The sequence below is a fragment of the Anolis sagrei genome, chromosome 1, assembly GCF_037176765.1.
Source record: "Anolis sagrei isolate rAnoSag1 chromosome 1, rAnoSag1.mat, whole genome shotgun sequence".
NCBI classification, from domain to species: domain Eukaryota; kingdom Metazoa; phylum Chordata; class Lepidosauria; order Squamata; family Dactyloidae; genus Anolis; species Anolis sagrei.
In genome coordinates, this window is record NC_090021.1 from 147,574,547 (window position 1) to 147,715,436 (window position 140,890).

A 140,890-nucleotide genomic window follows, 5' to 3' on the forward strand; every position below is an offset into this window, starting at 1 on the left:
GGAGAGTGAGGCACAAGGAAGGGGGGTATAGCTCCATGGCACTGGCTTTTTCTCCGTTCCAAATCATCCCTGGTTTTAAGCAACGCCATACATGGTATCGTTCTGTTTATCCTCTTTACAATGTTCTACAACAGGGTTCCCCAAACTAAGGCCTGGGGGCCTGATACGGCCCTCCAAGGTAATTTACCCGGCCCTCGCTTAGGGTCAACCTAAGTCTGAAACGACTTGAAAGCACACAACAACAACAACAAACAACAACAACAACAACAATCCTATCTCATCAACCAAAGCAGGCCCATACTTCCCATTGAAATACTAATAAGTTTATATTTATTAAATTTGTTCTTCATTTTTTATCATTGTATTGTTTTTAAGTGTTTTGCATTACAAATAAGATATGTGCAGTGTGCATAGGAATTAATTCATGTTGTTTTCAAATTATAATCTGGCCCTCCAACAGTTTGAGGGACTGTGACATGACCCTTGGTTTAAAAAGTTTGAGAACCCCTGTTCTACAATATTAATAATACTGTTAGTACCGTCTGCAAGAGTTATAGATCCAAGATCATGACATCAAGACACCTGACATGGCTTTGGGGTTTATTTTGTTTTTTATAATTATACATTAATTTCAATTATATTTGATTTTTTTTTATTCCCCAGTGATGCTACTTCAGATTCTTCTCCTTCCTTTGGTTGCTATGCTACAGGAAACTCTAGGACAGGTAAACATTTCAAGAACAATTGCCACAATCCCCAACCACAAAATGGCACCTACTATGTCCTTGGTGGATATCAGTCATATTACTACCATACTGTGTGATGTCAATGGGGTGATGAATCTATTTTGACTTTTAGTTTGTACTCTAAAGGATTTATTCAAGATGATTAACTTTGTGGGCGGTTCTACACTACCATATAATTCACTATAGAATTGCATTAGCCTGTGTGCATCCACACAATGCCTGCAAGCTGACGCGAGTTAACCTTGGATTCCATTCCATTGGTGATCCCTTGTAGCTCGAAGATGATTATCTTTCAGATGTGGTGTCTTGGCAGTGGGTCCGTAGGTGGTTGTGGAGCCCTATTTTTGATCCGCATCTTCTCCTGCAGTGAGGATATCGGTTTCCAGGTGGAAGGCGGTCCCGGTCAGGGTTGGATTGATGCACCTCCCTTTTGGCACATTTCTTTCTTTTGCCCTCCATTCGTGCCTCTTTTAATTCCGCAGCACTGCTGGTCACAGCTGACCTCCAGTTGGATAAGACACTAAATACTGTTAGAATTTGGAATTTTCCATGTGTTGGGACAGCCATCCCAAATGCCTATGAAGGATCCAATATTGTGTCCCCACAGCCATTGCATGCTTCTCAGGCTTAGACAGCCTGGGGATGTGGAGTATCTGTCTCTCCCTGGCCCCCAGTATCCTATTCCCTTTTCCAGGCAGATAATCTCGATTCACCTTGATCTGTGAGCTCTTTTGCTTCCTGGTTTGTCCCATGTGACTGAGCAAAGCATCTTGGGAAGAGGGGAAGGGGACAACTTCCCCAAGTGTCTTTTTGGAGGAAAATTGGGATGATTTTGAGTCAAAATAATCCATTGCATTAATGCTTGTCTATACCTTCAGATGAACAACGGCCTAGTTGCTAATATCTCTGAAAGCCAACAGAAGGAAATTATTGACAATCATAATAACATCAGGAGAAATGTGTATCCGACTGCTCGCAATATGATGAAAATGGTAAGATGCAAAAACTTGGCTGCGGCATTTGCAGATGTGCTGTTCCTACTTACAACCTGCAAGCTGGAAGTTGTCGAGCTAATACAATTAGGACTATAATTTAAGGTTTTTGACATCAACTAGTGGCCAGATATGTGAGAAGATGGGCTTGTAAAGTTATCCACAAAAGAAAAAAAGTAACAACAAACATACCCACATTAGATAAATGAAAAAAAAGCCAGTATGCATCTGTAAATTGCACAATCTTCCATAATTTAATTCATTTTAATGAGACATGATGAAAGATATGTTTAACCAATGTGTTTTAAATTTCGTTTTGCTTCAATCAAGTGAAATGTGGAAGATACTTATACAACAAAGTGGCCCTTCTAAAATACGCTGGTATGTAACTGAGTCTATATAGGTTTGATTAATTGCACACAAAATTAGACAATTTTTAAAAAAATCCAGCACAGAACAGGGAAGGGGGCATTCCCTCTGACGGCTCACTATTCTTCATATAATAATTCCAGAGCTTATAAAAATGAATATAATTTATAAAATACTAAAAATTGGGGTTGAATGTATTTGTATGAAAGGAGCTAAACAATATTAAAAAGAAAATAATATAATAAATAATAATAAAACTTTATTTATACCCCACCACCAGGGCCGTAGCCAGAAAAAAATTTCGGGAGGGGTTGAAATTTTCGGGGGAGGGGGTTGAAAATTTTGCGGGGGGGGGGGGGGCTCCTTAATGAGAGCATTCAACACACACACACACAACTTGGTTGCTTCACTACATCGGCTATTCCTGCAAGTAATGACAGTGTGAATAAACTGTCAATATTTAAGGCCTTGCATGGTCTGGGGCCGATGTACCTGAGGGACCTCACCCCCTACCAACCCCAGAGCCTCACCCCCTACCAACCCCAGAGATCTCTCTGTTCTGAGGACCAAGATCTATTGGAAATTCCCAGTGTCAAGACCTTGCGTCTAACAGCAACCAGACGCAGAGCCTTTACAGCAGTGGCACCATCACTCTGGAATACTCTGCCACCTGAAGTCCGTGCCTTGCGGGACTTATCAGCTTTCTGCAGGGCATGTAAGACATATCTGTTTCGACGGGACTTTGATCTCTGATATTGCTGTTTTTAAATTGTTTTAAATTGTTTTTAAATTGTGTTCGATTTTAGCCTGTTCTTGTAAGCCGCTCGGAGCCCCAGGGGAGTGGCGGCATATAAGTTCGAATAATAAATAAATAAATAAATATTTGCCTGAGATAGTGTTTGCAGTTCTGGAGGGACTCTTAATTTTTTGCATCTCATAGACTTAGCATGGGGATTTGGTTAACCAGTTAAAATTCATGAGCAAACTGGGTTTTTTTAAACAAATCTGAAACATTTGGGGGGGTTGAACCCCTAACCCCCCCCCCCTCGCTACAGGCCTGCCCGCCACCATCTCCCTGAAGGGACTTGGGGCAGCTTACATGAGGCCAAGCCCATCAAATACAAATACAACAATACATCAACAAAGAAGCAAGCAAATAAAACAATATAAATAATACAGTTAAACATATAAGCAACAACACACAAAATAATGCAGTTAAACATATAAGCAATAACACACAAAAGATTTAAAAACATTGTTGCAGGGCCAGATGTAGATTAAAATTTTAAAACCCTGGGTGTGTGCAAAGTAGGGCAGTGGTTCTCAACCTGGGGTCCCCAGATGTTTTTGGCCTACAACTCCCAGAAATCCCAGCCAGTTTACCAGCTGTTAGGATTTCTGGGAGTTGAAGGCCAAAAACATCTGGGGACCCCAGGTTGGGAACCACTGGAGTAGAGTATGTCTAGGCATGGGGGTTCTAAAGAGTGATATGGGGGGGATCAATCCAACGGATAGATGAAGTGCTTTCAGAGGACATATGGAATGAAATTGGTCAGATCGGGCATTATTTCCTTCATTCTGGGAAGCCACACTGGAACAGCCATGTTTTCAAACTCCTTCGAAAGACTGCCAAGGTGGGGGCTTGTCTGATATCTTTAGGTAGAGAGTTCCAGAATATGCCTTTAAATTATTTGCACACTACTATAAGGATACAGGAAGCCAGTGTGGTATAGTGGTTTGAATGTAGGACTAGGACGCTAGAGAACAGATTATGAATCTCTATTTATTAGGGCTGGGCATCCACGGAAAAATTTGTTTCTAAACTCGATTCGTTTTAGGGGGTTTTTGCGTTTCGTTTTTTAAAAGAATTCCAAAATTTTTCTTTTAAAAAGTTCGATATTTACGAAATTTCAGAAATTACGAAACAATTTCGAAACAATAACGAATCGATTCGTTAATGGTGGACACGATTGCGCAATACGCTAAAAAACCCTCCAAATGGGACAGGGGGAACTTCTGAAGCTTCCCTCTCCTTCTGTTGTTGACTGTTGGTGTGATAATTTATTTTTTTATCACTGATAAAACAAACAACAACTATAAAACTTGCACCAGACATACGGAAATAATAACGAAACAATTACGAAACAATTACGAAACAATTACGAAATAAATTTTAAAAATTCGTTTCGATTTTTAGTTGCTCCTGAATGGTTCAATATCGGATCGTAAGCCACTTTAAATACGAATTATTAACAAATTACGAAATTAACGAACGAAACCACCCAGCCCTACTATTTATGTATCATGTCAGAAGTGAACCGAGGGCACAGTTGTAATGTATTTAAAAACACAAACAAAGTTAAAAACTTGGCATTATACTAAATGTCCTTTGACCAGTAGCTAGTCACTTGGAGTGCCTCTGGTGTCATTGTGAGAAGGTCCTCCATTGTGCATGTGGCAGGGCTCAGGCTGCATTGTAATAGGGGGTCTGTGGTTTGCTCTTCACACTTTCATGTCATGCATTCCACCTACTGGGGCTGAATCTACACTGCCGTGTAATCCCATTCCTCAATCCAGATTATCTGCTTTGAAATGAATTATATGAGTCTACACTGCCATATAATCAAGTTCAAATAAAATAATCTGAAATAATAAACTGGATTATATGGCAGTGTAGACTGGCATCAGTTCCCTTGGGCAAATCTTATTCTCTCAAGTCTCTGAACAAATCTTGCCACAAAGTTGTAAATGACTTGAAGGCATACAGCAACAACAAAATGTGGATCTACAATATCTGTATCCAGTGTTCGTTTCTCTGACCCTAGGCTAGCTTTGGGAAAATGTATCTGAGCAAAATACTTCCCTAGCTGCAAAAGGAACCCTGTTCATGATAAGTGATGTGTAACCCCCCCCCCCTTTTTTTTTTCCAATTCAAGAGGGAGATGTAGGTCTATGCCTGCAGAACTAATTTTAAAGCTCCTGTTTGCTTGGCTAGAAAAGTCTTTTTTGTGCCCTGTAGCTCAAACCGGAGTTGGATTGCTGTTGTTGTAGAGTTAAAATGTGATTTTCTTTTTCCATGAAGGAATGGAATACAACAATTAGTGAACATGCTAAAAGATCAGTTGAAAAATGTCGAGGAGCAGTGAGCCCCAAAGAGGAGTTGTTAGTGGATGGTAAGTGAAGGAAGAAACAAAGGATATTATTTTGCAATAATATTTTATTTTAATGATTTTGCATGCTTAGACATAAACCATATTTTCTCCTCTTGCAGACATCATGTGTAATCAGATTGTTTTGCAATCAAAACAAGCCAACTTCTGGACAGATATAGTCTACATGTGGAATGATACAGGAGTTAATTTCAAGTATGGCATTAGTGCAATTGATCCAAAGCATGATATTTCTGTCTATACTCAGGTATGAAATGATAAACATCTAACATGCTGAACTGATGTCAATGGTTGTCAGTGTGCTAAACTGTTTAATTGCATCACCATTTCCTAAATTTGTTTCCTTTTGGGGGGAAAAAATCTCAAAATGCTTCCCGGGCACTTTAGAGGGGTGGGTGTTATTCTGCAATTTTTTTGCTACCCTCTCAGCTCTTTTAGGCCAAGGTAAGGAACTTTATACTCCAGGAAGTAAACCAAAATTCAGCTTAAAGGTGTGGGGAGTGTCTTTATTTTTAAAAATAAATAGCCTCCTTTCAAAATTTGAAAGTCTTGTTCAGGTTCAAAATGTCCTTGGGGGCTGCATGCTGTTCGTGAATGCAGAGTGCTGGATTCATATTTAAGCACAAGCAACTAGGCCCTAATGATGATCCAAGATGCAAAAGGAAAGAGTATCTTCCAGAATTAAACTTGGCCATTTTCCATTTATGCAAACAGGTAGATAGATCCTGGTGCTAATCCTCAGTATGTCTTTAATGATTTTCAAGCAACTTAGCCTACTTAAAATATCCTATATAATAAGGATAAACGGCAATCTTGGGCAGGGGGGACAAACTATTCACACCTCTGGTCACCAGTGTGAAGTATTCATGTTCAGCTGGACACTACTTTAACAAGGATAAATGACTATGACGAGGGGGAAAGACTCTCTTATCCCACCTCAGCAATATTGTCAAATGACCAACTGTATTAACAATGTTAATTACTGATATAATTGGTAGATTCACCGCCACCACCTCAATTAATATCTGAGGAAAACATAAGTGTGAATGTGAAATAGGTAAAGTTTGTTCAAGCCCTTAGTTCTTCAGTAATGACTGCTTCTTTCGCTGACTGGACTGAAATGGATTTGTCTTTAGGCTTGCTGAGATCTATTGAGAGTGACAGACCGAGGCAGACACCAGTTTAAGATGAAAATTAGAAACAGGTTTATTTTAAACTTGGTGAACAAATCAACTCTTAATAAGAGTGGTACATAAGCGTAATGCATTTCAGAGGCTTAGCTGGTTAGACAAACAGTCTTCTCTTAAGACTTTAACTTTTGTTTCTTGTGAGTTCCTTGCTTCACACTGTTCACTACACTGACACAGTGTGTCCCTGAGAACAGCCTACTGACTGCCTCACAGAGCAAACCAGGCTTTCCTTCACTGACCCTACTCTGTACAGTGACTCGGGAACCTTTGCCTTTCCTATGCTCTAACCCCAAGGCTCACTTCAAAAGTTCTCTCTCCCTGTCTAAATTCTTCTCAGCTCCCTCTTCCTAAAATACTTCTTCACTCTACGATGTTTAAAGCTCTTCTTCCTGCTTGTCAAAAGACACAGCCTTTTTCCCCTCTAAAACCTAACTCCTCCCCTGACTGCTCTAGCCAATCAGGAGTCGGCTGACTCTTCCCTCTTGCCTCTTAGCTCTCCTGCCTATCTCTCAACATGTCAGCTACTGACTTTCCAGGCTCCGGCCTCCTGGCAAAAGGTTAGATCCATCACATCCTACTTAAAGTGTATACAGGCAGAGATCTCTGGTTGGGCCCAGTATGGGACATTAAAACATAATCCCACTTCATTTTAAATGTCTCCCATTTAACATTTGAACGTATTGTCACATGCTCAACTAAATGTTAAAGGGCTTAGCACAGCGATGGTGTTGTCAAAAGCCCAAGACCCCCCAAAGACACCAAAACCCGTGGCCAAGGAAGATGCCATGGAGGGTCCCAAATATTTATTTATTTGTTTACCGTATTTATATACCGATCTTCTCAGCCTGTGGGCAATTCAGGGTGGTTTGTATTAGGGCAAACTTTTCCCCAGAAGCATGATCTTCCTAACATCCAAATACAACCTTTGACCCAGATCTATAGTTGCAAAGTCGGTACCTAAATAAGCGGTACCTAAATTTCCTACTTGACAGATGCAACTGTCCTTCAGGCTGCAAAAGTCAACAGCAAGCTAGACAAATGGTCAGTAGCTTACTCCGACCTAGGCTGGTTTCAAAGTTAGCTGCCGACCATTTGTCTAGCTTGCTATTGACCTTTGCAGCCCAAAAGACTGTTACATCGGTCAAGTAGGAAATTTAAAGTCTCTTTACCACTTATATGGACACCCACTGTATTTATAGCATGATTATATGGTGTAGAATCCAAAATATCTATTGAAGCCAGGACTTAAGATCATGTTTTGATTTGTTTGTTTGTTTGTTTTTTGTTTTAATGTTCCTAGCTTGTTTGGCATAATTCATTTCAAATTGGATGTGCATATGCTTTCTGCCCAAATAATGAGTTTAACTACTTCTTCCTGTGCAATTACTGTCCTGCGTAAGTATCCATTCTGAATTAGCATGTTGTTCATTTACTTGGTTCAAGAGTGCTCTCTGAATATGCAAATGCACACACAGAGTGCATTTCACTAGAGAAAGCAAATCTGTATATGCAGGAGTCCATTTGCCAGTCTGTAGATGAATAAGGAAGCTCTTTAAGCTTTAGAAAATCCATGATAATATTTGCTCTTCAACATTTCAAAATGCACTTGTGTACATTTTTATATGTATAATAATTTAAACAATTTTCTGTACATTTTCCCCAGTGTGTGTGTGTGTATAAGAAATTTTCCTTATACATGATTTTTGTATGCTAGCATCTCTTGTTTTTTCATTTGTATATGCAATTTCCCCTAAAATGTGGCATTCATGTGTACAATTTTCATGTATGTTTGCACTCATTCACTCATTCATTTAGATTTATGGGCCACTTCTTAACAGCGAAGAATTTTGAATGTTGCTGACAATAAAACAAAACAGAGGGAAGGTTGATTCAATCACTCTAACAAAATAAAAATTATATCAATACTACAAATAAACATAATTTAGAAAAGCTCAAAGTAAAAGTGTTCAGTCCTGGTGACACAGACTTGGCTCCTGCCAGAATCTACCAATCTGGATTGAGTATCACACATAGACAATAGGCCTGGGTAACAATGGAAAAATTTGTTTCTAAAATCGATTCATTTTTTGGGGTATTTTGCGTTTTGATATTTAAAAGAATTCCGAAATTTTCCTTAAAAAAAGTTCGATATTTACGAAATTTCGTAAATGGTAAAAAAAATTACAAAACAATAACGAAACAATAACGAATCGATTCGTTAATGGCAGCCGCGATCGCGCAATACGCTAAAAAAACTTCTGAAGCTTCCCTCTCCCTCTGTTGTTGACTGTTGGTGTGATATTATAATTTTTTTCACTAATTAAACAAAAAACAACTATAAAACTTGCCCCAGACATGCGGAAATAATAACGAAACGACCTCAAACCAATAACGAAACGAATACATAACAAAATACGAAGCATTTACGAAACTAATTGAGAAATTCGTTTCATTTTTAAGCTGCTCCAGAATGGTTCGTTATCGCTTCATTAACAAAAAAAATAACGAATTTTTAACGAATTACGAATTAACGAAACGAAACCGCCCAGCCCTAATAGACAATAGACAGCTCTTTATAATACCAAAAACCTTGGGAGAATTAAGATTTGTTTTTCTGGTAGTAGAATACGAAACCTCCAGGTAAAGAGGTGCCCACAGAAAAAGTCAATTCTTTAATTTTACCATGAGTCTCTCCTGGAACAGGAATGGGGAAAGGACCTATATTTTCTAAACTAGCTGTAGTAGCAGGTCTGTGTACAACACATTCCATGTATTTAAACTAGATCTTGTAAAGTCATTATGTCTATGCCTAGTTTACTGTCAGTTTACAAAGGATAGAGAAAGCACAGTGTTGTTGGAGCTTCCAATATGTCCAAAACCAGCCGGGTTGAGGGGGTTGTGGTGGCAAATCTGGGGCCCCAATTTCTTTAGCTGAGAATATATTCCTTATTGGGAATAGGAACTAGCAGTGAGAATTAAGTTCAGTGGATTTTATTCTTGCATACCTAAAGACACCAGATGCTATCTGATCTTGGAAGGCAAGTGGGGTAACCTATGGTTAGTATCTGGGTGGGAGACTACATTGAATCACTGGTGGACTTGGCAAAGTGAATAACTAAGTGTCACCACAGGCTACTTAAAGGCACATATACATGCAATGTACAATTTTTCTATTTTTGTTAAACTTTAAGAACATAAAGAACAATCTCTGTTTTGAAAAACAATTCAAATTAAATTTGAATTTATATTAGGAAGTAGAATTGGATATACACAGCCATTTTATCATCACACACATGGAAATAATTTTCCGTAAATCCTATCCTATTGTCATTCCAAAAAGGTATTGTGAGTTTTGTTGAATCTACTCTGGATTTAGAATGATTCTGTTTTATTTTTCATTTTAAAGACCTGTTCTTTATTTTCATAACCATTATCCTATGTTCTTCCATGATTTCAGAGGCAATATATTAAAAGAATTACTAAGACCCTACGAAGCAGGACCACCATGTGGAGATTGCCCTGACAGCTGTGAGGATAAACTCTGCAGTAGGTTACCGATGATATAAATTATCTTATCTGAATATCATTAATCTTTTTCTAAGATAACTGTGACCATCTGCATGGGAGGGAAAGCTACACCGGGAGAACAGAAGAATCCAAAATGACCTTAAGAGATCAGGGAGCTGGGCCCAAGCTAACAAAATGAATTTTAACAAGGAGAAAGTAAAGACTTTCTGTATAGATTCAAATTTCAATATTAATGTCAAAAATACGTAGTATGATTTTACATAGGATTTTGTGCTACATTAGAACAGTCAAGACAAATATCACTTAAGTAAAATAACCATTAAATATTAAATAATAATAAAAAATAAGGTGTAAACACTAAACTAATCTGGGAATCTGCTATTGCAACACATCCAATGAAGTGGTTAGAAACCAGTATAAAAAAAAGATTAGGACTAAGTATGTTCCAGTCTACTTGGAATACACGAAGCTCATTCCAGAAGCGTGTTGAAGAACTGGTCCAAGAGTACTACACTTAGGTAATAATAATAAAGTGCACAGATATAAGATGGGTGATCCTTGGCTTGAAAACAGCCCATGTGAAAGAGATCTAGGAGTCTTAGGGAGCTTCCAGGCAGCACCAAAATCACCAAAGCATGATTTTAAAAACTAGTTTTGGCAGTTTCCTGTCCCCATTTCTCCCTGCCCCCCCCCCCCAAAGGCATTCCAGGGGAGGGTGGTTACATGCCATCCCAATTAAAATTGGGATGACATACAGCCATTTCAAAGCCTCCCAATTTTCCCCTAAAAATTACGTAAAACCTCCTGGCCGCCATAACTTCCCCCTCATGTCAGGAGGGCAGGAGGAAATGATGCACCAGGAGACTGGGGTCTGAATGGGAAAATTCTCAAGCCCAATCCCCATGGGGCCCACACCTGGTAAGACTTGGGTCTTATCTTAAGATCTGGATATTTCCAGGTATTTAATTAATTCTGAATAAACCAGGGAAACCCTGGTTTGTTCCTAATTAATTCATTCGGACATCTCCAGTAAAAACCCAGACAGGTCCCTAGATATGGGCCTGTCTGAGTGGGCTCTCAGTAGACTACAAGCTGAACATGAGACAACAGTTTGATGCAGCAGCTTAAAAAGTCAATTTGATTCAAGACTGCATCAGTACAGGTCGAGTTTTAAGAAGTCATAGTTCCATTCTATTCTACTTTGGTCAGACGTCAACTGGAATCCTGTGTCCAGTTCTGGGTACCACAAATCTAGAAGGATATTGACAAGCTGGGATGTGTCCAGAGAAAGGTGAACAAATCTCTACAAGGAATGACTGAGGGAGCTGGGTATGTTTAGCTTGGAGAAAGGAAGACTGAAAAGGGAATATGACTGCCATATTTAAATATTTGACAGGGTCTCATATTGATGAGGAGGTACATTTGTTTTCTGCTGCCCTGGAGACTAGGAGACAGAGGGGTGGATCCAAACTGGAGGGGGAAATAATCCACCTAAACATTAGGAGGAACTTCATGATGTAAGAACTGTTTGGCAGTGGAATATACAGCCTCTGGAGTCTCTTAAACAGAAGCTCGGTGGTCATCTGCCTGAAGTGCTTTGATTGTGTGAGGGTTGGATTGGATGGTCCTTGTGGCCTCTTCCAACTCTATGAATCTGTGAGTGGGAAGACTAGAAGAAAATCTTGAAAATAACTTTAAAATTGGGAGGACTTTAAAATTGGGACTGTCCTGCCCAACTGGGACAAGTAGTGACAGGGGTCTTTCCATTGCACTAGTAATTTAATAGCTCTGCATAGCTGGGACTAGGCAGGGCCACATTATCCATTAGGCACAGTGTCTAGGGCCTAAAAAATATTAGGGCCTATAAAAACTAGATTAACAAAAAATACAAAATAAAATTTCAACTTCTGGAGTTTTACAGATTTGCATGTTTTGAGATTCACAGAGGTTGATAGGACAGATTTTGGGATGATGTTGGGGCCAGGTGGGAAGTCAATAACAAAGGTGCCTTGCAGCCCTGGGATTAGAAATTGAATTTAAGCCTTGGACTAGAATCTGCTCAAAGCCTTTTTGGCGTATGGAATAATTAGAAATGACATACTTTTGAAATAGGCAAACTCAACAACAATAACAACAACAAAACTTCATTTATATACTGCTCTATCTCCCCAAAGGGATTCAGAGTGGTTTCCAAGTAACATAATCAATACATACAAAGAAAACAGCATAAACATAAAATTAACAACCACAATAGCACATATATTTAAAATAATCCTGCCTGTTCAAGGCAGTTTAAATGCCGGGCCAGGCTAATGCGATTTTAGAGAGCCCAGGAAATTAGGTAGAGTCTATGGCTGTACATTTCTAGGGCCTAATAGAAGAAAGTGACCTGGGTAATTGGTAGAAAAAGATATGGCCAATTTCAACAGTATCTGGGGCAGAGCTAGAACAAGTCGTTCTCATAGGTTTGTTTAAACCACCAGGTCTTCGGGCTATTACGAAAGGAGGGGAGGGATGGGGTCTGTCTTATTTCTCCAGGAAGGGCGTTCCAGAGAGAGGGCCACCACCAAGAAGGCCCTCTCTCTCGTCTCCACCAACCGTGCTTGTAACAGTGGTGGGAGCGAAAGGAGGGCCTCCCCGGAAGACCTTAAAGTTCACGCCGGGTTCTTAGAGGGAGATGTGATCACGAAGACAGGCAGGGCCCAATCCGTTTAGGGCACCTTGAGTAGGATCCAATGAGTTTAAACTAACAGTAGTATAATTCAAGACATAAAATTTGATATTACTGTTACAAACAATTGGGTGACCTTGTTCTATAGCAGCTTGTTGCAGATTCAGTTCAAGCTGCTATACGTGTTTTGAGGTCCCTCCAGGGCAAAAGGCTTCAGAGTGGGGCACGCAAATATTTTGGGTTAGATTAACTACTTCATCACATGTGAAAAAATAAGCATCCTAAGATGCTTATGCCCCAGTTCACTCATGGTACACCACCCATCAGATAACATAGGCTGACTTCTGTGGGTGAACTCAGGTGATGGCGTGGTAGGATGCTGCACCGCCAACAGGATACCTTCCCCGTGTTCCATTAGTAACAATGGGGCTACTGCGAGATGAAGTCGTGGGCCGACATTTCCCCATGTATGATGGAGAAGCAGCAGCTGCCAGCCATAATGCCGGGATTTCCCCCTCATGTGATGAGGTCCTAAATGAGCCTTGTATTATACTGTATTGTATTATTCTGTATTATACTATGTGCAATTAAGTAGCAAGTTGGAAATATTACTTTGCACTTAGTTTTGTTTTCCTTTTATCCTTTTCAGTCAGCTCATGCAAATATATGGACACTGTCAAGCGATGTGACACGTTGATAAAACTGTTCCAAGGTTGCAGTTCTGAAGTGGTAAAGCATAATTGTAAAGCTACCTGCAATTGTAGAAAATAAAAAAAAACACTCTTAAAATCATTTTGAGATTATTTAATTTAAGAAGGAAGAACTTCAATATTAAAAGACAATACTAGTCAAAACTTGTAATTTGACAGCAATTTACATTTTAAAAGAATGTTCCCCAAAGTTTTTTAAAAGATAAGTTGTATAGAGAATAAAAGAAATGTATCAACCCAGGATTGTCCTTTATTGATTGTTCTGCTTTAGAAATTAATGTGAATATGGAAATATTAGTGGGAAATAAAGAAAATTTATACATTTTCTCATTTTTTTTCTAGAATAGATACAACATATCAAAATCCAAAATATAGATTACAACAGAGCTATCCAAACATTTCATGTTGATGACATGCTGTGTTTTATAGAAATGCGCATTTCGCAACACAATTACTCAGCTGTCAATGTGTTTCGGAGCTCAATTCAATATGCAAAGCACAATAGGGCTGAGGTCCATGTTATCTGAAGGACTATACAGTGGACCCTCTAATCCAGAACTTTCCAAAGTGTTTGTGTTGATGCTACACTTTTTAGTCACGCATCCTTTCACAACATGATCATTCAGTTTTATTAGCAAACTGCTGATTAAACCAACCCTCAAGAAGAGTTTTATACAATATACATATACATGCATATATATATGGATCACTTCCTCTATGCCCTCAAAGATTTCCAGACAACATGTTGAAAAATATTCAAGTACAGTCTTTGCCAGGGTCCCTGGGTGGCACAGCAAGTTAAACCACTGAGCTCCTGAATTTGCTGACAGAAGGGTTGGAGGTTTGAATCTGGGGAGCGGGGTGAGCTCCCACTGTTAGCTCTAGCTTCTGTCAACATAGCAGTTCAAAAAGGTGCAAATGTGAGTAGATCCATACGGGAAGGTAACGGCACTTCATGCAGTCATGCCGGCCACAAGACCTTGAAGGCATCTACGGACAACGACGGCTCTTCAGCTTAGACACTGAGATAAGCAGTGTAAAGATCCCTTACCTTTTTCAGCCTGGATGGCAGGGCCTAGAAGAAGTCTGCCAGCTAGTTTACAGCTTAGGTGGGCCTGGCAAAAGCAGCAGTAGCCATTTTAAATCAGGGAAGGCACCATTTTAGAGAGGGGGAGTGTCTTAGGCCCGAGTCAGCATGAGAACGGCCAGGATTGGTTTAGGAAAAGGGGCGGAGTTTAGAGAGACTTGGAGGGAAAAAGAGCCTTTTCAGTGAGAAAGAGTGGAGTTGTAGATTAGAGTAGAAAGAGAGAAGGTGTTTTAGAAGTTCGTGCTTGAGATAGTTAGGAGAGGGCAGTTTGCCATAGGTTTGCCAGCAAAGTCAGCTGTAGCAAACGGGAACAGCTATTAGGGGAACATAGCTGGATTGTCGTTAGATAGGCCATAGTTTAGGGTAGCTAAGCTACAGAAGTAATCTTGACAGAGATTCAGTTCCTGTTAGGTTTTGCTTGTTAAGGAAGAGAAGAAAATCTCTGTATTGTAACAAAGACAGAACCATTATATGTAACCATTACGCATTTCAAGACAAAAGCCAAAATTTCTCTGTAACAACCAAGATATTAAACAGCACTTACTTTCTTGTGTTTTTATCAATAAACTTTCATCGATTATTCAAAATTTTAAAAGCCTGAGTCAAGTGTGCCTTTGTGGCTATAGTTCCTTAAACAGCCTCAACTGTTTTTTTTTTTAAAAGAAGAAACAATAAGACACAGTGCTTGGTGGTCTTAAAAACACCTTTAATATTTTGGGCAGCTAGAGTGTTCCCTTGCATTACAGATTGGTGGCAGCGATGCGGGATTGATCAATAGCAATATCTTTATAAGCAGCACCCCCAGAGTCAGACCCGACTAGATTTAATGTCAAGGGGAAATCTATACCTTTACCTATATATTATGTATGATCTTACATTTCATGTATAATATATTTTATGCTTAGTTATATAGTGTTGATTTGTGATTTGGTTTACGTATATAAGGCATTGAATTTTGCCATTATCTCTGTATAAACTTCTCTGAGTCCCCCCAGGGATGAGAAAAGCAGTATATAAATACTGTAAATAAATAAATAAATAATGTATGTATCTATACATTTATTATAATACAATGCAAACGGGGTTTGGAATATTTCCCTTTATGCTTCTCATGCCCTACAGTTATTTCTTACATCATTTCCTCCATGATTGCTCCACAGGGTCCATCACAACCATCCTGGTCAATAGATTTTCATTCCTGAATTAGAAACTGGTCAATTTTAGTGTTAACTACTGCAATGCAATCAACAAATCATGCCTGCATGAGCAATCGGGTGATTTGACTGTCATTTCTGCCTGGCTGAAGGGGGCTGGTCTAGATGCCCTCTAGGGGTATCTTCCAAATTTTATAAAGTATAGACTCACCAGGGTACAGTGGAGTCTCCACCTTTGATGGTTTTTGAAGTAAGGCTGGATGGCTGTCTATTGGAAGGGCTTTATCTGTCTTCTTGCTTGACTGAAGGGGGCAGAGGCGGCCATAGGTAATTTTCAACGGTAAGCTAACAGTATTTTGGCGCCCCCCCCCCTCCCCAACCAATCACTGATATATATTTTCTGTTCGTCGTGGGAGTTCTGTGTGCCCTATTTGGTTCAATTCCATCATTGGTGGAGTTCAGAATGCTCTTTGATTGTAGGTGAACTATACATCCCAGTAACTACAACTCGCATATGTCAAGGCCTATTTTCCCTCAAGAGCACCCCTGGGCAATATCAACTATACTGCAAATGCTTACTTTGCGTAATGGGTTGAGCCGCCCCTGGAAGGGGGCACTCAGATGCCCTCTGGGACTCTCTTCCAGTGGAGTTTCCTTCTCTGGAGAGTTTTGAACTGAGGCTGGATAGCTCTCTCTCTCTCTGTAGGGCTTTGACTATGTCTTACTGCCTGGCTGAAGAGGGCTGGAGAAGATATCCTCTGGGGCTCTATCCCAGTGGAGCTTTCATATCTGGATGTTTTTGAACTGAGGCTGGATGGCTGTCTGTGGGGAAGGATTTGACTGTGTGTTTCTGCTTAGTTGAAGGGGGTAGGACTAGATGTCCTTTTGGGGGCTTATGGGGGTAAGGAAAGTCTTGCATTTTTTGTGTGACACACCTGTAGACTACAGTTGACACACTCATGTATCCCGACACACAATTTGGAGATCATTCCCAGGGGCCCCTAAAAATACGATGCTGAAGTCCCTTCCATAAAGGAATGAGAAAAGAGTCTGTGCACCCCCTGAAGATCTCAATTGCCTGCTCCAGCCTCAGCCCCCTGCCTACCCTGACCCTCAGTCCCAGCCTTGTTCTCTCCCACATGGCTCTTTAATCCTCTGTCCTACTACATTCATTAGTCCATTTGGTGAGGACACAGAAGAGGAACATTAGTGCTGCTCCCAGGCTCTGAAACTCTCTTTTTGGAGAGGTTAGATTGGCAGCTCTTCTTCCATTGGGTTTGGGTACCTTGTCTAGTCCTGCTGTAGCAAATAGTTCTTCAAAAGAGTATGAATGTGAAATTAAAATGCCACAAAACTGTGACTTTGCGAGAGATTTAGATACATTTTGAAATATTATGTTTCCTGTAGAACAATTTCCACCATGTCCATAATTTATCTGGGATCAATTACTTCTAGTCATAAGGAAAAGAAGGCATTCATTTTTCCTTCATAATTAAAATTTCTTATAGTAAGAACTGTAATCAAACTAACACAGCTTTCATACTAATTGCCAGATGCAACACTTGATAAATACTGAAGTGTGGTGCTGACGGCTAGTGCAAACGGTCCTTCATGCAATCGCATTCTGTATTCTAGTTCTTTGGTGGTAAACAAAAGAGTTTACTGTTGGGTGTTAATTATGGGGTAGATTTTACACAGGATAGTTCGACACTGATATTTAAAGTGGGCTCGAACCAGCATCTTGGATAATAGCTCCATCCTCCCCCTAATCTAAATTATATGGCCCATTATATACCATTTGTTGTTTTTTTAAAGTTGCACTCTGACAGCATATGTTGTCATACTGTTTTGTAATTTCAGTGGAACACAGTATACAAAGCAGGTCCACCATGTGGAAACTGCCTTGGAATTGCAAGGATAATTTCACTTGTAAAATATTGGTGATACAAATCAACCTCATTATCAACTTCATATTTATATTGATTTATACCCCATTTTTCCAGTTTGGAGCTCAGAAAAAAAAATCCACAGCATAAAAAATGTAAAGCCTAATTTACTGGTCAATTTTTTTAATCAGTTTAAAACATGAACTATATAAAAGGAAAACAAAACACACACAAAATCCAGCATAATACTCCTGACCTCACAATCGTGTTAAAAAACAAAGTACGAATCATCAATGTCGCAATCCCAGTTGACAGCAGGATTGCAGAGAAACAACTGGAAAAGCTTATACGAAATGAGGATTTAAAGATTGAACTGCAAAGACTGTGGCACAAGCCAGTCAAGGTGGTCCCAGTGGTGATCGGCACATTGGGTGCAGTGCCTAAAGACCTTGGCCTGCACTTAAACACAATCGATGCTGACAAAATTACCATCTGCCAGCTGCAGAAGGCCACTTTACTGGGATCTGCACGCATCATTCACCGATACATCACACAGTCCTAGACACTTGGGAAGTGTCCGACATATGTTCCAATTCAACAGCCAGCAGAGTGTCTGCTGTGGACTCATCTTGTTGTGTTTCAAATAATAATAATAAATCTTTATTTGTACCCTGCCACCATCTCCCCAAAGGGACTCGGGGCAGCTCACAGACGCACTCCAATGTCACATGCCAAACAACAATACATAAGCATAAACACAATGAGACAAGTACAATCAACAGCGCATTAAAATCTCATCGAGTATTTTCAAGAACTTGTTCAAGGACTTCATTGGAGGAGCAGGGGGAAAGCTGAGGGAACCATTTTACCCCATTCCCTACTGTCTTTTCCCATCTTTTAGGATGGCCATGGCACATCCTTTCTGCACCTTTCACCATATTTTCCTCACTTTCTCCAGTTTGGAATTGGGTAATAGCCAATCCCTGAAGATGGTGTTCAGGCTCTGTTTCTATGCCCTTAGAAATTGAAGCACCACAGAGTCCCACCGAAAATGGCTGCCATGGAATAGCAGTGTTGTATGGTAAAGTATTTAAACTTATATTGGAAGGTGCTTGCTGTCTCATATGGGAGAAAGATGGGATGTAAATCAAAGTAAAAGAACCATCTATATAAATAAAAATGCAGTGTTCATAGAATCATAGAGTTGGAAGAGACCTCATGGGCCATCCAGTCCAACCCCCTGCCAAGAAGCAGGAATATTGCATTCAAAGCACCCCTGACTGATAGCAATCCAGCCTCTGTTCAAAAGCTTCCAAAGAAGGAGCCTCCACCACACTTCGGGGCAGAGAGTTCCACTGCTGAACAGCTCTCACAGTCAGGAATGGCTTCAAACTACAAGAAAGGAGATTCCATCTGAACATTAGGAACTTCTTCCTAATGTTCAGATGGAATCTCCTTTCTTGTAGTTTGAAGCCATTCTTGTAGTTTAAAGCCATTGTTCTGCGTCCTAGTCTCCAGGGCAGCAGAAAACAAGCTTGCTCCCTCCTCCCTATCACTTCCTCTCACATATTTATACATGGCGGCTATCATGTCTCCTCTCAGCCTTCTCTTCTTCAGGCTAAACATGCCCAGCTCCTTAAGCCGCTCCTCATAGGGCTTGTTCTCCAGACCCTTGATCATTTTAGTCGCCCTCCTCTGGACACTTTCCAGCTTGTCAATATCTCTCTTGAATTGTGGTGCCCAGAATTGGACATAATATTCCAGGTGTGGTCCAACCAAGGCAGAATAAAGGGGTTACTTCCCTGGATCTAGACACTATGCTCCTATTAATGCAGGTCAAAATCCCATTGGCTTTTTTTACTGCTGCATCACATTGTTGGCTCATGTTTAACTTTTTGTCCACAAGGACCTCACACATACTGCTCTCAAGCCAGGCATTGTCCCCCATTCTGTATCTTTGCATTTCATTTTTTCTGCCTAAGTGGAGTATGTCATCTGCAAACCTGATGATCATGCCTTCTAATCCTTCATCTAAGTCATTAATAAAGATGTTGAACAGGACCGGGCCCAGGAAGGAACCCTACGGCACTCCACTCGTCACTTATTTCCAGGATGAGGAGGAAGCATTTGTGAGCACCCTCTGGGTTCATCCGCTTAACCAATTACAGATCCACCTAACTGTAGTTTTGCCTAGCCCACATTGGACTAGTTTGTTTGCCAGAAGGTCATGGGGGACCTTGTCGAAGGCCTTACTGAAATCCAGGTACGTTACATCCATGGCATTCCCAGCATCTTCCCGTTTGTGGGATTAACATAACTCAAAAACCACTTTGTGAATTGACACCAAATTTGGATACAATATACCTGTCAAGCCAGTGAGTGACCATCACTCATAAAAACACTGAAAAACACAGCAGGAGAGACTTAAAAAACCAAAAAATAAAAAATACATTACAACGCATGTGCCAAATCACATATATACACATATACACAAATATATATACACACAAAACACATATACACAGACTGGGTCACAGCAACGCGTGGTAGGGGATGGCTAGTAACTAATATAAAGAAGCCAGATTTGTTATGTTATCTTACATAACGAAATGTAAGAGTTGTCCTATAACACTAAAGCTGAGCTACTGATTAAAAGTCCTCATTTACAGTAAATTAGATTACAAGTATTCTAATACTATCTTTTTCTATAAAAGAGCTACTTCTTATCCATGCCTGCTTACATTTTATATTATATTGACAAGAGTTGTTGCTTAGTGTAGTTAAAATGTTGGTTGTTGCAACTCATTGAGGAAGCATGCATCACACACTTCACCTATATCCTGGCAGACACTGATTCTGAAATTATGTTTTTTGAGGAAATCCTTTGTTAACATTACTTGAAACAATTGCAAAAGTGTGTTGCATTATTTACCATCTTGTTGCCTTCCCTATTATGTTAGCCTGTGCACCGGAGCCCCCAGTGGTGAAGTGGGTAAAACCCCTGTGCCGGCAGGACTGAAGACCGACAGGTTGCAAGTTCAAATCCGGGGAGAGGTGGATGAGCTCCCTCTATCAGCTCCAGCTCCTCATGCGGGGACATGAGAGAAGCCTCCCACAAGGATGATAAAAACATCAAATCATCTGGGCGTCCCCTGGGCAATGTCCTTGCAGACGGCCAATTCTCTCACAGCAGAAGCGACTTGCAGTTTCTCAAGTCACTCCTGACACGACAAAAAAAAAAGTCTGTGCTTTATATTACTTTCCAAAATGCCTCTAAAAATGCCCCATAAAAGCCACTTTCATCGGAGGAGTAGGAAAAGTGCAGCTTATCTTCTGTAGGCAATTCCAAACTTTGCAGCCCCCCAAGCTTCCTAGAGTCTCCCGATACCTCGCAACTCTCAGAAGTTTTTCAAAAAAACGTTTGTGTTGCCATTATTTTTCACCTAAAAATCATTTGAAATTTCCATAAAACATTCCCAACAGTTGCTCATTCCTCAAAACCCTGGGGAGAAAAAGCCTTCAAAAAGCAACTGGAAATGGCATGGTAATGGAGAGTGATGGAAGGGTGGGCGAAAAATAGTTTGCAGGTCTGTCCCTTCTTTAACCAGAAAGCTTTAAGTAAATAAGGTTGCCACATTACATTGGACAATGATGGTTTTTGCCATGTCACGGTGATGCAATGTAGCTGGAGGCAAACAGAAGAGCCTCTTTCGTTTTATCAGTCTGCTGCAGATGACTGCAAAAATGGACAGCGCGAATTCTTCTTTCTCCACCAAAATGCGGATTAAATTCCCTGTTGTTGCAATTTTTTTGGAAATTATAATTATAATTTTATTTGGTTTATTTGTAAAATATGACATAAGTGATCATGGGAGAAACCTCCCGAATGAATCCCAGTTGTACCCACGTAAGTGTTTATTAATGGTCTGTAATATTTTAGTAGAGTTGAATTGTGACAGCACTGTAGCACTATACATAACCTAGGAAGTCTGGGGTCATCTATCTGATATGTTATTTTACACATGATATACTGCCAGTGTATGAAATTGCTGTCAAAGTGTTGAAGGTTCTTTCTAACTGAAATATATTGTTTCTAAGAAGCAGGAATAGTACAAAGAGTTCTTTCGGATCATTCAACTCTTGTCAAAGAAGCAACAAGAAGTTTTATTTCTGGTTTTATTGCTCTCTTTTTCTATAAAGTTTACTGAATTTTAATTTTTTGTAAACATTAAACTTTTCTAATATTCTGCATTGAATGTGACTTTATGGGGAAATTTGTTTATGTATTTTGAACTCCTGTCTCCTTTTTTATCTTACTCAGACAGGACTGACTTTTCAACAGCAATTACGATTTACAATCAAGCATTTTGTAACTTATTATTATTGATGAGGGCATTTTTTCTCTGAAAATTGTAAGATGAGCAGTTATTATTTCCACTCCACTAGGCAGCTCTCTCTCTATTATAATAGTTCACTAGCTATTCCATAATTGGGTAAACATCAGAGATGTTTATTCTGTTTCTTCAGCATATAAACATAGTGAAACATTGAGTAAATTCAGTTATTATTATTATTATTATTATTATTATTATTATGTCAGTAAATTTGATGCACTGAGGCCTCTTTTACACAGATTCGACCAGAATTGCTGAGTTAATTTTCACTTTTCATGCCACAAAACTTTTCAAAAGTTTTCACCATGTTTCGGTTAGCAGGCTATTTGGCTACTCCTCTTGGATATAGTTGTTTCCATTTTGCAAATTTCTGTTTCTCGGATTTTTGTCATTATTATTCCCACTGTGAATGCCAGATTTATCCTGTATGAAATAATGTGAATACAATTAGAGGTAGCAGGTATTCTATTTTGAGGTTGTTGTAGGTTTTTTCAGGCTATATGGCCATGGTCTAGAGGCATTCTCTCCTGACGTTTCACCTGCATCTATGGCAAGCATCCTGAGAGGCAGTGAGGATGCTCTGAGGATGCTTGCCATAGATGCAGGCGAAACGTCAGGAGGGAATGCCTCTAGACCATGGCCATATAGCCCGAAAAAACCTACAACAACCCAGTGATTCCGGCCATGAAAGCCTACGACAATACATTCTATTTTGAGTTAATCAGAGCAACAAAAATTAAACCAATGCAATGGCATAACTGGAAATTTTATATTGAACCTTTCTTCATTTGCACAAATATTCTGAACAAGTGAAATTGCCATATGTATTTGGAGTTGTACCCTAATGAAGAATATTATAACAGGAAGGACTGATGAAATCACAACCTTTGCTCTAAGATCCTTTAGCTTCCTCCCTAGATCCTTATAGCACGATGTTGAAGGCTCAGTCTTATAGCATAATGTCTTCCAATGTGGATCAGAAAGAATGGGTAATGGCCAATGGACATGACAGGTATTGTCAGCTTTTCTGTTGTATCATGGGCCTTTGCCACAGAAGACAACACACCACCAATCTTTTGAGTTCCACACACCATTACTTCTTTGTCTATCAACAGGGAAGCACCCACAGGGTGTTTCAAAAAGGTGGACTTTATCCGAAATCTCTCTATCTTTGCAACCACAAACCATTCATGAATGAAACTCTTATCACTTGAAAGAGTGGGACATAGAGTTTCAAATGATCACTGCCAGATGCCTCTCCCATTGCACAAACAGCACTTAGCCTCGGTCATTCACAAGGTAGTGACCTCACAGCAAAAGGCCCAATGAGATATTCTCCATTTACAAGGCTTACAATCATGTCATTCTTGTGACAGATAGTATGTGTTTTCATGTGTATGGATGGATGGTTCTGCAACTTCTGAACCTGATGAAACTGCCCTTTTTTGCATATGTGCTACCATTTTTCCATATAAATGAGGGTACTCCTTATTGAATAACGAAAACAGAGATAACATTTCCGTTATCAGAAATCACTGACCAAATCTATTTTTAGATTTTGAAAAAAGGCCCAGAAGAGGGTTCATTGCATTCTTCTGAGACAGTAATCGGAAGGAAGTAGCAATAGTAACATGTAGGTGTTACCAGTCATACACTCAGTATATTGTTTTTCTTTTTTTTCAGTATTTCAAGATGTTCACGTGATGATATTTGTTGGGTTTGGTTTCTTGATGACTTTCCTAAAGAAGTATGGGTTCAGCAGTGTTGGTACCAACTTGCTCATTGCTGCTTTGGGTCTCCAGTGGGGCATCCTGCTGCAAGGATTCTGGCATATGAAACAGAATGAAATCCACATTGGCATTAAAAGGTAAATGATAAATACCATCCAGTAGCATTCATAAAACATACTGTGGTCTTTTACAGTATAATGCATTTCTGTAAGTTGTAGCCCAGTACATCAGATTGTATATCGTCACCTTGCATTCATAGGTATATATATTGCCTTTAAAGACCACAACCTCCCATATCCAAATTTCTTCGATAACACAATCTTTCACTCAGGCCTTTTGGCTTTCCTGCCATTTGTGATTGAGTTTGTGGTACGCCACCCAAAGAAACACACTCCTGCATTTTAAGCATTTAATCAAAAAAATATTAATTCTTTTTTTTAAATGCTACTCTTGTTGTATATCACCTTCTGATATTTCAAAGTAGTTCTATTTTTTGTTGTTGCATTGAATTTTGTTTATAATTCCAATGGCAGACTGAGAATGGTTGAGATATTTGTTTCCATTTGCTATTTGATCAGAATTTAACCATTTTGCAACTCCTAGAACTTCATGTAGACATATACGCAACAGACATGTAGCCGGGGGGGGGGGGGGCTTTGGGGGCTTCAAAAAAAATTCCCCCCCAAAAAAATTCTCATGGTGGTCTGCAAAAAGGTCTTACTGGTACATTATTTAGACTGTTATATTTATTCATATCATGATCTGATCACCAATATATCTCATATGCATGGGGGTATTGGGGTAACGATACAAAAGGTTTGCTAGGGTAGACCCTCTTTCACTCAGACTCAGCCCCCCACCCCCACCCCCGAATCAAAATCCTGGCTACGGGCCTGGTACGCAACTTGCATTTTGATGTTCATGTTTTTCCAAGTTTGCAGTGTGAATTTTTTAAGCAACTCATGCGTTAAAACATGTACATCTGAGAAATGCATTTGGAAAAATGTGTACTTTTATAAAATGGGCTTGGGAAAATTAATGTATTTTAAAAATGCATACAAATCAATGGAAGAAAAAAGCATATGAAATAGGCACATAATATCCTTATTGGAAAGATAAAAGACACTTCATTGCTGCAGATCCACACTGGGAGCAAGCTTTGAAGTGGAAACCAAAGAATCTCAATGAACAACCCTATGAAGAAATATACTAATATAGCCATTCCTCACATTCGTAGGTTTCACTTTCATGGATCTGATTATTTGCACTTTTGTACCTGCTGTTTAAGTAGCTTGACCTCCTCTCCAATCTTTCTGCTGCCTCTCCACTTTTCAATTGCTGTCCTGCCAACAGAACCAGCCACTCATTTCCTTCCCCACTTCCCCATCAAAGCCTCATCCAGATTTTAAACCCCTTCCTTGATCTCTACCTTCCCTGCACTCCATTGTCCATCATCTACCACAAGCCTGAGGCTTATGGTGGGATGATGATCGATGGAGGAACAGGGAAGGGGCAAATGTCCAGAGAAGAACTTTATGTTCAGGGATGTGTCTGGGAAGGGAGTGATCAACTAGAGCTGTAAGCTGGGAAGGAGTCTGCTGTGCATGTTTGAAGGGGTGATAATGTTATTTGTGGTATTTTTAACTTTCATGGAGTCCTGTGTCCCTAACCCTCCGGAATATAGAGGGCTGACTGCATGCCAAATAAATTTTAAAAAATTATGCATGTGGTGAAGGGATTCTGGCTCAATTGGCCTTACCCAATAACAGTGTGCCATTTGCTTGCTGTGTGTCCAGTGCATTGGCTGTTTTTAACTTTCAGAGGCTGTCAACTTCTCTAAGAATCTGCTTTATTTATTTATTGTGTCAGGCAACCGAACAGTTGTATTACATTTTTGACAGAACAAACAAACAAACAAACAAAAGACACAGAATTTGCAAGCTTGGTAGTTGATTAAATGTCCTTTGACCAGTATCTGGCCACTTGGAGTGCTTCTGGTGTTGCCACAAGAAGATCCTCCATTGTGCATGTAGCAGGGCTCAGGTTGCATTGCAGCAGATGGTCTGTAGTTTGCTCTTCTCCACACTCGCATGTTGTGGATCCCACTTTGTGGCCCCATTTCTGAAGGTTGGCTCTGCATCTCGTGGTGCCAGAGCGCAGTCTGTTCAGTGCCTTCCAAGTCACCCAGTTTTCTGTGTGTCCAGGGGGGAGTCTCTCATTGGGTATCAGCCATTGATTGAGGTTCTGGGTTTGAGCCTGCCACTTTTGGACTCTCGCTTGCTGAGGTGTTCCAGTGAGTGTCTCTGTAGATCTTAAAAAACTATTTCTAGATTTAAGTCGTTGACGTGCTGGCTGATACCCAAACAGGGGATGAGCTGGAGATGTCTCTGCCTTGGTCCTTTCACTATTGGGATATATATGGGATATATTGGGATATATGGGATATATTTCCCAGCGGATGTCAGGTGGTGCAATATCGGCTAAACAGTGTAATTTCTCCAGTGGTGTAGGGCGCAGACACCCTGTGATAATGCGGCATGTCTCATTAAGAGCCACATCCACTGTTTTAGTGTGGTGAGATGTGTTCCACACTGGGCATGCATACTCAGCAGCATAGCGCAAGGGCGGATGTCTTCACTGTGTCTGGTTGTGATTCCCAGGTTGTGCCAGTAAGCTTTCGTATGATATTGTTTCTAGCACCCACTTTTTGCTTGATATTCAGGCAGAATCTGCTACTCAGCTATGTTCCTTGCAGTGAACTGCATGGCTATCTGTTATATAACCTGGGATGGATTCACAGCAGGATGTATAAAGAGAGTCTCCAAAATTCTGGTGGTTTTTTTAATGCTCATGTTTGTGCTACAATATTTGAAAATATATTACTTGACTTCTGGGTTTTTTTAAAAAAAACTTATTAATGGGAATAAGCCAAACTGAGTTATTTACTAAACTTTTAATTGCCTTTAATTATCAAGTTCATTTTAATGTCAAGTTATCAGGTTATGAAAGAGCTTGAGAAATCATCATACATCAGGAAAAAAATTGAAATCAAAGAGAAATTAATACAGGCAGTCCCCGAATTATAAAAATCCAACTTAGAAATGACTCCTTTTTAAGAACCAGGGTGAGACAACCTGTTGTGAGAGAAATCTATCCATCCAAAGGAAAATTCACTCCTGGAAGGGTTATCAAAGGGGAAAGATGTCTCCACTGAAGCTTTCTAACCAATCCTTGTTTCCACAGCAAGCTATTTTTTTTCAAAATCCAATTTTCACAGGGACAGAAAGTGAGATGCAATCTTCTGAACAGGGCCACAGACAGCAAAACAAACACCACCGGGATGTTAACTCTTTCCTATGCCATCCAAATCATTTTCTCATTCATATGTGTGTGTGTGTGTATGTATGTATATAATATGGCTGGAGTTACACTTAACAATGTAGCTGTTCCACTTTACATACAAATTCAACTTCATAACAAATACAGAACATATCTTATTTGTAACTTGGAGATTGCCTGTATATGGTTCAATCTAACCTTTATATTTCTTATTTCCTCACCAAGCAGTAGCTTAATATTCTATGTACTTATTCTCTAATTGGCCTACTTCATTATATCTTATCTTGTTTGACATTTCTGTCCTTTCAGCTATTTGCAAAGAATTTTCCAAAATCTTAAAAGTTTCCAGTTTTGACTTAGTTCCTAAATAAATCCTAGCTGCACATAGATTTTAAAAAAATCATAGCCATGTATTTCATTTTTTTTTAAATCGCAAATTATCATAATCAGATTGGCAATCCAATCGGTCTTTAATGTTATACAGGATAAAGAGTGGGGGACAAACACAAGTAAATCGAATGCAGGATAACTGTAATTCCTATAACATCTGGTTTGACACTTTGTGTTTGGCCCAAACTATGTATTTAAAATAAAGCATTGAGCTCTGTGCCATTTTTATTTGGAGAAAAAGGAAATATAGGCCAAAGTTGGATATTTTAAAGAGTTTGCTTTATTTTCAAAAGAAAAGTGAATTAAAGCCCAATTTTTTAAAAAGAAAATGTGACCAACACAATATTTTCATATACTTTTCATGTAATATGTCAATCACGGATCTTATAAGGCTGTTTGGGTTTAACTGTAGGGCATCATCATCATGGGCTTTCCCTATCTTTCAAGATCATGGGGCACTATTAATCTGACTTTGTTTTTATTTTTCCTTTTCAAATTGAAAAGCATGATCACTGCCGACTTCAGCGTAGCTACTGTCCTGATTTCCTTTGGAGCTGTCCTGGGTAAAACAAGTCCCATTCAGATGCTGATCATGACCATTCTGGAAATCACCATGTTTGCATGCAATGAACATCTTGTTATAAATGTTCTAGGGGTAAGTATTTTCTCTGACTTACACCAAAAAAAGTGGTTTGTTTCTGCTCTTGCCTCATATGTACTTGTTCATTCCTCTCACTCTTGCCCTTCTGGAATGCCATATGTACTCATGTATAAGTCGACCTCATGTATATGTTGAGGGAAAATTTTGGAGCCAAAATTATGAATTTTGATATGACCTTGGATAAGTGAAGGGCCATTTTACTGGGAAAGAAAATAACCAATGCCTCCTCAAAAGGCCAGCTGCCCATAACCACTACCAGTCCATCACCTAGGCATTCAAAAAGGCCAGAAGCAACACCATGGCAGAGAGAGTATGTTGGGACTTGTTTTAGATTCTTCCGGGATTAACTTAGTTTGCCTTTCGCCACTCTACTAAGATAAGTGATTATTCCTTTTTTATATAAGAATGAAGGTACAATACTCACATTGATCCATGGATAAATCAATAGGGCTGTGCAAAATATATACTATTCCCTCAGTTGGCTATGCTTTTTCACTATTGGTTGTGTAAAATTAGTTGTTTTCAAGAATAGCGCAAGCTATTGCATTGGTAACCAGCTGCACATTAGAACTTGGAAAAATAGTTTTTAGACTATAACTCTCAGAGGCCTTTAATCAAAATGTTCACTAGTAGTGCTGGCTGTGAGAATCCAGGAATGGTGGTCCAAAAGGGTACCTCCCAAGTTCTACTGTACAGTTAGTTTATCTGCAATCTTATGGAACGGTGATCATTCACATTGTATTCTAGGAGGAAAACCCCTTTTGCTTGCCCAAAATCTGTTGTGAAATCAGAGCCCTGCCTTCTCCTATGAGTAGAGTCGTAACTGTTCCCGGAGGGGGGGGGGGGGGAGGGGGGAAAATGGATAGGTAAGATGTATAGAACTGTAAAGGATATAATGTAATTGATAGAGTGTGTTATATTGGGTAAAAAAATAGTATATCATTGTGTATATGCAATTGTGACAATGTTACACATTGATTATATCCAACCAAATAAAAAAAATTAGAAAAGGATTTTTTTCAAAAAAGAAGAAGGAGGAGGAGAAGGAGGGGAAGGAGGAAGAGAAGAAGAAAAGGAAGAAGAAGAAGAAGAAGAAGAAGAAGTGTTACAGCTGTGTCTAGGCTGTCAAATCACTTTACCACCTTAAGTGACTCATCCATTTAATCTCCTCAAATCAGGTTTTAAAGCAAAATAGAACTTCCATGTTTAGTAACCCCACATTGATGCAATAGCATAACACTCAGAAACTAGAAAATTACTCTTTACCTTTATTGTGTTATTTTTCAGGCTACTGATATTGGAGCATCCATGACTATTCATGCATTTGGAGCCTATTTTGGTCTGGCTGCAGCTCGAGCCATCTACCGCCCTGGTCTAAAAAATGGGCATGAAAATGAAGGTTCAACTTACCACTCCGACCTATTTGCTATGATTGGTGAGTTAAAAGGTCTGGTTCTGTATTCTGACTTGCATCTAGTTTCTGCTTTGGATTCATTCTCCAAGGTTCCATTTGTGTGAAGGAGTACCACACTAACTGAATTTTCAAAATAAATGTCAGAATGAGTTTTGTTTTTGATGGCAAATGTTCTGAATCCATTAGATGGGAAGAATAAGCTACTTAGAATTGTGCCAGTTGGTCCGTCAGGTCAGAGAAACCCAGACCCTGGGCTATAAGGCCCAGACCTTCATGATATTATAGATTGTGTCACTTCTAATTCTCCAGGAATTCTCAAAGATGATTGCCATTAGTTTTGAAATTAATTCTTACCTTTATATGTAGTTCATCTGGCCATTGAGACTTGAACTTGTTTAAATTAGATTAGTATTCCTGTACTGCCCCTTTACCTATTATGTACTGCATATTACCTACTGCATCCTGTGCTCCATTATCTCCAAGTTGAGCACTGTTAACTTTTTGGGAGAAGACTGAGGCAAAGAATGTGTTGAGTAGTTCTGCTTTTTGGGAGGGAGGAGTGATTTTCCATTCTGAGAGTTGATGGCATAACTCAACTTCTCTGCTCTCCTACCTGAACAAGAATCAACTTTCAAAGCGATAAATTGCAACAGAAGAAATAATCAGTAAATAAAAAGGAAAAAATGCAAAAAAACAAAAACAAACTATCAACAAGACACAGGAAGGAGAGAGCGAATATGGAGGATGAAACAGGAGTGAAGCAAGAACCCGAGAGAGCAAAACAATGTTGGGTGAAAGAAAAACAAAAGATAGAATAAAACTAGAGATGTGTTAAATTCAGAAATAATTGACTATTTAAAACAACTAAAGCGGGAATTCCAAGTTGACTTTGCCAGAGAGTTAAGACCATTAAAAGACAGAATGAAGAAAATCACTGCTTAGATGGCAGACATAAGCAAAACAGTGGGAAAAGCTTTAGAATTAAGTCTGAGATACTAAGAAAAGTTCAGTAATATGCAGGAAGAGAGTCAATGACTGAAATGTAAGCTGGAAGGCCATCAAGACAATGACAAACATCTCAATATTCAAAGTTGCAATTTTGGAGTAGAGCAGTGGTTCTCAACCTGTGGGTCCCCAGGTGTTTTGGCCTACAACCCCCACAAACCCCAGCCAGTTTACCAGCTGTTAGGTTTTCTGGGAGTTGAAGGCCAAAACATCTGGGGACCCACAGGTTGAGAACCTCTGAAGTAGAGGAAGAAAACCAAAAGAACCTCTTGAAACATTTGTGGCATGGTGCAGATAAATAAGTCTGGATATCTAAGGGCCCTTCTTCACTTAACAAAAATTTGAGAGGAACTATGTTAAAAAAAAACCCTCTTCCTCCCAGGTTTCAGTCCCCACCATCTTCCCACAACCCCGGGCTTTCCCTTGGAGGGGCAGCTAGATGCCATCCTGGTTCAACCAAAGGTTGACCCGGAATGGCATCCACCCACTCCCCAGTCCCCCATTTCCCCTATAACACTTCCTGGGGGAGGGGGCACTGGCAGCACAGGCCCCTCTTCACAGTCTTCTTGATGCTTGAAAATGGTACATCAGGTGGTGGTAGGCCCCTCAGATAAATTTGGGGATGGGGTGTGCAAAGTACCAGGATGGATTTGGAGATTTAACCCTGAGACTGCAGAAATAGTCCCAGGAGGCAGTCCTCACAGGCATGAAACCTGCAAAGATCTGGACCTTAGATTAAGGTTCAGATCTTTCCAGGTGTGAAATTTATGTGGAATAAACTGGGAAAACCTAGTTTATTCTGCATTAATCCCAAGTTTTCCTGCAGTGTTATTTGGATGCTTCAGGTAAACCTGTTACTTATCATGGGTTTTAGGGCTTGTGTACAGGACCCCCAATATCACAAGACTGTGTCACAGAATTGTAAAAATATTTAGCTCATCATCTTCCAAGACCTCCAAGATCGGATCATTACATATGCAAGATATCCAAAGAAAATACAAAACTACCAAATTCTAATTAAAACTAAAAATGTAAATTATAAAAAGAAAGCAATTGAGACCTGGCACCTGACACATTAAAGAAAAACATGGAATGGGCACCAGTGACAAGAGCATGCAGACAAACAGGATTTCGATACAAATGGGATATTTCCTCTCAAGGCTGTGGTATAGAGCAAAGACAGGAAAGTGGTAGCAATAATGAACCAAGTATTAACTGCAATTTGTGTGGGAGCTGGGAGTGAATATCCTCAACTATAGAGGAATGAAAGCTCAGATGGTGGTTACTGCAAGCTGAAGGAGGAAACGTTAATTGTCGAGGCCACGAAAAAGAAGATAAGGCTCAATCTTTAAAAAAACATTGCAGCAGCTGCATCCCTACTGTCACCTATCCAACTATCAGCTATAAACAGAGCAATGTTTAGAAATTAAAGGACACTTTAATGTTTGTGATAAACCAAGGGAGTTAAGACATTTCTTTCTCTATTTTCTATGTCTTTTCTTTTTCCTTACCAGTCTTTCTTTCTTGTATAATCTACATATGTGAAAGAAGCTATTAAATTTACATATTATTGTTTTAGGAATTATATATTGCAATGTCATATCTATTAAGTTCACATACTAAGTTTATTATGCCTTAAATTTATTCTGATTATTATCACCAAGAAAATGAACAATTGTTAGATTTATAGTATGAGGTATAAATACAACTAATATTACTCTCTTAACCACTAGAGCAGAGGTCCTCAAACTAAGGCCCAGGGGCCGGATGTGACCCTCCAAGGTCATTTACCCGGCCCTCACTCAGGGTCAACCTAAGTCTGAAATGACTTGAAAGCACACAACAACAACCCTATCTCATCAGCCAAAATCAGGCCCACACTTCCCATTGAAATACTAATAAGTTTATATTTGTTAAAAGTGTTCATCATTTCAATTATTGTATTGTATTTAAGTGTTTTTTGCACTCCAAATAAGATATGTGCAGAGTGCATAAGAATTCATTCATGTTTTTTTTTTCAAATTATAATCCGGCCCTCCAACAGTTTGAGGGACTGTGACCTGGCCCTCTATTTAAAAAGTTTGAGGACCCCTGCACTAGAGGTTATTTAGAGAGAAATTATTTTTTGTGTAAGGAGATGAAAGGAAGAGGTGTTGTCTGGGGAAACTATTGCAGAAACCCATCCCTCATCAAGAATAATCTTACCTGCGAATCCTAAGGACTTCACTTTGCCATTTTCTCAAACTGACCAAGGACCTCATCACACTAGAGAATGAATCCAGTTTAAATCCGGTTTCTGCCTCCTGCAGAATTCTGGGGTTTGTAGTTTACGGAGGAGCCTTTGACAGCCTCACTCAACTACAAACCCCAGAATTCTGCAGGAGGCAGAAACTGGATTTAAAGTAGATTCATTCTCTAGTGTGATGAAGTACCAAGTCACATAGACAGCAGACACAGATGTTGTGTTATCAGCTTAGGAAACTACACAAGTCTTGCTCCAGAAGCCCTACCATGCAGAGGGAAGATTAAAATATGTAAGAAGGTGATGGATAGGTCAACAATGGGGTAACAGGGAAATAAGGAATACAAAGCAAGTGGACTGTGACTGGGTTGTTTTTTGATTTAACCAAATTAATAAAGCAGAAACTTTTCTCCTGAAGTTCTTCTAGTGTTCTTTCGACTTTGGAGGACCTTTTGCTTGGGATTTAAGGGCATTCAGTCAGAATTCGGGCGACACCTGGTACAAAGCTATATCCTATATTCCTTTTCCCTTTTAAAGAAACATGAAGGGCTACTGGTGGTATTTTCCATGTTATGATATTTTTTAAAATATGTTTTCACAGGTACCCTTTTCCTCTGGTTGTTCTGGCCGAGTTTTAACTCTGCAATTGCTGCAGTGGGAGAGGCACAGGAAAGAGCGATCGTGAACACATACTTCTCTTTGGCAGCATGCACACTTGCAGTATTTGCCTGCTCTATCTTGATTGAACAGAGAGGCAAACTTGACATGGTAACTTTCAGCTTGAACCTCAGTGATCCACATTATTTATCCAAATCCACGAGCAATAACAAGAGTTAACTGTGTTTTTCAGAGTTTTCTGTATATTTGTAGACTTTCTCTCATTAAAGCCAGGTATTGTTTTTTGGAATATTTTTGCAGATATGCATGTTTTTCAAAGACACAGACATTGGAAAATTGCCCTTAAGAGGAATAAATATAATGGCATCTTTAAATCAAAAACATGCATTTACTACCGAGTGAGTAGTTAATTATAGCATTTTAGTAGATAGCTTTTTCTCTGCTCAAACATTGATATTTCCAACAATTTCAGTTGTCTTCTTGCTAAATATACAATTACAACTGAGTAGTTTCTTCCATCTGGCAGCCCACCATGTGAAAGTTTTACCAGGGCATATTTAGTATATTCATTTAGTCTTTGTTAAGAATTGTACAAATTCTTCTGACATCTTTTCATACCCACCTTGATTTTGTTGCCCTTTTGAAATCAGAGTTGGAAGAGACCAGAAAGGCAATTCGGCTAACCCCCTATCACGCAGTTAAAGCACAATTCAAGCACTACTGACAGATGGTCATCCAACCTCTGCTTAAAATCCCCCAGAGAAGGAGGTTTTTAATTTATTTAAACATGGCTTTTATGTTCCCTCTCAGCCGTCTTTTCTCCAAGCTACACATTTCTAGCTTTCTCAGTCATTCCTCATAGAATTTGGCCTCCAAACCTTTCATCATTTTGGCCATTCTTCTCTGGACACATTCCATCTTGTCAACAGCTTTCTTGAATTGTGGTGCCCACAACTAGATACACCACTTCATCACATTCATTAAAGACGAATGAGCCACGCACTTAAGAAAGGGCAACCAACTGTGTTCATCATCTGATGTAGGCTTCAAATGTAGGGTACGGGTAGCTTGGCATTTAAAAAGAGTTGCAAAGGGTTATCTTTTCAGATGCTTCTTAAGTTGGTTGGCAAGTGACTTTTTTGCAAATTATCCAGATAGAGATGAGCAAAATGGCCAATTCTGTTATGTGGTGGTATTAATCATTTTTATCTTTAAAATGATATAGTTATGCAGTTAGTGGGAGAAGTTGAAATTCCCCTTTGAGAAAAAGCTCCACCATTACCTTTTGCTCATGGAGGAGGGAAGATCTCCAGTATGTTGTGTTCCTTTCTGTCTCATAGACTTTCTGTTGGCCTTCCTTCCTTCCTTCTTTCCTTCTGTGTGTTACATCCTACTCCAACTAAAGAACATACGAAAAAGGACCATGCATACAACACTTTTTTAAAGACATCTGATGTATGGCTATAGATCTCCAATTATATCTTATACATATAACAACTGGTGGTAACACCACTACTTTTTAATAAAGGCTTATCTAAATCAGGCAAATGTTAGCAGATGTTATGATTTATTTATTATTTGTTTGTTTGTTTATTTACTGTATTTGTATACCGCCTTTCTCAGCCAATCGGCGACTCAAGGCGGTTTCCAACAAATCAGTACACATAAAATCATAATACAGAATAAAACATTAAAAACAGTATAAAAGCACAGCAAGAGCAATAAAAAACACCATTAGCGTCTCAATATTATCAAGCATTGTCCAGTTCCATCGTCAAGTCATGCCATTTCCTATATATTGGCTACTCTGCATTTGTAAATGCTTGCTCGAACAACCATGTTTTAACTTGCCTCCGAAATGTTAAGAAGGAGGGAGACGATCTGATATCCTTAGCAAGGGTGTTCCATAGCCGAGGGGCCACCACTGAGAAGGCCCTGTCTCTCGTCCCTGCCAGGCGTGCTTGTGACGAAGGCGGGATCGAGAGCAGGGCCTCCCCAGACGATCTTAAAGTCCTTGATGGTTCGTAAGGGAAGATGCATTCGGACAGGTAAGTTGGGCCAGAACTATTTCGGGATTTATAGGCCAAAGCCAGCAGTTTGAATTGTGCCCGGTAGCAAGCCGGCAGCCAGTGGAGCTGGAGTAACAGGGGGGTTGTGCACTATCTGAGTGCTGTTCCTGTTAGCAACCTGGCTGCCGTACGTTGGACTAGTTGAAGCTTCCGGACCATCTTCAAAGGCAACCCCACGTAGAGCACCTTGCAGTAGTCTATACCGGATAATGATGTTAATGCTTCTCTAATCCATAGCAGCCCCCTCCCGCAAAAAAATGTGTCAGGTAAAAAAAAACTGGTTTACCCATGGATTTTAACTGATTATCCAATTAATGAGTAAGTAAGGTTTTTTTAAAACCTGACACATTTCAGTGTGAGAGGGGATTGAACCCTTTAACCTCCGCCCCTCCCCTCCCCAGCTATGGGCCTGCCCATGTGTTTTGTTTTGCTCCATAGTTGCCTCATTTGGGAATTGAGGTAGTAAATATACAAATAAATTTGATGTTAAGAAGCTATATAACAATATATGCTTTTTCTTGTTTCTGGCAATAAAACAAACATGACATAGATACTGCAGGTCACTGTAACAACTCTAACAACATCCATATTCATTCTCCTATATATGCAGCTACGCAGTTCTAAAGGCACTATGGTGGGCTATGTTCTTTGTATATGTAAAGACTCATATTTTATCTCCCCAAAATGGATCTAAAGCAGTATTACCAAGAGAAAAGTTTGGTTTTAGAGACATGTTGATATTGTGACTTTATATAAGGATCCCATGTCCTGAGCATGACTTATTCTTTATTTCTACTCTAGTTTTATTGGCGGTTTTGGAAATTGATGACTGTGACCTAGTTTCAGTACAGACAGTAAATTAGAATAAAAAAAAGAGTAAACTTTTAACTTCATAGTTTTCATCTCAGTGGTTAACATTTTATTCTTTATGCGCAGGTGCACATTCAAAACGCAACCTTAGCAGGAGGAGTCGCTGTGGGTTCTTGTGCTGATTTGAACATCTTGCCCTTTGGAGCCATGTTAATTGGTAGCATAGCTGGAATCATCTCAGTTCTTGGATTCAAATATTTGACTGTGAGTATAACTTTTTAACATCCTACCATATTCCAGCTTTGATAAAAGTACTTGTTTCATACTATGTCATTTTTGTTTGTAGGCATTCTCAGATTTATGTTAGAGTACTCAAGATCATTGTGGCATTTTTATAATTTTATTAAACCCACATTAAAACCAATGCAAACAATAATAGGATTAAAAAACATTTTGAAACACATTAAAATATTCTTTAAAAACTCAAAAAAAATCTAAAAGAAGCCTAGAATTCACTTTTAAAACAAAACAGCATTTCAGACCATGAATGCCATGTGGAATGTGCTGTTTTGGCTATCCATTGATGCTTAAAATAGATAATGCCATTCTAACTTCCTTGGGTACAACATTTTACAGTTGAGCCACTAATACAGAGAAAGTCCTGTTATATGTATCCACCAACCTAACTTCACAAGGTGTGGGGGCATTTGAAGGTCTCAAATTTCTGGCAGTCTAATACGGAAGGAAGTGATCTTTCATCTCTCCTGCTCCCAAGTTATTTAGGGCTTTGTGATTTAACACCAGTACCTTGGTCTGAGCTAGGACGCAGATTGGAAGCCAGTACAGTTCTTTCAAAATTGAGTTGTTGTAATAGAGGCCCTAACTGCTGCCAAGTAGGTTCTAAAACGGAGCTTAATCTGTGCTACGTTGAATTTATCCTGAATCTTTCTCCATCATCACTCTAGGTGTCTACCTAAGCACTTCATTGCCCTAGACTTCTCAGAAAGTCAAGGAGGTCATGCTCTATACTCAAATAATGCTTGGGAGCAACTGTGTCAATTGCCTGGGTCATCTTCCTTTTCCACATGTCAACCACAACATCACCAATTCTAGCAGGATGTTCTGTCGCACCTGTAAATAGTTGTCTTTAAAACAGGATGTGCAACCTTTGCCCAACGGGAAGCCAGGGGGCCTAAAGAGAAGTTCTCAGAGGTTTCCACCACATACAGTCTTTAGATGGTTTGAGAAGTACAACAAAGTATTTTATTAATGAACAATCAAACAGAAACTTCTCTTGTCTTCAGTAAAGTTAAGTAAATGATTCCAAGCTTTTGGGCAACTGGTGAATTCCTAAACTTGCCCACGAAGGACAGGCAACTGTCTTCAATAACTTCTTCTTTAAAGGAAAATCCCCTTTTTAATTTCTCCCAGGCTAACTGAAACTTAAACCTAACTGATGTGGGCACCACTACCAGGTTGAACTGCGTCTCAAAGCACCGAGTGGACCTACCAGCAAGGCCTGTAGTCTCTTCAGCTGGAGTTATTTGATCTTTAGGGATGTTTCCCTGGAAAGTCTTTGGAGACTCTTTCCCTTCTGTTTCTGTTGGAATTTCTGTAACCCTGGAAATTCTTAAAGGTCGAAGCTTTTGTACAGGGGACGTTTACACACGTCCTGTACATTGGCTAATCTAGCTGAGACTAACTAAAAAATGACTCCCTTCCCTTCCCAATTGCCCTGAGCAAGGGGCGGGACCAAAACTTAATGATGATGGACAGGCGGCTTGCCCTATAACTGCAACCAAAAGAAGCCACCTATCTGCAGAGTCCCTGAAACCTAGGACTGCAAACAAACATTTAATGTAAAGCAAACAAAATTGGAGCTTCTGGTACAGCTGTACCAGAACACAGGACATTCAAAATCTCTTGGGTTGGACCATTTTAATAGGCCTGCCACTCCTGCAGAGAGTTGGGGTTCTAGTAAATCTTTCAGATAGTGATCTTACCATGACCATAACGCTCTTTCAAGCCCTCCTATCCTCATATCATCATCATCCCAACCAAGAAAAGATTTTTAATTGAGACAGACCCATGGTTACCATATAATCCTAAATTGGCCCTGATAGCTTCATCATATATGTGAAAATCCCCAAAACAATATGATCAACACCATCTCTGAGATTATCTCTAGCAGCTGAGGAAGGGATACAGTTGGCCAATAAGGACCCTTCCACACAGCTGAATAAAATCCCACATTTTCTGCTTGAATGGGAATATATGGCAGTGTGGACACAAATAACCTAATTCAAAGCAGATATTGTGGGATTTTCTGCCTTGATATTCTGGGATATAGGGCTATGTGGAAAAGCCCTACGTTAGGTGTTATTTATCATGTCAGGAGCGAACCAAACAGTTGTATTGCATTAAAACACGCACACACAAAGTTTGGGAACTTGGCATTAATTAAATGTCCTTTGACCACTAGCTGGCCACTTGGAGTGCATCTGGTGTTGCTATAAGAACACGTGGCAGGGCTCAGGCTGCATTGTAGTAGTAGATGGTCTGCTCTTCTCAACACTCACATGTCGTGGATTCAACTTTGCAGCCCCATTTCTTAAAGTTGGCTCTACATCTCGTGGTGCCAGAGCACAGTCTGTTCAGTGCCTTCCAAGTCGCCTAGTTTTCTGTGTGCCTAGGAGGGAGTATCTCATTTGGTACCAGCCATTGATTGAGGTTCTGGGTTTGAGCCTGCCACTTTTGGACTCTCACCTGCTGAGGTGATCCAGCGAGTGTCTCTGTAGATCAGTGGTTTTCAACCTGTGGGTCCCCAGGTGTTTTGGTCTACAACTCCCAGAAATCCCAGCCAATTTAACAGTTGTTAGGATTTCTGGAAGTTGAAGGCCAAACCATCTGGGGACCCACATGTTGAGAACCACTGCTGTAGATCTTAGATATTTACAAATATTTACAAATACTTATTTACAATTTTATAATCATTTATTTTCAGTATTAATATCAATTAATGATTTCAATATTTGGAGCTGTGAACACTTCTACAACATCCCATTGGTAGATTAGTCTTTATTACTGACACTCACGTAGACAACTTATGATTCTGATCAAGAAGAGACATAAATAATTTGGCCCACAGCCTGGCAAGCAAAAAATTATTGGATTTTCACTCAGGACTCTTTATTTGCTAAATTGCTTGCTAAGCTGTAATTCTGTACTAGCTGTTACTCTGTACTACCTCCTCATCAATGATTAGCTGGATAACAGTCACAAGTTAACACAGATTATATTGCAGAATCTATACAGTGGTGTTTTTCGTACATTGTAAGACATGCTGTTTTTCAAAATAAAACAAGGAGGGGGGGGGGCAAGAATTATATTTATTTTATGTCTACATAATCAGGTTAAAAGAACTTTAAAAATAATAATTCACTTCTTTTGTAGCCTTTGTTTGCTTCAAAACTGAATATTCAAGACACCTGCGGCGTCCATAACCTGCATGGCATACCTGGTATTTTGGGGGGCATTGCTAGTATCATTGCAGCTGCTCTACAGGTCAACAACAAGTGAGTTTTTATTTTATTTTTACATTTTCCTACTTCCTGACAAACAAAGTGGATTGCAAAAAAGTTTCTCTGCTATTTCCCTCTTCAAAGTGGTCCCTGGTCAAAAAAAAGCTTGGGAACCACTGTATTATATTGTCTATGTATCCTGGAGAGAAGTGACTAGTGAGGTGCCAGGGTATTCTGTCCTGGGCCCAGTGCTATTCCGTATCTTTATAAATGACTTGGGTGATGGAATAGAGGACATTTTGATCAAATTTGTAGGTGACAGACCTGGACGGAAACTAACACAATAAAAATACAGGAGCTTGGCACACAGAGCGAGACAGCCAAGGGTGCTTGTGTGGGTATTTGGAGGGCGGGAGTTTTAGGTGAGGCCCATATTTTTGTTCCATTCTCTACTGTACTTTTTTACTTAATTCTGCTAAAAATGGATGGCAAGGGAGCTCATGCAGTCATTTGCAACAGTTTTGGAACATTTGTGTTCTTGGCCAAGGAAGCAAAAAGCTATAATTACAGCATGTGCAAGTTATTGGTCCTTTTGGAAGAGAAGCTACAGTGTCTTGAAGCCCATGTATCCATACTTCAACAAATTAAGGAGAAAGAAGATTCAATCATCGTCATCATCATCATCATCATCATCATCATCATTATCTTTATTTGTACCCCGCCACCATCTCCCCAAAGGGGACTTGGAGCAGCTTACATGGGGCCGAGCCCGAAAAAGAATACAATATAACAATACAACTTGCAATAAAATAAACAACATAACATTAATATATAAAACATCAAAGCATATAAAACAATATACACAGAACATAGGAACTAAGCATAATGACAGAAAGACAAAGGGCAGGTCGCATGTACATAAAATAATTTAAAAACACCGGGTGAGATAAGGGGGCAAAACTAATTGTAAGGGAGAACTCATAGAGAGATAGGAAAATAAACAAACCTTCGTACGTGGGGGGGGGGGGGGGGGAGCGGACTCCTGGGACAAAATCGTTGGAGGAGCACTAGCATAAAATTATGTGGCTACTCTTCGAAAGCGCGACGAATAGACTGTCTTGCACACAGGAGATGTCTCTGAGGAGGAGACGTCCTCAGTAGTAGGACGTCTCCTTCTAAGAAGAAGACAAGGATGTTTACATCTGTGAACAGGTTTATGGCATAATTCCTGGAAGCCAGGTTGGGAGTATCTGGTCAGCAGGCAGAATGAGGTTGTGCTACCCACTCTTTGCCTGGAGTTATTTTATGTGATGTGTTCAATAATGTTTAATGTTTTATCAAGGGGAGGGTCAATTTTGATGTTTTATATTGTTTTTTTATCAATGACATTGAATTGTTGCCAACACTGTGAACCTCCCTGAGTCCCCTTTGGGGTTGAGAAGGCTGGTATACAAATATTGCAAATTATTATTATTATTATTAATAATAATAATAATAATGTTGGCTGCCAGAGTGAAGGGGGAGAGGAAGAATCACCTCCTCCCCAACCCGCTTCTCTGATCACCTTGTTGCTTCAGCTAGGTTCGCTCCAGGAAAGAGCAAATGTCACAACTCAAGTTGGGCCCACCAGCTACTCTAACAAAAGTTCAAGAATGTGTAAAGCAGCTTTGACCTGGGTTAACCATGTGTACCATTTAGCCACCATGGAGGTGATTTGTTAACCCTTCATGCTAAGTGGTCAGTGTAGATGTGCCCTCTGATGCCATTTGTGTTCTATTTTTCCATCTTGCAGCTTATTTCCTGGGATGCAGGCTGCTGCTCTGGCATGCTCCATTGCTATTGCTTTGACGGGAGGAGCAATCACAGGTGAGTAAAACAAAACATTATTTAAATATACTCTCAAAACTCCATTTGAAATAGTAAACTTAAAGAATTAGAGAAGTCATATGGTCCATCCAGCCCCCTGCTCAATCCAGGAACTCCAGCTAATGCACACCAGCAGGTATCTGTCCAGCTTCTTTTTTGAAGATATCCAGAGAATGAAATCCCACAACTTCAGTAGATTATTGTTTCTATTGTCCAACCACGCTTTTTTAGTCAAGAGGTTCCTTCTAATGTTCCATTAAAATCTAGTGTCCTGTAATTTAAAAGCACTTAGACCTAGTTCTGTCCTCGAAAACAGCAAAGAAAGTTAGAAAAGTCAAAGTGCAGAATGAGCTCAGGCTTGCCAGTCTCTCTGTTCCATAAAAGATTTTTGAACTCAAATTCGATCATGTTGCGTCTCATTCTTCTCTTCACCAAGCTGAACATGCCCTGCTCCTTCAACCTCTCCATATTTATTTTGTTCTTCATACCTCTTGCCATCCATGTTACCCTTGTCACAACTCACTCCAACTCATATACTCATATACTTCTTAAAATGAGGTTCCCAGAACTGAACACAGCACTCCAGATGAGACTTATCTGGTACAGGATATAATAGACCTATTACTTCCCTTGACATGGAAACTATTGACCTATTAATATAGGCTAGGGCATCACACTACAGGTTCATGTTCATTTTATTATCAACATTAATCCCAATGTCATTTTCTCTTCCAAAAATACATATGACTGTTCTAGAAATATATACACACAGAGAGAGTGTGTGTTCCCTCGCTACTTCGCAGTTCGCTTATTGCAGACTCGCTGTTTTGCGGATTTCAAAAAATATTAATTTAAAATATATATCATGGTATTTTCACTGTTTTGTGGGGTTTTACCGCCACCGCTTTCCAAGGCGCTTTCCCTCCTCCCTCCCTCCAGCCTTAAAGGACCTTTCCTTCCTTTCCTTCACTTTATTTTAAGTTTAGAAAGACTTAAAATAGTGTATAACTACTAAAATAATGTATAAATATTAAATAGAGCATCCCTACATGGTTTTTCACTTATTTCGGGAGATCCTGGGACAGAACTCCAGCAATAAGTGAGGGAACACTCTGTGTGTGTGTGTGTGTGTGTGTGTGTGTGTGTATATATATATATATGTATGTATATGTATAGGTAAAGGTTTTTCCCTGACATTAAGTCCAGTCGTGTCCGACTCTGGGGTGTGGTGCTCATCTCCATTTCTAAGCCCTAGAGCCATCGTTGTCCGTAGACACCTCCAAGGTCATGTGGTCGGCGTGATTGCATGGAGCGCCATTACTCACATTTGCATGTTTTTGAACTGCTAGGTTGGCAGAAGCTTACACTGCTCCCCGGATTGGAACCTGTGACCTTTCGTTCAACAAGTTTAGCAGCTCAGTGGTTTAACTCATTGCGCCACATATACACACACACACACTTTAAAATAAACTAAGTATAGAAGAAATGTTTACATTTTCTTCTTTAAAATGGATTAAGAACATACAAACTGTCCATGTAGATTAATGCACATTTTATTTTAAACAATTTAATTAGTCATAATAAGTTGTATTGGTTTATGTTCCAATCCTTTAAAAATCAGTGTCTTTTAATAGAGGAAAACCATTACCAAAATGGAAAGAAACAAGAACTGCTCCTTCTCCAATAGTGCGTGTTGTAATTTGCTTACTTATAAAGTGCCACTGTGCATTTCTACACATGATGCAGGGTTGATTCTACGTTTGCCTTTCTTGGGACAGCCTTCCGACCAGAACTGCTATGATGACATGGTGTATTGGGAGGTAAGACTTAACTATACTGGGGATAGCACAAAATTACAAAACTTCCCACCCCTTCCCCTGATTGACCAGAAAAGAGGCTAGCTAGGATCCATGCCAGGATTGGCTTGCATGTTGAAATGGCAGCCAGGGACTGGTCAGAGTGAAGGACCAATCAGGTCAGAGATGCCCCCCTGGGAGGGCACAGTCTGGGACAACAAAAGATAAAGATATGGAGATGGGTCTCTGGTGAGCTCCAATGTCTAGTATTATGTCGAACAAATATAAGAGCTTTTCAAAAAAAATAAAGCTGTAAGACAGAGATGTTGATCTTGGGTACTTAAAGGCTCAGCTGTCAATAAAGAGGTTTAACACATGCACGTTTTTGTAGGTCTTGGCTTCAAGTGAACCATATAGCTAGACAAACACCTTTGGGTATATCTGTGCCCCATCCACACAGTACCTTAATCACGAGAGCACCCATTTCAAAATGGGCAGTGGCTAGATGACGTCACTGAAATGCTCGCAATGATTTGCTAAAAAGGAGGGAAGTCTCAAGATAAAAAAGCTCCCCTTTTATCCTGTTTCTGGTTGAAAGATGTGGATTTTAACATGTCTGTGTGACCCTGCATGCAGGAAAAAGGGGTCCGTTCCCCATGGAGACTGCTCCAGCTGATGTCCATCCCTTTTTAAAAGCCTGAAAAAGCTTACATCCTGTGCACTTTGAAACAACTTGCTATATTCAACTCTCTTGTCTATTTTTTTCTAGGTTCCCCTTGAAAATTTCCCACAGGAATGCACTCTTGATCATCTTGAGGACCACGCACAATAACAATTTTCCGCAACTGGCAATTTTCCCTGTAGTGTTTTTAGACATACATTGTCTGTATCTTTTTAAAGAGCCAGCATAGTGCAGTGGTTTGACTACTGAGGCCCCTTCTACACTGCCATATAAAATCCAGATTATCTGCTTTGAACTGGTTTGTAAGGCAGTGTAGACTCATATAATCCAGTTCAAAGCGGATGATGTGGATTATCTGATTTAGTAATCTGGATTATATCTCAGTATAGATCCAGCCTGAGTAAATTCTGGAGACAGGCTCTCTCTCAACCTCAGAAGTAGTAAAATACAAACCCTCTGGACAAATCTGACCAAAGCTCCATGATAGTAGCACCACATGTTGGGAACAACATAAATGCACACAACAGCATCATTTTTTATTTCTATCTATATCTTTTGTTAATTTAATGCAAAAATAAAAATAAAACAACAGCAAAGTACAAGCCAGATGTTTCTCTGGATAACTGTGCAATATTATTTTGTACAGAATACAATGCACCTACTTCTAATGTTGGTAGAAAAGTTGGTAGAAATCAGCTTTCAAAGAAGAGCTATAAGTAATGGTGGCTTCCGATTCTACCATAGGTAATCTGACTAAACACGTGTAACAAAAAGGTGGACCATGCCGTTCCATTTCCTTTAGAAATCATAAATACACTGGATTTACCTAATGCCTGTTCACCATTTTGTCTGCCAAGTTGCTCAAGAACAAGACCTCTTATCAGCACCTCATATGTTTCCATATGAGACAAGGAAGGAATGGACCTGCAGTACAGCTGGCTGTGCTCCAGAAACACTTGTGATTAGCATGACATGATGATTAAGACCCAGGGACAAACATGGTTGGTTTGAATGGAGTGTTTAGTAGATCAGCAATTGACTTCAGCCTTCCTGAGTGCCTTCATTGGCTGACAAAAAAAGTGATGGAAGATGGCTTCTCAGGGAGGTTCCACACATACATGAAACCCACTTCGGAGTGAGTTTAAGAAACCCGCCCCAAAGGGGGTCTAAATTCACACAGGCAGGGGGAAAATAGGCTTTCCATATGCTATCCTGAATACTTCCAGGATAACATGTAGTAATCCAACCCTCCACGCCAAACCCCTTTAAAATAAAAAGGAAACTGGGTTGTTGTAGGTTTTTCAGGCTATATGGCCATGTTATAGAAGCATTCTCTCCCCACGTTTCACCTGCATCTATGGCAAGCATCCTCAGAGGTTGTGAGGTCTGTTGGAAGTAGAAAAATGGGTTTATATATCTGTGGAATGACCAGGGTGGGACAAAGAACTCTTGTCTGCTTGAGGTAGGTGTGAATGTTTCATCTGGCCACTTTGATTAGTATTTGATGCCCTGGCAGTTTTTTGGTGTGGCTTGTCAGTGCCTGGGGGAATCTTTTGTTGAGAGGTGATTAGCTGTCCCTGATTGTTTCCTCTCTGTTGTTGCCCTGTGTTTGGGTATTGTTTTGCTGTTATAATTTTAGACCTTTTTAATACCAGATTTAATACCAGATTTAATACCAGATTTAATAGCCAGATTTTGTTCATTTTCATGGTTTCCTCCTTTCTGTTGAAATTGTCCACATGCTTATGGATTTCAATGGCTTCTCTGTGTAGTCTGACATGGTGGTTGTTGAAGTGGACCAGCATTTTTGTGTTCTCAAATAACATGCTGTGTCCAGGTTGATTCATCAGGTGCTCTGCTATGGCTGACTTCTCTGGTTGGAGTAGTCTGCAGTGCCTTTCATGTTCCTTGATTCGTGTCTGGGCGCTGCGTTTGGTGGTCCCTATGTAGACTTGTCCACAGCTGCATGGTATTCGGTAGACTCCTGCAGAAGTGAGAGGATCCCTCTTGTCATTTGCTGAATGTAGCATTTGTTGGATTTTCTTAGTGGGTCTGTAGATAGTTTGTATGTTGTGTTTCTTCATCAGCTTCCCTATGTGGTCAGTGGTTCCCTTGATGTATGGCAAGAACACTTTTCCTCTGGGTGGATCTTTGTCTTGACTCTTGTGGCTTGTTCTCGGTCTTGCAGCTCTTCTGATGTCTGAGGTGGAGTCTCCATTGGCCTGTAGAGCCCAGTTTAGGTGGTTCAGTTCATCTTGGAGGAGGAGAGGTTCGCAGATTCTTTTTGTACAGTCTGACAGGGCTTTAATGGTGCTTCTTTTTTTGACTTGGGTGATGGTCGGATGGTTTTATATAAGTATCTATCTGTGTGTGTAAGTTTTCTGTAAACAGTGTGATCCAATTGTTGGTCTGGTTTGTGGATGACTAGGACATCTAGAAAAGGCAGTTTTCCTTCATTTTCTTTTTCCATGGTGATTTGGATGTTTGTGTGGATGCTGTTAAGATGGTCCAGGAACCTGTTGAGTTCTTCTTCTCCATGGCTCCAAATGGTGAAGGTGTCATCCACATATCTGAACCATATCGTGGGCTTTTTTGTTGCTGTTTCCAGGGCTTGTTTTTCAAAGTGTTCCATGTAGAAATTAGCTATGACCGGGCTGAGAGGGCTCCCCATACCTACTCCATCTTTCTGTTCATAGAATTCATTGTCCCACTGAAAGTAGCTGGTGGTGAAGCAATGGTGAAACAGAGCTGTGGTGTCTTCTGGGAACTTCTGATTGATTAGTGCGATGGTGTCTGCTACCGGGACCATGGTAAATAGAGACACCACATCGAAGCTGATCAGTTTGTCTTTGGTATTTAGCTTGAGGCTGCTGATTTTTTCTATGAAGTGGGCTGAGTCCTGGATGTAGTGCATAGTGGGCCCAATATCAGTTTGTAACCGTGCAGCCAAAACTTTTCCTAAGTCGTACATGGGGGATCCAATGGCACTCACGATGGGTCTGAATGGGGTGGAATCCTTATGGATCTTTGGGAGTCCATAAAGCCTAGGTGGGAGGGCTTCTGATTTCCATAGTTGTTTGCATATGTCAGAGTTGATTGAGGAGTTCTTGATCAGAATGTTGTTTTTTTCTGGTTATTTTGGAAGTTGGGTCTTGTTTAAGTTTTCTATATATAGTGGGATCCAGGAGTTTATTTACCATCTCCCCAAGGAAGAACTGGAAGAAGTAAGAGGGGAAACAGCAAGGGTCCCGAGAAAGGCAAAACTTCCCCCAGCAACATAACAAGGAAGGAAAGACAAGCCATCAGAGACCTCAACTTAGATCCAGATATCATCATTCTCCCAGCGGACAAGGGGAATGCTACAGTAATCATGGAAACAGTACAATACAAAGAAAAGATCAGAAAACTCCTGGATTTGTGGCAGATTAATTTGGGTTTGCTAGAGGAAGTTTCCACAATAAAGTGGCTGTCTTGATGCTCCCTCAGGCTCCTTCTACAATGTCATATAAAATCCAGATTATCTGCTGTTAATTGGATTATATGGTAGTATAGACTCATATAATCCAGTTCAAAGACAATAATGTGGATTATCTGATTTGATAATCTGAATTATATAGCAATATGGAAGGGGCCTCAATAAGTAACAGTTTGACGCACCAGTAGAACTAAAGGGCTACTGTAATGAGTAAGCTTTATTTTTTAAAAAAAATAAGGCTTGCTTTTGGAGACTTTGGGGTGGCTGGATGCCATCCCATCATTTACCAGGTTGTCATCTAGATATACAGCCAAAGCCCGGGTTTTTTTTTTTTGTTTGGGGGGGGGGGGGGGGAATCAGCGCCAAAGTGAGTCTCTTAATCCACTTTAGCACAGATTTTGGTGCTGTCTGGGAGCACCCTTAGTGAACTCCTTCCTAGATCCAAACAGTCATTTTCTAATACTGCTTGTCCTTAATTTCAACCAAGAAGATTGTGTAGCTATTTCAGATGTTCAGCTCTGCTATTCAGAGGATGGGGCACTGACAGCCTATGGCTTTCTGGACTTACATTAGGAGTCAAGATGGTGAGCAGCTGACATGCTTCTTGAGATCTTTGAATAATGTATGTAGAATTTGACACAGCCTCATGTCGAGCAAAATGGAATCTACTCAGGCTGGACCTGGGATTTTGGTATGTCCCATCTGGACAGGATCACTTTAGAGGGTTGATGATGTAGGCGGCATGGCACACAACTTCCCTGGATAAATGCAGCACCTGCTCGAAGTCATTGTCCTCCATTTGGATAAGAACGACGTACTTGTAGTTTAAAAAAACAAGATTCAGTTCATTGGCATGGTGGCAGGCACAATATTCCGTGCCTATTCTAGGGTGTACACATATTATGGACAAAGGTGTTACCAAAACAGGTGTGAATGGGCACTCATATAATATGGTTAGATGAGACATGTTGCCAGCTGGGCTGGTCTCTCATGTGCTAGCTGCTAGAGGACAAATATACTAGACTATGTACTCAGCATTGCCTGGATATGCATTTTCCAGTGCTAAAGTAGGTGATGAACTTTGCCTCTGCTGGGCACATCCCCAAAGTGCAAACCTACTTTGGTGTCGCTCTTCAGTGGCAGATCCACCCCCTCTGCAGTTCTCCTTTCATGTCCCAGGCAGGAAGCAAGGCAGCCACGCAGAATGGGACACACTCCCTGCTGAGTCATGGCCTCAGTCCTGCCAAGAGCAGAGTCCACTGATAAAGAAAGTGTGGCCCAAAGGAGCAGCAACCAAAGGCAGCTTTTTCCTCCCTGCAGCTTCATTTTATTTTGCCTACACATGTACCTTATATTACTCCCTGTTGAAATCAATTGTGTTCGTTTTTGCTCAGCTCTCCAATCTGTTAAGATCATTTTGAAAAATAAAGACTGTGTTGTGTACTACTTTGAGCTATTCAAAGAGGTAGGTAGCAAATAAACGTGTCTTTTTATTATTTTAGATTTTCATCTTGTCTTTTGGAGTTTTATCAATCCATCACATGAGAGAATAAATCCACTTAAAATCCAGTTTCTGCCTTCTGCAGAATTCTGAGGTTTGTAGTTTAGTGAGGCTGTGAAAGGCTTCTCCTCTGATTTTGCTATTATCTCCAAATTTGCCTTATTTGGCCATTCAAGACACTGAGAAAAATGCTGGACCCAGGAGAAAACCCTGTGGTACTGCTATCAGACCACGGTAATAACCCCCCCTCCCATTTATTATATTATTATATTTATTTATACCCCACTTTATCCCTCTCAAAGGAGACTCAAAGTGTCTTAATATAAAAACATCAGCATGGGACTTCCGGTGGGAATGGCAACGGGGAAGCCTCGCTGAGGGAAAGCTCTCTTAGGGAGGACCTGTTTTGAGTGGCGAGGTCGAGCTATAGCTCCCCACCTTTGACCGGATCGAAGGCGAAGGTGATCGTAAATCCCCTGGGTGCTTTGAAGACCCCAAGGCCCCCCTATTAAGGGGGAATCGAAGGATCTGAGAGCACCAAAAGGGGAGCGGGCTGCTCTACAGGATCAGGCTCGGCTGAGCTTGTCCAACCGCCTCCACCCCATTTTTAAGATAAGAATTCTAAAGAAGAATGAACCACCACGTTAGGGGGCTAAAGGGACTGTGTTCCTGAAAGAAGAAATTTCATCTTCAAGGTAATATAAGAGGGGGAGGGACCTTCCCCTCGGAATCTAGGCAAAGAGGGATTAAATCAAGTACTTTTATAAGGAGAAAAGAAGAAGATAGTAAAGGAGAGAATCTATAATAAGAAGAGTGTTTTTATAAGTTGATTTTAAATTGGATGAACTTTAAAGTCTAAAGGATTTGGTATAAGTATTTTTAAAAGTATCAAAGAAAATAGAACTTTATAAATATCGGGACCCTTGTACTCTCCTCTAAACATTAGGCTACATCCCCGCACTGCTATCTAAATTAGAGACTTTAATGGGCACTACAAGAAATTGAATTAGCTTACAGTGTGAGGAGAAACTACCTTGGCTCCATTGTTGTTTGGTCTATGCTGGCCTTCTTTATAAACAATTGAAGAAAAGCAAGATAGGAACTGACGAAATGGAAGGCTGCTGTGGAACAACACAGGAAGAAGAGAGCAGTGCAGGCTGGGAGTGGTAGTCCAAAGGTCCAAAAAGGTTTTAAAGGGCAGAGAAGAGCATAAGAGCACAAGGGCAGAAGTGAAGAAGATAGCAAAGCAAAGAAGGGCAGAAGAGGCAAACGGAGGCAGGAAGAGGCCTAATAATTAAGACACAGATCATTCTCTGAAGGCAATAAAGGAGGAATTTAAAAGAATAAAGATGAGGAAGAGAAGCAGACGGGCGACAGACGAGGAGGAGAAGTAGACGATCGACGGACGAGGAGGAGAAGTAGACGGGCAGCAGACGAGGACGAGAAGCAGACACAAAATAAGACCAGGCCGAGAAGCAGACGATAATAAAATTAATACAATTAATTAGAGGCATTTAAAATCAGCTGAGAAGAGGATCATTAGATAGAGGGGTGAATATGGAGAATATTCTAAAGGAGATTAAGAAGCTTTCTGAAAAACAAGATGCCATAAAGAAGGATATGACAGACAAACAAGAAGAATACTACAAAAAACAAGAAGAACATTACAAGAAATTAGATAAGGATCTTAAAGATGTGAAAAAAGAAATGAAGGAAGAGTTTGGAGAGTTGAAGAAAGAACTAAACAATCTGGCAGGCGAGGTGGAAGTTTTAAAAGCGGGAAAAATTGAAACAGATGAGACACAGGCGAAAATTATGAAGAAAATTAAGTCACTGGAGAAACAAAAAGAAAGAATGGAATTAGAACAAGAAAAATTACTACAAAAACAAATGGATTATCAATTAAGGCTAAGAAATATGCAAGAAGATTCAAAGGAAGACATAAGGTCAACAGTGTTAAATCTTCTGGCCAGGGTCTTGGAGGTGGAGGAGGATGAGCTTGAGCAAGAGGTGGATCAAATATACCGAGTCCAATTCACAAAGAAGAAAATACGGGATGAGATAGGACATGGATGAATTGACTTTTTTGTTAAAGAAAAATACAGGTATGATACTAAGAAGAACGAATTGGGATAATCTCCATGAATATCTGGACAAATTGGGAAAATAAGAAACAAGAGAGACAATTTCGTTTTGAACTTATTTTATATTTTTGAATAATAAGAAGATATGATCCAAGAAGATGGAACGGAAGTCATTTTTTTTGTTTTTCTTTTCTCTTTTTTGTGTGTTTTGTGTATTTTTGTAGTTATTTTTTATTTTTTTATTTTTTAGGGGTTATTTGGGATTTTAGCATACTTTTTGCTTCTTCTTTTTTCTTTTTTCCCCCTTCATTTCCTCACTTTCTTATACTTTATTGTTCTCACTCTTTCATTGTAATCTATATAAAATTAATAAAATTCTAATAAAAAAATAAAAACATCAGCATGCAACTTCAAATATGCAAATATTAAAACAGCAGTAAACATCATTAGTATTGAAAACAATTCAGATTAAATCCATAAAGACATATAAACCCACAGCAGCCCCTGACATGATCTTAAAACCCTTCATCTTCAAAAGCCTGTCTGAATAAGATTTAGCCTGCATGGGAGGAGGCGGGAAGTTTGAAGCAGTATCAGAAAAATAAATCCCATATTTCTCAGTATGTTTATGCTTGTACATTTTGAAGCAAAATTGCTGTACATGCATCCCTTTGGACCAAATTGAATTAACCTTTGTGGCTTGTCTTCAGCTGGATGAATTGATTTCTCTGTCGTGACCTATCTGTATTTTAGTATATGGCTCACCAGGTATGGATTCTCTTTAGCTGCCATCCTAGCTCTAAATTCGACAACAGTACCCCACGAGACAGGCTGAAGAGGAGCCATTGGTGAACACAATTTGTTTTGACCAGTCAAGCAATTATAAATCCACCTAACTGTAGCATTGTCTAGCCCAGAGGTCCTCAAACAACGGCCCGGGGGCCAAATACGGCCCTCCAAGGTCATTTACCCAGCCCTCGCTCAGGGTCAACCTAAGTCTGAAACGACTTGAAAGCACACAACAACAACAATCCTATCTCATCAGCCAAAAGCAGGCTCAAGCTTTCCAATGAAATGCTAATAAGTTTATATTTATTAAAATTGTTCTTCATTTTAATTATTGTATTGTTCTAAAGTGCTTTTTGCACTACAAAAAAGATATGTGCAGTGTGGATAGGAATTCATTCAAATTTTTTTACAATCCGGCCCCTCCAACAGTTTGAGGGACTATGACCTGGCCCTCTGTTTAAAAAGTTTGTGGACCCCCGTCTCGCCCAAAGACCCTCCTACACTGCCATATGAAATCTGAACTGTGTTATATGACAGTGTAGACTCAGATAATCTAGTTCAAAGCAGATAATGTGGAGTAATCTGGATTATATGGCAGTGTAGAAGGGGCCCAAATCTTACTTGATAAGGTTCATTGTGCATGGTTTGTTTTTGGAAGATGGGAACATCTGACCTCCTCTAGGCTGTTTGGATTTCTGCTGTTTTCCAGGACTTCTGAAAGACATTGCTAGTAGTTCCAATGCACCTTCTACACTGCTCTATATCCCAGGATCTGATCCCAGATGATCTGTTTATCCCAGATTATCTGGCAGTGGAGACTCATATAATCCAGTTCAAAGCAGATAACCTGGTATCAGATCCTGGAATATAAGGACAGTGTAGAAGAAGCCTGAGATGATTTCTGCTCATTCCCAGGTCAATGGTTATAAGATCTTGAACTCATTTGCACAAGTTTTATTTTGCGTAACTATTACATAAAGTAAAGAGTAACCCAACAGTAATATTCAATAGCTGGAGAGGAAAAACAACATTTGGGGGTAGGGAAGTGGGACATAGTTTGTTCAACCTGACAAACAAAGCAAGTAAATGATTTGCCAGAAACAACCTATCACCTGGTCTAGTGCATTTGTACAAAATATAAGGATATCCTATTTCAGTTGTTGTTGCTGAAATCATACTGCAACCTTCATTGCAGGTGCTGCAGAAAACTGCTTCCTGGAGAAATGGATTGGATACATCCGATTACAATATTTTTCCTAATTACCCTTATAATTTTACTGGTTTTAAAAATGGGCTATTTCTGGAATAACAGTTCCCAAAATCTTCCACCGGGTCCAAAGCCTTTACCAATCATTGGAAATCTCCACATAATAGATCAGGAGAGGCCTCACAGAACAATGCTGAAGGTAATATTTTCTCTTCTTTCTGTAGAAGGACAAAGTCCACCAAGTTATAGCTTTTTTGAGCCACGTGAGAACAAATCCTAAAATATTTACACCTGGCAATGCTAAAAGCTTGTGTCCCACGTTATTTTCGCAGTGTTTATATAATGCTATGCAATTGTTATTCTTTGTAGAATGAGTGTGGACTCAGATAATCCAGTTCAAAGCAGATCTTGTGGATTATCTGCCTTGATATTCTGGGTTATATGGCTGTGTGGAAGGGTCTGTAGTCTTACTACTCCAGCTCTTTCCATGTCCTTTTTAAATCATGTCTTAAAGTTCTCTGGAAATTTTCTAGATGTATAACTCTAATGAACAGTGATATTCCAGGACTAAGTATATGGAATAAGGATTGCTGCTGTTTTTTACAAAAGATAAAAATGTCTTAAAGAAATAAAAAAAATCCATAGAACCACGATACAGATCTGAATGTCAACTTTGAACATATATTTCATTCCAGTTGTCAAAAATTTATGGTCCCATCTTCAGGATCCAGATGGGATTCCAGAAAATGGTAGTGTTGACTGGGTATGAAATGGTGAAAGAGGCTCTGGTGAACCAGGCGGACGCATTTGCTGAGAGGCCCGTCATCCCATTGTTTGAAGAATTTGCAAAGGGCTTTGGTGAAGTATTTTGTTTTATATAGTTCTTGTGACTTTGAGGGGGGGGGGGGTTGTGATTGCGTACATTGTAGTGATAGTTTTGGCATAGCAGAACAAATTTTCCACCAGAAAGAACTCCTCATTTCCTGTATTATCTGAAGGAGAGACCAAAAGGTGAATTGTTTTCTGTGTAGTTATTTGCCCCTTGGCTTGTGTCCCTTAGGGTTTTGCTTTGCCCTGGTTAAAGCAGGAATTCTCCCTCCGCATCTTCTGAGTCCATTAGTCACTTCTCTCCAAGGTGATGAGCGACCATACCTGAGAACTCTTTGAATTTGATGGATCAGCCAGTTACAGATCCATATAACAGCCTAGTCCACATTTCACCAGCAAGACTATAATGGGAGAGTCCATTCAAAAAGTTTTACTGAGATCAAGTTGTACAGCATTCGGGAAATTCTCCGAATTTATCAAACTTGTATTTCTATCATTAAAAGAGAGATGTTTAACATTATGTTTTTGATAAAACCACACTGATGCTAACGACCTCATCAAATAGGCAGATTTGCCCATCATATGCTGCTTCACCTCCCTTTTCAGCATGGAGCCCTTCACACAACATAATGGGACTTCCAGCCAAGCTTCGTGGTGAAAACGGAGGTGAAGCAGCCCTCGCTGCTGCAGCAACACGGGAACCTTCCCATGTTGCCTTCCCTTCAAGGGGGGAAGCGGGCAGTGACGCCTCCCTCCAGAGAATGAGGACGAAGGTAAGGCAGGTGATGTGGGGCATGGAGCAGTGGTTTCTCCATGCCTTGCCGGGAACCAATGGATTGACCTTGATGCTGGACAAATCCATGGGCCTTTATGATAACATCCTTAGACACCACAACAATCCTGCACAGACTGACAGTTCAATGAGATTATTCGGAATCTTTTCTGCTATCAACATCAAGCACATTAGCTTAGATCCTCTTATTTGCCTTTTCTGGAAATGAAGGTAATATTTGCCCTCCTGCAATCTGGAACCTTTCCCATTCTCAAGAATTTTAGAGATTATTGACAGTGGCTTTGAGATTATGTTTGTAAGGTCCTTCAATGCCTTCCAATGCAATTCATCCATCCCTGGAAACTTGGATTCATGAAAGATGCAAGGCATTCCTTTTCTCAGGGTCATAGGTCCTCCCATGTTTGCCATTCTTTTTCATATGCTTTGTAATGCAGGATAATGGGTTATTCTACACAGATAGTGATGCTGCAAAGAGGAATTTATTTTCATTCACAGTTTGTGGTAATGAACATATTTACTGGGAGGAAGAATGTTCCCTGAGATGCTAAGGTTTGGGGTTTTTTTTAGAAAAAACTTGACAGAAGAAAGGCTTGGAAAGAAAGAATTTTTGGGTTGTTTGCAAATGTTTTGGGTTGCCTGCAATATGCTAGCAATGCATTGTGTTTTAAATGTCCTGTGCAACTGAAATGTTTTCTCAACAATGATGTGCTCAACCCTTACAAAATTGTAATGTTTAAAAAGTTTGAGCAGGGGTCCTCAAACTTTTTAAACAGAGGGTCAGGTCACAGTTCCTCAAACTATTGGAGGGTCGGATTATAATTGGAAAAAAATATGAATGAATTCCTATGCACACTGCATATATCTTATTTGTAGTGCAAAAACACTTAACAACAATACAATAATTAAAATGAAAAATAATGTTAACAAATATAAACTTGTTAGTATTTCAATGGGAAGTGTGGACCTGCTTTTGGCTGATGAGATAGGATTGTTGTTGTCGTTGTGTGCCTTCAAATCATTTCAGACTTGCATAGACCCTGAGCAAGGGCCGGGTAAATGACCTTGGAGGGCCGTATCCGCCCCCTGGGCCTTAGTTTGAGGACCCCTGGTCAACAGCAATACAGGCAGTCCCCTGAGTTACAAACATGCGACTTACAAACAATTCACAATTAAAAATGGGGGTAAAACAACAGGAAGTGAGGCCCTTTCTACACTGCCATGTAAAATCCAAATTATCTGCTTTGAACTGGATTATATGGCAGTGTAGAGTCATATAATCTAGTTCAAACCAGATTTATTTATTTATTCTGACATTTCTACCCCACCTTTTCCCAATGGACTCTATAAAATCATTAAAACCACATCCTAAAATCAATATAAATATGACATAAAGTAACATCAACCATGTATAAATAAGACATAAAAGTAGAAAACCCTTAAAATAGTAGAACTATCGCAATGGTAAAATTGGATTCGATATGATAAAATTGGATTCTTAATGATCACTACAGTTGTCCTCCTTGCTTATGTTAAGGCATAACTATTGTTTTCAGGTCTACAAAGCTACACTTTCCCTTCTCCAACTCCATACAAACACAAAAACAAAAATTCTTATCACATGTCAGTTTGGAGATCCCCTATTGATTTTGATTGCTTTTGATTGTAAATTTAATGAATATAAACAACCAAATTATGTTGCTCATCCCTTCTTTCCATTGAGACAAGTACATTAAAAGGTAAGAGTAAAAACAAGCTTTGTTTTACAGATCTTCACAACAATTTATAAATGGGAAAGCAATTTTGAAAATCAATGTCACATATTCAGCTCATTATAATACTGAATAAATGCAAGCAGACCAATTATTGAACTTTGATTTTCTTTTCCCCCCAGGTATTATTTTTGCTCATGGTGAGAACTGGAAAGTGATGCGGAGGTTCACCTTATCCACACTTCGGGATTACGGAATGGGCAAGAGAACCATAGAGGACAAAATTATTGAAGAGTGCAGAGTCCTGACAAAGAAACTGGAATCTTATGAAGGTTAATTGGTTTTTTCTTTTGATGCTGTAGAGCAGGGGTGCTCAAACATTTTAAGCTGAGGTCCAGTTCACCGTCCCTCAGACTTTTTGGAGGCCAGGCTATAGTTTAAACAAAAATGAATAAATTTATATGAGCACTGTACATGTCTTATTTGTAGTGTAAAAAAATGAAAGAACATTGTTGCTGTGTATCTTCAAGTAATTTCAGACTTAGGGTGACCCTAGGGAATCTCATTATACAGGCTGCCAAAATCACCACAGGTCATGGCGAATCCAGTGATGCCCATTGGGGGGCGTGGGGAACCCATTACCCCATGCCCCACATCGCCCAGCTTACCAGCATGGTGATCCACTGAGGAAAGCATCGACCGTGCAGCTTTGCCTCATTGCTTCCTGTGTTGCGGTGGTGGTGGCATACATCCATTCCTCTAGTTTGCCAATGGAGCCCTGCCAGAATTTCCTCTGTGTCATGGGATGGGAGCCAGAGGGCTCAATGGGTAAACTATGGCTGAACTGGCATATGCCATCAAAGCAAACCCCATCTGATGAGGTCATATATTTAAAGTTTAGGGCAGTGCCCAGATAAATGACCTTGGCAAGTTGCATCCTGCCCGCAGACCTTCATTTGGGAACCTTTGTCTGGAGTATATCTACCCTAAGGGATCTTAAAAGTGCTGAAAATGTGGTATTGCATTTCCTAAGCCCCTGGGGCTGGATTTACACTCAGGGGCGGCTCAACCCATTACGCAAAGTAAGCATTCGCAGTATAGTTGATTTTGCCCAGGGGCACTCTTGAGGCGCTCTTGGGGGAAAATAGACCTTGACATATGTGAGTTGTAGTTACTGGGATGTATAGTTCCCCTATAATCAAAGAGCATTCTGAACTCCACCAATGATGGAATTGAACCAAATATGGCACACAGAACTCCCACAACGAACAGAAAATATATATCAGTGATTGGTTGGGCCGGGTGGGGGGGGGGGCACCAAAATACTGTTTGCTTACTGTTGAAAATTACCTAGGGCCACCTCTGTTTACACTGCTCTATATCACAGGATCTGATCCCAGATTATCTGCTTATCCCAGATTATGTGTCAGTGCAGACTCAGATAATCCAGTTCAAAGCAAATAATCTGGGATCAGATCCTGACATTTAGGACAGTGTCGATCCAGCCTGGAACAACATTCCAAAGACTGTCCTGGAAAAGTTGAGTCTAGACTGTGTCTGCACAGCCAGAATAAAATGGACTCTACACTCAGGCTGGATCTACACTGCCATATAATCCAGGTTCAAAATGCAGATAACTGCATTGAAGTGGGGGACTCAGGTATTTTAAATCCATAAACTGGATTTTATGGCAGTGTAGATCCAGCCTCAGTTTTGGACCTGTGGGTCAGATACTCAGCATATCTGTTACATCCAGCTGTTAACCTGCATCAAAAGAGCTGTAGAGCTTCCAGACGTGTTGGAGATTTGGACAGATTAATCTGGCCCAATCCACTGTAATAGTTCCTTGCTAAAATAATCCTAAATATATAAATACCTAGACTCCGTTTCTAAAATGAACACAGCATATACAGGGAAAGCTGACTTAGGGGTTTTAAATCTATGAAAAGGAAATTTATAGTTGATATTCTTGTATAATCTCTTTTTCTCTAAACATTTTGTTCAAATTTTATATTTGCTGTCTAGGGAAACCATTCGAGACAACTACAATCATGAATGCAGCTGTTGCCAACATTATAGTATCCATACTACTTGGCAGGCGATACGAATATGAAGATCCTACATTTCAAAGATTACTGAAGTTAATTAATGAAAATGTCCGGCTTTTTGGAAGCCCTTCAGTCCTGGTAATAGCTTTCTTTCACCCCCAAAAGTATTGCCAATCTAGATAACGTGGGCTGGAAGTGAGCATTTCATGTGGCTTTGTAATTCTGAAAAGTTGAGGAACTAAATAATTTTCCCATGTGTCACAGGATCAAATTCACATATGCCAGAGGGCCTATTGGCCTGTCATGTCATAATATGTAGCTGAACTGTCTGGATGCTTGGTTCTTTGCATTGGATTTGATATTTTCTGAGCTTGTATCCAGAATGCTATGCTTGGGGGTCACTGCTCAATGCTTCTGCTTCTTTGGCATATTGTGACTCTCACTGTTGTGTTCCCCATCTTGCTCAACATTTATATGAAGGGCCTGAGAAAGATTACTGGAAAATTTCGATGACAATTCAGTAGCTTTGAATAGTGTCCCAGTTCAAAAATGGATTCAACCAATTCTGGCAGGGGTTCTTCTTATCCTGAAAGCTTTAGGTCTGAGAGTACTGCTTGATCTGACAGTGTTTCTGGACTCTGGCAGTGGTTAGTTTAGTTTGGCATAATGTCCATTGAAGACTATCTGGGACATTCACTTGGAACTGATGCCCAGAGTCATGATCATATTACTCAGATTATTGATGCATCTGTCACAACACGGGGTTGTAGGTTTTTTCGGGCTATATGGCCATGTTCTAGAGGCATTCTCTCCTGACGTTTCGCCTGCATCTATGGCAAGCATCCTCAGAGATAGTGACCTCACTACCTCTGAGGATGCTTGCCATAAATGCAGGCGAAACGTCAGGAGAGAATGCCTCTAGAACATGGCCATATAGCCCGAAAAAAAACCTACAACAACCCAGTGATTCCAGCCATGAAAGCCTTCGACAATACATTGTCACAACACCCTTTGCAGTAGGAAGATTCAGACAGAGTCGGATTGCCAGGAATCCACACCTTTTGATGACAGAGGCTGGGTTTCAAGCAAAGTGCGTCCCTACTCCCCAGCAGGAGGTGGAAGATGCATAGGTTACATTACCATCATTTGCAGAGTGATAGAGACTAGAAACAATAATACGTGACTATTACATAGGAGATGCTGACTAATTAGGCATCTGATGGTTTGAGATAGATGTCTATAAAGCTCCCAGCATCTCCCTGATGGCTTTGTTGCTTACAAGAATTTTATTATGATGACTGACAGTATTCAGGTTCAATGTATTGTCGAAGGCTTTCACGGTCGGAATCACTGGGTTGTTGTAGGTTTTTTCGGGCTATATGGCCATGTTCTAGAGACATTCTCTCCTGACGTTTCGCCTGCATCTATGGCAAGCATCCTCAGAGGTAGTGAGTATTCATGTTTCCTTGGCCCTGGACTGGCTAGGATTTGTTAATCTATTTTTCTCCTTGTTGGCTTTATTATTTAGACTACTGACTTACTATAAGAATTCTGAATTACCCTCTTGCCTCTCCCCTTATCCATCTGGATAACTTGACTGACCTGGACTGCATTAAACACTCAGTAGCTCTTGCATTTGCTGATGGGAGCATAGGACAGATTGTAAGCAACCAAGCTGCCAGGGATCTCATAGAATCAAAGAGTTGGAAGAGACCTCATGGGCCATCCAGTCCAACCCCCCGCCAAGAAGCAGGAATATTGCATTCAAAGCACCCCCAAAAGATGGCCATCCAACCTCTGTTTAAAAGCTTCCAAAGAAGGAGCCTCCACCACACTCCAGGGCAGAGAATTCCACTGCTGAACAGCTCTCACAGTCAGGAAGTTCTTCCTCATGTTCAGATGGAATCTCCTCTCTTGTAGTTTGAAGCCATTGGGAGATTTATAGGAAGCCTGCTCAAGGCACCAGGTAGTAGTGTCTCCTATTTAATAGCTGCTGGGATCACCATAATCTCTTTATTGCTCTGCAATTCCAACTCAGACTCAAGCCCCTTCTACACTGCCATATATCTCAGATTATCATAACAGATAGTCCACATATTCTGTTTTGAACTGTTGCTTATCAGATGTTTGAGAATTTGAGTTCCTTAAGATTTTACTATATATTGCAAGTATTTAAAAATATTTGTCTGAAAGAATATCTTTTTTTCAGCAAATTTTCTTTTTCTTTGTCATGTTTCAGTTCTATAATATGTTTCCTGCTATTGGTTTCCTTTCTGGTGGTCGGAAAACTTGCCTTGATAACAGAAATGAGTTTTTTTCATTCATAAATACTACATTCATAAAACACCTCAAAGAGCTGGATGAAAATGACCAGCGGAGCTTAATTGATACCTTTCTTATCCGGCAGCAAGAGGTAAGGAAGTCTTTTCAAGGGGAGGGATGCTGACATTTTCATATAAACAATCTCAGCATTTTCTAAATATTATTATATCTGTTAACAGTAAGGATTTTCAGCAAATTCATATTGATCACAAAAGTATAGAATATTAAAGATTGCACCCTGTTAACAGGATATGCATGTGTGCATGTACGTTTTGAAACACTTCAAGGATTGGTATTCACCTCCTTCCTCCTCAGTGCTCAACCTCATCCCACTTATTATCACCAAGACCCATGGATTCACCCCATATCGGGGTGAATCCATGGGCTCCTGGCAGGGGACGTGGAGAAGCCACCATTCCATGCCCCGCACTGTCTGTCTGACCTCTTTCTTCAACCCATGTGAGGAAGCTTTATTGCTCAGCTGGCTCCCTCGCTAAAAGCAAGACGACATGAGGGGGGGGGGCATCTGATGAGGTATGTACTCAACAATCTAAGAGCCCCACAAAACTATTCCATGCTTCATGGGGAGCGTGCAATGCCGCAGAAATGTATCCTTATAGTTAGATGTGAAATGATGACATTATTAGAACTGAAGAAACATGAAAATCTGTATACAGATCAATTAGAGACAGAAGGACCTTCTTGATTCATGCTTTTTCTCTTGTTTTCACCTCTGTTTCTCAGATTTATGTAACTCAAGGCAACTCTACTCTGATTAGCATAACCAATTACATTTATTTACAGTGAAACAAAATGGTTTAAATATACAGGGTGAGCTGAAAGTCATGAAAGCATCAGCTTTTCAAAAACATTTTTGGGGAAAAAATTACATGCAATTTAACAGCAATTAAACATCCAGCATTTATATTTTATCTACACATATTTTATATACATAATAATGAGGCAGGGGTCTAACTCCAGTGGCCAGCAGGCTTTCAAAGGGAGATGGAGAGGGAGAGGTATTATTTCTCTTGGTGCTGCTGCTGCTGCTGCTTCTGAATCTGTTCCTCCTTTTGCTGCTGCTGCAGTTGAGGCATGGGTGCAACTTGTTGGAGTCAGTTCCATTAGTACAAAAAAGGAGGAAGAGCAGGATTTGTCTCTTGAGACAACTGAGGAGTTATGGAGGATTTGGAAGAGGAGTCTGATGGGGACTGTGAGGTGGCATCCCAAGAAAACTTTCCTTCATGTGGGTGTGCATTCACAGCTGGCAGTGGGTGGGATGAAGGACCTGCAGGTGATGAGGCTGCACCCCAAGTGCCTGGAAGGCCTGCGTCCACTGTTTCCATTTCCAGGTGCTGCTGGAGGATCCAACATACGCAGTGTGCAACCACTGCAAAATCAAAATCCAAATAAACATATTCTGCGGCTGTAAGTGGAAGCGCTGCCTCAGGATTTTTATTAGGGCCATCAAAAGTGCAATGACCCCAATTCCAAGGTTTCTGATTTCTTCTCCTGTAATTGCACAATTCCTTGAGCCAGAAGGTTAAAGCATTCAGTTTGATTATTATCTTGGTTTTCTCATTCTTTCCTTCGAGCTTCAAGTTCCTTTACTGATCCTTCATTTTCATTTTTTGTTTTTGACTGGATTTGCTGCATCTGTTGTTTTTCTTCTTCTTTCTTCTGCAGCACGAATAGGGCTTGCTCATGTTCAGATTCTAACTGTTGCCGTCTTTCCACGATCTCTTTCGAATTGCTAATTATTTGTTCTAAATTCTACACTTCAAGTCCCTGAGTCAGCTGATCAGCAGAATTACAAGCATCAGTTGCCTGCATTAGTTTTATATTGATCTCAGTATTTTCATTTTCAATTTTCTCTGCCAATTCATTTTTGTTATGGAGATGGGAATTTTGACATTTTCCTTGATTACTTCTTTGAGCTGTGCTTCCAGATGTTGACAACACCTATTTTTGTTTTTCCTCTGTTCATGTTCAAGGGTTTTACACTCTTTGTCTTTATCAGAAAGCTTCTCTTCTAATACTCGCATGTGATATTTAAGTACGTGGAAGGATTCTTCGAGACTTTTGCCTCTTTCCTCCACCCTCTTGAGAACGCCTACCAGCTCGGCATGCTTCTTCTTTAGCTGCTTCAGCTTGTCCTGTATTTCTGGATAGCTGTACTTCACAGACCCTACGACACTAGATTTTTTTTCCATTTAGGAGGAATTTCCTCACCTTCCACCTGCCCGATCTCATTCTCCGTGGACATCTTATCTCCCAAAGTATTGTGCGTCACCTGCTGTTGCTGCAATTTTATACCAACATCACTCTCCTCGGGGCCTGGTTGCAGACAATAAACATCACTCTCCCCGGGGCCTGGTTGCAATAAAGAACGAGGGGTCTTCAGTAGAATGGATGGGATGAAAACTGGAACAGAATCCACAGAGTCTCCATTTGTCTGATCATCAGACATTTTGGCTCCAAATCCCTCAGATAAAAGGTTAACACACACGTTTTCGTCAGTGTTGTCATTCCCTTCTTTAATGCTAGCATTTCGGTTTGGGCAACCGATTTCATGGTAGCAATGATAAGAAATGTCATTTGCCCCTAAAGGAAGAAAACTTATTAAATCATTGCCCAAAACTACATCTACCTGACTGGAAGGTATCGCCCCTATCCTGCCATCCATCAACTCCCCTTCATAGAAACCATCTTCATCCATTTCTCCACAGATGGAAACATATTCTCCAGCTGTAAGTGGAAGCTCTCTCTCAGGATTTTTTAAGGGTTTTAAACTCTGCTTTTATCAGAAAGCTTCTCTTCTGATACTTGCATGTGATATTTAAGCTTGAGGTAGGATTCTTTGAGACCTTTGCCGCTTTACTCCATCCTTTTGAGAATGCCGACCAGCTCAGCATGCTTCTTCTTTAGCTGCTTCAGTTTGTCTTGTATTTCTGGTCACCTGCACTTCACAGACCTTACGACACTAGCTTTTGTCCTTTTCAGAGGAATTTCTTCACCCTCCTCCTGCTTGATCTCATTCTCCATGGACATCATATCTCCCAAAGTATTGTGCGTCACCTGCTGTTGCTGCAATTTTATACCAACATCACTCTCCTCAGGCCTCACCGGCACCAACAGGCCTAGGAGGGCCCCAACATCACTCTCCGAAGGCCTTACTGGCACCAATGGGCCTAGGAGGGTCCCAACATCACTTTCCTCAGGCCACGGCAGTTCCAGTTAACTTGTTGTTGTTTGTTTGTTTGGGCAATGAATGCATGCAGCTTTGTTACTTTTGTTTGTAAACCACCCTGAGTCCCTTCACGGAGATAGGGCGGGATATAAATAAATTGTGTGGGTCACGGTGATGCAACGGGTTCAACCACTGAGCTGCAGAAGTTGCTGATTGAAACATCAGCGGTTTGAATCCATGGAGCAGGGTGAGCTCCTTTCATTATCTCCAGCTTTTGCCAACCTAACAGTCAAAAGCATGCAAATGTGAATAGATCAATAGGTACCACTCTGGCAGGAAGGTAATGGGGCTCCATGTAGTTATGCCGGCCACCTGACCTAGGAGATGTCTACAGACAATGCTGGCTCTTTGCTTAGAAATAGATATTAGTACCACGTCCCAGAGTCAGACTCAACTAGACTTAATGTCCAGATAAAGGAGTTATTAAATATTGAAACCCCTTTGTGACTTTTGGCCCACGCTGTATAATAAATTAATATAAAACAACAAATATATAATGCAATCTATCCAAGGTCTCCATTTTTTCTATCTCCGTGAATGTCATGCTTCCTACTGTTTCTCATTATTTCTTTTGACATATGCACATGGAAGATTGTTACTCATTTTGTTTTAAGCCATTGTTTCTTTTTTCAACATAGGAGAAGAGCAACAATGTTAATGGATATTTCCATAACGAAAATCTAAGAAGTCTTGTGGGCAATTTATTTGCTGCTGGCATGGAGACTACTTCCACCACCTTGCGCTGGGCCCTTTTGCTCATGATGAAGCACCCAGAAGTTCAGCGTGAGTTCCCTTCATTGACATTATTCCAGTACATCTTTATTTCCATTCTGCGTAGGAATTAGGACAACTAAAGTTAATTTGAGGAAATGTAGATAGAGTTGGCAATTACTGCAATACAAGAGGAGACAGGGAAAAGGAGAGTGCAGTTTCTGCTCATGCTTTGGATGGAGCCAGATTTATGAATGTCGTTGTATATGCCATTTTTGTTGGACCAGTGGGCTTCATAACAAAGGTCCCTCCCCATAAATGTACAGCAGAGCAACTGGGATTGTGGTGTAGCTGGCTGAGTGTCAGCTGCATTAAGATCACTCTGACCAAAAGGTCATGAGTTCAAAGCCAGCCCGGGTTGGAGTGGGTTTCCAACCATTGTGTAGCCTGTTGTCAACCTTTGCAACCCGAAAGACAGTTGCATCTGTCAAGTAGGAAAATTAGGTACCACCTTAAAGTATGGGGAGGCTAAATTAACTGATTTATGAGGCCATAAAAAAAGACTCCAGCAAGCACTCCAGCAAAAAGCATGCAGGGAATGCAGAAGTACTTCATCAGTGTCGCAGATAGACGATGAAAGCGACAGCTCCCCTGGCGGCCAAAAAAAGTTAAACAGCCTCTGTCTATGTCTGTATATATTGTATGTCAAAAAGTGGCATTGAATGTTTGCCATATTTGTGTACACTGTAATCCGCCCTGAGTCCCCTGCGGGGTGAGAAGGGCGGAATATAAATGCTGTAAATAAATAAATAAATAAATAAATGTTGATGCAATGTAAACCTTTATGATCCTGCTAGAAAAAATTGTTCTGTTTTCTAGGTAAAGTCCAAGAAGAAATTGCGGTCACTGTTGGGTCTGCTCAGCCACGAGCCGAACACCGAAAAAAGATGCCATACACAGATGCAGTAATTCATGAAGTTCAAAGATTTACTAATATTATCCCAACCAATGTGCCACGTGCAACTACTCAGGATATTACTCTTAAAGGTTACTTCATTCCAAAGGTGATTGGATTACTTAGACTGATTCTTTTGCATTTTTAGCCAGTGCTTTGTTTCTAACAATACGTTATATGTTCAAGCAGCATATCATGTTTCGTTGCATAGTAGTCATACTTTCACCCCTTTTTTTTATTAAGAAGGGACTATTACACTAGGAAAAATCTCCCTCTGTATGTGTTTGTTTGTTTGCTTATTTTACTGCAGAGCAAATTGGACTGATTTTCCCTCCCTTCCTCTTTTCTTTTAAGGCAAGGGAGTTTAAAAACCACAAAATGGAGTTCTCTTATCTCATTTCTCCTTCCTCTGAGGGTGCTTCCAGACAGCATGAAAATCTGGTTTTAAAATGGGATTAAAAATCCCAGGGACTGACTGAAGGTCCCCACACAGGCCTGTCAGTCCCAGGATTGGGTCCCCTGCCATCCTCACAGGCATCTTCTGTATCGGGTCAAGATGGAGGACAGACAGGGACATCCTTTTTTTAAAATCACTCCATTTCTCTCTTCCCCTAATTGTTTATTCAAGCTCTGTTTAATATCATAAAGCTTAAAATAAAGAGTTTCAGAGAGTTCTACTTGCTCTCTATTCATGCTTCCTTTAAATCAGCTATGTGTCCGTTTCACAGCCCAATCTGATCAGCTGTTTTGGGCTTTTAAAAATGGACATGTGCTGGAGCAGTCTCCACAATGGTGAGGGAAGGAAATCATATGTTTTCATGTTTGCAGGGATATACAGTGATATGAATATGTGCATTTTCTGGCAGGAATTAGGATAAAAGGAGTCCTTCTTTACCCCGTTTTTAATCTGTTGCAGCAAATTAGTGCAGATTTACTGCCCCCACCCCAGAAAATCCCCTGTTTTAGGTACTGTGTAGATAGGCCCTGGAGCCTTAAGGCAGTTTTTAAAATCTGTAATGGAGGTCTCTGGCACTCCAATTATCCCTTCTTCCTCTGATCTCTAAAAAACTCCATTCCAGATTTTGTAAATTGCCATAAAACCCCTGATGAAGAAAGGAGGAGGAAAAAGAGAAGAGTGGAGCTTCAGAGACCTAAATTTTACAGTTTTAAAACTACCTTGTCTTCTGAGAGTGACGGAAGGAGAGAAAAATCAGCCCCAAATGAGGATGCAAGTATTATGCAAGGAAAACAAAAATATAATTTTTAGCACCCGAAACATGGTGGTGCAACTATTATTCGGTGGCAACTATTATGCTATGAAAGACGGTAAATAAGTAGACTTGTGCATTTTGGCTGAACCTCAATCTGTTTCTGCTGGCTGAGTTCTGGGAGACCCATGGGTCTGTTTTCGTGTGCCTCCTAAAAATGGGTGAGTAGCCTAATTGCTGTTTTCAGTCTGCAGCAGAAAAGCGTGGCTAGATCTGGCTCATTGGCAACAATTGGGGGCTTCCCGGGCTTTCTGTCTTGTCGTTTTTGGGCTATCGGAATTAAAATGACCACACTTGGAGAACACATCAACCACTGTTAGCCCACCAAGTTCCATAAAGTTTGGGCCATCCCCTAATTTTTAGGAATTTTAGGAATTTCTTTTCTGTTTAGAAATAAGATCTCCTTTTTAAAAAATTCCCTAAAAGGTATCTCTTGCTGGCCCTGCCCTGTAACTTCTCCAGGAGCAGCACCAGGGCTTCCTGCAAAATGTCAGATGCATTTCCACATTACACAGCCCATTGCCCAACTATTATACTTTATTCTTTACTAATAAAAAACAACAGAAAGCAACTTCTTCCAAAGCGCTTGCATTTCTTGGGTTTTTTTTTAAAAAAAACAACAACAACAATGGGGTCTGGCAAAGTTTCTCCACAGATTGAAGCCCAAAACTACGTTTTGTAGTTCTTACTACTGACAACAGCCAAAGGATATTTACTAATAATTATTCGTATTCTTATTCTTATTTGAAATTCAGAAGGCAGAGCACAGTGAGAAATATAAACAGAGAGAACTTGCTTGTAAAGGAATAAAATTATTGGTAGTAGTTTTCTGAGAATGAGGTTTTTCTGTTTGTTTGCTGTGATTATTAATAACTATTATTAATCATTATTATCATTTAAAAGTATTTTCTGAAGGATATGAGGGGAGGAGGAGGAAAAGAAGCTAAAGGGTGCCTCAAGGCTCTCAGAGCCACTCAAATATTTCTTTTTAAAAGCACACACAAGAGCAAAGAGAGATGCTCTTTCTTTCACCCAAGTCCTCGAACACGTGCACACACCCCACCCACTTGTCTCCCACGTTCCCAACATCCAGTCAATCCCATCAAATAAAAAGAATCAAGAAAATAAAGGAAAATTGAAAAGATTCAGTGCTAGCGAGAGACCAACCACGCCAAACCAAAAAATAAAGCTGAGAGTAAGCAGCACAGCAATCAGACTGAAGCACCTCTCTAGAGCCAGGACGCAACTGAGAGCAATGGATAATAATATAATATATATTATGGCATTATTCTATTCTGATTAGCTCAACAGGCAGAGTTCACAGGGAAAACCTGTGTGAACAGCATGCGGCACCCTCTTAGCACACCATGTGGTGCTGTGACCAGCTGCCATGGGACCCATTCCGGACGGGGAAAAAGTGGCGTCTGAGCCCTTGCCATTACAGCCAACTGAACAAGCCAAACAAGCCGGATCAGCTTAACCAAAACAAATCCGTGCACAAGACTGATAAGAAGCACCAGATTCTACCAGGAAAATATAACTCAATCTAATTTGTTTTATATTGTCTTGAAGATCTTCTAGTTGCAAGATACTCTAGCAAACTCAGATCTTATTTCTTTTGTACTGAGACATTTACCTCTGTATATGTGAAGCCAATTTTAGATTTTAAGGATTACAGCAGAGCCTTGTATGTAATTGTATTAAACTAACCAATAGCTTTGACCTTACAGGGAACCCAAATCATTCCATTACTGTCCTCTGTGCTCCACGATGATTCTCAATGGGAGAAACCACTTAAATTCTATCCTGAGCATTTTCTCGATTCTGAAGGAAACTTTGTTAAGAGAGACGCCTTCATGCCTTTCTCTGCAGGTAGTACCTTTTATGTGTCCAGAATGGACTCAATTCATTCATGTTGATTTAGTGTACAAACTGTTCCAGGGGACCTTCTGTAGGGAATTGTTTCCCTCCCTAGACCACTCATTCAGTTCTGCAATGGGATGCCCAGGCCACTTCGTTCACAGCAGGTGCACAAGGAAAGATTTTTCCTCAGGGCGATGAGGTGGGATTCATTCTAATGGGCAACCAAACATTACCATGTTATAAAAAATATGACAGCTTTGCCAGTTAATATAGATGGCACTTGCAACTCTGGAAATATGTGGGGAGATACAAGAGAACAATGGGAAATTGTGATAAACTGTAGGAATTTCATGGAAAGGAAATCAAATATCATTATCACTGAGCACAAGTTAGAATTACTGTTCCATACAAAAAAATATGCCATACGAATTAGATCACAATTCCATTCTTCAATCCATTTTCTGAAATATTCTACTTGAATAATATTTGAAAAAAATATGTAAAAGATTCAAATGGCACATTCAGACAACTTTTGGGGATTAGGGGGCTTTATCCCTAGAGGACCTTGGAGAGGATAACTCCTCTGCATCACCCTACCAAAATAGTTTTTGAAAATGTATTTTGCCACCAAATATTTCCAGGGGATTCAGGAAAAGTCCAGATGGGAAACATGGGGAAAATAACAGGATTTTTTTTTAAAAAAATGGTGTAGCTATAACCTGACTAGAAGAAAGAAGAAGTTTCCCTAAACTTCTTAAGTAGTAGAAAAATAGAAATTAAACATAAAATATAAGTTGGGGAAAATGGAAATCAAGGGGGGGACACCCAGGTGGAGTAAAAAGATCTACTACCCAAGAAGCACAGTCTAAGACAACTGTACTCCTCCAAGTGTTTTGGACTTCAGCTCCCAGAAATCACAGCCAGCTTACCGGTTGTTAGGAGTTATGGCAACTGAAGTCCAAAACATCTAGAGGACCACAGGTGGAGTACAAAGGTCTACCACCTAAGAAAATGCATACCTAAAATAGGAAGAGACAAATCCAGACAGCGCTTTAAAAGCAGGAGCTCCCAGATGGCATCCCACAGAAAAATGGATTCACCGTATCCTCCTGGAAGGTTTTGGGAGAGCATTTGGACACCCGCCCCAGAAAGCCTACACTTCTTGGGTGTATATTAGAACCAGGGAACATTTGTGTTTTTAAAATAGAACCGCCCTAAGTGTGTATTTCCATAGATGCATACTGCCTCTTTTCCTCTTCCAAGAGTTCTATTTTGCTTCATACAAGATATAGTTTTTAATCCTAAAACAAATTTCCTTCATTTCATGGATTATTGGAAGTCTCAAAAGTTGATTTTTATATTGCTGCTAATTTGTGGTTGTTGCTTACAGGTCGGAGGCAGTGTGCAGGCGAGACTCTTGCCAAAATGGAGCTTTTCCTGTTCTTTACAACTCTTCTGCAGAGATTCACCTTCCAGCCAGCCCCTGGCACCTCTAGGGAAGACCTGGATCTTACCCCTTCAATTGGGTTTACGACACCCCCAATGCCCTTTGATGTTTGTGCTCTGCCTCGTTGAGAAAGCTCGAGCCTGCTATGCGTCCAACTTTATACTTCTTCTGCTATCTTATTCACCAAGGACATTCACTGTACAAATTATTCTGTGCAACTAGCCCACGCTTGCTTACAACAATGGTTCAACATACCATTGTGCTTTTTCAAAGGTCACACTTTCTCAAGGGAAAACTCAATTAACAAATGAGGTGTGCAGGGATGGGTGTGTTGTTTTGTGATGTCTGCTGAGGATAATAGTACAATGCCAATAAAGCTTAGCTTTTCTATTCTATTTTATTCTATTCTAATAGAGCATACTCACCCTCTTGACATCTGCCTGAGCAGCAGCAATGCCTTAACGTAGGTATTTCCTGGGAAAGTTCAGTCAGACAGACGATTGTGAAATGGTTAAACAGATCCAATTCCTTGTATGTACATTTGTAACTCATTAAGGCTGTGCAAAGCTTCGAAACCCCATTTCAGAAATTGGAGATTCAGATGATTTGGAAATAGGAATTACTAATCAGAAAGGACCCCTCTGAAGCATTTACAAATCAAAACACAAGCCTCCAAAACTTGAGTGATTAGTAAAAGTGATTCGTAAAAGATTTGTTGTTTTGGAGCTTTTTTTTTCAATTAATATACTCCATCGCCCCATTGCCCGTGATTGTCTAGGGTTGGAAGGGACGGTGGCTAGGGCTCAGATGGGACGGGGCTAACATGATTGACAAGGGCAGCTGTATGCTGTTTTTTCTTGTCAGCCAATCAGAAGAAGAAAGCCAAATCACATGGCTTTCTGGAAATTTAGTCTTATATATACTCCCCTCGGCTTCTCATCTGTGTGGTGTGGCATTTGCAGGAAAGATAGATAAGATGTGTTCATTGGAGCTAAGTTCTGCTTATGTGCATTTCTTAACACTATAAACTTCCTCTATTAAAGTTATTCAAACTTAGATTTTCCAAATTCCCATAGCTTGCTAGCTAGTAGCTATACTTCCTCCCCAGCCTCTACCTTCCCCTAGAATCATAGAATCAAAGAGTTGGAAGAGACCTCATGGGCCATCCAGTCCAACCCCCTGCCAAGAAGCAGGAAAATTGCATTCAAATCACCCCTGACAAATGGCCATCCAGCCTCTGCTTAAAAGCTTCCAAAGAAGGAGCCTCCACCACACTCCGGGGCAGAGAGTTCCACTGCTGAATGGCTCTCACAGTCAGGAAGTTCTTCCTAATGTTCAGATGGAATCTCCTCTCTTGTAGTTTGAAGCCATTGTTCCGCGTCCTAGTCTCCAAGGAAGCAGAAAACAAGCTTGCTCCCTCCTCCCTGTGGCTTCCTCTCACATATTTATACATGGCTATCATATCTCCTCTCAGCCTTCTCTTCTTCAGGCTAAACATGCCCAGCTCCCCAAGCTGCTCCTCATAGGGCTTGTTCTCTAGACCCTTGATCATTTTAGTCGCCCTCCTCTGGACACATTCCAGCTTGTCAATATCTCTCTTGAATTGTGGTGCCCAGAACTGGACACAATATTCCAGATGTGGTCTAACCAAAGCAGAATAGAGGGGTAGCATTACTTCCTTAGATCTAGACACTATGCTCCTATTGATGCAGGCCAAAATCCCATTGGCTTTTTTTGCCGCCACATCACATTGTTGGCTCATGTTTAACTTGTTGTTCACGAGGACTCCAAGATCTTTTTCACACGTACTGCTCTCGAGCCAGGCGTCACCCATTCTGTATCTTTGCATTTCATTTTTTCTGCCAAAGTGGAGTATCTTGCATTTGTCCCTGTTGAACTTCATTTTGTTAGTTTTGGCCCATCTCTCTAATCTCTCAAGATCGTTTTGAATCCTGCTCCTGTCCTCTGGACTATTGGCTATCCCTCCCAATTTGGTGTTGTCTGCAAACTTGATGATCATGCCTTCTAGCCCTTCATCTAAGTCATTAATAAAGATGTTGAACAGGACCGGGCCCAGGACAGAACCCTGCGGCACTCCACTTGTCACTTCTTTCCAAGATGAAGAGGAAGCATTAGTGAGCACTTTCTGTGTTCGTCCACTTAACCAATTACAGATCCACCTCACCATAGTTTTGCCTAGCCCACATTGGACTAGTTTCCTTGCCAGAAGGTCATGGGGGACCTTGTCGAAGGCCTTACTGAAATCCAGGTACGCTACATCCACGGCATTCCCCGCATCTACCCAGCTTGTAGCTCTATCGAAGAAAGAGATCAGATTAGTCTGGCATGACTTGTTTTTGATAAATCCATGTTGACTATTAGCGATGACTGCATTTGTTTCTAAGTGTTTGCAGACCGCTTCCTTAACAATCTTTTCCAGAATCTTGCCCGGTATCGACGTGAGGCTGACCGGACGGTAGTTGTTTGGGTCATCCTTTTTTCCCTTCTTGAAGATTGGGACCACATTGGCCCTCCTCCAATCTGCTGGAACTTCTCCCGTTCTCCAAGAACTCTCAAAGATGATTGCCAATGGTTCCGAAATGACTTCCGCTAGTTCCTTCAATACTCTGGGGTGTAGTTGATCTGGCCCTGGGGACTTGAACTCATTAAGAGCGGCCAGGTATTCCTGGACGATTTCTTTCCCAATTTGGGGTTGGATGTCCTCCAATCCCTCATCCACTCCATCTTGCTGAGGTTGAAGACTCTCTTTTTGTGAGAAGACCGAGGCAAAGAAGGCATTAAGTAGTTCTGCCTTTTCCCTGTCCCCTGTCAGCATTGCCCCATCTTCTCCTCGAAGAGGTCCTCTTATGAGTGTACTATGTGTTGTTGTTGTGTGTGTGCCTTCTCTCCCCCCCCCCCCCCAAATATTATAAATAACCAAAAAAAGTCATTTGTTCTGTGTCTTCTTCTGTGTGTTTAGCCTGTTATTTATTATTATTTCCCTTGGTGGTGGTGCTTCAGAATCTGTTCCTCCTTTTGCTACTGCTGCTGCAGGTGAGGTGAGGGCACAACTTGGAGTCTCACAGTCTGGGCGGGCAGTGCCCATTAGTGCTAAGGAGGAGGAAGAGCTGGATTTGTCTCTTGAGACAACTGAGGAGTTCTGCGGGATTTGGGAGAGGGGTCTGATGGGTACTGTGAGGTGGCATCCCTGGAATGCTCTCCTTCATGTGGGTGTGCAATCACAGCTGGCAGTGGGTGGGATGAGGGACCTGCAGGTGATGAGTCTGCACCCCTGGTGCCTGGAACACCTGGCTCCACTGTTTCCATTTCCAGGTACTGCTGGAGGATCCAACACAAGCAGTGTACAACCAGGGTCGACTCAACCATTACGCAAAGTAAGCCTTTGCAGTAGAGTTGATTTTGCCCAGGGGCACTCTTGGGGGAAAATAGACCTTAACGTATGCAATTTGTAGTTACTGGGATGTATAGTTCACCTACAATCAAAGAGCATTCTGAACTCCACCAATGATGGAACTGAACCAAATATGGCACACAGAACTCCCACAATGAACAGAATATATATATCAGTGATGGGGGGGGGGGGGGGCACCAAAATACTGTTTGCTTACCGTTGAAAATTACCTAGGGCCGCCTCTGTGTACAACCACAGCAAAATGAAAATCAAAATAAACATATTCTCTGTCTGTAAGTAGAAACTCTGCCTCAGAATTTTTATTTGGGCCATCAAAAGTGTGATGACCCCAAATCCAAGGTTTCAGATTTCTTCTCCTGTAATTGCCCAAGTCCTTGGGCCAGAAGGTTAAAGCACTCCGTTTGATTATGATCTTGGTTTTTTCATTCTTTCCTTTGAGCTTCAAGCTCCTTTACTGATCCTTCATTTTCTCTCTTTGTTTTTGACTGGATTTTCTGGATCTGTTGTTTTTCTTCTTGTATCTTCTGCAACAAGAGATTTCCTCATGTTCATATATTAACTGTCAGCGTCTTTCTTTTATCTTTTATCTTTCTTTTATCTCTTTCAAATTTCAAATCATTGTTAAGTCCTTTAGTCAGCTGATCAGCGGAATTACAAGCATCAGTTGCCTGCGCTAGTTTCATATTGATCTCAGTGTTTTCATTTGCAATTTTCTCTGCCAAATCATTCATCTTATGGAGATGGGAATTTTCCTAACATTTTCCTTGATTACTTCTTTGATCTGTGCTTCCAAATATTAACACCTCTTTTGTTTTTCTTCCATTTCACAGTCCAGGATTTTACACTGTTTGCTTTTATCAGACAGCTTCACTTCTAATACTCGCATGTGATATTTAAGTGTGTGGAAGGATTCTTCAAGACTTTTGCCTCTTTCCTCCTCCCTCTTGGGAACGCCTACCAGCTCGGCATGCTTCTTCTTTAGCTGCTTCAGTTTGTCCTGTATTTCTGGGCAACTGTACTTCACAGACCCTAGGACAGTAGCTTTTGTCCTTTTCGGAGGAATTTCCTCTCCCTCCTCCTGCTTGATCTCATTCTCCATGGTCATCTTATCTCTCAAAGTATTTCTAGGTGCCTGCTGTTGAAGAGGACTCAGGCTCTGGTTGCAGACAACAAGGATTGGCAATAAAGAATGAGGGGTCTTCAGTAGAATGGATGGGATTAAAACTGGCACAGAATCCACAGAGTCTTGGTTTTCTAATTCTTTCCTTCAAACTTCAAGCTTTTCTACTTTTTCTTCATTTTCTTTATTGTGCTATTTTGAAGGTCACACTTTCTCAAAAGCAAAACTGGGTTAACAAAAGAATAAAGCGGTGGTGGTGGTTGGGGTGTGGAGGGATGGGTGTGTTGTTTTGTGGTGTCTGCTGAGGAAGGCATTTAAATTTGTTGCACAATAGTGCAATGACAATAAAGCTATTCTAGTCTGTTCTAAAAGAACATGCTCACCCTGCCGGCATCTGCCTGAGCAGCAGCAAAGCCTTAACACAGGTATTTCCTGGGAAATTTCAGTCAGACAGAAGAATGTGAAATAATTTAGCAAATCCAATTCCTTGTACATATATTTGTAATTCATTAGGGCTTTAGAGCTCTGTAATTACGAGATTCAGAAATATGAATTACTAATCAAAAAGGACCCCTCTGAAGCATTTACAAATCAAAACAAGCATTTGTTGTTTTGGAGATTTTTTTTTTTTTAGTTAATATACTCCATCGCCCCATTGCCCATGATTGTCTAGGGTTGGAAGAGGTAGGGGCTGGGGTGGGAGATAGCTGACGTGATTGACAAGGGCAGCTGCATGCTGTTTTTTCCTTGTCAGCCAATCAGAAGAAAGCCAAATCCCATAGCTTACTGCAAAATTGGTCTTATATAAACTTCCCTCAGCTTCTCATCTGCGTGGTGTGGCATTTGCAGGAAAGAAAGATAAAACATGTTACTTGGAGCTCCATTCTGTTTCTGTGTGTTTTTTAAAACTATAATCATATTCAATTAAAATTATACAACCCACTCCAAACTTAGATTTTCTCCAAATTCCCCTAGCTTGCTAGCTAGTAGATAAACTTCCTTCCAGCCCTTATTCTCCCCTGTTATTAGTTTACTATGTGTTGTTCATCACTATGATACTTCATCTTGTTGATGGGAAGCTTCCCACCGGAGTGGAAATCATCTATCGGACAGATGGCAAGCTATTTAACCTCAGCAGACTGAAAACCAAAAACCAACAACAACATCTGTTATAGAACTCCAATATGCTGATGACAATGTCATCTGTGCGCATTCAGAAGAAGACCTCCAAGCCACTCTAAACACCTTTGCAGATGCATACGAGACATTTGGCCTGTCTTGAACATCAAGAAAACCAAAGTGCTCTTCCAGCAGTCACTGGCCAATTCCTCTCCAAAGCCAGAAGGGTGTAACATTAGAAAATGGTGTAACATTAGAAAATGTTGACCATTTCCACTACCTTGGCAGCCGCCTCTCCACAAAAGTTAACATTGACACTGAAATTCAACACCACCTGAGCTGAAGCAGAGAGTGTTTGAGGACTGGGACATCCATAGGGATACCAAGGTGCTTGTTTATAAAGCTATTATCCTCCCAACCCTTCTATATGCCTGCGAGATGTGGACAGTCTACAGACATCACATGCAATTCCTGGAACGATTCCATCAGCGCTGCCTCCGGAAAATCCTGCAAATCTCTTGGGAAGACAAGCGGACAAATGTCAGCATGCTGGAAGAAGCAAAGACCACCAGCATTGAAGCAATGGCCCTCCGCATCAACTTCGCTGGACCAGCCATGTTGTCCGGATGCCTGACCACTGTCTCCCAAAGCAATTGCTCTACTCCGAACTCAAGAATGGAAAACAGAATGTTGGCGGGCAGGAAAAGAGATTTAAAGATAGGCTCAAAGCCAACCTTAAAAACTCTGGCATAGACACTGAGAACTGGGGAGCCCTGGCCCTTGAGTGCTCCAGTTGGAGGTCAGCTGTGACCAGCAGTGCTGCAGGATTTGAAGAGGCACAAAGGGAGGGCGAAAGAAAGAAATGTACCAAGAGGAAGGCGCGTCAAGCCAACCCCGACCGGGACCGCCTTCCACCTGGAAACCGATGCCCTCACTGTGGGAGAAGATGCAGATCAAGAATAGGGCTCCACAGTCACCTACAGACCCACCACCAGGATACTACACTTGGAGGACCATCATCCTCAGACTATGAGTGATCGCCTAAGTAACTAAGTATATTTTGTTGTTGCATGCCTGATTTTTTTTCTCCCCCCCCCCCCAATTTTTTTAAATAACCAAAAAAGTTGTTTGTTCATGCTTGTAGCTGTCTTTTTCTGTGTGTTTAACCTGTTTATCTATTTCCCTTTTCCTTGCAGTTTTTCTGACTTGTGTGTGTGCAAAGCACACTCAAGTAGCTAGCATACATAGTGCACACAAGCACATATACAATACTGTTTTAACACCAACACTGTCCAGGCAAGATTCACCTTATCCCAAAGTGTGGATAAGGTGAACCTCCTCATCACTTTCCAGTTCTCACCATGCAATAAAGTAAAAACCTGAAAAAAGAATTCAAAGTTCACTTCATGACATTAATTCAACATTATAATGAGAGGAATTTGTGATGATTTCTTATTCTCAAGAAGCATAGATAAAAGAAAAAGATTTTTTTTCATTTATCAATCTGTCCCTTATTATTTCAGTCCCTTCCACTGTGATCAACGGGAAATAAAGCTTATTTGTACTCTTAGCTTTTAATGTACTTGACTCAATTGCAAAAAGGGGTTATCTTTTTTTCAGAATGAAAGTTTTTTTTCACTACTGCAGTGAAAATTACATTTTTTATTAAGATAAAATGCAATACAATGGTATTATTGCTTCCCCTCCCTTCCCCCTCTCCCCAAATTCAGACACACATATATATTTAAAGACAGACCATAGGGTCCCTGAATGGAGAAGGTGGTGAAATGCTAATGGGATAGGGAAAAGGCAGAACTGTTCAACACCTTCTTTGTCTCAGTTTTCTCACAAAAGGAAATAGGTATTCAACCTGAACAATATGGAGTGGACAAGGCAATAGGGAAATGCAACCCAAAATAGGTAACGTAGTCAAGGAAAATCTGACAGCTCTAAACAAATTCAAGTCTTCAGCGTCAGACGGAGTATCCTTAAAGAGTATTGAAGGGACTGGCATTTTAGAATCACTGGTGATAATCTTTGAGAATTCTTGCACAACAGCAGTCCCAGCAGGCTGGAGGAGGGCAAAATGCATCCCTATCTTCAAGAAAGGGAAAAAAGAGGGCCCCAGTCAGCCTGACATCAATACCAGGAAAGATTCTGGAGCAGATGATTTAGAGGGCAGTTAGTAATAACTTAGAAAAGAACGCTGTGATTACTAAAAGTCAATATGGGTTTCTCAAAAGCAAGTCATGACAGACTAATCGTATCTCTTTTTTTGATAGAGTTACAACCTTGGTAGGTGCAGGAATGCTGTGGATCTAGAATATCTTGATTTCAATCATTCTTTTGACAAAGTCCCCCATGACCTTCTTGCAAACAAACTAGTCAAATGTGGGCTAGACAATATTTATTTATTTATTTATTTAAAAGTTTTATATACCGACCTTCTCACCTCTCTTGAGGGACTCAGACCGGTTTCCAACCATAATATACATACAGTCAGTAAAACATCATACTTCATATTGCAATAAAACATTAAAACAGCAAAACAGCAATTACATTCAATAAATACAATGGTCAGTCGTCCCACTAAACTTGATGTTCATCATCCTCCATCCATATCTCCGGGTGTTGGCTCACTCATCAAATGCCTGTCTCCATAACCACGTCTTCACCTGCTTCCTGAATGTCAGGATAGAAGGGGTGGTTCTGATCTCCTGTGGGAGAGAGTTCCAGAGTCGAGGGGCCACCACCGAGAAGGCCCTGTCCCTCGTCCCCACCAGACGCGCTTGCGAGGCCGGTGGGACCGAGAGCAGGGCCTCTCCAGATGATCTTAATAATCTTGATGGTTCATAGGGGAGAATACGTTCGGAGAGGTAAACAGGGCCGAAGTCGTTTAAGGCTTTATAGGTTAACACCAGCACTTTGAATTGTGCTCGGAAGCTAATTGGCAGCCAGTGGAGCTGGTGTAACAGCGGAGTGGTGTGCTCCCTGTATCCAGCACCCGTTAGTAATCTGGCTGCCGAGCGTTGGACTAACTGCAGCTTCCAGGCAGTCTTCAGAGGCAACCCCATGTAGAGAGCGTTGCAGTAGTCTAAACGGGATGTAACCAAAGCATGGACCACCGTGGCCAAGTCAGACTTCCCAAGGTACGGGCGCAGCTGGCGCACAAGTTTTAATTGTGCAAAGGCTCCCCTGACCACTGCCAAAACCCAGGATTCCAGGCTCAGCGATGAATCTAGGAGAACTCCCAAACTGCGAACCTGTGCCTTCAGGGGGAGTGTGATCCCATCCAGCACAGGCTGTAACCCTATACCCTGTTCGCCTTTCGACTGACCAGGAGTACCTCTGTCTTGTCTGGATTTAGTTTCAATCTGTTGTCCCTCATCCAGTCCATCACAGTGGCCAAGCACCGGTTCAGGACTTGGACAGCCTCCTTAGTAGCAGGTGTAAAGGAGTGACAGAGTTGGGCATCAATACTACTGTTGGTGGATTTGAAATTGGTTAAGCAACTGAACCCTAAAGGTGTTCACCAGTGGTTCAATCATTGAGTCCCCTTGGGGAGATTGGGTGGATTACAAATGAATTTTTTATTTTATTTTTAATGTATTCATCTTCATTCGAAAGAAGTGACTACCAGTGGAATGCCACAGAGTTCGATCCTAGGACTGGTGCTGTTCCAACATCTTTATAAATGATTTGGATGAAGGTGGAGAGGGCGTGCTGATCAAGTTTGCAGATGGCATCAAATTGGGAGAGCTTGCTAATACTCTAGAAGGCAGGATCAGAATTCAAAACAACCTTAACAGATTGGAGAGCTGGGCCAAAACTAACAAAATGAATGTCAACAAGGAGGAGTGTAGGATACTTCACTTGGGCAGATAAAATAAAATGGACAGGTATAGAATGGGTGATGCCTGACTCAACAACAGTCCATGTGAAAAAGAGCTTGTAGTTTTAGTGGACAACAAGTTGAACATGAGCCAACAGTGTGATGTAGCAGCTTAAAAGGTCAATGGGATTTTGAGCTGCATCAGAAGGAGTATAGTGTCTAGATCAAGGGAAGTCATGGTGCCTCTCTATTCTACTTTGGTCATACCTCACCTGGGATAACACTGTGTCCAATTCTGGGTGTTATCAAACATGACCACCTCCACCCCCCAATAAAAAGGAAAACATAATCCCACCATGAAGGGAGTCATAGCTTCCCAAGGAGCCAAGGCCAGGATGAACTGCATTGGCCTTCATTCCTCTAGTCTTCCTCAACCATCCTCGGACCAGCAGCAAACCCCCTAACTCCATGTGCATTGCTTGGATATTCATTTTCCAATGCAAAAGTAGGTGATGAAGTTTGTCTCTGTTGGGCGCAAGGAAAGGCCCTCACCATCCCCAAAGTGCAAACCTATTTTGGTGTCAGATCCACCCCCTCTGCAGTTCTCCTTTCAAGTCCCAGGCAGGAGGCAAGGCAGCCGTGCAGAATGGGACGCACTCCCTGATGAGTCACGGCCTCAGACCTGCCGAGAGCAAAGTCCACCGATAAAGAAAGTTTGGTCCAAAGAAGCATCAACCAAAGGCAATGTTTTCTTCCCTACAGCTTCATTTTATTTTGCCTACATACACTACCTTGTATTACTCCCTGTTGAAATCAATCACCGTATTTTCTGTCATGCAAGACAACTGAGCGTTTAAGATGACTCCCAACTTTTCAAGTTAAAATATAGAGTTAGGTATATACTTGTTGTATAAGACTCCTCTTCCAACACAATTCTATTGATTTGGTAATGATGACTCCCAGAATGCCTCAGCGGGCACTTCCGGAGTCATAGTCCAGAGGTGCTTCCTTGAACCTAGGTGTACCTAGTGCCTGGTTGTCCCCTGACATTAATTCCAGTCATGTCTGACTCTGGGGTGTGTTGCTCATCTCCATTTATAAGACGAAGAGCCGGCATTGTCCATTGACACCTCCAAGGTCATGTGGCCGGCATGACTTCATGGAGCGCCGTTACCTTCCCGCCGGAGTGGTACCTATTGATCTACTCACATTTGCATATTTTTGAATTGCTAGGTTGGCAGAAGCTAGGGCTGACAGCGGAAGCTCATGCCTCTCCCCGGAATCGAACCTGCGACCTTTCGGTCAACAAGCTCAGCAGCTCAGCACTTTAACCCCCTGTGCCCTAACAGCTTTATCCCTAACAGCGCCTCCATTTCCTTCTTGATTATTTCATGGAACTTTTGTATTTTTTCACATTCCCATCACATGTGAGTGTATGTTCCGGTTTTTCCACAGTTATGCCAACATAATTTTGGGCACTTTTTCATAATATGCGCCAATTGCACGGGAGTTCTATACCATTTTGTCAGTATTTTCTGTTGCATTTCTTTAATCTTTTATTGATTGATTTTATCCAATTGTCTATTTCTCTCTCACTGCAACTTAATTCCTCCTTCCAGATTTCTATCAGGGTAGATTTTGTGTTGTATTGTATTTCCGTGATTATTTTGTATATGAATCCCATGATTCCTTTCTCCTTCTCAACTTTCCATTTTATTATTTTCTCAAGATTTGTTTCTGAGGTTTCCTTACTCTTCCATTTCTGTTAGCTTTTTAGATAGCCCTCCCCATTGGAGCTAGTTTCCGTGGCCGCACTTATCTTTTATTTTCTCCCATTGTGTTACAGTTCCATCTGGTTTCAGTAAGTCCTCAATCTTTGTTATCCCGTTCTAAAGACTGTGCTGGACCCTACTTTGAGCTGTTCAAATAGGTAGGTAACAAATAAAAGTATGTATTTATATATTCACTAGCTGTCCCCTGCCACGCATTGCTGTGGCCCAGTCTGGTGATCCAGAAAATAAAGTAATGAGAAAGTGTTGGTTTCTAATATATGTAATTTCTTTATGCTTGTGAGTAAACAGTATTTATTGCTGCTTCTTTGTCAGTGTTGATTGTCTGGTTTGCTTACTCTGGAACATACAACATAATTGTCCTTCTTTAGGGGTCCCTTTCAAATCTATGATACTGTGTGTGTGTGTGTGTGTGAATTATATCTATCTCTATATCTATCTATATCTATGGCTCTTTGTCAGGAGGGCTTTGATTACATTTTTTGCCCTGGTGAGGGGAGTTGGACTGGATGGCCTTAAATATTTTCTGTTGGTCATGGGGTCCTGTGCGGGAAGTTTGTCCCAATTCTGTCGTTGGTGGGGTTCAGAATGCTCTTTGATTGTAGGTCAACTATAAATCCCAGTAACTATAACTTCCAAATGTCAAGGTCTATTTTCCCCAAACTCCACCAGTGTTCACATTTGGGCATATTGCGTATTCATGCCAAGTTTGGTCCAGATCCATCATTGTTTGAGTCCACAGTACCCCACTAGACAGGATGAAGAGGAGCCATTGATGAACACCATTTGTTTTGACCAGTCAAGCAATTATAAATCCACCTAATTATAGCATTGTCTAGCAAGGCCCCTTCTATACTGTCATATGAAATCCGGATTATCTGCTTTGAACTGGGTTATATGGCAGTGTAGATGCAGATAATCCAGTTCAAAGCAGATAATCTGGATTATATGACAGTGTAGAAGGAGCCCAAATATTACTTGATAAGGTTCATTGTGCATGACTTGTTTCTGGAAGATGGGAACAACAACAGCTGTTTAGATTTCTGCTGTTTTCCAGGACTTCTCAAAGATATTGCTAGTGGTTCCAATGCACCTTCTACACTGCCCTATATCCCAGGATCTGATCCCAGATGATCTGTTTATCCCAGATTATCTGGCAGTGGAGACTCATATAATCCAGTTCAAAGAGGATAAACTGGCATCAGATCCTGGGATATAAGGACAGTATACTTACTTTTCCTGTCCACCAATGTTACATTTCCCATTCTTGAGTTGGGAGTGTAGTAGCTGCTTTGGGAGATGGTGATTGGGCATTCAGACAATGTGGCCAGTCCAGTGGAGTTGATGGCGTAGGAGCATCACTTCAATGCTGGTAGTCATTGCTTCTTCCAGCATGCTGACATTTGTCCACCTGTCTTCCCAAGAGAGTTGCAGGATTTTTCGGAGGCAGCACTGATGGAATTGTTCCAGGAGTTGCATGTGACGTCTGTAGATAGTCCACATTTCACAGGCGTATAACAGGGTTGGGGGGACAATAGCTTTGTAAAAAAGCACCTTGATCTCCCTACAGTCCTCAAGCACTCTCTGCTTCATTCGGAAAAATGCTGCACTCACAGAGCTCAGAAGGTGGCGTATTTCAGTGTCAATATTAATTTTTGCAGAGAGGTGGCTGCCAAGGTAGCAGAAATGGTCAACATTTTCTAATGTTACACCATTGAGCTGTATTTCTGGCAATGCAAAGGGATTGGCTGGAGGCTGCTGGAAGAGCACTTTGGTTTTCTCAATGTTCAATGACAGGCCAAGCTTCACACATGCTTCTGCAAAGGTGTTTAGAGTGGCTTGTAGGTCTTCTGGATGCACACATTGTCATCAACATATTGGAGTTCTATAACAGATGTTGTAATGACTTTGGTGGGAGCCCCCGGTGGTGCAGTGGGTTAAACCCCTGTGCCGGCAGGACTGAAGACCGACAGGTTGCAGGTTCAAATCCGGGGAGAGGCAGATGAGCTCCCTCTATCAACTCCAGCTCCTCATGCGGGGACATGAGAGAAGCCTCCCACAAAGATGATAAAAACATCAAATCATCTGGGCGTCCCCTAGGCAACGTCCTTGCAGATGGCCAATTCTCTCACACCAGAAGTGACTTGCAGTTTCTCAAGTCACTCCTGACACGACAAAAAAAAGTTACTTTAGTTTTGGTTTTCAGTCTGCTAAGGTTGAAAAGCTTGCCATCTGTCCAATAAATTATTTCCTTTCCAGTGGGAAGCTTCCCATCAACAAGATGAAGTATCATAGCGATTAAGATGGAAAATAAGGTTGGGGCAATAACACATCCCTGTTTGACACCTGATTCCACCTTAAATGGGTCACTTTGGGAACTATTGCTGTTCAAGACTACTGCCATGGTGTCATCATGGAGGAGTCACAGGATGTTCACAAATTTGTCTGGGCATCTTATTTTTTGGAGGCTGGTCCAGAGACCACTGCAATTCATCATGTTGAATGCATTTGTAAGGTCAAAGAATGCCATGTACAGAGGTTGGTTTTGTTCTCTGCATTTTTCTGTCATGCAGTGACGATCATGACCACTGTTCCTCTGGTGGGATGGGAGGGTGTCTTCTGAGAGGGATAGAAGGCAGTTTGCAAGGATTCTTGAGGATTTTCCCAGCAGAGGTTAGATAGCTTGATAGTTTCCGCAGCCTGTTTTTCCCCTTCTTTGAAAAGGGTGATAATGGTGGCATCCTTGAAGTCTGCTGGGATTTTCTTGGTCACCCATACTTTTTCAATGAGCTGGTGGAGTTGTCATGTCAGCTCAGGTCCACCCTCTTTAAAGACTTCAGCAGGGATCCCTTCAGGTCCGCTGGCTATGGGGTTTTTTGGGGGAGGGGAGGTGTTTTGTTTTTTTGGCTGGTGGCATTGCTGACTTCTTCCATACTAGGCAGTGCTGCAAGCTCACCCCTGGTTTGTTGTTGCGGGATTTGTGAGAGAACCTCTTCGGCTATGTTGGAGCTGCGATTCAGGAGGTTTTTGGTAGTGCTCTTTCCAACATAGTGCAATTGATTTTTTTTCCCTTCAGAACTTTGGTTCCATCTGATGAGCATAGAGGGTGTGTGCCATGATTCTTGGTCCATAGATGACCTTTGTGGTTTTGTGGAGTTTTCTGGTCCTTCTTCGGACTTCAGCTTATGCAATAGCATAGATCTTTTTCTTGGCAGTATAGAAGGGGTCTGGAATGACTTCTGCTAAGTCCCAAGTCACTGGTTTTAAGAGTTTGAACCCATTTGCACAACTTTTATTTCGGGGAACTACTACATGAAGTAGGTAGAGAAGTGGGAAATGTTTTGTTCAACCTGATAAACAAGACAAGTAAATGATTTGTCAGAGGCAACCTATCACGTGGTCTAGTACATCTCTACAAAATATAAGGTCATCCTATTTCAGCTATCCTTGCTGAAATCATACTGTAACCTTCATTGCAGGTGCTGCAGAAAACTGCTTCCTGGAGAAATGGATTGGATACATCCAATTACAATATTTTTCCTAATTACTCTTATAATTATGCTGGTTTTTAAAATGGGCTATTTCTGGAATAACCATTCCCAAAATCTTCCACCGGGTCCAAAGCCTTTACCAATCATTGGAAATCTCCACATAATAGATCAGGAGAGGCCTCACAGATCCATGCTGAAGGTAATATTTAGCTTTTTTTGAGCCACATTAGAACATATCCTAAAATTGGTACATCTGGCAATGTTAAAACCCTGTTTGCCATGTTGTTTTCTCAAGGTTTATTTAATGCTCTGCAATTGTTATTCTTTGTAGACTGAATGTGGACTCGGTTAATCCAGTTCAAAGCAGATATTGTGAATTATCTGCCTTAATTTTGAGCCACGTGAGAACAAATCCTAAAATTTTTACACCTGGCAATACTAAAAGCTTGTGTCCCACATTATTCTCGCAGTGTTTACATAATGCTATGCAATTGTTATTCTTTGTAGAATGAGTGTGGACTCAGATAATCCAGTTCAAAGCAGATCTTGTGAATTATCTGCCTTGATATTCTGGGTTATATGGCTGTGTGGAAGGGTCCATAATCTTACTACTCCAGTTCTTTCCATTACCTTTATAAATCATGTCTTAAAGTTCTCTGGAAATTTTCTAAATGTATAACTCTAATGAATGATGATATTCCAGGAATAGGTACCACATATACTTGAGTATAAGCCGAGTTTTTCAGTGCTTTTTTAAGGCTGAAAAAGCCTCCCTCAGCTTATACTCGAGTGAGGCTCCTGATGGGAAGGTGTGGTGCTGAAAGAAAGCCCTTCTTAGAGCCCCACATCTTCCTGCCAGGACCCTCACCTCTCCACCCAGCAACACAGCTGGGAGAGCTAGAGGAGAGGAAGACAAGTCCCGAGAGAAAGAGAGAGAGAGCTCCGAGAGGTGGAGAGGAAGGGGTGCATGGTTGCTGTGGGAGAGAGCATGCGCCTGTGCTGAGCCACTCTCAGAGCTCTGTCTCTCTCTCTCTCTCTCTCTCTCTCTCTCTCTCTCTCTCTCTCTTTCTCTGCACTTGCCTTGCTCTTCTCTGTCTCTCCTAACTGGGTTGCTGTGCGGAGAGGATATGTGCCTGTGCTGAGCCTCCCAGACCTTTCCAGCCAACATTCTGCCTGCCTGCTCTCCTTCCTCTTAGGGGCCAGCAACAGAGAAATGAGCAAAATGAGCAAGACTGTAGTACAAAAGGCATAATTTGCCAGGAGCTGCTGCATTTCCCACCCTCAGCTTATACTCATGTCAATATGTTTTCCCAGTTTTTTGTGGTAAAATTAGATGCCTCGGCTTATATTCGAGTAGGCTTATACTCGAGTATATGCGGTATATGGAATAAGGATTGTTGCTGGGGGGCTTTTTACACAAGAAAAAAATGTCTTAAAGAAATAAAAAAAATCCGTAGAACCACGATACAGATCTGAATGTCAACTTTGAACATATATTTCATTCCAGTTGTCAAAAGTTTATGGCCCCATCTTCAGGATCCAGATGGGATTCCAGAAAATGGTAGTGTTGACTGGGTATGAAATGGTGAAAGAGGCTCTGGTGAACCAGGCTGACGCGTTTGCTGAGAGGCCCATCATCCCATTGTTTGAAGAATTTGCAAATGGCTTTGGTGAAGTATTTTGTTTAATATAGTTGTTGTTGAAGTCCAAAATCTGTTGTTAAGAAATGTGGCAGTTGAAGTCCAAAACAACTGGAGGACCAAAGTTTGCCAGTGCCTGGTCTACAGCAATACAGGCAGCCCCAAGTTACAAACATACGGTATACAAACGGCTCACAGTTAAAAACGGGGGTTTGGTGGGGGTTTTTTGGTCGTGTCAGGAGCGACTTGAGAAACTGCAAGTCGCTTCTGATGTGAGAGAATTCGTCGTCTGCAAGGATGTTGCCCAGGGGACGCCCAGATGATTTGATGTTTTTATCATCCTTGTGGGAGGCTTCTCTCATGTCCCCGTATGAGGAGCTGGAGCTGATAGAGGGAGCTCATCTGCCCCTCCTGCTGGAACAGGGGTTTAACTCACTGCGCCACCAGGGGCTCCTAAAAACGGGGGTAAAACAACAGGAGGTGAGGCCCTTTCTACACTGCCATGTAAAATCCAAATTATCTGCTTTGAACTGGATCATGTGGCAGTGTACACTCATATAATCCAGTTCAAAGCAGATAATGTGGATTATCTGATTTGATAACCTGGAATATATGGCAGTGTAAAAGGGGCCTGAGAAAAATCTACCTCTCATCAGGCAAATTCACGCTTGAAAGAGTTACCATGGGGAAAAGGTGTCTCCATTAAAATTTTACCCCTAATCCTTGTTACCCCAACAAACCAATTTTTTCAAACTTCAATTCTCACAGGGACAGAAAGTGAGGTGAAATCTTTTGAATAGGGGCACAGACAGCAAAACGAACACCGCTGGGGTGTAAACATTTCCCTATGCTGTCCAAAGCTTGCATATATATATATGGCTGGAGTTACATTTCAAAATGTACTTATTCCTACTTACAAACAAATTCAACTTAAGAACAAACATACAGAAACTATCTTGCTTGTAACTTAGTGACGATCTGTATATAATAAAGTTACAGCAACGGTTGTACCCATTATCTATTATCTCAGTTCTTTCAGCACAGTTTTTAAAATGTATTAACATTTATAAATATTATAAATATTATCATGTTGTTTACAACTAATTGGCATTCTGTGACTCATAGGTATGGTACAATAGTACAAGCAACCAAATAATCTTAGGGGCTCTCTTCTGGGCCACATTAAGGTAAGCCAATATTATGTGCTAGTATATTAAAGTATTTTTAAAAGAACCCATGGTAGCCTTAGGGTTACCATAAGTTGGAACCATATTGAAGGCACACAACAACAATTCAAGCAACAAAGAAAGATCACATTACTAATGCAAGTGACTCAACATTTCTTAATGATCACTACAGTTGTCCTCCTTGCTCATTTTAGCACATACCCATGGTTTTCAGGTCTACAGAACTACACTTTCCCCTCTCCAATTCCATACAATTTTTTTATCATGTGTCAGTTTGGAGATCCCCTAAATACGAGGGTTGGAACTTTAATAGTGTCAACACTGCTGTAAAGATGCCATGCAATGAAACCAAAGAATGTCACGTATACCACACATTAGTTACATGCCTACCTTACCTCTGAGCAAAAAGACTCGTCCTTCCTACATCACACACATGCGGAGTGATGCGAAGAACTGAATTTCGTATTAGCTTGCGGGCTAAAGTAAGTGTTGTCACAATGTTTTCGAAACAAGAACAACGGAATTGGATAAAGATTGAATGTGCCAGATGTCGTACAGGTCTTCAAGAGGCTTGCAAGAAATCTGCATTGTCCAACAGTGGCAAGGTGGGTAAAAGCCTTGAACGAAGAACGCCAAAATGTGGCAGACATGCATCAGCCAGGCCGTCTTAGTGTCAGCAAAGCGGAAGTAAATGCTGTTGCTGCACAGTCTTCAACTCCATACAATATGTGAGCTGGCCTGAAACACAGGATTTGTGCATACAACTGTGCTCCACATTCTGAAGGAACTCCTGGGCATGAGAAAAATTGCTTCATGATGGGTTCCACATCATTTGATGGAAATTCAGAAATGGCTACGATACAATGCTGCTCTTATTCACTTGGAGCGCTATGAGTGCGAAGGAGAGGCTTTCTTATGCCGTATCATTATGCTGGATGAGACTTGGGCCAATCGTACCAGCCTGAACTGAAACACCAATTGAACGAATAGCATCATTAAGGGTCACCACGAAGTTCGAAATTTCGTTAGAACCCCAGCAATGTGAAAGTTATGGTGATTCTCGTATACGACTGTGATGCTGTCATCCTAACGCATACCGTTCCCCCACATCAGACTGTCAATGCACAGTATTACTGCTCATTTTTGGATCACCATCTCAGACCAGCTTTGAGTGAAAAAAAAACAGTGACACTTTCTGCAGAACACCCCTATCATTTTGAATGACAATGCTCGGCCACATGCAGTGCAAGATGTGGCTGATTTGCTCGGTTGATGGGGCTGGGAAGTGCTGTATCATCCACCATACTCCCCAGACTTAAGCCCTTGTGACTTCGACTTAATTCCTAAGATGAAGGAACCACTTTGTGGCATTCGCTTCAGAACTGTTCCAGAGATTCTTGCAGGAGTAGACCGCTCCGTTCAAACTATCAACAGAACAGGCTCTGCAACAGGTGTCTTACAACTTCCACATCGTTGGAAACAGGTTGTACACAATGCTGGCGACTACATTGAAGGACTGTAAAACTTGGTGGCATGTATCACTTTTGTATTATATGTAAATACATAGTTGCCACTATTAAAGTTCCAACCCTCATATTTTGATTGGCTTTGGTCCTCAGTCTAATGAATACAAACAACCATATCATGTTTCTCATCCCTTCTTTACATTGAGCCAAGTACATTAAAGGGTAAGAGTAAAAACAAGCTTTGTTTCACGGATCACCACAACCGAAGTAACTGAGATAATATAGACAATGAGAAAATGAACAGATTTATAAATGGGAAAACAACTGATTTTGTAGATGATTTTTTGAAAATCAAAGGTCACATATCCACCTCATTATAAGACTGGATAAATGGCCACAGAACTATAAATTGAACTTTGAATGTTTTTTTCAGGGATTATTTTTGCTCATGGTGAGAACTGGAAAGTGATGCGGAGGTTCACCTTATCCACACTTCGGGACTATGGAATGGGCAAAAGATCCATAGAGGACAAAATTGTTGAAGAGTGCAATGTCCTGACAAAGAAATTGAAATCTTATGAAGGTTGGTTGGTTTTTCCTTTTGATGCTGTACAGCAGGGGTGCGCAAATGTTTGAAGGCGAGGGCAAGTTCCCAGGTCCACAGACTGTTGGTGGGCCAGACTATGGTTTGAACGAAAATGAATGGACTCCTATGAATACTGCATATATCTTATATGTAGTGCAGAAAAATTGAAAGAACAATACAACATTTAAAATGAACAATTTTAACCAACATCGCCTGGCTTACCAGCACGGCGATTCCACGGGGGAATCTTTGACCACACAACTTTCCCACATTGCCTCCCGTATTGTCGTGGTGGTGGCATATACCAGTTCCTCTATTATTTACCCATGGAATCCCACCAGAAGTTCCTCTGCATCATGGGATGGGAACCAGTGGGCTCCGTGGGTAAACTATGGCTGAACCACCATATGCCGCTGAAGAAAGCTTCGTCTGATGAGGTCATTGGTCTTAAGTTTAGGGCAGGGCCCAGATAAATGACCTTGGCAGGCTGCATCCTGCCCGTAGGCCTTAATTTGGAAACCCCTGCTCTGGAGTATGTCTACTCTAAGGGACCTTAGAAGGGATGAAAAGGCTGGATCTTGTACTGCCCTATATCTCAGGATCTGATCTCAGATTATTTGCTTATCCCAGATTATGTGTCAGTGTAGACTCATATAATCCAGTTCAAAACAGATTACCAGTGTAGATCCAATCTGGAACATTCATTCCAAAGATTGTACTGGAAAAGTTGAGTCTAGTCTGTGTCTACACAGCCAGAATAAAATGGACTCACCACCAGAGGCAGTCCTAGGTAATTTTCAACAGTAAGCAAACAGTATTTTGTTGCCGCCCCCCCCCCCCCCAACCAATCACTGATATATATTTTCTATTCGTCGTGGGAGTTCTGTGTGCCATATTTGGTTCAATTCCATCATTGATGGAGTTCAGAATGCTATTTGATTTTAGGGGAACTATACATCCCAGTAACTACAACTCACATATGTCAAGGTCTATTTTCCCCCAAGAGCGCCTCAAGAGCACCCCTGGGCAAAATCAACTATACTGCAAATGCTTACTTTGCGTAATGGGTTGAGCCGCCCCTGCTCACCACTCAGACTAAATCTACACTCTCATATAATCCAGGTTCAAAATACAGAAAACTGCATTGAAGTGGATTATATGGCAGTGTAGACTCATATAATTCAGGTAAATGTAGTTAATCTGCAACTTGAAACTGGTTTTATGGCAGTGTAGATCCTGCCTCAGTTTTGGATCTGTGGGTCAGACACTCAGTACATCTGCTACATCCAGCTGTTTACCTGTATCAAGAGAGCTGCAGTGCTTCTGGTGATGTGGACTGGTGGATCTTCCCAATCCACTGTCCACATCACCAAACAGGGCATTTGACTTGCTGAGGTAATGAATGATGTGACCAGAAAAGTGATGTCAGCTGTAAGTCTCTAAAAGAGCTGCTTGGTGGTGGGGAGGAAGTCGCTCCCATGCTTCCCTAAACTGGCAAACAACGTGAACAGCCAAAGGGCTCCTGTGACTGCGTCGAATCAGCCTCAGAGCCCTTTAAACTGGAGTTTCTGATGAGTATAGCCAAGGCCTATATCATCAGAAATCTGAAATGTTCCCAAGACACTTGAAATCTTTGGAATAGTTCCTTGCTGACATAATCCTAAATATATCAATACCTAGACTCAGTTTCTAAAACGAACACAGCATATACAGGGAAAGCTGACTCAGGAATCTTAAATCTATGAAAAAGGAATTTAAGGTTGATATTCTTTTATAATCTCTATTTTCTAAACATTTTTGTTCAAATTTTATATTTGCTGTCTAGGGAAACCATTTGAGACAACTACAATCATGAATGCAGCTGTTGCCAACATTATAGTAGCAATACTACTTGGCAGGCGATACGAATATGAAGATCCTACATTTCAAAGATTACTGAAGTTATTTAATGAAAATGTCCGGCTTTTTGGAAGCCCTTCAGTCCTGGTAGTCTTGGGTTTTTTTTTCACCCCCAAAATTATTGCAAGTCTAGATAGCGTGGGCTGGAAGTGAGCATTTCATGTGGTTTTGTAATTCAGAAAAATCCAGAATCTGAAAGTTGAGGAACTAAATAATTTTCCCATATGTCATAGGATCAATTCACATATGTCAGAGGACCAAACTGGTTACTGAACTAATTTGGTGTTTCATGCAGGACTAAGACTGTTTTGGTATCTGGATGAGAAGAGTATAATCCTATTAGTTCTCCTGGACCTCTCAATTGTCTTTCATGTCATAATATGCTGCTAATTATCTGGATGCTTGGTCGCCCTAGGGCTGAGAACGGCGGTCTACAAGTGCAGTTAATTGGTGTGTTGCATTGGATTTGATATTTTCTGAGCTTGTTTTCAGAACTCTATGCTTGGGAGACACTGCTGAATGCCTCTGCTTCTTTAGCATATTGTGACTCATTGTTGTGCAGTGTACTTTATCTTGCCCAACATTTATATGAAGGTTTTGAGAAATATTACTGGAAAACTTAGAGTGAGGTATCACCAAAATAGCTGATAGCATCTAGCTCTGTTGTGAAGTCACCAATATGCCAGTAACACCCTACCAGCTAACATTACAATGACAATTCAATATCTTTGAATAGTGTCCCAGTTTATAAATGGATGCAACCAATTCTGGCAATTTTTCCTATCCTGAAAACTTTTGATCTAAGAGTACTAATTGATCTTACACTGTTTCTGGACTCCCAAAGCTGGCAATGATGCAGTGGGTTGGTGCAACTTAGGACCCTTCCACACAGCCATATGACCCAGAATATCAAGGCAGATAATCCACAATATCTGCTTTGAACTGGACTATTTGACTCCACACTGCCATATTATCAGATTCAGTGTAGATTTTATACAACTGTATGGAAGCGGGAGGGAAAGCTTCTTCTCAGTGGTTCTCAACCTGGAGTCCCCAGATGTTTTTGGCCTTCAACTCCCAGAAATCCGAACAGCTGCTCTAGCTGCTTGAGAGTTGCTATTAAAAATAGGCCTAAATAGTACAAAAACCCATAAACACTGTGTTGACTTGTTATTACTATTCAAATACAATAATTAAAAGCAAATAAAGACAAACTTAACTTAATGGTAACTAAAACTTGATTTGATTTTTTTTTATTTCCAATATTGTTTCTTCAAATTTTTGCTGGAGAATTTGGGTGCCTTGAGATTCTACTATATACTGAAAGTATTCAAAATATTTGCTGAAAAAATATCTTTTTTCAGGAAACTTTCTTTTTCTTTGTCATGTTTCAGTTCTACAATATGTTTCCTGCTCTTGGTTTCCTTTCTGACGGTCGAAAAACTGTCCTTGATAACAAAAAGGAGCTTTTTGCTTTCATAGAGGCTACATTCATAAAACGCCTCAAAGAGCTGGATGAAAATGACCAGCGGAGCTTAATTGATACCTTTCTTATCCGGCAGCAAGAGGTAAGGAAGTCTTTTCAAGGGGAGGGACGCTGACATTTTCATATTAAAAAAAAAACCCCAACATTTTCTAAATATTCTTGTATCTCTTAACAGTAAGGATTTTCTACAAATTCATCTTGATCAGAAAAATATAGAATATTAAAGATGGCATCCTATTAACAAGATATGCATGTGAGCATGTGTGCATGTACTTTTCAGGACACTGCAAGGATTGCTATTCACCTCCTTCCTCTTCAGTGCCCAACCCACCCCACTAACCAGCAATCTCAGAGGCCCCACACAACTATTCCATGCTTCATGGGGAGCATGCAAGACTGCAGAAATGGATCCTCGCAGCTAGATGTGAAATGGTGGCATTGTTGGAGCTGACGAAGCATATAGAGTATAGAGACAGAGGAACCCTCTTGGTTCATGCTTTCTCCCTTGTTTTTACCTCTGCTTCTTAAGATTTATATAACTCAAGGCAACTGTACTCTGATACAGCCCTATAGAATTAGGACTGAGATTTGTTGGATTCCTCTTCACATGTCACCCACCAAGTCAGTCAGCTCCTATCAGATGACACCAGCACATCTCCGTGGCTGAAAGAGGGTTGAGTCGGTGTGTGCCGCTACCAGAGTAACACAGGTGGGCTCCTGTTTTGTCAGTGGAATCCATGGGAGGAAGATGTGTGCTCCACATGCGCTCAGGCTTCTCTCCATTTGATTGGCCTCAGCTGAAACCAAGCAATGCTATGGATGGGATACCAGGTTCCCTACCCCTCTCTATCTTTACATTTTGAACCCCCTTTTTGACTTTTGGCCCACACTGTATAATAAATTGATATTAAATGATAAATTTATAATGCAATGTATCCAAGGTCTCTACTCTTTCCATCTCCATGAACGTCATGTTTCCTCCTGTTTCTCATTATTTCTTTTGACATATGCACGTGGAAGATTGTCACTCCTTTTGCTTTAAGCTATTGTTTCTTTTTTCAACATAGGAGAAAACCAACAATGTTAATGGATATTTCCATAATGAAAATCTAAAAACTCTTTTGGCTAATTTATTTGGTGCTGGCATGGAGACCTCTTCCACCACCCTGCGTTGGGCCCTTTTGCTCATGATGAAGCACCCAGAAGTTCAGCGTGAGTTCCCTTTGTTGACATTTTTCCAGTAGACCTTTATTTCCATTCTGCATAGGAAGTAGGACAATTGAAGTAAATGTGTGGAAATGTAGCTATAGCTGTCTATTACTGCAATACTAAAGGAGGCAGGGAAAAGAAGAGTTGCGGTTTGTGCTCACGCTCTTATGAATGTTGTGTTGTATGCCATTTTCACATCTCTCTCTCACACACACAGCCTCAACATTTCATTAGTACCCATAGTGTTTTAACTCATATTCTGAGCCACCTTGGGTGAAGGGAAAGATAGGTTATCAGTTAGGCAATAAATGAAATAATATACCCTTTTCAGCACTGAAGGATATGGTGGAAACTTATTTGCCTAGAGAAGGTCATAAAGGGCGTTTAAAATTTGAGATAGTTAGCACTTTCTCAGTTGTCCCATTTTCAAGTTATTGGTGCTCACCATGAATATAAAGAGTCCACCTCAATGACTTAGAATGGCATATTCTCATCATGGTGATAATTTCCTTCTCACACTGCATAGTTTAATATTCAAAGTCGAAAATATCCCAAATCAAGAGAGATTTGTGAATTTTAGTAAAGAATGTGGTATGCAGTGATTTAAAACTCGTAGTCATTGTTTTCACAACTCTGAACGTTGATGCAATGTAAAATGCTGTGATGTACTGGAAAGAATTGTTCTGTTTTCTAGGTAAGGTCCAAGAAGAAATTGCTGTCACTATTGGGTCTGCTCAGCCTCGGGCCGAACACCGAAAAAAAATGCCATACACAGATGCAGTAATTCATGAAGTTCAAAGATTTGCTAATATTATCCCAGGCAGTGTGCAACGTGCAACCACTATTAATGTTAATCTTAAAGGCTACTTCATTCCAAAGGTGATTGGATTACTGTCCTAAGACTAATTACTTTGCAGTTTTAGCCAGTGGCTTGTTTCTAACAATACGTCATATGTTCAAGCAGCATATCATATTTCCTTGCATAGTAGTCACACTTTTACCCCTTTTTTCAGTCAAAAATTACACATGAAAAAAATGATTCTGTTTCTTTGTTTTAAACTGCGGAGCCATTTGAGGCTGATTTTCCCTTCCTTCCTCCTTTCTTTGAAGGCAAGGCAGTTTCGAAACTATAAAATAGAGGACTCTTGTCCCATTTCTCCTTCCTCTGAGACCTTAAGGCAGTTTAAAAAAATCTGAATGGAGGCCTCTGGACCTCTAATCATCCTTCCTTCCTCCTATCTCTAACAAACTCCATTCCAGGTTTTGTAAACTTTCATAAAGCCTCTAAGGGAGGAAGGAGGAGGGAAGAGAGAAGAGTGGAGCTTCAGAAATTTCCATTTTATAGTTTTTAAATGGAGAAAGACGGAAGGAAGGGAGAAATCAGCCGCAAATGAGGTTGCAACTATCATGCAAGGAAAACCAAAATAAAATTTTTATCACCCAAAACATGGCAATGTGACTCTAATTTGGTGGCAACTACTATGCAATTAAATACGGATAATTTTTAAAAACCTTTTGAGCACCAGATTCAGCCAGTAAAAGATAACTAAATCTAATTTGTTTCATATCGTCTTGAAAATTTTCTAGCTGCAAGTTAATCTAGTTAACTCAGATCTTATTTTTTTCCTGTTTACCTCAATATTTTTTCTTTACCTCAATATATGTGAAGGCCATGTTAAATTTTAAGGATTATAGCAGAGCCGTGTATGCAATTATATTAAAAGTAACCAATGGCTTTGACCTTACAGGGAACCCACGTCATTGTATTACTGTCCTCTGTGCTCCATGATGATTCTCAATGGGAAAAACCACTTAGATTCTATCCTGAGCATTTTCTCGATCCTGAAGGGAACTTTGTTAAGAGAGACGCCTTCATGCCTTTCTCTGCAGGTAGTACCTTTTATGTGCCCAGAGTGGGCTCCATTCATTTATTTTGATTTGGTATACAAACTGTTCCAGAGGACCCTGTGTAGAGAATTGTTTCCTTCTCTAGACCTAGCATTCAATTCTGCCATGGGATGCCCAAGCCACTTTGTTCTCAGCAGGTGCACAAGGAATGGTGCAATAAGGTAGATTTCATTCTTGAGGGCAACCAAATATTACCAGCAGATCTTGTTCAAAATTTCATGTTGTAAAAAATAGGGCTGGGTGGTTTCGTTTCGTTAATTCGTAATTCGTTAAAAATTCGGTTTGTTTTTTTTAACAAAGCGATAACGAACCATTCTGGAGCAACTTAAAAATGAAACGAATTTTTAAATTCGTTTCGTAAATGCTTCGTATTTCGTTATGTATTCGTTTCGTTATTGGTTTGAGGTCGTTTTGTTATTATTTCCGCATGTCTGGGGCAAGTTTTATAGTTGTTTTTTGTTTAATTAGTGAAAAAAAATTATAATATCACACCAACAGTCAACAACAGAGGGAGAGGGAAGCTTCAGAAGTTTTTTTAGCGTATTGCGCGATCGTGGCCGCCATTAACGAATCGATTCGTTATTGTTTCGTTATTGTTTTGTAATTTTTTTACCATTTACGAAATTTCGTAAATATCGAACTTTTTTAAAGGAAAATTTCGGAATTCTTTTAAATATCGAAACGCAAAAAAACCCCAAAAAACGAATTGATTTTAGAAACAAATTTTTCCGTTGGTACCCAGGCCTAGTAAAAACAATTAAGGCTTTGCCAGTTAGTACAGATGGCACTTGCGACTCTGGAAATATGTGGTGAAATGAAGAGCTGAAAGAGAACAATGGGAAATTGTGATAAATTGTAAGATTTTAATGGAACGGAAGAAAAATACAATTATCACTGGACACAAGTCAGAACTATTGTTCCTTGCAAAAATATGCCATATAAATAAGATCACAATTCCATTCTTCCCTTCATTTTCTAAAGTTTTCTAACTGAATAATATCTGAAAGAAATTATATAAAAGCCTCAATCATCTACTATCCAAGAAGCATAATGTGCTTCTTAAACTGTTCTCCTCCAAGTGTTTTAGACTTCAGCTTCCAGAAATCCCAACCAGTTTACCAGCTGTTTTGATCCTAAAACAAATTTCCTTCATTTCAATAATTATTGGAAGTCTCAAAAGTAGATTTTTGTATTGCTGCTAATTTGTGATGGTTCCTTACAGGTCGGAGGCAGTGTGCCGGCGAGACCCTTGCCAAAATGGAGCTTTTCCTGTTCTTTACAACTCTTCTGCAGAGATTCACCTTCCAGCCAGCCCCTGGCACCTCTAGGGAAGACCTGGACCTCACCCCTGCAGTTGGGTTTACGACGCCCCCAATGCCCTTTGATGTCTGTGCTCTGCCCCGTTGAGAAGGCTCGAGCCTGCTATGCATCCTACACTTATTCTGCTGTTTTATTTACAAAGAAAATTTACTGTACAAACTATTCTGTGCAACTAGCCCATTATTCCTTACACACCTAAACTGTTCAAGATACCATTGCGCTTTTTTGAGGGTCACACTTTCTCAAGGGAAAACTAAATTAACAAGTACATAAAGCAGTGGTGGTGATGGTTGGGATGTGGAGGGATGGGTGCGTTGTTTTGTGGTGTCTGCTGAGGAAGGCATTTAATTTCATTGCAAGATAGTTCAATGACAATAAAGCTATTCTAGTCTATGCTAATAGAACATGCTCACCCTCTTGGCATCTTCCTGAGCAGCAGCACTGCCTTAATGCAAGTATTTTCTGGGAAATATCAGTCAAAAAGAAGATTGTGAAGTAGTTTAGCAGATCCAATTCCTTGTACTTATATTTGTAATTCAATAGGGCTGTGCAAAGCTTTGGGGCTCTGTAATAAGGAGATTTGGATGATTCTGAAATATGAATTACTAATCAGAAAGGATCCTTCTGAAGTACTTACAAATCAAAACAGAAGCGTTCAAAATTTTCAAATTTGTAAGATATTTGTTATATTGAAGGGTTTTTTCCAATTGCTTTACTCCATCGACCCATTGCCCATTATGGTCTAGAGTTTGAAGGGGTGGGGACTAGGGCTGGGGTGGGAGGGGTCTGGCGTAATTGACAAGGGCAGATGCTTTTTCCTTGTCAGCCAATCAGAAGAAGAAAGCCAATTACATGACTTACTGCAAAATTGGTCTTATACACACTCCCCATAGGTTTTCCTCTTTGTAGTGTGGCATTTGCAGGCGAGAGCTCCGTTCTGTTTCTGTGTGTTTCTTAAAGCTAGAATCTTCTTCTGTTGAAATTACCCAACCCACTCCAAATTAGCAATTTTAGAAGCACTGGCAATAATCTTTGAGAATTCTTGGAGCAGATAACTTAGAAGGCAGTTTGTAGTGATTTAGAAAAGAAAGCTGTGATTACTAAAAGTCAACATGGGTTTCTCAAAAACAGGTCATACCAGACTAATCTTATCTCTTTTTTTGATAGAGTTAAAACCTTGGTAGGTGCAGGAATGCTGTGGATCTAGTAATTCTTTTGAAAAAGTTCCCCATTACCTTCTTGCAAACAAACAAGTCAAATGAGGGCTAGACAATACTACTGTTGGTGGATTTGTAATTGGTTAAGCAACTGAACCCTAAAGGTGCTCACCAGTGGTTCAATGACTGAGTCCCCTTGGGGAGATAGGGTGGACTACAAATGAAGTTTTTATTTTATTTTTAATGTATTCATCTCCATCCGAAAGAAGTGACTACCAGTGGAATGCCACAGAGTTCGATCCTAGGCCTGGTGCTGTTCCAACATCTTTATAAATGTCTTGGATGAAGGTGAAGAGGGCATGGTGATCAAGTTTGCAGATGACATCCAATTGGGAGGGGTAGCTAATACTCTAGAAGGCAGGATAAGAATTCAAAACAACCTTAAGAGATTGGAGAGCTGGGCCAAAACTAACAAAATTAATTTCAACAAGGAGGAGTGTAGGATATTTCACTTGGGCAGATAAAATGAAATGCACAGGTATAGAATGGGTGATGCCTGGCTCAACAAGAATCCATGTGAAAAAAAAAGCTTGTAGTTTTAGTGGACAACAAATTGAACATGCGCCAACAGTGTGATGTAGCAGCTTAAAAAGTCAATGGGATTTCTTAGCTGCATCAAAAGGAGTATAGTGTCCAGATCAAGGGAAGTCGTGGTGCCTCTCTATTCTACTTTGGTCAGACCTCACCTGGGATAACACTGTGTCTAATTCTGGGCCTTATCAAACATGACCACCCCTACCCTCAATAAAAAGGTAAACATAGTCACACCATGAAGGGAGTCATAGTTTCCCAAGGACACAAGGCCAGGATGAACTGCATTGGCCTCCATTCCTCTAGTCTTCCTCAACCATCCGCTGACCAGCCGCAAACCCCCTGACTCCCTGTGCACATGCACATATCCAGGCTCAACTGTTCAGCCTAAGGTGATCCACATCAGTGACCATTCAGACATCTGCTGACCATGGCTTCACAGCCCCACTCACATCACAACACAATTAAAATCCAACTCATAAATGGGTACAGTGTACATCCAGTAGTAGTCTCTCACCTATACAAAGTATATTTTTCTATTTTTTTCTTCCCCTTCTGCATGACAAATGAATTAAAATAAATAAAGAAAATAACATCTCCGATCCTACATGTAGCCAAGATATGATCCTTCTTCCCTTGCTCTTATATACCCTATGAACTTATACTAAAGGATCATATGAATTCTGTTTTTATCTTATTCAATTACTTAATTTTATTGAACTATATGTAATAGAAGGTAGACAAGAATGAACCTGAATAACCTCTTGAGCAATCTCCAGGAATTCCTTCCACACCTTATTTGGAATAACAATTACAACACTATAAATGTCATCACCTGGTCTCTTTAAGTGTACTATATTAAATAGTAGAGTCAACCTGATGCTCGTGATGGAATCAAACTGAGCAAAGCATCACTCAGGAGAACTTGGTGTGAGTAATTGTATCTTTACTTGTAATTTATAATTTGCACGTTTGAAATAAGTGAATATACTTGCTATTTTAAAAAAACCATTCCTTAGCTGCTTCTGTTCATTCCCTTTAGGTCCACTTTATTTTGTAAAAATTAGAACTTTTCCACCTGAAGAAGACTTTAAGTTCGAAACCGGTTGTGAAAGACTCCTACAAGGAAGCGGAAACTCTCCATAAGGAAGTATAGAGGAAAATCTGTGTATAGAAACTTTTGTTAGAAATTTCCTTTTACAAGAGAGAAAAATAAACTATTGCTTTAAAGAGGGAATTTGGTTAAAGAATCTTTGATTGGAAACTCCCTTATACCAGAAAGAAATAGCAAGTAGTACTGTGAATGTAACAAATGTACATTTCATTAGATATTACTGTTTGTTGTATCTTGTGGAAGATCTCTAGAAGGAAGCAGAAGCTCTCCGTAAGGAAGCATAGAGGAAAATCTGTGTATAGAAACCAGTGTTGGAAATTTCCTTTTACAAGAAAGAGATCCAGGCAGGATACTTTCAGTCATTTTCTAGTACTGCCTGTCCTTAATTTCAACCAAGAAAACCGCGTAGCTATTTCAGATGCTCAGCTCTGCTATTCAGAGGGTGGGACACTGGCAGCCTATGACTTTCTGGGCTTACATTAGGAGTCAAGATGGTGAGCAGCTGACACGTTTCTTGAGATCTTTGAATAATGTATGTAGAGTTTGACGCAGCCTCTTGTCAAGCAAAATGGAATCTACCCAGGCTGGGCTTGGGATTTTGGTATGTCACATCTGGACAGGATCAGTTTGTAGGGTTGATGAGGCAGGTCGCATGGCATACAACTTCCTTGGATCGATGCAGCATCTGCTTGATGTCATTGTCCTCCATTTGGATGAGAACGAATCTACTGGTAATTAAAAAATCATGATGTAATTTATTGGCAGGTGTATACATTTTATGGAAAAACATGTTACCAAAACAGGTGTGAATTGGCACATACAACATAGCTTGATGAGGCAGGTTGCCAGCTCACATGCCGGCTGCTAGAGGGAGAATATATTATTATTAATATGTACTCAGTGTTGCCTGGATATGAAAAGTAGGTTATGAACTTTGCCTCTGCTGGGCACAAGGTAAAGCCCTCATCATCCCCAAAGTGCAAACCTACTTTGGTGTTGTCCTTCAGTGGTAGATACACGCCTTCTGCAGTTCTCCTTTCAAGTCCCAGACAGGAGGCAAGGCAGCCGTGCAGAATGGGACGCACTCCCTGCTGAGTCACGGCCTCAGTCCTGCCGAGAGCAGAGTCCACTGATAAAGAAAGTTTGGTCCAAAGGAGCAGCAACCAAAGGCAATGTTTTCTTCCCTACAGCTTCATTTCATTTTGCCTACATACACTACCTTACTCCCTGTTGAAATCAATTACCAGTATGATCATTTTCACCCAGCTCTACAATCGAAGATCATTTTGAAAACTAAACACTGTGCTGTACCCTACTTTGAGCTGTTCAAATAGGTAGGTAACCAATAAATGTATGTATTTATTATTTTGGTTTCTGATCCTGTCCTTTGAAGTCTTAATTGCTCCTCTGATTTTGCTGTTATCTCCAGATTCTGATAAGCATGCTCTATTTAGCCATTCAAAGCACTGAGAAAAATGCTGAATAGCACTGGACCCAGGATAAAACCCTGTGGTACTGTTATCAAATCACGGTAATTTATTGTATTTATTGATTTATACCCCACTTTATCCCTCCCACGGGAGACTCAAAGTGGCTTAAAAACAAAACTTCAGCATACAACTTCAAATGTACAAATATAAAAATAAAAAGAGAATTAAACATCATTAGTACTGAAAACAATTCAGATTAAATCCATAAAGACAGATAAAACCACAGCAGCTCCTGACATGATCTTAAAACCCTTCTTCTTTACAAGCCTGTCTGAATAAGAAGGTTTAGCCTGCATGGGACGGGAAGACTGAAGCACTATCAGAATGGTATATCTTGTATTTCCCTCTATGTTTATGCTTGTACATTTTGAAGTAAAGTTGCTGTATATGCATCCCTTTCAGACAAATTGAATTAACTTTTGTGAATTGTCTTCAATTTGGGGAATTGGTTTCTGTGTCATGGCCTATCTGGTTTTCAGCATATGGCTCACCAGGCACGGATCCTCTTTAACTGCCATGCTAGCTCTAAATTCAACACCAGTGCCCCACGAGACATGGTGAAGAGGAGCCATTTTTAAACTTCCTTTGTTTTGGCCAGTCAAACAATTATAAATCTACGTAACTGTGGCATTGTCTAGTAGGCTTGGTTAGGTACCGTCGGAATCTTCATAATTTGGAATAAATTTGGAAAAATTGCCTTTTTGAAGCAATCTTGAAGTTTTTAAGAAAACTGGAATTCCCTTTGCCCTTTCGAAGCTTTTTCCTCCATTTTTGTTACAACTCATGAAATGAGTCGGAAATTATTCAGTTTTCCCCCGCTTCTGGTCCCTGGACTCACTCAAGCCAGAGAAGCCAGTTTTAAACCAGAGAAGAAGAAAAATTGACCCCACTTGCTTTTCCTCACTTCTGATCCCTGGCCTCACTCAAGCCAGAGAAGCCAGTTTTAAACCAGAGAAGAAAAAATTTGACCCCACTTGCTTTTCCTCATTTCTGATCCCTGGCCTCACTCAAGCCAGAGAAGCCAGTTTTAAACTGGAGAAGAAAAAAATTGACCCCACTTGCTTTTCCCCACTTCTGGTCCCTGTCCTCGTTCAAGCCAGAGAAGCCAGTTCTAAACCGGAGAAGAAAATAATGTACTCCACTTGCTTTTCCCTGCTTCTGGTCCCTGGCCTTGCTGAAACCAGAGAATCCAGTTTTAAACTGGAGAAGAAAATAATTTACTCCACTTGCTTTTCCCCACTTCTGGTCCCTGGCCTCACTCAAGCCAGAGAAGCCAGTTTTAAACCTAAGAAGAAAAGTATTGACTCCACTTGCTTTCCCCCACTTCTGGTGTAAAACAACTACTTTCAAAGTAAAGACCACCCAATGAAACAGGAAATAACATTTTAAAAACATTCACGAAAGAAGTTTCGGATGTTTTGAAAACTTTTGAACATTTTTCTGTGAAAATCAGAATTGACTTTAGAATTAAACCACCAGCCCAACCTACATCCAAACAGAGTTTTGAACTTTATTATTATTATTATTAAACAAGCCTATTGTCTAGCCCAAAGCCCCTTCTACAATGACATATGAAATCTGGATTGTCTGCTTTGAATTGTGTTATATGGCAGTATAGACTCAGATAATCCAGTTCAAAGTGGATAACCTGGCATCAGAGCCTGGAATATAAGGACAGTGTAAAAGAGGCCTGAGATTATTTCTGCTAATTCCCAAGTCAATGGTTTTAAGAGTTTGAACCCATTTGCAAAAGTTTTATTTTGGGTAATAATTGCACAAAGTAAACAGTAACCCAACAGTAACATTCAGTAGCTGGAGAAGAAAAACAAGATTTGGGGATAGGGAAGTGAGGCATAGTTTGTTCAACCTGATAAACAAGACAAATAAATGATTTGCCAAAGGCAAATCACCTGGTCTAGTGCATTTCTACAAAATATAAGGACATCCTATTTCAGTTGTTGTTGCTGAAATCATACTGCAACCTTCATTGCAGGTGCTGCAGAAAACTGCTTCCTGGAGAAATGGATTGGATACATCCGATTACAATATTTTTCCTAATTACCCTTATAATTTTGCTGGTTTTAAAAATGGGCCATTTCTGGAATTACAGTTCCCAAAATCTTCCACCGGGTCCGAAACCTTTACCAATCATTGGAAATCTCCACATAATAGATCAGCAGAGGCCTCACAGAACAATGCTGAAGGTAATATTTTCTCTTCTTTCTGTGGAAGGACAAAGTCCACCAAGTTATAGCATTTTTGAGCCACATTAGAACAAATCCTAAAATTAGTGTACCTGGCAATGTTAAAATTTGTGTCCTGTGTTATTTTCATAGTGTTTATATAATGCTATGCAGTTGTTATTCTTTGTAGACTGAGTGTGGACTCAAATAATCCAGTTCAAAGCAGATATTGTGAATTATCTGCCTTGATATTCTGGTTATATGGCTGTATGGAAGGGTCTGTAGTCTTACTACTCCAGTTCTTTCCATGTCCTTTTTAAAGTCATGTCTTAAAATTCTCTGTAAATTTTTTAGATGTATAACTCTAATGAACAGTGATATTCCAGGACTAAGTATATGGAATAAGGATTGTTGCTGTTTTTTTTACACAAGATAAAAATGTCTTAAATAAATAATTAAAAAATTGTAGAACCACGATACAGATCTGAATGTCAACTTTGAACATATATTTCATTCCAGTTGTCAAAAGTTTATGGTCCCGTCTTCAGGATTCAAATGGGATTCCAGAAAATGGTAGTGTTGTCTGGGTATGAAATGGTGAAAGAGGCTCTGGTGAACCAGGCTGACGCATTTGCTGAGAGGCCCATCATTCCATTCTTTAAAGAATTTTCAAAGGGCTTTGGTGAAGTATTTTGTTTTATATAATTGTTGTTGAAGTCCAAAACCCATTCTTAAGAATTGTGAACCGAGATAATAAATAATTGATACAACTGTTGCTATAACTTTACTATATACAGGCCATCTCAAGGTACAAGCATGATTGGTTCTGCATGTTTGTTCTTAAATTGAATTTGAATTTGTTTGTAAGTAGGAAGAGGTAAATTTTGAAGTGTAACAGTTGTATCAATTATTTATTATCTCAGTTCTTTCAGCCCAATTTTTTTTATTTATTAACATTTATACTGTAAATATTATTATGCTTAGTATTTACAAGTAATTGCAATTCCATCAACCAGAGATATGCTACAGTATTACAAGTAACCAAATAATCTTAGGGCCTCTCTCACATTAAGGTAAGCTAACATTATGTGCTAGTATATTAAAGTATTTTTACAAAGAACCCATGATAGGTTCGCCTTAGGGTTACCATACGTTGGAACCATATTGAAGGCACACAACAACAATTCAAGCAACAAAGATCACATTACTAATGCAAGTGACTCAACATTTCTTAATGATCACTACAGTTGTCCTCCTTGCTCCTTTTACGGCATGTCTATGGTTTTCAGTCTACAAAGCTACACTTTCCCCTCTCCAACTCAATACAAAAACTATACAGTTTGGAGATCCCATAAAGATTTTGATTGGCTTTTGGTCCTCAATCTAATAAATGTAAGTGTTGGATTCACAGACACCTTAAAGGGCCTGACTCAAAAGTGGCTTCAAAACAGAGTTTATTAAAACAAAGGAAAAGGAACGCAGAGGTACTAAATGCAGTGCCACTGGTCAAAACTCAAGAAACAAATCAGACCTGGTCCAAAAAGGTTAACAGAAATATAATCCAGGTTAACTGGAATAGGGAAAAGAAAAACAAATCAAACAAGGTGCTCTGAGGCAAAACAAAAAGGCACAGTACACAACTGGTTAACAAAAAAAGAGGGGCCACAGCAAGAGAAGCGTCATCAAGCAAAGTCCAGGGTCGAGCGGGAGAAATCCGAAACAGCGCTGCTCCAATGTCTGCAGAAGCAGCGTATTTAGCCAAACCGGTCCAGGTCCAGGAAGGGTTAAGTCCACATTCACGAGAAGCCAATCCGGGTCAATAACACGCGAACGAACAGGAGGTCCAAACTGCAGATCCTAAACCAACAGCAAACACGAAACAGGCAGCAACAAGTCTACAAGAATCTTTTCCAATACACAGCACCCAACACACGAACTCTCATCAACACCTTGCCTTCTGCAAGGACCCATCACCCCTGAACCCACTTTTATTTACAAATCATCATCAGAAGGTGAACTGACCACCGCCCCATCATTATCCCCCGCAGCTGCTCCCAGCTCTTCACGTGAATTCCCTTGTTCTTCCCTCCAATTCCTCCATCTCCTGTCAAGACATCGGTCCCCCCCAAGACTCAGTTGGATCCTCTAATTGCCAGTCTTCACCCCCAGAGAACCCCATAAAAGCATCAGTAGTTGTTGGCTCCTCACAAATAGCTTGCACTTCTCTTATCTTAGTCCAATCTATGGTGTCTCTTTCTTCTCCTTCGCTCATTGACCCATCATCCCCAAAGAATCCCTCAAACGGCTACTCATCTGTAGGTGCTGTAAGTATGTCTTGAATCCTCTTCCTCTGCTGCTCATCATCAGATTCCTGCTCCCGAGTAACCCTTTTTTCCCTTCTGGCACCCATACTACTGTTCGTAACGTTACTCACAGGCTCTACTACAACAATAAGCAACCACATTAAGTTTTTCATTCCTTCTTTCCATTGAGACAAGTACATTAAAAGGCAAGAGTAAAAACAAGCTTTGTTTCACAGATCACCACAACCAAAGTGACTGAGATAATATAGATCAGCGGTCCCCAAGGTTTTTAAACAGAGGGCCAGGTCACAGTCCCTCAAACTGTGGGAGGGCTGGATTATAATTTGAAAAAAACGTGAATGAATTCCTATGCACACTGCACATATCTTATTTGTAGTGCAAAAAACACGTAAAAACAATACAATAATTAAAACCAAGAACAATTTTAACAAATATAAACTTATTAATATTTCAATGGGAAGTGTGGGCCTGCTTTTGGCTGATGAGATAGGATTGTTGTTGTGTGCTTGCAAGTCGTTTCAGACTTAGGTTGACCCTTAGCGAGGGCTGAGTAAATGACCTTGGAGGGCCTTAGTTTGAGGACCCCTAATATAAACAAATATAAACAAAAAAGGGAAATGCGAAAGACTGCTCCAACTTCCGTACAGTGGCCCTTATTTCTCATGCCAGTAAGGTAATGCTCAAGATCCTGCAAGGAAGACTCCAGCAATACATGGAGCGAGAGTTGCCAGATGTTCAAGCTGGGTTTAGAAAAGGTAGAGGAACAAGAGACCAGATTGCCAATATCCGCTGGATAATGGAGAAAGGCAGGGAGTTTCAGAAAAACATCTACTTCTGCTTCATTGACTATTCTAAAGCCTTTGACTGTGTGGATCATAATAAATTGTGGCAAGTTCTTGGTGGGATGGGCATCCCAAGCCACCTTGTCTCTCTCCTGAGGAATCTGTACAAGGACCAAGTAGCAACAGTCAGAACTGACCACGGAACAACAGACTGGTTCAAGATTGGGAAAGGCGTACGGCAAGGCTGCATACTCTCACCCAACCTTTTTAACTTGTATGCAGAACACATCATGCGATGTGCGGGGCTTGATGAATGCAAAGCTGGGGTGAAAATTGCTGGAAGAAACATTAACAACCTCAGATATGCAGATGACACCACTCTGATGGCCCAAAGCGAGGAGGAGCTGAGGAGCCTTCTAATCAAGGTGAAAGAAGAAAGCGCAAAAGCCGGGTTGCAGCTAAACGTCAAAAAAACCAAGATTATGGCAACAAGAATGATTGACAACTGGAAAATAGAGGGAGAAAATGTGGAGGCCGTGACAGATTTTGTATTTCTAGGTGCAAAGATTACTGCAGATGCAGACTGTAGCCAGGAAATCAGAAGACGCTTACTTCTTGGGAGGAGAGCAATGTCCAATCTCAATAAAATAGTAAAGAGTAGAGACATCAGACTGGCAACAAAGATCCGCCTAGTCAAAGCCATGGTATTCCCTGTAGTCACCTACGGATGTGAGAGCTGGACCTTAGGGAAGGCTGAGCGAAGGAAGATCGATGCTTTTGAGCTGTGGTGTTGGAGGAAAGTTCTGAGAGTGCCTTGGACTGCGAGAAGATCCAACCAGTCCATCCTCCAGGAAATAAAACCCGACAGCTCACTGGAGGGAAAGATACTAGAGACAAAGTTGAAGTACTTTGGCCACATCATGAGGAGACAGGAAAGCCTAGAGAAGACAATTATGCTGGGGAAAGTGGAAGGCAAAAGGAAGAGGGGCCGACCAAGGGCAAGATGTGTGGATGGCATCCTTGAAGTGACTGGACTGACCTTGAGGGAGCTGGGGGTGGTAACAGCCGACAGGGAGCTCTGGAGTGGGCTGGTCCATGAGGTCACGAAGAGTCGGAGACGACTGAACGAATGAACAACAACAATATAAACAATGAGAAAATGGACAGATTTATAAATGGGAAAACAATTGATTTTGTAGGTGATTTTTTGAAAATCAAAAAGTCACATATTCAGCTTATTATAATACTGAATAAATGCAAGCAGAACTATACATTGAACTTTGAATGTTTTTTTTCAGGTGTTATTTTTGCTCATGGTGAGAACTGGAAAGTGATGCGGAGGTTCACCTTATCCACACTTCGGGATTATGGAATGGGCAAGAGAACCATAGAGGACAAAATTGTTGAAGAGTGCAATGTCCTGACAAAGAAACTGGAATCTTATGAAAGTTGGTTGGTTTTTCCTTTTGATGCTGAAGATCAGGGGTGCTCAAACATTTTTAGCTGAGGGCCAATTCACAGACCTTCAGAGTGATCGGGGGCTGGACTATAGTTTGAACAAAAATGAATGGGCTCCTATGAACACTGCACTTATCTTAATTGTAGTGCAAACAACAACAAAAAAAAACATGAAAGAATAATATAACATTTAAAATGTACAACAATTTTAACCAACATAAACTTACTAGATTTTCATTGCCTGGCTTATCAGCATGCCGATTCAACAGGGGGAAGCTTTGGCCACACAACTTACCCCCGTTGCCTCCCCATTGCTGCATTACCCATGGAATCCCGCCAGAAGTTCCTCTGCGTCATGGGATGGGAGCCAGTGGGCTCTGTGGGTAAACTATGACTGAACTACCATATGCCGCTGAAGAAAGCTCCGTCTGATGAGGTCGATGGTCTAAAGTTTAGGGCAGGGCCAGGATAAATGACATTTGGGGGGCTGCATCCTACCTACAGGGCTTAATTTGGGAACCCCTGCTCTGCTGAAAAGGCTAAGCCTCTGGGACTGGATCTACACTGCCCTATATCTCAAGATCTGATCCCAGATTATTTGCTTATCCCAGATTATGTGTCAGTGTAGACTCATATAATCCAGTTCAAAGCAGATAATCTGGGATCACATCCTGGGATATAGGGCAGTGTCAATCCAGTCTGGAACATTCATTCCAAAGATTGTCCTGGAAAAGTTGAGTCTAGGCTGTGTCTACACAGCCAGAATAAAATGGACTCACCACTCAGGCTGGATCTACACTGCCATATAATCCAGGTTCAAAATACAGATAACTGCATTGAAGTGGAGACTCATATAATTCAAGTAAATGTAGTTAATCTGCAACTTCAAACTGGATGTTATGGCAGTGTAGATCCTGCCTCAATTATGGATCTGTGGGTCAGATACTTGGCACATCTGCTACATCTAGCTATTGACCTGCATCAAGAGAGCTACAGAGTTTCCAGGCATGTTGAGGATTTGGACAGGTGGATCTGGCCCAATCCACTGTCCACATCACCAAACAGTTTAAGGGCATATCACTTGCTGAGGTAATAAATGATGTGACCAGAAACGTGCTGTTGTCTGTAAGCCTCTGGAAGAGAGCTGTTGCTCCCCTAGACTGGCCAACAAGTGAACAGCCAAAGGGTTCCTGTGACTGGGTCAGATCAGCCCCGGAGCCCTTTAAACTGAGTTTTCCGATGAGTATAGCCAAGGCCTATGTCAACATGATTTAGGTACACTCAAGTGTTCCCAAGATACTTGAAATCTTTGGAATAGTTCCTTGCTAACATAATCCTAAATATATCAGTACCTAGACTTAGTTTCTAAAATGAACACAGCATATACAGGGAAAGCTGACTCAGGGATCTTGAATCTATGAAAAGGAAATTTAAGGTTGATATTCTTTTATAATTTTTGTTCAAAATCTATATTTGTTTATAGGGAAACCATTTGAGACAACTACAATCATGAATGCAGCTGTTGCCAACATAATAGTATCCATAATACTTGGCAGGCGGTACGAATATGAAGATCCTACATTTCAAAGATTACTGAAGTTATTTAATGAAAATGTCCGGCTTTTTGGAAGCCCTTCAGTCCTGGTAGTCTTGGTTTATTTTTTCACCCCCAAAAGTATTGCAAGTCTAGATAGCGTGGGCTGAAAGTGAGCATTTCATGTGGTTCTGTAATTCTGAAAAATACAGAATCTGAAAGTTGAGGAACTAAATAATTTCCCCATATGTCACAGGATCAATTCACATATGGCAGAGGACCAAACTGGTTACTGAACCCATTTGGTGTTTCATCCAGAACTATTTATTTATTTATGGCATTTATATGCCGCCCTTCTCACCCCGAAGGGGACTCAGAGCAGCTTACAAGATATATATACATTAGGGCTGGGCGGTTTCATTTCGTAATTTCGTAATTTGTTAGAAATTCGTTATTTTTTTTTGTTACGAAGCGATAACGAACCATTCAGGAGCATCTAAAAAACGAAACGAATTTTTCAATTCGTTTCGTAATTGCTTTGTATTCGTTTCGTATTCATTTCGAAATCGTTTTGAAATTGTTTCGTTATTATTTCCTCATGTCTGGGGCAAGTTTTATAGCTGTTGTTTGTTTAATCAGTGAAAAAAAATTATAAATATCACACCAACAGTCAACAACAGAGGGAAGCTTCAGAAGTTCCCCCTATCCCATATGGAGGTTTTTTAGCGTATTGCGCGGTCGCGTCAGCCATTAACGAATCGATTCGTATTCGTTTCGTATTCGTTTCGTATTCGTTTCATAATTTTACGAAATTTCGTAAATATCGAACTTTTTTAAAGAAAAATTTCGGAATTCTTTTAAATATCGAAACGCAAAAAAACCCAAAAAACGAATCAAGTTTAGAAACAAATTTTTCCGTGGTTGCCCAGCCCTAATATACATACAATATATTATATTATTAGCATAGCACAATATCAGTAGTATATATTACTATATTGTACTATACCATTATATTGTAACATTATTAGTAATATTACATGTAATATAAATATATATAATTATAATATTTATTAGTAGTAGTTTTATATTGTATTACATTATAATATTATAAATATTATATGTATATACAGAATACTGTATTATACTATACTATACTATATTATCTTATAAGCATAGCACAGGAGACAAGGTGGAGCTGTCTTCCTGGTCCTCTCTCTCTTCACTCTGGTCCAGAGAAGCAGTTGGTATTTTGGTATATGGATAAGAAGAGTATAATCCTATTAGTTCTTCTGGACCTCTCAATGTCATAATATGCTACTGAATTATCTGGATGCTTGGTGTGTTGCATTGGATTTGATATTTTCCGAGCTTGTATTCAGAACTGAATGCCTCTGCTTCTTCAGCATATTGTGACTCCTTGTGTAGTGTACTTCATCTTGCCCAACCCAAGGGCCCTTCCATACAGCCATATAACCAAAGCTGGCATCATTGCAGTGTGTTTGTGCAACTAACGGCCCTTCCTCACACCCAGAATATCAAGGCAGATAATCCAAAAGATCTGCTTTGAACTGGGTTATCTGAGTCCATATTGCCATATAATACAATTCAATGAGGATTTTATACAGCCGAAGCTGACAGAGAGTTCTTGAGGATTTCTAGACAGCTTGCTCAAGTCATAAGGTGTCTAATTAAGTATTGTCTCCTGTTAATGCTGGGATTAGCATAATCTCTCCATTGCTCTGCAACCGCAATTCCTCATAAGCATAGCACAATTGTTGTTAGGAGCTGGAGATTCCTGTCAATCTGAATCTGCTGACTCTAGTGGGTGAATTATGACAGCATCAGAAAACAGTTGTTAGTAGCTTTCTGCATCAATTCAAGATGATGCTACTAAACAACCAAGACTGCAGTACATTAGGGTGTCCCTTGTTTTGTGCTTCTGTAGATTGTGCATTTGTAGAATGCAAATATACAGTAGACACTTAGGGCCGTTCCACACAGCCATATAACACAGACTATCCAGGCAGAAAATCCCACAATATCTGCTTTGAACTGGGTTATCTGAGTCCACACTGCCATGATTCCAGTTGAAAGCAGATAATATGGGATTCTATTCAGATGTGTGGAAGGGACCTATACCTGAGTCCACACTGCCATATAATCCAGTTCAATGTGGATTTTATACAGCTGTGTGGAAGCCCCCCCCCCCCCCTCGGTTAACTGGTACCTATGGGGATTGATAGATGCTGGATAAATGTTATTTCTAGTTTCTTGCGAGTTGCTATTAAAAATAGACCTAAATAGTACTAAACTTGATGCTATATCATATCATTAACACTGTATTGACTTGCTATTATTATTCAAATAAAGTAATTAAAAGCAAATAAAGACAAACTTAACTTAATGGAAAACTAAAACTTGATATAATTTTCTTTATTTCAAGTATTGTTTCTTCAAATTTCTGTCAGTTGCTTGTGAATTTGGGTGCCTTGAGATTCTACTACATATTGAAAGTATTTAAAATATTTGCCTGAAAGAATATCTTTTTTCAGGAAACTTTCTTTTTCTTTGCCATGTTTCAGTTCTACAACATGTTTCCTGCTCTTGGTTTCCTATCTGGCGGTCGAAAAACTTGCCTTGATAACAGAAAGGAGGTTTTTACTTTCATAGAGGCTACATTCATAAAACGCCTCAAAGAGCTGGATGAAAATGACCAGCGGAGCTTAATTGATACCTTTCTTATCCGGCAGCAAGAGGTAAGGAAGTCTTTTCAAGGGGAGGAATCAGGCCCGTAGCCAGGATTTCGTTTCGGGGGGGGGGGGGGGCTAAAAATTTTCAGGAGTGTTTCGGGGGGGCTGAGTTTGGGGGGGGGGCTGAGTCTGAGTGAAAGAGGGTCTAGCCTAGCAAACCTTTTGTATCATTACCCCAATACCCCCATGCATATGGGATATATTGAGTATGGTGATCAGATCATGATATGAATAAACATAACAGTTTAAATAATGCACCAGTAAGGCCTTCTTGCGAACCATGAGAATTTCAGGGGGGGGGGGCTGAAGCCCCCCGAGCCCCCCCCCCCCCCCGGCTGCATACCTGGGAGGGATGCTGACATTTTCATATGAACAACCCCAACATTTTCTAAATATTCTTATGTCTGCTAACAGTAAGGGTTTTCTGCAAATTCATCACAAAAATATAGAATAATAAAGATGGCATGGGTGGACTCCCGTTTTGTCAGTGGAATCCATGGGAGGAAGATGTGTGCTCCACATGCGCTCACACTTATTTCCATCTGATTGCCCTCAACTGGAGCCGAGTGATGCTTACTCTAGGCAACTCTACTCTGATATAGATGCCAAATATTCCTATGGACATTAGGGCTGTGATTTGTTGGAGTCCTTCTGGGGTCTCAGCACTACTGCCATACGTCCTCATCACACAGGACTACATTCAGCGGCATCCACCAATTTAGCCCCAGTCACCCACCAAGTCAGCCAGCTCCTATCAGATGATGCCAGCGCACCTCTGTGACTAAAGGAGCACAGAGTCAGTGCATGCCGCTACCAGGGTAACACGGGTGGGCTCCCATTTTGTCAGTGGAATCCATGGGAGGAAGATGTGTGCTCCACATGCCCTCACGCTTATTTCCATCTGATTGCCCTCAACTGAAGCCGAGTGATGCTTATGCATGGGATGCCAGGTTCCCTACCCCTCTCTATCTTCACATCTTGAAACCCCTTTGTGACTTTTGGCCCATGCTGTATAATAAATTGATATTAAATAGTAAATTTTAATGCAATGTATCCAAGGTCTCTACTCTTTCCATCTCCATGAATGTCGTGTTTCTCCTATTTCTCATTATTTCTTTTGACATATGCACATGGTAGATTGTCCCCCCTTTTGTTTTAAGCCATAGTTTCTTTTTTCAACATAGGAGAAGACCAGCAATGTTAATGGATATTTCCATAACGAAAATCTAAAAACTCTTGTGGATAATTTATTTGGTGCAGGCATGGAGACCACTTCCACCACCCTGCGATGGGCCCTTTTGCTCATGATGAAGCACCCAGAAGTTCAGCGTGAGTTCCCTTTGTTGACATTATTCCGGTAGACCTTTAGTTCCATTCTGCATAGGAAGTAGGACAATTGAAGTAAATGTGTGGAAAAGTAGTTATAGCTGTCTATTACTGCAATACAAAAGGGGGCAGGGAAAAGAAGAGTGGCGGTTTCTGCTCATGCTCTCGATGGAGCCAGATTTATGAACGTTGTGCAGTATGCCATTTTCACATCTCTCTCACACTCACAGACTCAACATTTCATTAGTGCCCATAGTGTTTTAACTCATATTCTGAGCTGGGTCCTATATGAAGGGAAAGATGGGATATCAGGTAAGCAATAAATGAGATAATAACCCTTCTCAGCACTGAAGGATATGGTGGAAACTTATTTGCCTAGAGAAGGTCATAAAGGGCATTTAGGATTTCAGCTACTAGAAAGAATTGCTCTGTTTTCTAGGTAAGGTCCAAGAAGAAATTGCTGTCACTGTTGGGTCTGCTCAGCCACGGTCTGAACACCGAAAAAAAATGCCATACACAGATGCAGTAATTCATGAAGTTCAAAGATTTGCTAATATTATCCCAGGCAACGTGCCACGTGCAACCACTATGGATGTTACTCTTAAAGGCTACTTCATTCCAAAGGTGATTGGATTACTGTTCAAGCAACATATCATCTTTATCATCTTCCATTATATTTCTGAGTCTCAGTTGGAAATCCATTTGCATCTGTAACAATCTTTCTTGTTCCAATTCCATTTTTTCTCTTTGTCTATCCAATCCTTTTATTTTCTTTGTCATCTCTGTTTGCGTTCCCTCCATTTTTTCTTTAGAGACCTTCAATTCTTTCACTTCTCCATCCAACTGTGATATTTCTTTTCTTATCTGTCCAAATTCCTCTTTTATTTCTGTCTTCATTGCTTTAAATTCTTCTGTCATTTTTGTGATCATTTCTTCTTGTTTCTTGTAGTATTCTTCATGTTTGGTCTTCACTTCCTCCTTCAATTCTACTTTCAGCGCATCCTGTTTTTCTGATATCTTTTTGATCTCTTTCAATAAGTTATCCATTTTTGGGTTTATGTCCAATGATCCTCTTCATGATTCTGCTTTAGGGGTTGTCATTTCCAATTTAATTCTTATTTTCAAAAGTTTTACTTTTTACTCTCCAAAAATCTTTCCTCTAATAAAGTCCAATTATCTTACTTAAATTCTAAAGCAGAGAACCATTAATCTAATGATTAATTAATTAATTGATTCTATAATCAGTAAAAGGGGGTCAAAATTAATTTCCGATTTCTTATAAATTTCCAGTTATTTACAGCATATAAAATCAATTCACTTTCTCACAATATATTCTCCCACTAAGAATCAAAAAAAAATTATTTCAGCAACTATTTCAAACGGTCTCTTATTAACCCAAATATTATTATTAAATAAGTACTAAGTAAATAAGTACTAAAGAAAAGGACTTGAAGACAGATAAAGAAATCTTGGAAGAATTTAGGGCCTTCTATACAAAGTTATATACAAAGGAGAATATAAAGAAAGAGGATATTATGGAATATATTGGACAAATGAAGCTAGATAAAATTACAGATGAAGACAGAGAAGAATTGAATAAGGAGATAACAGAAGAGGAAATAGAGAAAGCTATAAATAAAATGAATGCTGATAAGGCTCCGGGACCAGATGGATTTACGGCAGGATTCTATAAAATATTTAAACAGCAACTGATACCCACCTTTAAGGCTATAGCGAATGAAGCATTGAATTATCGGAAGATACCAGACTCCTGGAGGGAGGCAGAAATCACTGTGATACATAAAGAAGGCTCACTGGAAACCGACATCAAAAATTATAGACCGATCTCCTTGTTAAATACGGATTATAAAATGTTTGCAAATATTATGGCCACAAGGTTAAAATCTTTTTTAAGTAAATGGATTGGAGAAGAACAAACAGGTTTTCTCCCAAATAGACACATGAAAGAAAACATACGCAACGTGTTAGATCTTTTGGAATATTATGAGACCAATCACCAGAAAGAATTTGCCCTTTTAGCAATAGATGCTGAGAAAGCATTTGATAATTTGAACTGGGATTTCTTCAAGATTTTGATTCAAGAGTTGGACATGGGCGAGAAATTTAATAATGCAATCAATGCTATTTATGAATTTCAAAAGGCTAAAGTGAAAGTGAACGGTCAGGTCACTCAAGAATTTGAAATTACAAAAGGCACGCGACAAGGTTGCCCACTTTCTCCATTGATTTTTGTTATGGCAGTAGAGATCCTGATGAAGAAAATTAGAGACGATGAAAAGATTAAAGGAGCAAAAATTGGTAAATTTGAATATAAAATACGAGCGTTTGCGGATGATTTAATAGGTACAATTGAAAACCCAGAGAAAAATTTACAAAGTTGGATAAACAAAATTGAAGATTTTGGAAAGGTGGCAGGCTTTAAAATCAACAGGAAGAAAACCAAACTTCTCTTCAAGAATGTTAACAAGGAGAAACAAATAAAGATTCAACAGCAGGCGGGAATAGAAGGTGTGAAGAAAATCAGATATCTAGGAGTCTGGATAACTGCTAGAAATGGACAACTTTTGAAGAATAATTATGAATCAGTATGGAAAACGGTTCAAAAGGATATACAGAACTGGGACCGGCTGAAACTATCTCTCCTGGGCAGAATTGCTTTGATAAAAATGAACGTGTTACCAAAACTTATATTTTTGTTTCAAAACATACCGGTGATAAGAAACCAAACTCTTTTTAAAAAGTGGAAGAAGGACCTATTGAAATTTGTATGGAAAGGAAAAAGACCGAGAATTAAATATACAAATTTAATAGACAAGAAAACGAGAGGGGGGCTGGGATTCCCCGATCTGAAGACCTACCATGAGGCCTGTGCACTATCTTGGATAAGGGAATGGATGACTTTAGATAAAGAAAAGTGCCTAAATCTAGAAGGCTATGATTTAAGAGTGGGATGGCACGCCTATATTTGGTACAATAGAGAGACGAAGGAGAAAAATTTTGGTAATCATTTTGTGCGAGCCTCCCTATTACGGACATGGATGAGATATAAAGAATTTTTTTACAAAACAACACCACTATGGATTTCAGCAATGGAGGCACACCAAAGAAGATTACTGGGATGGAGGACTTGGCCAAGATATAAGGATATATTAGTGAAAGGCAAAATGGAGATCAAATCATTTGAACAGTTAAAGATCTTATATGGCAATATAACTTGGTTAAATTACCTACAAATCAAAGAATACTTTAAACAAGACCAAAAAATCGGTTTTGATTGGAAGGAGAATATATGGGACAAAATTTTAAAAACACAAAAGAAAACGGTTACAATACTGTATAACAAGCTGCTTCAATGGCTGACAGAAACTGAACAGGTGAAAGCCTGTATGATTAAATGGGCTGAAAATATAAGAAGGCCCATTCACTTCGGTGAATGGGAAATGATGTGGAATAAAAAATTAAAATATACATATGCCATGGATTTAAAAGAAAATTGGTATAAAATGTTTTATAGGTGGTATTTAACACCGAGTAAACTTAGTCATATGTATCAAAATGTATCAGGTAAATGTTGGAAATGCAGTGAGCAAGTAGGTACTTTTTACCACATGTGGTGGACATGCAAAGAGACATGCAAGTTCTGGTCTATTATCCATGAGGAGATGCAAAAAATACTAAAGAAAAGATTTAAAAAGAAACCCGAATATTACCTTCTTGGATTTACAGACTCCGATCTCAAACTGGAAGAGAATGAAGATAAATTATTTACTTATTGCATAACAGCGGCTAGGATGGTTTTTGCCAAAGATTGGAAGAATGAAGAGGTCCCGAACATTGAAGAATGGTGGAAGAAAATTAAAGAAATAAGAGATATGGACGAACTGACCTTTTTGTTGAGAAGGAACAATGGAAAAACTTTAAGAAGGACGGATTGGTCCCCCATATATGACTATGAGAAAAAAGTTGAAAAAAAATTGGGATGAGAATAGATATTAAGGAGAAGAAATATATGGAGAAGATCCTGAGGCTGGAGTGGAAGTCATTTTAGAATAGTTTAAGTAATTTTATTGTTTGTATTGAGTGTTGGTTATGTATTGGTTATTTTGTTTGTATTATTCTTTCTTTTTCCTTTCCTACTGTTCTGTCTTCTTGTTATTGTTCCCCCTCTTTCCTTGTGTGGACTTGTGGAAACTTTAATAAAAATTATTTTTTTTAAAAAAAAAAAAGCAACATATCATATTTCATTGCATAGTAGTCACACATTTCCTATTTTTTCAATCAAAAATTACACATGAAAAAAATCTGATTCTGTTTGTTTCTTTGTTTGTTTTAAACTGCAGAGCCATTTGGGGCTGATTTTCCCTTCCTTCCTTCTTTCTTTGAAGGCAAGGCAGTTTCGAAATTATAAAATAGAGGACTCTTGTCCCATTTCTCCTTCCACTGAGACCTTAGGGCAGTTTAAAAAATCTGGACCATTAATCGTCCTTCCTTCCTCCTATCTCTAACAAACTCCATTCCAGGTTTTGTAAAGCCTCTAAGGGAGGAAGGAGAAGGGAAGAGAGTGGAGCTTCGAAGATTTCCATTTTATAGTTTTTAAATGGAGAAAGACAGAAGGAAGGGAGAAATCAGCTGCAAATGAGGTTGCAACTATAATGCAAGGAAAACAAAAATATAATTTTTAGCATCCAAAACATGGCGATTCAACTCTTACTTGGTGGCAACTATTATGCAATTAAATACGGATAATTTAAAAAAAAATGAGCACCAGATTCTGCTAGTAAAAGATAATTAAATCTAATTTTGTTTCATATCGTCTTGAAGATTTTCTAGCAATTTTTAGCACCCAAAACATGGCGATGCAATTATGCAATTATTATAATTATGAAATGAAATATGGATAACTTTTTTAAAAAACTTTTGAGAATCTGCCAGTAAAAGATAACTAAATCTAATTTGTTTCATATTGTCTTGAAGATTTTCTAGCTGCAAGATATTCTAGCTAACTCATATCTTAATTCTTCTGTACTGAGACATTTCCTGCAATATATGTGAAGGCAATTTTAGATTTTAAGGATTTCAGTAGAGTCCTATATGTAATTGTATTAAAATAACCAATCGCTTTGACCTTACAGGGAACCCACATCATCCCATTACTGTCCTCTGTGCTCCACGATGATTCTCAATGGGAGAAACCACTTAAGTTCTATCCTGAGCATTTTCTCGATTCTGAAGGGAACTTTGTTAAGAGAGATGCCTTCATGCCTTTCTCTGCAGGTAGTACCTTTTATGTGCCCAGAGTGGGCTCCATTCATTTAATTTGATTTGGTATACAAACTGTTCCAGATGAACCTGTGTAGGGAATTGTTTCCTTCTCTAGACCAAGCATTCAATTCTGCAATGGGATGCCCAAGCCACTTTGTTCTCAGCAGGTGCACAAGGAATGGTGCAATGAGGTAGATTTCATTCTTGTGGACAACCAAACATTACCAGCAGATCTTGTTCAAAATTTCATGTTGTAAAAACAATTAAGGCTTTGCCAGTTAGTACAGATGGCACTTGCGACTCTGGAAATATGTGGTGAAATGAAGAGCTGAAAGAGAACAATGGGAAATTGTGATAAATTGTAAGATTTTAATGGAACGGAAGAAAAATACAATTATCACGGGACACAAGTCAGAACTATTGTTCCTTGCAAAAATATGCCATATAAATAAGATCACAATTCCATTCTTCCCTTCATTTTCTAAAGTTTTCTAACTGAATAATATCTGAAAGAAATTATATAAAAGCCTCAATCATCTACTATCCAAGAAGCATAATGTGCTTCTTAAACTGTTCTCCTCCAAGTGTTTTAGACTTCAGCTTCCAAAAATCCCAACCAGTTTACCAGCTGTTTTGATCCTAAAACAAATTTCCTTCATTTCAATAATTATTGGAAGTCTCAAAAGTAGATTTTTGTATTGCTGCTAATTTGTGATGGTTCCTTACAGGTCGGAGGCAGTGTGCCGGCGAGACCCTTGCCAAAATGGAGCTTTTCCTGTTCTTTACAACTCTTCTGCAGAGATTCACCTTCCAGCCAGCCCCTGGCACCTCTAGAGAAGATCTGGACCTCACCCCTGCAGTTGGGTTTACGACACCCCCAATGCCCTTTGATGTCTGTGCTCTGCCCCGTTGAGAAGGCTCGAGCGTGCTATGCATCCTACACTTATTCTGCTGTCTTATTTACCAAGAAAATTTACTGTGCAAACTATTCTGTGCAACTAGCCCATTATTGCTTACACACCTAAACTGTTCAAGATACCATTGCACTTTTTTGAAGGTCACACTTTCTCAAGGGAAAATTCAATTAACAAGTATATAAAGCAGTGGTGGTGATGGTTGGGATGTGGAGGGATGGGTGTGTTGTTTTGTGGTGTCTGCTGTAGAAGGCATTTAATTTCCTTGCAAGACAGTTCAATGACAATAAAGCTATTCTAGTCTATGCTGATAGAACATGCTCACCCTCTTGGCATCTTCCTGAGCAGCAGCACTGCCTTAATGCAGGTATTTTCTGGGAAATATCAGTCGAAAAGAAGATTGTGAAGTAGTTTAGCAGATCCAATTCCTTGTACTTATATTTGTAATTCAATAGGGCTGTGCAAAGCTTTGGAGCTCTGTAATAAGGAGATTTTGATGATTCTGAAATACGAATTACTAATCAGAAAGGATCATTTTGAAGCATTTACAAATCAAAACACAAGCATTCAAATTTTTCAAATTTGTAAGAGATTTGTTATTTTGAAGGGTTTTTTTCCAATTGCTTTACTCCATCGGCCCATTGCCCATGATGGTCTAGAGTTTGGGGTGGGAAGGGTCTGCCGTGATTGACAAGGGCAGATGCATGCTGTTTTTTTCCTTGTCAGCCAATCAGAAGAAGAAAGCCAATTACATGGCTTACTGCAAAATTGGTCTTATATACACTCCTCATAGGTTCTCCTCTTTGTGGTGTGGCACTTGCAGGAAAGAGAGAGCTCCATTATGTTTCTGTGTGTTTCTTAAAACTAGAATCTTCTTCTGTTGAAATTATCCAACCCCCTCCAAATTAGCAATTTTAGAAGCACTGGCAATAATCTTTGAGAATTCTTGGAGCAGATGATTTAGAAGGCAGTTTGTAGTGATTTAGAAAAGAAAGCTGTGATTACTAAAAGTCAACATGGGTTTCTCAAAAACAGGTCATACCAGACTAATCTTATCTCTTTTTTTGATAGAGTTAAAACCTTGGTAGGTGCAGGAATGCTGTGGATCTAGTAATTCTTTTGAAAAAGTTCCCCATTACCTTCTTGCAAACAAACAAGTCAAATGAGGGCTAGACAATACTACTGTTGGTGGATTTGTAATTGGTTAAGCAACTGAACCCTAAAGGTGCTCACCAGTGGTTCAATGATTGAGTCCCCTTGGGGAGATTGGGTGGACTACAAATGAAGTTTTTATTTTATTTTTAATGTATTCATCTCCATCCGAAAGAAGTGACTACCAGTGGAATGCCACAGAGTTCGATCCTAGGCCTGGTGCTGTTCCAACATCTTTATAAATGTCTTGGATGAAGGTGAAGAGGGCATGGTGATCAAGTTTGCAGATGACATCCAATTGGGAGGGGTAGCTAATACTCTAGAAGGCAGGATAAGAATTCAAAACAACCTTAACAGATTGGAGAGCTGGGCCAAAACTAACAAAATTAATTTCAACAAGGAGGAGTGTAGGATACTTCACTTGGGCAGATAAAATGAAATGCACAGGTATAGAATGGGTGATGCCTGGCTCAACAACAGTCCATGTGAAAAAAAAAGCTTGTAGTTTTAGTGGACAACAAATTGAACATGCGCCAACAGTGTGATGTAGCAGCTTAAAAAGTCAATGGGATTTCTTAGCTGCATCAAAAGCAGTATAGTGTCCAGATCAAGGGAAGTCGTGGTGCCTCTCTATTCTACTTTGGTCAGACCTCACCTGGGATAACACTGTGTCTAATTCTGGGCCTTATCAAACATGACCACCCCTACCCTCAATAAAAAGGTAAACATAGTCACACCATGAAGGGAGTCATAGTTTCCCAAGGACACAAGGCCAGGATGAACTGCATTGGCCTCCATTCCTCTAGTCTTCCTCAACCATCCCCTGACCAGCAGCAAACCCCCTGACTCCATGTGCACATGCACATATCCAGGCTCAACTGTTCAGCCTAAGGTGATCCACATCAGTGACCATTCAGAGATCTGCTGGCCATGGCTTCACAGCCCCACTCACATCACAACACAATTAAAATCCAACTCATAAATGGGTACAGTGTACATCCAGTAGTAGTCTCTCACCTATACAAAGTATATTTTTCTATTTTTTTCTTCCCCTTCTGCATGACAAATGAATTAAAATAAATAAAGAAAATAACATCTCCGATCCTACATGTAGCCAAGATATGATCCTTCTTCCCTTGCTCTTATATACCCTATGAACTTATACTAAAGGATCATATGAATTCTGTTTTTATCTTATTCAATTACTTAATTTTATTGAACTGTATGTAATAGAAGGTAGACAAGAATGAACCTGAATAACCTCTTGAGCAATCTCCAGGAATTCTTTCCACACCTTATTTGGAATAACAATTACAACACTATAAATGTCATCACCTGGCCTCTTTAAGTGCACTATATTAAATAGTAGAGTCAACCTGATGCTCGCGATGGAATCAAACTGAGCAAAGCATCACTCAGGAGAACTTGGTGTGAGTAATTGTATCTTTACTTGTAATTTATAATTTGCACGTTTGAAATAAGTGAATATACTTGCTATTTTAAAAAAACCATTCCTTAGCTGCTTCTGTTCATTCCCTTTAGGTCCACTTTATTTTGTAAAAATTAGAACTTTTCCACCTGAAGAAGACTTTAAGTTCAAAACCGGTTGTGAAAGACTCCTACAAGGAAGCGGAAACTCTCCATAAGGAAGTATAGAGGAAAATCTGTGTATAGAACCTTTTGTTAGAAGTTTCCTTTTACAAGAGAGAAAAAGAAACTATTGCTTTAAAGAGGAAATCTGTTTAAAGAATCTTTGATTGGAAACTCCCTAATACCAGAAAGAAATAGCAAGTAGTACTGTGAATGTAACAAACTTACATTTCATTAGATATTACTGTTTGTTGTATCTTGTGGAAGATCTCTAGAAGGAAGCAGAAGCTCTCCGTAAGGAAGCATAGAGGAAAATCTGTGTATAGAAACCAGTGTTGGAAATTTCCTTTTACAAGAAAGAGATCCAGGCAGGATACTTTCAGTCATTTTCTAGTACTGCCTGTCCTTAATTTCAACCAAGAAGACTGCTGAGTCAAGATGTTGAGCAGCTGACATGTTTCTTGAGATCTTTGAATAATGTATGCAGAGTTTGACACAACCTCATGTTGAGCAAAATGGAATCTACCCAGGCTGGGCTTGGGATTTTGGTATGTCACATCTGGACAGGATCAGTTTGTAGGGTTGATGAGGCAGGTCGCATGGCATACAACTTCCCTAGATCGATGCAGCATCTGCTTGATGTCATTGTCCTCCATTTGGATGAGAACGAATCTACTGGTAATTAAAAAATCATGATGTAATTTATTGGCAGGTGTATACATTTTATGGAAAAACATGTTACCAAAACAGGTGTGAATTGGCACATACAACATAGCTTGATGAGGCAGGTTGCCAGCTGGGCTAGTCTCTCACATGCCGGCTGCTAGAGGGAGAATATATTAATATTAATATGTACTCAGTGTTGCCTGGATATGAAAAGTAGGTTATGAACTTTGCCTCTGCTGGGCACAAGGTAAAGCCCTCATCATCCCCAAAGTGCAAACCTACTTTGGTGTTGTCCTTCAGTGGTAGATACACGCCTTCTGCAGTTCTCCTTTCAAGTCCCAGACAGGAGGCAAGGCAGCCGTGCAGAATGGGACGCACTCCCTGCTGAGTCACGGCCTCAGTCCTGCCGAGAGCAGAATCCACTGATAAAGAAAGTTTGGTCCAAAGGAGCAGCAACCAAAGGCAATGTTTTCTTCCCTACAGCTTCATTTTATTTTGCTTACATACAATACCTTGTATTACTCCCTGTTGAAATCAATTACCAGTATGATCATTTTCACCCAACTCTACAATCGAAGATCATTTTGAAAACTAAACACTGTGCTGTACCCTACTTTGAGCTGTTCAAATAGGTAGGTAACCAATAAATGTATGTATTTATATATTTATTATTTTGGTTTCTGATCCTGTCCTTTGAAGTCTTAATTGCTCCTCTGATTTTGCTGTTATCTCCAGATTCTGATAAGCATGCTCTATTTAGCCATTCAAAGCACTGAGAAAAATGCTGAATAGCACTGGACCCAGGCAGGCATGTAGCCGGGGGGGGGGCTTGAGGGGCTTCAGCCCCCTCCCCCCCGAAATTCTCATGGTGGTTCGCGAAAAGGCCTTACTGGTGCATTATTTAGGGTAGACCCTCTTTCACTCAGACTCACCCCCCCCCCGAAACTCAGCCCCCCCGAAACCCCCCTGAAAATAACTCACCCCCCCCCCAATCGAAATCCTGGCTATGGGCCTGGACCCAGGATAAAACCCTGTGGTACTGTTATCAAATCACGGTAATGCTCCACCCCCCCATTTATTGTATTATTATATTGATTTATACCCCACTTTATCCCTCCCACGGGAGACTCAAAGCGGCTTAAAAACAAAACTTCAGCATACAACTTCAAATGTACAAATATAAAAAGAGCATTAAACATCATTAGTATTGAAAACAATTCAGATTAAATCCATAAAGACATATAAAACCACAGCAGCTCCTGACATGATCTTAAAACCCTACATGCATCCCTTTCAGATAAATAGAAGTAACTGTGACTTGTCTTCAACTTGGTGAATTGGTTGCTGTGTCATGGCCTATCTGGTTTTCAGCATATGGCTCACCAGGCACGGATCCTCTTTAACTGCCATGCTAGCTCTAAATTCAACACCAGTGCCCCACGAAACAGGGTGAAGAGGAGCCATTTGTGAACTCCCTTTGTTTTGGCCAGTCAAACAATTATAAATCCACCTAACTGTAGCATTGTCTAGTAGGCAAGGTTAGGTACCGTCAGAATCTTCATAATTTGGAATAAATTCAGAAAAATTGCCTTTTTGAAGCGATCTTGAAATTTTTAAGAAAACCGGAAGTCCCTTTGCCCTTTCAAAGCTTTTTTCCGTCATTTTTGTTACAACTCATGAAATGAGTCGGAAATTATTCAGTTTTTCCCCGCTTCTGGTTCCTGGCCTCACTCAAGCCAGAGAAGCCAGTTTTAAACCGAAGAAGAAAAGTATTGACTCCACTTGCTTTTCCCACTTCTGGAGTAAAACAACTATTTTCAAAGTAAAGACCACCCAATGAAAAAGGAAATAACACTTTAAAACCATTCACAAAAGAATTCGGAAGTCTCAGATGTTTTGAAAAGTTTTGAACATTTCTTTTCTGTGAAAATCTGAATTGACTTTAGAATTAAACCACCAGCACCACCTACATCCAAACTGATGATGGTGGTGCTGGTGGTGCTTGAACCTTTTTTTTATTAAACAAGCCTATTGTCTAGCCCAAAGCCTCTTCTACAATGACATCTGAAATCTGGATTATCTGCTTTGAATTGTGTTATATGGCAGTGGAGACTCATATAATCTAGTTCAAAGTGGATAACCTGGCATCAGAGCCTGGAATATAAGGACAAGATAGAAGAGGCCTGAAATGATTTCTGCTAATTCCCAGGTCAATGGTTTTAAGAATTTGAACCCATTTGCAAAAGTTTTATTTTGGGTAATAATTGGACAAAGTAAAGAGTAATCCAACAGTAACATTCAATAGCTGGAGAAGAAAAACAACATTTGAAGGTAAGGAAGTGGGGCATAGTTTATTCAACCTGATAAACAAGGCAAATAAATGATTTGCCAAAGGCAATCTATCACCTGGTCTAGTGCATGTGTACAAAATATAAGGACATCCTATGTCAGTTGTCATTGCTGAAATCATACTGCAACCTTCATTGCAGGTGCTGCAGAAAACTGTTTCCTGGAGAAATGGATTGGATACATCCGATTACAATATTTTTCCTAATTACCCTTATAATTTTGCTGGTTTTAAAAATGGGCCATTTCTGGAATAACAGTTCCCAAAATCTTCCACCGGGTCCGAAGCCTTTACCAATCATTGGAAATCTTCACATAATAGATCAGAAGAGGCCTCACAGAACAATGTTGAAGGTAATATTTTCTCTTCTTTTTGTGGAAGGAAAAAGTCCACCAAGTTATACCTTTTTTGAGCCACATTAGAACAAATCCTAAAATTGGTATACCTGGCAATGTTAAAATCTGTGTCCCATGTTATTTTCACAGTGTTTATATAATGCTATGCAGTTGTTATTCATTGTAGACTGAGTGTGGACTCAGATAATCCAGTTCAAAGCAGATATTGTGAATTTTCTGCCTTGATATTCTGGTTATATGGCTGTGTGAAAGAGTCTGTAGTCTTCCTACTCCAGTTCTTTCCATGTCCTTTTTAAGTCATGTCTTAAAATTCTCTGGAAATTTTCTAGATGTATAACTCTAATGAACAGTGATATTCGAGGATAAGTATATGGAATAAGGATTGCTGCTGTTTTTTTACACACGATAAAAATGTCTTAAAGAAATAAAAAAAATCCATAGAACCACAATACAGATCTGAATGTCAACTTTGAACATATATTTCATTCCAGTTGTCAAACGTTTATGGTCCCGTCTTCAGGATCCAAATGGGATTCCAGAAAATGGTAGTGTTGAGTGGGTATGAGATGGTGAAAGAGGCTCTGGTGAACCAGGCTGACGCATTTGCTGAGAGGCCCATCATCCCATTCTTTAAAGAATTTTCAAAGGGCTTAGGTGAAGTATTTTGTTTTATATAATTGTTGTTGAAGTCCAAAACCCATTCTTAAGAATTGTGAACCGAGATAATAAATAATTGATACAACTGTTGCTATAACTTTACTATATACAGGCCATCTCAAGTTACAAGCAAGATTGGTTCTGCATGTTTGTTCTTAAATTGAATTTCAATTTGTTTGTAAGTAGGAAGAGGTAAATTTTGAAGTGTAACAGTTGTATCAATTATTTATTATCTCAGTTCTTTCAGCCCATTTTTTTTATTTATTAACATTTATATTGTAAATATTATTATGCTTAGTATTTACAAGTAATTGCAATTCCATCAACCAGAGATATGCTACAGTATTACAAGTAACCAAATAATCTTAGGGCCTCTCTCACATTAAGGTAAGCTAACATTATGTGCTAGTATATTAAAGTATTTTTACAAAGAACCCATGATAGGTTCGCCTTAGGGTTACCATAAGTTGGAACCATATTGAAGGCACACAACAACAATTCAAGCAACAAAGATCACATTACTAATGCAAGTGACTCAACATTTCTTAATGATCACTACAGTTGTCCTCCTTGCTCCTTTTACGGCATGTCTATGGTTTTCAGTCTACAAAGCTACACTTTCCCCTCTCCAACTCAATACAAAAACTATACAGTTTGGAGATCCCATAAAGATTTTGATTGGCTTTTGGTCCTCAATCTAATAAATGTAAGTGTTGGATTCACAGACACCTTAAAGGGCCTGACTCAAAAGTGGCTTCAAAACAGAGTTTATTAAAACAAAGGAAAAGGAACGCAGAGGTACTAAATGCAGTGCCACTGGTCAAAACTCAAGAAACAAATCAGACCTGGTCCAAAAAGGTTAACAGAAATATAATCCAGGTTAACTGGAATAGGGAAAAGAAAAACAAATCAAACAAGGTGCTCTGAGGCAAAACAAAAAGGCACAGTACACAACTGGTTAACAAAAAAAGAGAGGCCACAGCAAGAGAAGCGTCATCAAGCAAAGTCCAGGGTCGAGCGGGAGAAATCCGAAACAGCGCTGCTCCAATGTCTGCAGAAGCAGCGTATTTAGCCAAACCGGTCCAGGTCCAGGAAGGGTTAAGTCCACATTCACGAGAAGCCAATCCGGGTCAATAACATGTGAACGAACAGGAGGTCCAAACTGCAGATCCTAAACCAACAGCAAACACGAAACAGGCAGCAACAAATCTACAAGAATCTTTTCCAATACACAGCACCCAACACACGAACTCTCATCAACACCTTGCCTTCTGCAAGGACCCATCACCCCTGAACCCACTTTTATTTACAAATCATCATCAGAAGGTGAACTGACCACCGCCCCATCATTATCCCCCACAGCTGCTCCCAGCTCTTCACGTGAATTCCCTTGTCCTTCCCTCCAATTCCTCCATCTCCTGTCAAGACATCGGTCCCCCCCCCCCCAAGACTCAGTTGGATCCTCTAATTGCCAGTCTTCACCCCCAGAGAACCCCATAAAAGCATCAGTAGTTGTTGGCTCCTCACAAATAGCTTGCACTTCTCTTATCTTAGTCCAATCTATGGTGTCTCTTTCTTCTCCTTCGCTCATTGACCCATCATCCCCAAAGAATCCCTCAAACGGCTACTCATCCGTAGGTGCTGTAAGTATGTCCTGAATCCTCTTCCTCTGCTGCTCATCATCAGATTCCTGCTCCCGAGTAACCCTTTTTCCCCTTCTGGCACCCATACTACTGTTCGTAACGTTACTCACAGGCTCTACTACAACAATAAGCAACCACATTAAGTTTTTCATTCCTTCTTTCCATTGAGACAAGTACATTAAAAGGCAAGAGTAAAAACAAGCTTTGTTTCACAGATCACCACAACCAAAGTGACTGAGATAATATAGATCAGCGGTCCCCAAGGTTTTTAAACAGAGGGCCAGGTCACAGTCCCTCAAACTGTGGGAGGGCTGGATTATAATTTGAAAAAAACGTGAATGAATTCCTATGCACACTGCACACATCTTATTTGTAGTGGAAAAAACACGTAAAAACAATACAATAATTAAAACCAAGAACAATTTTAACAAATATAAACTTATTAATATTTCAATGGGAAGTGTGGGCCTGCTTTTGGCTGATGAGATAGGATTGTTGTTGTGTGCTTGCAAGTCGTTTCAGACTTAGGTTGACCCTTAGCGAGGGCTGAGTAAATGACCTTGGAGGGCCTTAGTTTGAGGGCCCCTAATATAAACAATGAGAAAATGGACAGATTTATAAATGGGAAAACAATTGATTTTGTAGGTGATTTTTTGAAAATCAAAAAGTCACATATTCAGCTTATTATAATACTGAATAAATGCAAGCAGAACTATACATTGAACTTTGAATGTTTTTTTTCAGGTGTTATTTTTGCTCATGGTGAGAACTGGAAAGTGATGCGGAGGTTCACCTTATCCACACTTCGGGATTATGGAATGGGCAAGAGAACCATAGAGGACAAAATTGTTGAAGAGTGCAATGTCCTGACAAAGAAACTGGAATCTTATGAAGGTTGGTTGGTTTTTCCTTTTGATGCTGAAGATCAGGGGTGCTCAAACATTTTTAGCTGAGGGCCAATTCACAGACCTTCAGAGTGATCGGGGGCTGGACTATAGTTTGAACAAAAATGAATGGGCTCCTATGAACACCACTTATCTTAATTGTAGTGCAAACAACAACAAAAAAAACATGAAAGAATAATATAACATTTAAAATGTACAACAATTTTAACCAACATAAACTTACTAGATTTTCATTGCCTGGCTTATCAGCATGCCGATTCAACAGGGGAAAGCTTTGGCCACACAACTTACCCCCGTTGCCTCCCCATTGCTGCATTACCCATGGAATCCCGCCAGAAGTTCCTCTGCGTCATGGGATGGGAGCCAGTGGGCACTGTGGGTAAACTATGACTGAACTACCATATGCCGCTGAAGAAAGCTCCGTCTGATGAGGTCGATGGTCTAAAGTTTAGGGCAGGGCCAGGAGAAATGACATTTGGGGGGCTGCATCCTACCTACAGGGCTTAATTTGGGAACCCCTGCTCTGCTGAAAAGGCTAAGCCTCTGGGGCTGGATCTACACTGCCCTATATCTCAAGATCTGATCCCAGATTATTTGCTTATCCCAGATTATGTGTCAGTGTAGACTCATATAATCCAGTTCAAAGCAGATAATCTGGGATCACATCCTGGGATATAGGGCAGTGTCAATCCAGTCTGGAACATTCATTCCAAAGATTGTCCTGGAAAAGTTGAGTCTAGGCTGTGTCTACACAGCCAGAATAAAATGGACTCACCACTCAGGCTGGATCTACACTGCCATATAATCCAGGTTCAAAATACAGATAACTGCATTGAAGTGGATCACATGGCAGTGGAGACTCGTATAATTCAAGTAAATGTCGTTAATCTGCAACTTCAAACTGGAAGTTATGGCAGTGTAGATCCTGCCTCAGTTATGGATCTGTGGGTCAGATACTTGGCACATCTGCTACATCCAGCTATTAACCTGCATCAAGCGAGCTACAGAGTTTCCAGGCATGTTGGGGACTTGGACAGGTGGATTTGGCCCAATCCACTGTCCACATCACCAAAAAGTTTAAGGGCATATCACTTGCTGAGATAATGAACGATGTGACCAGAAACGTGCTGTTGTCTGTAAGCCTCTGGAAGAGAGCTGCTTGCTGGTAGGGAGGGGGTTGCTCCCATGCTTCCCTAGACTGGCCAAGCATGTGAACAGCCAAAGGATTCCCGTGACTGTGTCAGATCAGCCCCGAAGCCCTTTAAACTGAGTTTTCCGATGAGTGTAGCCAAGGCCTATGTCAACATGGTTTAAGTACACTCAAGTGTTCCCAAGATACTTGAAATCTTTGGAATAGTTCCTTGCTAACATAATCCTAAATATATCAGTACCTAGACTTGGTTTCTAAAACGAACACAGCATATACAGGGAAAGCTGACTCAGGGATCTTAAATCTATGAAAAGGAAATTTAAGGTTGATATTCTTTTATAATTTTTGTTCAAATTCTATATTTGCTGTCTAGGGAAACCATTTGAGACAACTACAATCATGAATGCAGCTGTTGCCAACATTATAGTATCCATAATACTTGGCAGGCGGTACGAATATGAAGATCCTACATTTCAAAGATTACTGCAGTTATTTAATGAAAATGTCCGGCTTTTTGGAAGCCCTTCAGTCCTGGTAGTCTTGGTTTATTTTTTCACCCCCAAAAGTATTGCTAGTCTAGATAGCGTGGGCTGAAAGTGAGCTTTTCATATGGTTTTGTAATTCTGAAAAATACAGAATCTGAAAGTTGAAGAACTAAATAATTTCCCCATATGTCACAGGATCAATTCACATATGGCAGAGGACCAAACTGGTTACTGAACTAATTTGGTGTTTCATCCAGAACTATTTATTTATTTATGGCATTTATATGCCGCCCTTCTCACCCCGAAGGGGACTCAGAGCAGCTTACAAGATATATATACATACAATATATTATATTATTAGCATAGCACAATATCAGTATGATATATTACTATATTGTACTATACCATTATATTGTAACATTATTAGTAATATTACATGTAATATAAATATATATAATTATAATATTTATTATTATTAGTTTTACATTGTATTACATTAGAATATTATAAATATTATATGTATATACAGAATACTATACTATACTATACTATATTATCTTATAAGCATAGCACAGGAGACAAGGTGGAGCTCTGGTCCAGAGAAGCAGTTGGTATTTTGGTATATGGATAAGGAGTATAGTCCTATTAGTTCTTCTGGACCTCTCAATGTCATAATATGCTACTGAATTATCTGGATGCTTGGTGTGTTGCATTGGATTTGATATTTTCTGAGCTTGTATTCAGAACTGAATGCCTCTGCTTCTTTTGTAGTGTACTTCATCTTGCCCAACCCAAGGGTCCTTCCACACCGCCATATAACCAAAGCTGGCAGTGATGCAGTGTGTTTGTGCAACTAAGGGCCCTTCCTCACAGCCGTATAATCCAGAATATCAAGGCAGATAATCCAAAAGATCTGCTTTGAACTGGGTTATCTGAGTCCACACTGCCATATAATACAATTCAATGTGGATTTTATACAGCTGTGTGGAAGGGGCTGAAGCTGACAGAGAGTTCTTGAGAGATTTCTAGACAACTTACTCAAGTCACCAGGTGTCTAATTAAGCATTGTCTCCTGTTTAATTAATGCTTGTTGTTGTTCATTCGTTCAGTCATCTCCGACTCTTCGTGACCTCATGGACCAGCCCACGCCAGAGCTCCCTGTCAGCCATCACCACCCCCAGCTCCTTCAAGGTCAGTCCAGTCACTTCAAGGATGCCATCCATCCATCTTGCCCTTGGTCGGCCCCTCTTCCTTTTACCTTCCACTTTAATTAATTAATTTAATTAATTCTGGGATTAGCATAATCTCTCCATTGCTCTGCAACGCCAATTCCTCATAAGCATAGCACAGTTGTTGTTAGGAGCTGGAGATTCCTGTCAGTCTGAATCTGCTGACTCCAGTAGGTGAATTATGAGAGCATCAGACAACAGTTGTTAGTAGCTTTCTGCATCAATTCAAGATGATGCTACTAAACAACCAAGACTGCAGTACATTAGGGTGTCCCTTGTTTTGTGCTTCTGTAGATTGTGCATTTGTAGAACGCAAATATACAGTAGACACTTAGGGCCGTTCCACACAGCCATATAACACAGACTATCCAGGCAGAAAATCCCATAATATCTGCTTTGAACTGGGTTATCTGAGTCCACACTGGCATGACTCCAGTTGAAAGCAGATAATATGGGATTCTATTCAGATGTGTGGAAGGGACCTATACCTGAGTCCACACTGCCATATAATCCAGTTCAATGTGGATTTTATACAGCTGTGTGGAAGCCCCCCCACCCTCCTTGGTTAACTGGTACCTATGGGGATTGATAGATGCTGGATAAATGTTATTTCTAGTTGCTTGCGAGTTGCTATTAAAAATAGGCCTAAATAGTACTAAACTTGATGCTATATCATATCATTAACACTGTATTGACTTGCTATTATTATTCAAATAAAGTAATTAAAAGCAAATAAAGACAAACTTAACTTAATGGAAAACTAAAACTTGATATAATTTTCTTTATTTCAAGTATTGTTTCTTCAAATTTCTGTCAGTTGCTTGTGAATTTGGGTGCCTTGAGATTCTACTATATATTGAAAGTATTTAAAATATTTGCCTGAAAGAATATCTTTTTTCAGGAAACTTTCTTTTTCTTTGCCATGTTTCAGTTCTACAACATGTTTCCTGCTCTTGGTTTCCTATCTGGCGGTCGAAAAACTTGCCTTGATAACAGAAAGGAGGTTTTTACTTTCATAGAGGCTACATTCATAAAACGCCTCAAAGAGCTTGATGAAAATGACCAGCGGAGCTTAATTGATACCTTTCTTATCCGGCAGCAAGAGGTAAGGAAGTCTTTTCAAGGGGAGGGATCAGGCCCGTAGCCAGGATTTCGTTTCGGGGGGGGGGGGGGAGCTAAAAAAATTTCAGGGGGTTTGTGGGGGCTGAGTTTTGGGGGGGCTGAGTCTGAGTGAAAGAGGGTCTAGCCTAGCAAACCTTTTGTATCATTACCCCAATACCCCCATGCATATGGGATATATTGAGTATGGTGATCAGATCATGATATGAATAAACATAACAGTTTAAATAATGCACCAGTAAGGCCTTCTTGCGAACCACCATGAGAATTTGGGGGGGGGGGGCGCTGAAGCCCCCCGAGGCCCCCCCACCACCCCCGGCTGCATGCCTAGGAGGGATGCTGACATTTTCATATGAACAACCCCAACATTTTCTAAATATTCTTATGTCTGCTAACAGTAAGGGTTTTCTGCTAATTCATCACAAAAATATAGAATAATAAAGATAGCACCCTATTAACCAGATATGCATGTGAGCCTGTGTGTATGTACTTTTCAAGACATTGCAAGGATGGGTGTTCATCTCCTTCCTCTTCAGTGCCCAACCTCACCCCACTTACTCAACAATTTCAGAGACCTCACACAGCTATTCAATGCTTCATGGGGAGCATGCAAGACTGCAGAAATGGATCCTTGTAGCTAGACGTGAAATGGTGGCATTGTTGGCGCTGAAGAAGCATATAGAGTAATTAGAGACAGAGGGAGCCTCATTCCTTCTCTCTTGTTTTCACCTCTGTTTCTTAAGATTTATATAACTCAAGGCAACTCTACTCTGATATAGATGCCAAATATTCCTATGGACCTTAGGGCTGTGATTTGTTGAAGTCCTTCTGGGGTCTCAGCACTATTATTTATTTTTATTATTTGGGGTTCTTGTACCCCGCCCTTCTCACCCCGAAGGGGACCCAGGGCGGCTTACAGCTGCAAGGCGCACTTAGACGCCTGCTACACAAACAATCATCACAAAAAAATATAACAGTACAAATTCCCACAATTCAACATTATCCAATAAAATCAGTAAAATGATAAAATCAGTAAAAACAATACAAACCTGGATCTTCCTCCTACCCATCAGTGTACAATTAACTCAAAGATCTGTTTTGGTTCCATTTCGACAATCCTGCCGATCTTACACATCTGATTGTCTTATTTGGTTGTCACTACTGCCATACGACCTCATCACACAGGACTACATTCAGCGGCATCCACCAATTTAGCCCCAGTCACCCACCAAGTCAGCCAGCTCCTATCAGATGATGCCAGCGCACCTCTGTGACTAAAGGAGCGCAGAGTCGGTGCATGCCGCTACCAGGGTAACACGGGTGGGCTCCCGTTTTGTCAGTGGAATCCATGGGAGGAAGATGTGTGCTCCACATGCGCTCATGCTTATTTCCATCTGATTGCCCTCAACTGGAGCCGAGTGATGCTTATGCATGGGATGCCAGGTTCCCTACCCCTCTCTATCTTCACATCTTGAAACCCCTTTGTGACTTTTGGCCCATGCTGTATAATAAATTGATATTAAATAGTAAATTTTAATGCAATGTATCCAAGGTCTCTACTCTTTCCATCTCCATGAATGTCGTCTTTCTCCTATTTCTCATTATTTCTTTTGACATATGCACATGGAAGATTGTCCCCCCTTTTGTTTTAAGCCATAGTTTCTTTTTTCAACATAGGAGAAGACCAACAATGTTAATGGATATTTCCATAACGAAAATCTAAAAACTCTTGTGGCTAATTTATTTGGTGCTGGCATGGAGACCACTTCCACCACCCTGCGATGGGCCCTTTTGCTCATGATGAAGCACCCAGAAGTTCAGCGTGAGTTCCCTTTGTTGACATTATTCCAGTAGACCTTTATTTCCATTCTGCATAAGAATTAGGACAATTGAAGTAAATGTGTGGAAATGTAGCTATAGCTGTCTGTTACTGCAATACAAAAGGAGGCAGGGAAAAGAGGAGTGGCGGTTTCTTCTAACAAGTTCCATGTTAAAAGAGTTTCTGAGTTGGGTCCTATATGAAGGGAAAGATAGGATATCAGTTAAGCAATAAATGAAATAATATACCCTTCTCAGCACTGAAGGATATGGTGGAAACTTATTTGCCTAGAGAAGGTCATAAAGGGCATTTAGGATTTCAGCTACTAGAAAGAATTGCTCTGTTTTCTAGGTAAGGTCCAAGAAGAAATTGCTGTCACTGTTGGGTCTGCTCAGCCACGGTCTGAACACCGAAAAAAAATGCCATACACAGATGCAGTAATTCATGAAGTTCAAAGATTTGCTAATATTCTCCCAGGCAACGTGCCACGTGCAACCACTATGGATGTTACTCTTAAAGGCTACTTCATTCCAAAGGTGATTGGATTACTGTTCAAGCAACATATCATATTTCAGTGCATAGTAGTCACACATTTCCCATTTTTTCAATCAAAAATTACACATGAAAAAAATCTGATTCTGTTTGTTTCTTTGTTTGTTTTAAACTGCAGAGCCATTTGGGGCTGATTTTCCCTTCCTTCCTCCTTTCTTTGAAGGCAAGGCAGTTTCGAAATTATAAAATAGAGGACTCTTGTCCCATTTCTCCTTCCACTGAGACCTTAGGGCAGTTTAAAAAATCTGGACCATTAATCGTCCTTCCTTCCTCCTATCTCTAACAAACTCCATTCCAGGTTTTGTAAAGCCTCTAAGGGAGGAAGGAGAAGGGAAGAGAGTGGAGCTTCGAAGATTTCCATTTTATAGTTTTTAAATGGAGAAAGACAGAAGGAAGGGAGAAATCAGCTGCAAAGGAAAACAAAAATATAATTTTTAGCATCCAAAACATGGCGATTTAACTCTTACTTGGTGGCAACTATTATGCAATTAAATACGGATAATTTAAAAAAAATGAGCACCAGATTCTGCTAGTAAAAGATAATTAAATCTAATTTTGTTTCATATCGTCTTGAAGATTTTCTAGCAATTTTTAGCACCCAAAACATGGCGATGCAATTATGCAATTATTATAATTATGAAATGAAATATGGATAACTTTTTTAAAAAACTTTTGAGAATCTGCCAGTAAAAGATAACTAAATCTAATTTGTTTCATATTGTCTTGAAGATTTTCTAGCTGCAAGATATTCTAGCTAACTCATATCTTAATTCTTCTGTACTGAGACATTTCCTGCAATATATGTGAAGGCAATTTTATTTTTTAAGGATTTCAGTAGAGTCCTATATGTAATTGTATTAAAATAACCAATCGCTTTGACCTTACAGGGGACCCACATCGTTCCATTACTGTCCTCTGTGCTCCACGATGATTCTCAATGGGAGAAACCACTTAAGTTCTATCCTGAGCATTTTCTCGATTCTGAAGGGAACTTTGTTAAGAGAGATGCCTTCATGCCTTTCTCTGCAGGTAGTACCTTTTATGTGTCCAGAGTGGACTCCATTCACTCATGTTAATTTGGTGTACAGATTGTTCCAGGGGACCTTTTGTGGGTAATCGTTTCCCTCCCTAGGCCACTCATTCAGTTCTGCAATGGGATACCCTGGCCACTTCGTTCTCAACAGTGTATAAGGAAAGGATTTTTCCTCGGGACAGTGAGGTGGATTTCATTCTAGTGGGCAACCAAACATTACCAGAGGATCTTGTTGAAAATTCCATTATATAAAAAATATGATGGTTTCACCAGTTAGTACAGATGGCACTTCCAACTCTGGAAATATGTGGTGAAATGGCGAGATGAAAGAGAACAGTGGGAAAATGTGATAAGTTGTAAGAATTTCATGGAAAAGAAGAAAAATACAATTATCACTGAGCACAAGCTAGAACTATTCTTCCATGCCAAAAATATGGTATACAAGGACTTGTCTCCTTGTAAGCCGCCACAACTCTCTTCGGGGAGATGGTGGCGGGATATGAAATAAAGTTATTATTTCAATCTAGTGGGCAACCAAACATTACCAAAGGATCTTGTTTAAAATTGCATGTTATAAAAACAATTAAGGCTCTGCCAGTTAGTACAGATGGCACTTGCGACTCTGGATATATGTGGTGAAATGGAGAGATGAAGGAGAACAATTACAAATTGTAATAAATTATAAGAATTTAATTGAAAGGAAGAAAACTACAAATATCACTGAGCACAAGTTCCATGTTAAAAAAAATATGCCATACAAATAAACGACAAATCCATTTTTCCATCCATTTTCTGAACTTTTCTAATTGAATAATATCTTAAACAAATTATACAGCCTCAAATGTCACATTCAGACAACTCTTAGGGATTAGGGGGCTTCATCTGTCTCCATAGGACCTTGGAGAGGTTAACTACTCTGCAGCACTCTACCAAAAATATTTTTAAGCATTTATTTCACCATCAAATATCTCCAGGTGATTCAGGAAAAGTCCAGATGGGAAACCTGGGGAAAATAACTGAAGAGATTATTTAAAAAATAAAGTGAGGTAGCTATAACCTGACTAGAAGCAAACAAGGGAGAAATCCTCAGGAGGAATGCAAACGTCTACTATCCAAGAAGCACCATGTATTTTTCAAATGGTGCTCCTCCAAGTGTTTTGGATGTCGACTCCCAGAAATCCCAGCCCATTTACCAGCTGTTTAAATCCTAAAACAATTTTCAATGATTATTGGAAGTCTCAAAAGTAGATTTTTGTATTGCTGCTAATCGTGATTGTTGTTTACAGGTCGTAGGCAGTGTGCAGGCGAGACCCTTGCCAAAATGGAGCTTTTCCTATTCTTTACAAGTCTTCTGCAGAGATTCATCTTCCAGCCACCTCTTGGCACCTCTAGAGAAGACCTAGACCTAACCCCTGCAGTTGGGTTTACGACACCCCCAATGCCCTTTGATGTCTGTGCTCTGCCCCGTTAAGAAGGCTCGAGCCTGCTATGCATCCTACACTTATTCTGCTGTCTTATTTACCAAGAAAATTTACTGTACAAACTATTCTGTCCAACTAGCCCATTATTGCTTACACACCTAAACTGTTCAACATACCATTGTGCTTTTTTGAAGGTCATTTTCTCAAGGGAAACTCAATTAACAAGTACATAAAGCAGTGGTGGTGATTGTGGTGTGGAGGGATGGGTATGTTGTTTTGTGGTGTCTGCTGAGGAAGGCATTTAATTTAATTTTACAATAGTACATTGACAATAAAGCTATTCTAATCTGTTCTAAAAGAACATGCTCACCCTTCTGGCATCTACTTGAGCAGCAGCAAAGCCTTGACGCAGGTATTTTCTGGGAAATATCAGTCAGACAGAAGATTGTGAAATAGTTTAGCAAATCCAGTTCCTTGTATGTATATTTGTACTGTGCTGGCACAGTTGTGCCAAGAGATTTGAGTTCCTTTTCTTGTACTGATTAGTTTGTTTGAATTAATTTGGGCCTTGCATTTTGCAATTGGGTAGTTTTCCCCAGGTTGCAATCATAGGGCCAACAACCTATCAATCATCATTAGAGCCTTTAGATCCGCCCCTTTCCGCAGGTTTGGAGGGAAAAGGGGACTTTTAGTTCAGTCTCACAGTTTGGAGCCTTACAGCAAGACGTGTGGGCTTTCTCTGTCCCACCTGTAAAAAGCTTCACTTCTTACAACTTTTGCTGGGGAGTAAAGTTACAGTTTTTACAGCTTTTGCTGGGGAAAAAGGAAAACCTCTACAGCTTTGCTGGGGTTAAAGAAACAGATCTACAGCCAGCTTTGCTGGGGAGTAAAGTTACAGTTCCACAGCTTTGCTGGGGGAATACAGCCAGCTTTGCTGGAAAATAAAGGAATGGTTCCACAGCCTTCGTGGGGCAAATCTACAGGACACCAGCTTGGCAGATCTACAGCAACCACTGCCTGGTAAGGGACCACTCGGGCTATCCATAATGCAGCTTGGAGCTGGGAGTTGGGGCCTCACGCCAGCAGGGTAAAGAAAGATTGCCCAAGGAGGGGTCGGAAGGTTTCCCTAAAGAAGATAGGAACAGTTTATCAAGCAGTTGCCTGTCCCTTGTTGGCAAATCGAGAAAGCTACTAGTTTTTCAAGATTATAAAGCATTTAATTCATTTGTTCAAAGATTTAAGCCTTAATAAAGAACTTTGTTGAACCTATTTTGAGCCTCTACAGAACTTTGTGTTGGGAAACCTATGGGACCCTTTAGCTGAGGCACTCAGAAAGCATACAGAAAGCACGTCCTGTAAACAGACATTGTCATAGGCCCAGCGCGTGACAGCTCATGTACATTAGAGCTGTGGAAAGCTTTGGAGCCCTGTTTCATAATTTGAAGATTCGAATGGTTCAGAAATACAAGTTCCTAATCAGAAAGGACCCCTCTTAAGCATTTATGAAATGAAACACTCTCCAAAATTTTCAAAGAGATTCGTAAAAGATTTGTTGTTTTGAAGCTTTTTTCCAATTACTGTACTCCTTTGCCCCATTGCCTGTGATTGTCTAGGGTTGGAAAGTGCGAGGACTAGGGCTGGGGTGGGAGGGGGCTGTTGTGATTGACAAGGGCAGCTGCATGCTGTTTTTTCCTTGTCAGCCAATCTGAAGAAGAAAGCCAAATCACATGGCTTACTGCAAAATTGGTCTTATATACACCCTTTGGAACTCGGTTCTGTTTCTGTGTGTTTCTTAAAAGTATAACCTTCCTCTGTTGAAATTACCCAAACCTTCCAAACTCCAAATTCCCAATTTGCTAGCTAGTAGCTATATTCCCTTCCCCATCCTTACTTTTCCCGGTTATCGGTTTACTGTATGCTGTTGTTGTCTGCCTGCCTACTTCCTTACCCCTACCTATAATTTAAAAAAAAATGATGTTTATGTGTGTTTGCAGCTCTGTGTCTTTTTCTCTGTGTTTAACCTGTTTATCTATTTTCCTTTTCCTTGCAGTTTTTTCTGGCTTGTTGTGTGCAAACCACACCCA

The 140,890-nt window shown here is 40.2% G+C and overlaps 6 protein-coding genes across 8 annotated transcripts; all 6 read left to right on the forward strand.

The window, feature by feature from the left end:
- Nucleotides 1–665: 665 nt before the first annotated feature.
- Nucleotides 666–13,437, forward strand: LOC137095914 (serotriflin-like). The gene is made up of 7 exons (XM_067463206.1): nt 666–725; nt 1,625–1,738; nt 5,190–5,280; nt 5,379–5,524; nt 7,768–7,862; nt 9,925–10,013; nt 13,316–13,437. Exons 1-7 carry the CDS (start codon nt 666–668, stop codon nt 13,435–13,437), a joined length of 717 nt encoding a protein of 238 aa, XP_067319307.1.
- A 7,780-nt stretch (nt 13,438–21,217) lies between these two features.
- RHAG (Rh associated glycoprotein) lies at nt 21,218–44,642 on the forward strand. The gene is made up of 10 exons (XM_060785630.2): nt 21,218–21,410; nt 23,581–23,764; nt 27,861–28,011; nt 29,305–29,452; nt 33,280–33,446; nt 36,302–36,439; nt 39,629–39,750; nt 41,489–41,562; nt 43,309–43,382; nt 44,128–44,642. The coding sequence occupies exons 1-10, from the start codon at nt 21,236–21,238 to the stop codon at nt 44,188–44,190; spliced, it is 1,296 nt and encodes a 431-aa protein (XP_060641613.2). The 5' UTR covers nt 21,218–21,235; the 3' UTR covers nt 44,191–44,642.
- An 8,394-nt stretch (nt 44,643–53,036) lies between these two features.
- Nucleotides 53,037–70,685, forward strand: LOC132781393 (cytochrome P450 2K6-like). The gene is made up of 9 exons (XM_060785614.2): nt 53,037–53,295; nt 53,792–53,954; nt 56,609–56,758; nt 58,452–58,612; nt 60,714–60,887; nt 64,685–64,829; nt 65,637–65,821; nt 68,711–68,852; nt 70,234–70,685. The coding sequence occupies exons 1-9, from the start codon at nt 53,113–53,115 to the stop codon at nt 70,416–70,418; spliced, it is 1,488 nt and encodes a 495-aa protein (XP_060641597.2). The 5' UTR covers nt 53,037–53,112; the 3' UTR covers nt 70,419–70,685.
- A 14,356-nt stretch (nt 70,686–85,041) lies between these two features.
- Nucleotides 85,042–97,910, forward strand: LOC132781382 (cytochrome P450 2K6-like). The gene is made up of 9 exons (XM_060785604.2): nt 85,042–85,274; nt 86,583–86,745; nt 89,802–89,951; nt 91,780–91,940; nt 93,248–93,421; nt 94,407–94,551; nt 95,243–95,427; nt 96,297–96,438; nt 97,679–97,910. The coding sequence occupies exons 1-9, from the start codon at nt 85,092–85,094 to the stop codon at nt 97,861–97,863; spliced, it is 1,488 nt and encodes a 495-aa protein (XP_060641587.2). The 5' UTR covers nt 85,042–85,091; the 3' UTR covers nt 97,864–97,910.
- A 3,947-nt stretch (nt 97,911–101,857) lies between these two features.
- On the forward strand, nt 101,858–121,334 carry LOC137094784 (cytochrome P450 2K6-like). 2 transcript variants are annotated; one of them, XM_067469165.1, is made up of 10 exons: nt 101,858–101,972; nt 104,122–104,332; nt 104,831–104,993; nt 108,716–108,865; nt 110,359–110,519; nt 112,992–113,165; nt 114,344–114,488; nt 114,925–115,109; nt 119,639–119,780; nt 120,497–121,334. In XM_067469165.1, exons 2-10 carry the CDS (start codon nt 104,150–104,152, stop codon nt 120,679–120,681), a joined length of 1,488 nt encoding a protein of 495 aa, XP_067325266.1. In that variant the 5' UTR covers nt 101,858–101,972; nt 104,122–104,149; the 3' UTR covers nt 120,682–121,334. The 2 variants fall into 2 exon arrangements, with proteins under 2 accessions (XP_067325266.1, XP_067325269.1); XM_067469168.1 differs by lacking the exon at nt 101,858–101,972 and having other exon boundaries at nt 104,073–104,332.
- Nucleotides 121,335–124,392: 3,058 nt separating this feature from the next.
- On the forward strand, nt 124,393–139,797 carry LOC132781368 (cytochrome P450 2K6-like). 2 transcript variants are annotated; one of them, XM_060785584.2, is made up of 10 exons: nt 124,393–124,722; nt 126,580–126,790; nt 127,285–127,447; nt 129,838–129,987; nt 131,522–131,682; nt 133,794–133,967; nt 135,659–135,803; nt 136,152–136,336; nt 137,240–137,381; nt 138,672–139,797. In XM_060785584.2, the coding sequence occupies exons 2-10, from the start codon at nt 126,608–126,610 to the stop codon at nt 138,854–138,856; spliced, it is 1,488 nt and encodes a 495-aa protein (XP_060641567.2). In that variant the 5' UTR covers nt 124,393–124,722; nt 126,580–126,607; the 3' UTR covers nt 138,857–139,797. The 2 variants fall into 2 exon arrangements, with proteins under 2 accessions (XP_060641567.2, XP_067325258.1); XM_067469157.1 differs by lacking the exon at nt 124,393–124,722 and having other exon boundaries at nt 126,484–126,790.
- The last annotated feature ends 1,093 nt before the right edge of the window (nt 139,798–140,890 follow it).

What these genes read in the sequence shown, in the direction of transcription:
- LOC137095914 (XM_067463206.1), top strand. Translation starts at nt 666, where the DNA reads ATGCTACTTCAGATTCTTCTCCTTCCTTTGGTTGCTATGCTACAGGAA. An exon ending in TACAGGAAACTCTAGGACAG is followed by an intron (nt 726 to 1,624) that starts GTAAACATTTCA and finishes CTATACCTTCAG; the next exon opens with ATGAACAACGGCCTAGTTGC. An exon ending in CTGTGCAATTACTGTCCTGC is followed by an intron (nt 7,863 to 9,924) that starts GTAAGTATCCAT and finishes CCATGATTTCAG; the next exon opens with AGGCAATATATTAAAAGAAT.
- RHAG (XM_060785630.2), top strand. Translation starts at nt 21,236, where the DNA reads ATGACTGCAAAAATGGACAGCGCGAATTCTTCTTTCTCCACCAAAATG. An exon ending in TTGTTATAAATGTTCTAGGG is followed by an intron (nt 28,012 to 29,304) that starts GTAAGTATTTTC and finishes GTTATTTTTCAG; the next exon opens with GCTACTGATATTGGAGCATC. An exon ending in GCTCTACAGGTCAACAACAA is followed by an intron (nt 39,751 to 41,488) that starts GTGAGTTTTTAT and finishes TCCATCTTGCAG; the next exon opens with CTTATTTCCTGGGATGCAGG.
- LOC132781393 (XM_060785614.2), top strand. Translation starts at nt 53,113, where the DNA reads ATGGATTGGATACATCCGATTACAATATTTTTCCTAATTACCCTTATA. An exon ending in AGAATTTGCAAAGGGCTTTG is followed by an intron (nt 53,955 to 56,608) that starts GTGAAGTATTTT and finishes TTTTCCCCCCAG; the next exon opens with GTATTATTTTTGCTCATGGT. An exon ending in GAAGCACCCAGAAGTTCAGC is followed by an intron (nt 64,830 to 65,636) that starts GTGAGTTCCCTT and finishes TCTGTTTTCTAG; the next exon opens with GTAAAGTCCAAGAAGAAATT.
- LOC132781382 (XM_060785604.2), top strand. Translation starts at nt 85,092, where the DNA reads ATGGATTGGATACATCCAATTACAATATTTTTCCTAATTACTCTTATA. An exon ending in AGAATTTGCAAATGGCTTTG is followed by an intron (nt 86,746 to 89,801) that starts GTGAAGTATTTT and finishes TGTTTTTTTCAG; the next exon opens with GGATTATTTTTGCTCATGGT. An exon ending in CTTCATGCCTTTCTCTGCAG is followed by an intron (nt 96,439 to 97,678) that starts GTAGTACCTTTT and finishes GGTTCCTTACAG; the next exon opens with GTCGGAGGCAGTGTGCCGGC.
- LOC137094784 (XM_067469165.1), top strand. Translation starts at nt 104,150, where the DNA reads ATGGATTGGATACATCCGATTACAATATTTTTCCTAATTACCCTTATA. An exon ending in TTGGAAGCCCTTCAGTCCTG is followed by an intron (nt 110,520 to 112,991) that starts GTAGTCTTGGTT and finishes GCCATGTTTCAG; the next exon opens with TTCTACAACATGTTTCCTGC. An exon ending in CTTCATGCCTTTCTCTGCAG is followed by an intron (nt 119,781 to 120,496) that starts GTAGTACCTTTT and finishes GGTTCCTTACAG; the next exon opens with GTCGGAGGCAGTGTGCCGGC.
- LOC132781368 (XM_067469157.1), top strand. Translation starts at nt 126,509, where the DNA reads ATGTGTACAAAATATAAGGACATCCTATGTCAGTTGTCATTGCTGAAA. An exon ending in TTCTTATCCGGCAGCAAGAG is followed by an intron (nt 133,968 to 135,658) that starts GTAAGGAAGTCT and finishes TTTTCAACATAG; the next exon opens with GAGAAGACCAACAATGTTAA. An exon ending in CTTCATGCCTTTCTCTGCAG is followed by an intron (nt 137,382 to 138,671) that starts GTAGTACCTTTT and finishes TGTTGTTTACAG; the next exon opens with GTCGTAGGCAGTGTGCAGGC.